General features: G+C 38.9%; 11 protein-coding genes, 1 long non-coding RNA gene and 1 other non-coding gene across 17 annotated transcripts; 7 read left to right on the top strand and 6 right to left on the bottom strand.

Annotated features, from left to right (window-relative positions):
• The first annotated feature begins 5274 nt into the window (after positions 1 to 5274).
• LOC141644310 (F-box protein At1g70590) lies at positions 5275 to 9066 on the top strand. Of its 2 annotated transcripts, none has more exons than XM_074453807.1 (5): positions 5275 to 5844; positions 6660 to 6793; positions 7170 to 7352; positions 7516 to 7689; positions 8643 to 9066. In XM_074453807.1, the coding sequence occupies exons 1-4, from the start codon at positions 5415 to 5417 to the stop codon at positions 7681 to 7683; spliced, it is 915 nt and encodes a 304-aa protein (XP_074309908.1). In that variant the 5' UTR covers positions 5275 to 5414; the 3' UTR covers positions 7684 to 7689; positions 8643 to 9066. The 2 variants fall into 2 exon arrangements, with proteins under 2 accessions (XP_074309908.1, XP_074309907.1); XM_074453806.1 differs by having other exon boundaries at positions 8413 to 9066.
• Positions 9067 to 9226: 160 nt separating this feature from the next.
• LOC141644312 (uncharacterized) lies at positions 9227 to 11660 on the bottom strand. Its single transcript, XM_074453809.1, has 3 exons — positions 11533 to 11660; positions 10048 to 10315; positions 9227 to 9542 (listed from the first exon to the last, which is right to left on the bottom strand). Exons 1-3 carry the CDS (start codon positions 11605 to 11607, stop codon positions 9397 to 9399), a joined length of 489 nt encoding a protein of 162 aa, XP_074309910.1. The 5' UTR covers positions 11608 to 11660; the 3' UTR covers positions 9227 to 9396.
• A 2579-nt stretch (positions 11661 to 14239) lies between these two features.
• LOC141644308 (glycosyl hydrolase 5 family protein-like) lies at positions 14240 to 17051 on the top strand. Its single transcript, XM_074453803.1, has 4 exons — positions 14240 to 14766; positions 15226 to 15473; positions 15605 to 16125; positions 16468 to 17051. Exons 1-4 carry the CDS (start codon positions 14374 to 14376, stop codon positions 16935 to 16937), a joined length of 1632 nt encoding a protein of 543 aa, XP_074309904.1. The 5' UTR covers positions 14240 to 14373; the 3' UTR covers positions 16938 to 17051.
• LOC141644309 (uncharacterized) lies at positions 16217 to 22239 on the bottom strand. 2 transcript variants are annotated; one of them, XM_074453805.1, is made up of 8 exons: positions 21843 to 22239; positions 20043 to 21596; positions 19887 to 19947; positions 19469 to 19792; positions 19204 to 19301; positions 19079 to 19127; positions 17456 to 17706; positions 16217 to 16379 (listed from the first exon to the last, which is right to left on the bottom strand). In XM_074453805.1, exons 2-7 carry the CDS (start codon positions 20213 to 20215, stop codon positions 17464 to 17466), a joined length of 948 nt encoding a protein of 315 aa, XP_074309906.1. In that variant the 5' UTR covers positions 20216 to 21596; positions 21843 to 22239; the 3' UTR covers positions 16217 to 16379; positions 17456 to 17463. The 2 variants fall into 2 exon arrangements, with proteins under 2 accessions (XP_074309906.1, XP_074309905.1); XM_074453804.1 differs by having other exon boundaries at positions 20043 to 20482; positions 22107 to 22237.
• Positions 22240 to 23582: 1343 nt separating this feature from the next.
• On the bottom strand, positions 23583 to 32289 carry LOC141644304 (beta-arabinofuranosyltransferase RAY1). Its single transcript, XM_074453796.1, has 8 exons — positions 32018 to 32289; positions 31142 to 31488; positions 30535 to 30787; positions 29697 to 30437; positions 27932 to 28178; positions 27346 to 27797; positions 26205 to 27221; positions 23583 to 24688 (listed from the first exon to the last, which is right to left on the bottom strand). Exons 1-6 carry the CDS (start codon positions 32057 to 32059, stop codon positions 27352 to 27354), a joined length of 2076 nt encoding a protein of 691 aa, XP_074309897.1. The 5' UTR covers positions 32060 to 32289; the 3' UTR covers positions 23583 to 24688; positions 26205 to 27221; positions 27346 to 27351.
• Positions 23900 to 27182, top strand: LOC141644305 (inorganic phosphate transporter 2-1, chloroplastic). The gene is made up of 3 exons (XM_074453798.1): positions 23900 to 24634; positions 25444 to 25635; positions 26225 to 27182. Exons 1-3 carry the CDS (start codon positions 23900 to 23902, stop codon positions 27041 to 27043), a joined length of 1746 nt encoding a protein of 581 aa, XP_074309899.1. The 3' UTR covers positions 27044 to 27182.
• Positions 32290 to 34124: 1835 nt separating the features above from the next.
• On the top strand, positions 34125 to 34208 carry TRNAL-CAA (transfer RNA leucine (anticodon CAA)). The gene has a single exon. It is a non-coding gene; the product is annotated as a tRNA-Leu (tRNA).
• A 496-nt stretch (positions 34209 to 34704) lies between these two features.
• Positions 34705 to 41010, bottom strand: LOC141644307 (uncharacterized). Of its 2 annotated transcripts, XM_074453802.1 has the most exons (16): positions 40716 to 41010; positions 40363 to 40611; positions 39634 to 39684; positions 38917 to 39350; positions 38608 to 38686; positions 38200 to 38523; positions 38027 to 38118; positions 37866 to 37938; positions 37592 to 37777; positions 36609 to 37018; positions 36440 to 36518; positions 36048 to 36359; positions 35854 to 35954; positions 35690 to 35759; positions 35241 to 35498; positions 34705 to 34880 (listed from the first exon to the last, which is right to left on the bottom strand). In XM_074453802.1, exons 3-15 carry the CDS (start codon positions 39643 to 39645, stop codon positions 35253 to 35255), a joined length of 2418 nt encoding a protein of 805 aa, XP_074309903.1. In that variant the 5' UTR covers positions 39646 to 39684; positions 40363 to 40611; positions 40716 to 41010; the 3' UTR covers positions 34705 to 34880; positions 35241 to 35252. The 2 variants fall into 2 exon arrangements, with proteins under 2 accessions (XP_074309903.1, XP_074309902.1); XM_074453801.1 differs by having other exon boundaries at positions 40363 to 41010.
• Positions 41011 to 42670: 1660 nt separating this feature from the next.
• Positions 42671 to 43544, bottom strand: LOC141644313 (uncharacterized). 2 transcript variants are annotated; one of them, XR_012543995.1, is made up of 4 exons: positions 43440 to 43544; positions 43279 to 43349; positions 43116 to 43185; positions 42671 to 42924 (listed from the first exon to the last, which is right to left on the bottom strand). It is a non-coding gene; the product is annotated as an uncharacterized LOC141644313 (long non-coding RNA). The 2 variants fall into 2 exon arrangements; XR_012543994.1 differs by lacking the exon at positions 42671 to 42924 and having other exon boundaries at positions 42931 to 43185.
• Positions 43545 to 43935: 391 nt separating this feature from the next.
• Positions 43936 to 45936, bottom strand: LOC141644311 (uncharacterized). Its single transcript, XM_074453808.1, has 6 exons — positions 45483 to 45936; positions 45275 to 45392; positions 44870 to 45190; positions 44689 to 44780; positions 44533 to 44601; positions 43936 to 44444 (listed from the first exon to the last, which is right to left on the bottom strand). The coding sequence occupies exons 1-5, from the start codon at positions 45767 to 45769 to the stop codon at positions 44535 to 44537; spliced, it is 885 nt and encodes a 294-aa protein (XP_074309909.1). The 5' UTR covers positions 45770 to 45936; the 3' UTR covers positions 43936 to 44444; positions 44533 to 44534.
• An 18872-nt stretch (positions 45937 to 64808) lies between these two features.
• On the top strand, positions 64809 to 74257 carry LOC141644303 (amine oxidase [copper-containing] zeta, peroxisomal-like). The gene is made up of 12 exons (XM_074453795.1): positions 64809 to 65339; positions 67193 to 67302; positions 67835 to 68140; positions 68513 to 68625; positions 69125 to 69455; positions 69552 to 69767; positions 70126 to 70362; positions 70853 to 71038; positions 71502 to 71642; positions 72212 to 72480; positions 73718 to 73799; positions 73953 to 74257. The coding sequence occupies exons 1-12, from the start codon at positions 65108 to 65110 to the stop codon at positions 74076 to 74078; spliced, it is 2349 nt and encodes a 782-aa protein (XP_074309896.1). The 5' UTR covers positions 64809 to 65107; the 3' UTR covers positions 74079 to 74257.
• Positions 74258 to 76420: 2163 nt separating this feature from the next.
• On the top strand, positions 76421 to 92630 carry LOC141632602 (uncharacterized). Its single transcript, XM_074445133.1, has 9 exons — positions 76421 to 77074; positions 81057 to 81243; positions 81727 to 81860; positions 81956 to 82068; positions 84975 to 85236; positions 91675 to 91827; positions 91937 to 92016; positions 92140 to 92189; positions 92313 to 92630. The coding sequence occupies exons 1-9, from the start codon at positions 76760 to 76762 to the stop codon at positions 92489 to 92491; spliced, it is 1473 nt and encodes a 490-aa protein (XP_074301234.1). The 5' UTR covers positions 76421 to 76759; the 3' UTR covers positions 92492 to 92630.
• Positions 92631 to 93080: 450 nt separating this feature from the next.
• On the top strand, positions 93081 to 96307 carry LOC141641932 (uncharacterized). The gene is made up of 4 exons (XM_074450573.1): positions 93081 to 93105; positions 93634 to 93812; positions 96081 to 96158; positions 96242 to 96307. The coding sequence occupies exons 1-4, from the start codon at positions 93081 to 93083 to the stop codon at positions 96284 to 96286; spliced, it is 327 nt and encodes a 108-aa protein (XP_074306674.1). The 3' UTR covers positions 96287 to 96307.
• Positions 96308 to 104043: the final 7736 nt, after the last annotated feature.

Genomic DNA, 104043 nt, shown 5'->3' with positions numbered 1-104043 from the left:
TTTTCCAACATTTGGAATGATATTAGACTATTTTCGTTAATTCTACAATTATGTTTCTTCAATTTGATTGTAAACCCTTTTCAAATTTAAAAACTATTTCCATTTTATAGCGATATTTATATTGTTTGCTTTTTATTATTTCCCATATATTGCATTTAGTATATACTATATACTATATACTATGTTTCATGTTACAACACCGAATTTGTGAGGTTTATATCACATATTTAAAACATGTCCAAGTTTCAATCCCTTGCAAATTTAGCACGTGTTTTATTCTATTATCAATATATAAAAGAAATACAAATTAAAATATCCATGTATATTACTTAACATTTTTTAAATATTTACAGTGATTTCAGTGATTATAAATTCATACCCGTGCAAATTGCACGGGTTGAAAACTAGTATAATGTTACTTGAAGACGTCCTTAGGGTTGATTTTAGATCCTGTTATTAGACGTTTTTAATAATTGATTTAATAATATAATAAATTACAAAAGAAATGTTGACCGATAAATAGATCGTAAAACAGAAGTCAAGATAGATTTTTTACCTGTCCCCCGTAGTAGGTAGACACCCCGCCAGTATGGGGGTATACCCCATATATCTCGTAACAAGTCTGTGAGAACTGTGATAAACTGAAAGGACTACTCTCAAACATGGTGTAATTGCCGCACCCTTGGTGAGGCACTAAATCGTTACAAACTTGCCAATTCCATCCTTGTTGAGAAACCGGGTCCAAGATCGAAAACGGGAGACTAGGATGCATACCATTGACCTTGTTACATGACTTAGCTTCAGTAAACAGCAACAAGGCCTCATTTATAGCCTTGAGAATAGTTTCTTCTTTAGCTCGGCTTATCACATCGCAAATGCGTTTTATCTGAGAAAATCGGCCGTTGTATTGTGCGGCGTAATTGTATGTTTGAGCTAAATAAATTTTTAGCTCAAACGCCGACGACAACGGCCTGTAAGAAGTAATGAGTAATTTTCTATAAAACCGTCCTATAGAATTATAGCAGTAAGCCCAACACTTTGAAGGTGGATCGAAGGAACCGAAACTAATCCTTCTAACAACAAACTACAACATAAATTACCAACAGCCCAAGAGCGTTGAATAATCTGATGGGTCGTCAACTTGCTTTTCATTAGTGCTCCAAAGTTTTTAACTTCACTAATTATTTTATAAGACCAATCTTATAATATGACGGACCCAATTAGGAAAAAAGGCCCAATCACTAATCACCTTTCATACGTTTGTAGTTACTACTCTCTAGTCTCCAGACCATTTCGACTCGTCACCTATGACCCAACCATCTGGTCTCACTTATGAACGCTGACTTTTATCCCGACGACCTCCAATGCCAACTATACCGTGAGTATACACTACGCAAAACCGCTCCTACAAATATTCATATTATTACTAAAGGAATGTTTTTATGTTAAAGTACAAAGTTATCAAACTAAAACTGATAGCCAAATAATTAAAACCCTTGTTTTGCAAAACACTATGTTTACAATGAAAAATGCTAAGCTGAAAACTATGTTTACAATGAAAAATGTTAAGCTGAAATCCTGAAATTTACATCATAATTCTATAAAGTTCTTAAGTTAAAATGGTGGGTTTTAAAAGTAAACTCGTAGATACTAATTTGATTAAAACCTGATAAACTTTAATTTTTAAAGTTCTCAATATAAAAACCCAAATATTCAAATTCAAGTAGACCCGTCAAAATTCGGCCCGACCCGAAAACTCGGCCCGTTTTTTAGGGTTACAAACCCGGTTTTTTCGACCCGCGACTTGTTTGACCCGACCCGAAATGACCCGTTATTTTAGGGTCGAGACCCGACCTGAACGGGTCGACCCGTTGGGTCAAAGGAAAATCATGAATTTTATTAAAAATATAAATATTTATATATTATATTTGAAAATATAGTTAAAAATTATTTTTTTATTACTTAAAATTAAAAATTCAACCAAAAAGTCAATTTTATATATAACTTTTATAAAGACAAATAAAAGCGAAAAGAGAAAGAAAAATAACTGAAAAAAATATCAAACACAAAAAAATGCACTGTAGTGCAAGAAGAAAAAAAATAATAATCAAAGAAAATAAAAAATTAAACACATCATGTGACCTATAAAAATAAAAATAGAAAAATAATTGAAAATGAAAAAATTAAAGAAATTAACACATGACGTGCCAAAAAAACAAATAGAATAACAAAGTAAAATATAGAAAATATAACATAAGACCCCACTACGCACCCAATAACCAAAAACAAAAACAGAAGCACAAACGTAACAATATTCGTAGGGCCCAGTGTTATCGCAAATTCGACCTTGTACCATCTTTCGATCGTAAATATTTTACGTGACAAATCAATTCTAAATTAATGGGTTTTCCAAACGCATTTTTGGAATTGAAAACAAACATTCTAATTTCTACGATTGAAATCATGAAAATGAAATCAATATCTGTTTTCCAAACATTACAAGTTAAAGAATTTGATTCAAATACTTTTTAAAAATTCACCATCCTCTCAATTATATTAACAACAAATGCACACATTTTTCAGGTGAAAAATAAAATAAAATTTACAAGACATTCCGTAACACAATATGAAAAATTGAAAAATGTATACGTAAAATTACCTCTATGAACACCATTATGGTTTGGAATTGTGATGCCACCATCGTCAAAATCCCTCCACCTCCTACCGAGAACACGACGCTGGATTCCCCGCCCAAATATACTAGTATGGGCATGCCGTCTTGGTTCGGCCGCCCCTTCCGGTATGTGTAGTCTACAAAAAATCGTTGCTGAAACGTCTGTTTACTCACCTCGAACACAAAGTGGTCCAGGAGTTGAGTGAACTAGCGTACCGTGCCGTTATTGGCTGATGCAGATTCAATTACACCCAACACGACTAATACACCGACGAATACACCGACGAAGATGATCGTAAGAAGGCTGAGTAATTTTCTCGTCATTGTAAGAAGAATGTAAGGAATGTAGGGAAATTATCAATTTATGAAATAATAAACCAGAGAATAAAGAATAATTTTTGTATTATATATGGTGTAAGAATAATTGTGTTACAACATCCTCTATATATACCAAATAGAAGGTCGGAGGTGGTGGACTATGAGTCGATGACGGTTGGAGACGGAATTTACCGGAAATGGTGGTGTACTACACATACAAAATTAATTGCATGGAATGAGCGCAAGTGTTTGGTACAATTTACAAGAGTTGGACAAGAAAAAGACACTTCACTCTCATAATTAGGCTCCTTTTTTATACACTACTTAATTATTTTGAAAACCGGTTACTCGCTCCGTAATATTGTAGTAGACTAGTAGTGATATAGCATCATCCAGTGGAAATATTATGAGTATATTAGTTAATTTAAGTATTATTAGAATAATTGATGTATTTTAGGATTTTTACATGAATTATAATACTGTTACGAGTATATTAATTATGTATTTTAGGAAAAAATGGCCCGATTTTTCTCTTAGAAAATCAATTCGGTATATAAACTAAAAAAAATAAATTTTCAGATTTTTGGAAGTTTAAATGTTTAATGATGTGAGGAAATTTAATTTTTTTAAAAATGGAAAAATTGGCATAGCTAGCCAACCTAGGTAATACTTAATTTCAGAGTTAAAAACCATTTGAAGAAAATACACATATTGCCCAATTAAGAAATGTAACAACATGGATTAGTAAGCCATGCTTTTTTTCCTTTCCCAGTTAGGAATTGAATATTTAAATAAAATTAAGGTTCAAATAATTTTGTTTTTTTTCGAAATAAATCAATTATAAAAAAAATTACTAAATCAGAAAAAACAAAGTAATTCCTAAATTCCTTTAATCAATCCCTAGAATCGTTAAATCTAAATTGGGAATTTAGAAAATAAATGCAATATATATATAAAAAAAAACTAACCACAAATTAGTTAACTACATTTGCAAAATGACTAACCTATCCCTAAATTAATCTAACCTTCCAAAAGGCCTCTAATTTTTACAACAAATACTGAGTTATGAATCCAATAAAAAATTAAGAGATATTGGGTAATGTGCTGAAATGCGTTTTAACCTAGTAATAACTGAAAATTACCCTTTGTAACCTTCCAAAAAGTGTCATCCAAAAGGGTTAGCCTAAATGTAACTGACAACTACCCTTTTTAAATAGCCGTTACTACTCTCGCTACAAAAAAAAGTGTCATCCAAAATGATAACTTTAACTGACAGTTAAAATGCATTTTAATAAATCGCTGTGTTATGACCCTTTTTAACCTTCCAAAAGGCTTCTACTGAGAAACTTTTTATGAGGATGGCAATAGTGGCTCAATCCGAACCGAAACCGAACCGAATCGAAGGAAAAAGTTCGATCTAAATCCATTTTTTGAAAACCCATAACCGATCCACTATTTAAAAACTCATATCCAAACCTGTTATGTTCAACCACAAAGAAGAGTAGAGTGGAGTCTCCAGGAGGTGCCGTTTGTTATGTTCAACCTGTTGGTTGTGACTATGACACTTGTCAATTTAGTTGCAAGCCGAATCCCAAATTCGAATGTGTCGCTGAATTCTTATGTTGTTGCCATTAGAAAATTTCCGTTATAATACTTTCTACAAACTAATTAAGAGAATAAATTGAGATATTTACTATCATATTTTCCATTTTTTTAACGTACATCCAACCTTTTAATGTACACCGGGCTTTTTTAGCGTATATTTTTAGTCTTAAAACTCACGTTTGATTTGAGTATAATTGTATAAAGATAGCCTAAAATTTAAAGATGTGTACTTTCTTTAATCGAGATTGCAGAAATATTGATGCTTTTCTTTTAAGATACTCGTGGTGTATCAATATAAAAAGAACCCGACTCATAACCAATCTTAAAAGTCACTAATTCCAGAAATTAAGCTCAAACAATATCAATATAAAAAAACAAGTTAATAAAGTCATTTCGGTTATAACTTTTCCAAGTTTTAACTCAGGTAGAAATTCAAATCACGTCAAAATCAAGTTAATCACAAGCTCACCATCAATTTAAACTAAATGTAAATGTAAATCACTCCATTATCGTGTTCATTCGTTTATTTTCTCTAATCTTAGTGAAATGGTATTTAATCAAAACTACAAATAAAATATCACACACAAAGAGAAAAAAAAAAGTAATCAAATATATAATTGAGATGAATGGAGTATATTTTAATCGAATCGATTCCAATAACTTATCAAACACACTCACTCGATAATCCACTTATCCACCCAACTTACACTACTACCCAACCGGACTCAAATACACACACATAAATAAACTTACAAAGACGTCAAAAACGCCCACACAAAAACGTGATCAATCGACACTTCCAAAATCAACGGCTAAGATGAAGCGACGATCAAATCCATTAAAATCCAACGCCTCACAATCCTCCACGTCACACCGCGACTTCTCCTCCTTACCATACGACCTAATGTCGCGAATCGCCGCCGCGTTCTCTCACCGCGACCTAACCGCAGCGTCTTTAACCTGTAAGTCATGGAACGACGCGTTGCGACCGTTAAGAGAGGCTATGTTGTTATTACGGTGGGGAAAGCGGTTTAAGCACGGTCGAGCCGGAGTTCGGTCGGACCGGGAGAAGGCGCTTGAGTCTTTTTTGAAAGGAGCGGCTCGCGGTTCGAGTTTAGCTATGGTTGATGCCGGTTTGATTTATTGGGAGATGGGGAAGAGAGAGGAAGGGATTCGGCTTTATCTGAAAGCTGCTGAGCTTGGTGATGCTTCTGGACAGTGTAATCTTGGGATTGCCTACTTGCACGGTATATCATCTCCGTCATTTGTTTACCTATTTCATTTTAATTGCCAGTCGTGTTTTTAACTTTCTATGTTGATGATTCAGTTACCTCTTGGAAGTATATCGTGCTGGTCATTTGTTTACCTATTTCATTTTGACTGGAGACGGATTAATTTGTTAATTCTGTAAATTGATCATTCAGTTACATTGCTTACTAGCAAGGGATATCATGAAGGTCATTTGTTTCTCTATTTCATTTTGATGTCGATTGAGAACGGTTTATTGTATAAATTGATCATTCAGTTACATTGCTTACTTGCAACTGTAGCTAGGTATATCGTCTCGGTTCATTTAACTATTGCTTTCATTTGAGAGAGCAAATTTATAGTTTGAACCTAAGTTCACGTTTTCTTCTGTAGGAATTTAGTTAGGAAGGCGAAGTTTTTGTTGCTAGCAATTGCATTTAGAAGACAAGATCGACTTAAGTAGATAGGCAGATCATTTTGTGTAATTACAGAATAATGATTGTGGAGAGGATTGCGAAATTCGAGTTATGATTGTGGCTATAGTCTGGTTGTTTAATGTAGTTACAGGATTACTTGCAGAAGATGAGATTGTCTTAAGAACTTTTATAGTTTTTACAGTAGCGACGTCCTTTTAGTCTCTGGATGAATGGTGATGCAGGAAAGCCGATTAAAAGACGAGATATCTGTGATGTTTTTTTAGGGAACATATAGCAAGTTTAACCTAAACAACATAAAATGCAATGGTTATTTTGAAAGCAATTGATTCATGTTCAACATCGTTTAACTTGGGCACATCTTGATTTTATGAATGCAGCCGACTGTGCAAATACTACAGAAGCAGTCAGGTGGTTACTACAATCTGCAACAGCTGGTCATGTTCGTGCTCAGTATCAACTAGCCCTCTGTCTGCATCATGGGCGTGGGATCGAAAAAAGTCTACATGAAGCTGTAATTTACTTCTCTATCCTGCAATTGAAAACATTTTTTTTTGTATGAATAAAGCTTCAGAGACTTGAAGAGGTGTAATCCTTGCGAGTAATATAAAATAACAGCAACAACAGTGCTATTCTAGTTTCTGAAGAAGTCCTGTAGGGTTAATCAAACACAGAGATGTTGTTCTGATTACCAATGATGAAAATTGCTTAGGGAATTGCATTAAATAACTGGTAATTCACAGTAAAAAGAAGACTGAATAGATTTGTGAGCTGTTTTGCTTTAGATTATGATTTGTATCATAATCCCAAGTTAAAGATTAGTGAGTCTTTGGCCCCATTGAAAATGGGAACTCTCCGTCAATACTGATATCGTAATGCATTTTGAGCAGGCGAAGTGGTATCTTAGAGCTGCAGAGGGTGGGTATGCTCGTGCTATGTACAACGCATCACTGTGTTTTTCATCTGGGGAAGGATTCAAGCAGAACCACCCACAAGCGAAGAAATGGATGAAGAGAGCAGCGGATCATGGACACAGTAAAGCCCAGTTTGAGCATGGACTGAATTTGTTTTCTGTATGCGGCAATCCTTTTCTCGAAAAGTTATTAAGCATATATTCCTATATAAATAGCTCAGAACACATTTTATATTAAAGGAGTTACTATTATTTCTACAGCAATCTCTGCTTTCATAGTTTCATAAGCTTTAGATTGATTAAGGTGGTCGTATTTTTGGCAGGAAGGGGAGATGATGAAAGCTGTTATCTACCTGGAACTTGCTAGCCGTGCAGGTGAAGTTGGTGCATCTCATGTTAGGGATGTTATTCTTCAACAACTCTCTGCTGCTTCACGTGATCGAGCTATGCATCATGCTGATAAATGGCGTGCCTTACCTTCATCTCGGTGACTAGAGGTAAGCCAACGTGTATGAAATCTCTTTAAATATGATAACACACTTGTCCTCTCAATTTACCCTCCCTTACTGGAGAGGTGGCGGAGAGCTATAAACATTTTTACATCCACAATCGTAAAGTTCTCTTATATGCTCTCTACCTAAAGTTTTGGTTCCACCTCTTTCGTATCTACAACAACAACAACAACAACAACAACATTACCCGAGTGCCTCAATGGCTCCCGCAAATTGCGGGGTAAAGGGGGGTCGGATGTACGCAGCCTTACGCTTGTGTTAGCAACACAAAGAGGCTTTTTCCGAATGACCCAAGATGAAAATTGCGTCGAGGACTGCATCGAAGGACCGCCACTTCACAAAAGAAAGAAGCGCAGTCACTCTAGTGAGCCATTTTGATTTATTCCATTATAATCCATAACCAAAGAGTAATGAGTCTCTACTTGTCAACGTTTGTGTTGTCGGCTATGGCCCATTTCCGATTGCACTTTAAACAAAAGAACCTTTTTTACGCTTTCACTTGTCAATGTATCCTGTATGGAGAACACAGAGAGATCACAGGTAAGCAAATTAATTATTGTGGGCAAAAAATACCATTTTGTTCCCTCCAACAATGGAGAGCAACTTATAGAGCTTCTATTATACATGCTCCAGTGACTCTCCTCCCCCCCCCCCCCCCTCCCCTCCTTTGCTCTGATGGTGAATTAAATCTTTATCGGTTTCCTGCAGGTTCTTATGGGTCCAGAGTCGTAGGAGCTCTTACTCATGGGAACACTTCTGCTGAAAAGTTAATATTGTCTGCCTCCTTTTATAATCAAATTAGAGTGAAATCTTTCTTATTCATATCCTGATCGAATTAGCGTGGCCTGGGAAAACTCCGTCGTCCACTAGATAAAGCTTCTCAAAGGCTCATTTCAGTAATGCAGCTCTAAATAAATTCGTAAATGTCAATGAACCAGAGAGCAAATGGGTCAAGTGCAGCATGCTAGTGGAGAGCAATGAGCGGGCATGTATGTCGGATGTCGCTGTTTGAAGCAAGCAATGATCTAGTGCTCTATGGCAGACCTTATGGCAGTGTTCTAGCCGGAATCTCACTTTTACGACAGTTCTCTCTTCCCTGGTAGTTCAGGTCTTTCTAGCTGTTTTGCCGCAAGTTATACCAAATTATAGAATGTTTCTTGAGACAAACTGTATATTTTACACTTGATAGTAAAAGTTGTAAAGGGAAATGATCTCGAGATAGCCGTACTTATATTTTACCGTTAAATAGTGAATCTTGCAGAGGGAAATGATCGTTGTAGTCAGTGAGCACAATGATGTATAGAAATATAGACTGCACATTTACTGTGATAGTTAATTTCAATTTCTTAGCAGATTGATTCACGAAATGTTTTCTGAGAAACAAATTTCAGGTTGAAAATCTTGTTTTATGCATTAATACTCCAGTCCACACACATAATTAGAAAATTTAGAGGTATACGTTCACTATAAAGAACGAATGAGTGAAATAAAAGCGCGACAGAACTATATGATATGTTGCTCATTGCTCAAACCGTCGACTTTTAGCATAAGTTAAATCTTTACATAGTTCATGACTCATGATTCATGAGTTTAGCTTCAGACTTCAAAGAGCTAAACTTACAGTTGATAAGAATACAAAATCAGATAGAGAATGCCGAACCTAAATCTTCTATACGTACAACCACTACTACTTCAACTTTTGTCCTTCAATGTCATAAAGGACCTGATAACCTCAGGGCTGATTTTGTCAGAGAGAGCACCCTTTTCCGAGATCATCAGAGTTTTCTCTTTCACGAGACTTTGGAGCTTCTTAGACTCGCTGTCAAGCCGTTCTTGATCTGTGACAGCAACATCTTATTCAGCACAAAAGCGAGGATAAAAGCTTTCGTAGTTACCATGCACAAGTGATAGCAAGCAAAATTTATTTCGAGAAAAAAAGAAATATCTGTAGTAGAATCGACAACATTTCAGCCTCTGACTCCCAGAAAGTACAGCCTTATCGATTTCATCACGCCATTCCAAATTTAGCGAGTATTGTATGAAATAATGAAACAGGCATAAGAGTTATATACTTATATATAGTAATCACTTCAACTACATGTGAGAGACCAACTCAAATTCCAGAGTATAAAGCTGCTAAACATTCAGATAGCCTCGAAAATTTTACTCCGAAATGAGCACATGTTAGTCAGTAAAGCATGTGATGCTAAAATGTCCAAAATGTGAGATATGCACTAAACACACCTAGTTTTTTTGGTAAAACAGCTTTGCTTTATTAAATACAAATATACAATAGATGCAAAACGTTGATGAACGGTATAAGAAGTAACACCCACAACGCACCTTTCTCCAAAATGGTGTGAGCAGCATGAAACGGGACCTGAGCAAAGACATCAGTTCCAGGGAACGTCATCCAAGTACTTTCAGTTGAGTCATGATTTCCACATGTTGTACACACCTCTTGAACCAAGGGCTTAGAACCAAGACCCCCAATCTCCTTCATAATAGACTCAAATGGCGAAGACACGCTTGTTTTTGTTGTTCGTGCTATCTTCCGTAGTGCTGTAAGTGCTTCTCTATTCCCATTCCTTAGCCTATCATTCTCCACGGCCTGCATTTTGCATTTGAATAAGATAACTTTCAATTCTACGTTTTTCTGAAGCAATAGGACAGGGGTTAACCTGTCTAGCTCATGTTGAAAACAGTCACGCATAATCAAGATCAAACAAAAAACTAATGTTAGCATGGACTACCTACAGGGTTTAGAAACATTACAAGAACAAAAAGTCGATTTTAGATTCATGATTCCGCAAGTTGAGAACTGAAAGCAAGTGTTTCTAATTTTCCCTTATACTGCAGAAAGATAAGTTCTTCAACAAGATTGCATCTATAGGTTACTTGGGTATAAAGGGAACTGTACCAAATACAGTTTAAGTAATGGCCCTAGAATGTTTGAGGAACCATCCATTAAGACATAAAATCATTGGTTGGGCCGTTTTTGGCTGAGATGGTTCGTACACTATCATCCCATCTTCTTTCATCAGATTTCACGAGTCATGACCTTTATAATTAGTCAGACTGTCTTATGACTGATACTTAAGATTTTTTACATCCATCCATCGAACACAATAGTCATTCTTTCAATAAATCAACGAGAATAGCTAACGAGTCGTCCATGGCATCGACTTAGCCTACATTTAAGCTGCATTTCACAATACACCGTGTTTCCCCAATTAATCGACATAATTCTTTTACGCTTTGGTGACTTCAAAGACGAGCGATAATGAGCTAAGAGGGGCTGCTCCCCTAAGCCAAATATTTTTTATTTATTTCAAAATTTACAACTTTCTTTACGTTTCTCTATTCACCGCCTCTAAAGTTTCAATCTTCCTCTCTCCGTCTCAACAGATTCTTTACGTTTAAATTAAAATTTCATTCACAAATGAATAAAAACGTAAAGAACCAGTTGAGAAGGAGGGAGTATATTTTAGCACCGCTTCAAACTACAAGTCCTGGTTCCGCCACTCGGTCACAAATTAACATAACTAATCAGTCAGCAGCAGATTATTTAAATTAGTGATGCTACTGTCTCCATTGATGCTGTAAATTACACTTCATCACTACAATACTTCCGCAATGGAAGACGAAAATAAATTTTAACTTTAATAACAAGCATATATTATTGATTCTAAGATTAAAATAGGAGTAATTAAATTTGAGATTATATGAGGAATACAGCATAAAGTTATTACAAATTCAAAAATCAATACAATTAACAAGGAAAAGATAAACAATGAAATTGATGGAGAAAAGAAAGAATGAAGAAACCTGGTGACGAGCTAATAAAAGAAGCTCAGCTTCAACTTCAATGGCGGTTAATTGATTTTGGGTTTCTTCGTCCATTATTATCGCGCTGTTGCTGCAATTGAAGTTCGAAATCAAGGAAAGAGGAAGAAATAAGGTTGACAAAGTGGCCCATGGGCCCAATACATGGATGATGGACCGGGCGGGGTAAGAATGTAGATAGCAAAGCTTGATCCGGCTTATAAACCCGACTCGATCTGACCCGTTTCTGAGGGTCAAGAGAATATTGACCCGGATCGCGAACATGAAAAGACTCGCTAATTTAGGGTCAAATTTGGCCGGGCGGACTAGTTCGACATGTCTATTGTAGGCTTCTAGCCTAAGAGGTGGACAAGAGTACGGGGCTAAACGAGCCTAGGCCGATCATACACCTAGGTCGTACCCCTCGACCCTATAGACCGACTGAATTTATTAAAAGAAATAAAAAATCGATATCTATAGTTATGAGATGGGGTCGGACTGCATTTGAGCGAGCCCGGCCCTACTCCAACTCATCTCCTCTCTAGTGCCGGTCTAGGGCTAGGGTAACCTAGCCCAACCCGCTTGTGACCTAGTCCGGCCCAATGGCCACCTCTATTGCAGCCCAAAATTATGTGCTTGTTTTTCCGTTTGTCATCTCATTTATAGACTATAGTTGCTACCAGTCTACCACTTTTGACCTTAAAGCCGTATCTTAATTGAGATGTTTTAACTTAGTGATTAAGACAAAATTATATGAATTTTAGATCGTAAGTTCAACATCTCATGTTAGCGCAAAAACTCACTTATAACTTTCTTTACACTAAAATAAAGGAATGTTTTTATCCAACCTCAATAATACTATTAATTTCAACATAATCAATGTGGAACACTCCAACAATATTAGATACGGAGTATGTTTAAATGCTATTCTCAAGGCTTTGTACGCTATTTTAAAGACATTTTCTTAAATTTCATATACAACAACTAATCTTTTTAACAAATAGAGTAAAATTCAGGTGTGTTTTCTTCAATACTGCTATTTCAACCGATTCTTTACATTGATTAAAATACATTTTATAAATAAAAAAAAATTTATGACCCCCAATTTGTAGACCATAGTTTTTTCATTTGTACATTATTGGTAATACTTCCTCAATCTCAATCATTTATCTTGTTATTTTATTTGGGTGTGTGTCAGTCATTTGTGTACCTTTTTATATCAAGAAAATATGTTTAAAGGGTACATAATTTGATTATACATATAACTTATTGTCCACGTGTCACTTGATAACCACTCCTCTTCTTAATCTTTTGTGTCAAAATCAAAGATAAAAAAAATACAGCAATTCTCGCTTGTGACGGTCACAATTTGCGACGGGCAAATGTGACCACTTTTTGATAAAATGTAACCACTCAAGTACTGTTCATAAAATGTCACTTTTTTTTTATAAAAAAATGGTCACATTTTTTCATAAACTGGTGACATTTGGCCCGTCGCAAATATGAATAGTATTTGTGACGGAATAGTACCCGTCACAAATGAGAATTGGTGAAAAAATAAACCCATACTCTGGGAATATTACACACCATACACGGATACACCACAATACCACATCGTAAAAAGCAAAAAGCCTATGGCACTATGGCAGCATTCCCATAGTTTATCAAATTGAAGATAAAGCATTACTATCATTTTCGTGTGGATAGACTTGATCCAATTTATGAATGAGACGTGTGTGGGGTAAATAATCCAAAGTCTTACACACATACGAAATTTCCATCTAATCTAATTATAATCCAATTTATAAATTGTCTTTTATTAATGTAGCTTGAGACCGTTTATCAGGAGATCTACATAAATCTACTCTTAATTATAGACTATGAACCGTAATTATTGTATTTCTAACTAACTGTTGCATGTTTGTAGCTCACTTGGTGTTGACTTGCGGCGAAGTTAGTTTCATAATTTGACTCGATCAATCTTATTTTTTCTCAGTCAATTCTTTACATTTACTCGATGAGTGCCAATGTGCCAGGTATATATCAATCGAATGGTCGATTTTTCTAAACCTAACATCAATAAAGTACTATCTAATTATACACATACGGTATTTCCAATTATAATCTAATTTATTCGTTGTTTTTTTATTAATGTAGCGAGAAATAGTTTATTAGAAAACCTACATAAATTTACTCTTAATTATAGACTATGAGCCGTAATTATTGTCTTTTTAACTAACTGTGGCATGTTTGTAGGCTTGTAGCTCACTTGGTGTTGACTTGCGGTGAAGTTAGTTTCATAATTTGACTTGATAATCTTATTTCGGATTTTTTCTCAGTCAATTTTTTACATTTACTTGATGAGTGCCAATGTGCCAGGTATATATCAATCGAATCGAATGGTCGATTTTTCTAAACCTAACATCAATCACAAATTCTCATTGAAGACATGACATATCCGTCACAAGCTGAAGACGGATACCATTTTACCTCACAATGTACCCACTTTTTCTCTCTCTGCAACACTATTCATGTGGTCCCCTTTCTCCACTAACCTATTTTGTTACCATTTTATCTCACAAAATATCCGTCACAAATGGTAACCCGTCACAAGCAAGACCAATTGAACATCAATAAAGTACTATCTACCTAAATATCATTTTCTCAATCAATCTTTATTGTCATTATATTATATATCTCCCTTGCAAGCCAAAGCAAAAGAAACACCACCTATTATTTCTTGCCTTTCAAATTAACAAATTCCAAATATTATTAATTAAACCCTATATATATTCACATAAAATTTAAAACATAAAACCTAACAAAAAAAACAAAAAAAAACTCATGATCATGCATTTGTTACTACCATTATTTACCCTACTCATTCTCAGCCAGAGTATGTCACACGCGCTTCCATTATCAACACAATCGCGATGGATAGTCGACGAGGAGGGCGAGCGCGTGAAACTTGCGTGCGTTAACTGGGCTTCTCACCTCGACTTAGTGGTGGCTGAAGGCTTAAGCAAACAACCAATTGATGCTATTGCTAATAAAATATTGGAAATGGGATTTAATTGTGTTAGATTAACTTGGCCTATATATTTAGTTACTAATGATTCCTTGTCTTCTTTAACTGTGAGAGAGTCTTTTCTTAATTATGGGCTTACTGATTATATTTCTGGGATTCAAGATAATAATCCTTCATTTCTTGATCTTTCACTAATTACCGCTTTCCAGGTAATTTGATTAATATTTGCATTAATTTACCGTCTTTATATATTATATTAAGTGTAGTTCGGTTTGTTCTTATGTACAGCTCAATTTGAGATCGTTGTATGAAGCTGATTTTGCGAAACAGAGCCTAAGTTTACTGCCTATTTATAATTTCAAAGTTAGGAAAAACTCACCTAAGTCCGTAAATTGTCTAATTAAGAGCATGTTTGGTCTAACTTGTTGAAAATGAGTTTTTATTTTTTAAGCTTAATTTTCTAAAAGCGTTTTTCAAAAGCAGAAGTACCAAATTATTGTTTCTATTTTTATGGTAAAAAAGAGGGTTTTTTTACTTTTGAGAATTTTTTCGTTAACTTTTAAATAATGATGTGTGGCCAAAAAATGTTTTTAAGTCTAAAAAGACTTTTAAAAATCAGGCCAAACACACATTAAATCGTCTTAAAAAGGAATTTATGTGATTTGCAGGCAGTTGTGACGAGCTTATCAGACAACAATGTGATGGTGATATTGGACAATCACATAACCAAACCAGGGTGGTGTTGTAGTAGAGCCGACGGCAATGGCTTCTTTGGTGACACGTATTTTGACCCTAACCTTTGGATACAAGGCTTGACAAAAATGGCTACACTTTTCAAGGACAACCCTAATGTGATTGGGATGAGCTTAAGGAATGAACTCAGAGGACCTAAGGAAAATGTTAATGATTGGTATAGGTACAAAATCGTCTATATATTATTACCGTCTTAAAATTTGGTCGTAAAAAACTTTAAAACGGTTTTGATGTGGTATCGAGACCTAGATTTAATACCATGGCTAACTATCTGCTATGTTCACAAAAACAAAGGTACATGCAAAAAGGAGCGGAAGCGGTTCACAACGCAAACCCGAATGTATTAGTCATACTCTCGGGCCTAAACTTCGACAAAGACCTCTCCTTCCTACACAACAAACCTGTTTCTCTAAGCTTTAAAGGTAAACTTGTTTTTGAGGTGCACTGGTATGCATTTACAGACGGGTCGGCCTGGAAAGATGGGGACCCGAACCAAGTATGCGCCCGGGTGGTAAACAACTACATGAGAACGGTAGGGTTTTTGCTTGATCAAGGTTACCCTTTGTTTGTAAGTGAATGGGGGATAGATATGAGGGGTACAAACGTAAATGACAACCGATATTTGAATTGTTTCCTAACCTGGGTAGCTGAACATGATTTGGATTGGGCATTATGGACTTTGGCTGGGAGCTATTATTTGAGAGAAGGGGTGGCCGGAATGATCGAGTATTATGGAGTACTTCATTCGGATTGGGCAAGTGTCCGGAATTCAAGCTTCTTGGAGAGAATTTCTGCGATTCAATCTCCGCTTCAAGGTAAACATTATTTCGACACTTCACTTTTAATGATGCAACAACAATGACAGTAGAATCTGAAACAAGTTTCTTACATTGGACAGTAGAATCTGAAACAGGTGACTGTTCGAGTGCCACTCGGCTCTTTTATAAAAATGAAACCGTGTTTTTGGCTTAAAATGAAACGGACATATCCCTATTTCAGCACTCAAGATCATATGAACTGTATGAGAACTACACAATTGATGGCATCACACAATTATACTTCAAAACACCTGAAAAGTAAATAAAAAATAATCTTTAGTAGATAAATCATAAATTCTTCAGATAATTAAACTGACAGCATGCATTTTTGAGATGCAGGACCAAGTAAAGCAGGTATAAAAAGCCGACAGAAGATCATATTTCATCCATCAACGGGTCTCTGCATCGTAAGAAAATCACTGATAGACGTACAGCTTGGGAAATGTTCGGAATCTAATCTATGGAGTTACACACCGAAGAAGACACTAACCACAGAAGACTCATATTTCTGTATAAAAGGACAAGGGTCAAACCAGCCAATTAGGCTCAGTATCTTTTGCCTAGGGACGGGAACAAGGTGGGACCCAATCTCCGACTCGAACCTCCATCTCTCGACGAGGCTTGGTGGGAATACTACTCTCTGTTTGGATGTAGATTCAAGTAATAATGTGATTACAACTAGTTGCAGATGCTTAGGTAAAGATAAGTCATGTGATCCTGGGAGCCAGTGGTTTAAGATTGTTGATGTTGGTAGTTATACTGTCAAACTATATGGTGTGGGGTCCAGGGCTCGAGTAGCCGAGATGTAGGACTGTCTTTGAAGGCGGTCCATGGGACACTCGAACCCTTAGAAGCAGTGGTGTACCTAGAAGCAATACAGTTATACAGTGGGGTCAAGTTTAATGTAATTATACTATTTTTTTTTTTTTTTTTTTTTTTTGCGTATGGGGTCTAAAAGACGTAAAAAATTTCAAATTAAACAAATATAGCAATAAAAATCGTCTATTGTCCAGAAAGCTGGGGTCTCAACTCTCAAGAGTCAAGACCCCAGTGCCCTAAAGGCAGGAACGCCTCTGCTTACAAGCACACCTATATGCAATTATGCATAGTTAGAGAGATTGTAATGCAGTAGACAAATAAGTGGGTATAAATAAGCATTTATCAAGCTCCAAGTGCACTGCAGAAACACCGGATTCATCAAAAAATAGTCGTACAACATGATCCCATCATCGCAGTGGATTCAAGTAAAATCGATGCCAAAACGTTCCAGCGCTTAAGAATTAAAGCTCTAATGACAAATCGTAAAGGGACAAACAAAGCCAAATACCTGAGTAATTATCTGCGCCTAAACACCCTTTTTATCGTTCCCAGAAAAGGTGCAGTCTTCTTCCGGAGATGGTGCAGCAGCGTCATACTTTCTGGAATTGGAGATGCAGATCCCGGTGTCAATTGTGACACTGAGACTTTCATATTTGGTAGAATCTCAGCTAAAAAAGAATAAGTAAGATGAGAAGTGCTGCCGGACTTGTCACGTAAACCCGTTAATGCTGCTTCTTTTACCCAACTCGGCAACATGTCCTTGAACAAATACATGAATAACTTAAATTAACAATCCACTTTTAGAAACATATAAAAAGTGATAAAAACAGAAAATAGAATAGCTACTGAGCGAATACTATTAACATAGTCCTAGAAATTTAGCAGCTTCAAGAGGCGGATTTCTTGAAGGATGATACGAGTACAAGATTAAGGAGGTGAGTAATGCTATTTTGGGTTATATGGACTACGACTATGAGGAATGGAATACAGATGAAACCACCACCAGTGACACCGAAGGTAAATGAAGACGAGACTCTGCAGAAACTACATTTTTGGTCCAAAATGTAGTTGGTTTGGGTGTTATTTAGGTGCAGCCACTCACACAGTCGTGGCAATAATGAAAGTGTGGATCGTGCACCTGTGCAGAAACTATGACAAGCAAGTCCGAAAGTTGCAGAAAGAAAAGCGTCTAAGCTTCGGCCAGGATTAGCACGTCAACATGATGCAACTTAAGTGGTTTTGGAGTAGGACACTCACCAAATTATCACTATACTGTATACTGTACTAAATGACGGGTGGGGTCTGGAACAATGATTCTAATATCTTACCTTTGGATCATATTCTATGTTGTTTCAACACTTTATATGAGCTCACATACCCGGTTGTGACACTCTTAACACATGGTTAGTTGGAAACTGGTATGACACTCGGCCAGCCAGACACTACATTTTGGACCAAAAATTGAACCTTTTTAGAATCAGCCTAGTCCGACATACCCAAGTGTCGGACACTTCGAACCAAAACAAAGTAACGTAACTCACATTATACTCGGTAAACTATACCTCAATGCAGGCAGGTCATTCCAAACACTTCCATGGTCTGACAATCTTATAGTGCAGGGTAACTCTAACTAATACTACTTCAATTCAGTCGGTTGAATTTATTTCTCAAAATCCTCATCTTGTATTTTAAACAACAAAATGGAGGGAGTTCACAGTTTCGGGGTACACCAATGTGATCCCGTGTAAAAAAGTGTCCTTACGATATCAGAAAACGATAAAAATTGCGCTCCTTCTAGTAGACGTATCTAAATACTCAAGAAGAAAAAACTCATCTTGTGGGTCAATCATCTAAACTCAGCTAAACCAATGTTATGCTCTCACATCGTCTTTTATCAGTTGTTTTTGAAACCTATAGAGTCCTACAGTCCTACGGTCTGATCTTAAAGAAAATAGTCGGGAAGTGCAACAAAATAGGGCTCGTCTCATTAGATGGTAATTTAAAAGAAATTATACAAGGTAGTAATTTGCAAAAGGTAGATTATACTTCATTTAGGTAATTGCTTGTAACTCTTCCTACTCAAAACGCTTAGAAATACAAATTATGTTGCAAACAAGTTAGTATTCCTTACAGTGGTACGGATTGTCTTTTCACATTCATCAATAGCCCTCCTGCAAAAACTGCAAGTAACAAACTTTTAATCTTGATCCCGAAACTTCCAACAGCAGAAAAGGACCAATCTTTAGAGTATCGAACCTGGTATAAGAATGGTTATGGTAAAAATATGTTGGCTTCACATCATACCCAGCATCCTTAATAAGGGACGCAGCCAGTTGTGATGAACAATTGGCTAACTAGAACAGAGGAACACGTAGAATGTCAGTAGAAGATTAACAGCAGTAGATACTAAGTCTGGGATGGGATGAGAAACATCAAAAGATGATTACTTGATTACTACTACGAGATTGCAACACATTCAGGTTAATGACAATGAATAAGAAAAAGAGGGTGAGAAATATACACAAGTTTCCGATATATCAAGCCGTAGTAGTGTTGCAAGGTTGTCACCAATCTTGTTAAATATCTCGAGTAATACTAGGGTCGTCTCGTCCATCCCAACCGACTTATTGTTATTTAAGAGAAAATCATGCATCTCAGAGATGCTTCGGAATTCTCCTTCTCTTTTAGCGGTTGTTGATGGAGACAATATCTGAGACTTGGCTACCAATAGCAAAGCACCAACCTCAATCGTTTTTCCTTCCTTTAAGTAGTTAAAGAACTCGCGCTTGACTTCTGTCGTGTTTTGGGCAATTAATCTCAGAGTCTCCAACCTCCGTCGATAATACTACCACAAGATAGAAAATATGATCAAGGTCCTTCAAAAATGACAACATCAACAATAAAACAGTACAAAGGTTTTCTTGAGATGAGCAACATACATGTATATTACAAAGATTAAGAACAAGCTCTACGGCGGAAAGTTCTTTCCTACGATTAAAGCTGTGAAAAACAAGAATATACGAGTATTAATTAATTATAGAACTAAAATGTAAATGTAGACCTAAAGTAATACGAGGAAGAAGAAACATTAGTACCGCAGCTGGGACAAAACGACATGTAGTGGGAGTGCGTTTTTTAACCCCTCATCTCCATCATCATAGTCACGTCTAACATCAGCGGAAAATCCCCTTTGAAGTAGTAAAGCGGTAATCTTAGAGGCTGTATTTCTAACGGCATAATGCAGAAGATGATTGTCGACTTTGGACATCCAAGCAGTAACACAAGGTATTTCAGTTATTTTAGTTTGTCCATCAAGAACAGCAGCAGAGCATTTGGGAGAATCATGAAAAATCAATAAATCACGTATCCAATCTAACTCTCGATTAAGTTGATGAGATGGTAAGTGATTAATTAATTCAACAAAACCCGGTACATTTTCGCGTATTATGGCTTCTTCAATTTGTTTCCTACATCCATCATCCTGTTTTATACTCAAAGCCAAGCCTCCCCGATATGATTCATCAATAAATAGTGGCTGTCCAGAAAGTTTAAGAGCAATTAATTAATATGTGAAATTATGTACGATTATCATATAAACTAACCCTCACAATAAATATAAACGGTAAACAAAAAACTGAGACGGGAAGAGTACTATGGAAGGAGCCACAGGATACAGAATCATAGTACTTTCAATCCTACTGATTATCATATTCATTAGCAAATACTCTCTCCGTTCTAATCAAATGTAGTACACTAGTACTTCCAATCGTAATAAAATAAAATACATACTGCTTCCGGTTTCATTCATTTGTTTAGGTTTGATTAAAATCAAACTCGCAATAAAGATAAAAGGTAAACAAATAATTGAGACGGAAAAAGTAGAAGAAGCCAACTTAATCAAACAAGTGATATTTAAAGATTAGATAGATCACATATGTCGTACCGTATTATCCATCTTAATCAACAGCTGTAAACAGGGTTTATAATGTAAAAAATGAATTGCTTGTCTATTCATGAACAAGGAGTAAAGTGTGTATATTTATAGTCGGACACAAGATCTACAAAATATGGTAAATAAGATAGAAGAAATATATGCTAAAGATACTGTACAAAACTTAGGTAATAAACGAGATACTAAAAATATATGATACAGTTTATGGAGAAGAATATTCTCTATACGCTCCCGCAATATGGATGGTCGTAGTAATAAGAAGAACAAGATCTTTATGCAGAGGCTATCATCATCATCAATTAGAAACTCTAAAGCACCATGTTAAGATATACTGTCGATTGTTAAGATATCCAAAAAACATAATTTGGGAATACGGTATATTAAAATGAGTTTTTCTAACGTGTGCCCTAAGGACACACATTAAGAAGTCATATATGGAAAGATTCTCAAGATAATTTCAATAAAAATGGCAATAATGAGTTCATCTCTAAATTTATCATGAAATTATCTTGAGAATCTTTCCTTTTATGGCTTCTATGTGTGCCCTTTAGGGCACACGTTAGAAAAACCCAATTAAAATATATCGTAGAGGATAATATTATCCATCTTCGGTAGTACTACATATATACAGTCATTGTAATTGTAATAGAGAGACACAAACGATTATCAATAATACAACGATTCACTCCATGAATTTCTCCCCTCTTCAATTCTAATTCTAATACACCAAAAGCCGAACTTAATTCATGATTCGACAAGTTTAGAACCGAAAGCAAGTCTTTACAATTCATGCCGCAATTCACGATACACCGTGTTTCCCCAATCAATCAACATATCTGCCGCCCCTAAATTTGCGATCTTCCTCCCTCCGTCTCAACAGATTCTTTACGTTTGAATTAAAATGAATAAAAGCGTAAATAACCAGATGAGACGGAAGGAGTACATTTTAGTACCGCCTCAAACTACAAATCCTGGTTCCGCCACTCGTCACTTATTAACATAACTAATCAATCAGAATCAACCTAAATTAAATTATTGATGCTAATGTTTCCATTGATACTGAATTAATTCGCAAATAATTAAATTTGAGATAATATGAAGATTGAAGAATATAGCGTAAAATTATGATATTAATTCAAAAATCAATACAAGTAACAAGGAGAAGAGAAGCAACAAAATTGACGGAGAAAAGAAAGAGAGAAGAAACCTGGTGACGAGCTAATAGAAGAAGCTCAGCTTCAACTTCAATGGCGGTTAATTGATTTTGGCATTATTATTGTGCTGTTGTTTCTATTGAATTCCAAAACAAGGAAAACGGTACAAAAAGGTTGACTATGGGCCTATGGATAGTACATGGAATGATTGGGTTGAGATCGCAAAACTTGACCCGACGTGTTAACCCGACTCATTTATCAGAGTCAAGATTCGTAAATATTGACCAGGATGGCGAACTTGAAAGTCTCACTAATTTATGGTCGAATCTAGCTCGACTGACCTGCCGGCTAACTGAATGGGCCGCCCAGCACGCGGGCCTCCGTTGCCTATGGCCCAGCCCGCCAAGCTCGTTCCCCTGTGGCATGGCCTGGGTCTCAAAAACCAAACCGGGCCCGCCAATTTAGTAAAAAATAAAAGCCCGGGTCAAACATACTCCCAGCCCAGCCAAGCCCGTCCCTCCCCTTGACCGGTTCAAGGCCTGGCCAGGTGAGCGCGACCCGCCCCCAGTTAGCCCGACCCGAACCCGCCCCGAACCCAGTTAGCCCGGCCCGAACCCTGTCCGAAGACAGCTCTACCGACATGTCTATTATAGGCATTTGTAGCCTAGAGGTGAATTCACCAGGATGATTGAGTTGAGATCGCAAAACTTGACCCGACGTGTTAACCCGACTCATTTATCAGAGTCAAGATTCGTAAATATTGACCAGGATGGCGGACTCGGAAGTCTCACTAATTTAGGGTCGAATCTAGCCCGACTGACGTGCCGGCCAACTGAACGTGCCGCCCCGCCCCGCGGGCTCCCGCTACCTACAGCCCAGCCCGTTCCCCCCATGGCATGGCCTGGGTCTCAAAAACCAAACCCGGCCCGCCAATTTAGTAAAAAATAAAAATAAAAATTAGACAGGCCCGCTCACCCGTTCCACCACCAACCCGCCCTCCACCCACCATGGGCCTGGCCCAGGTCAAACATACTCCCAACCCAACCAAGCCCGCCCCACACCCTGACCGGTTCAAGTCCTAGCCAGGTGAGACCGGCCCGCCCCTGATTAGCCCGACCGGCCCAACCCGACTCAACCACGGTTAGCCCGCCCTGAACCCTACTCGAAGACAGCTCCACCTACATGTCTATTGTAGGCATTTGTAGCCTAGAGGTCAGGTGGACAATAGTGCGGGTCCAACCCAGCCTAGCCCGAGCAGACACCTGGGCCGTACTCCTCCAGCCCAGCCCGATTGGATTTGTAAAATATAATGCATTCTGTTTTTTTCTTAACTATCATATTTAACATGTATCAAGTTTAACACGGAGATCCAGTATTATGTTTAAGATAGATATCTCCGTCTTAAACAAGTTGTGTCAGAGCAATGGTGCGAAAATTGAGGCAATTTGCAATGTAATGGCTAATGATCCCAAGTAAATGGTAAAATTTGTGCTGCTTGAATATTAATAAGTGGATAAGGCAAATTCGTATTGAGAATCTATAACAATGACTTTTATAGCTTGTGTGGTTGTAAGTTTACAAAGACCAATACACATTAACAACACACCACCACTCAAAATGCAAGCAAATACAAAGCAAAGCATCCAAATGTATGCATTCTCATCTCCCTTTCTCTACCAACCATGACTCTTATTCAACATGTTTGATGCCCACATCCTCTCTGTCTCACTGTCTTACCTTAGTTTTCCTCTTTCAGATTCCATGGACATCAAATAATATCATATACTTAGTTTTTTCACCTTCTTCACAAAAAAATAGAATTTGTAATTTCTTCATTTTTTGAGTTATGACTTCTTCTTACCTTATGTCTTCTGCAAGAAACACCGCGTTTTCTGCCTTTCTTCTTAAGCATCATTACCCTTGTTTGAATGAAATCAGAAGGGAAAAAGACGGTCTTTTTCGTAAACCTCATGTTGCATTGCCTAAGCTGTCTCAGTCTTTTTTAAGGGTGAAAACAGTTAGGCAAAACTACCCTTTAGCTTCTTTGTCCTCATTTGCTGAACCTGAGGGTCATGATCATGGAGAGATCATTGGTTCTCATCACAAACAAGATGTTGGTGTCGAAAAGCGGGACAGCGATGAGAGGAAGACAGATGATGATTTGCCTGCTATGGCAAAGGCCTTTAATATATCAGCAAGAACAGCGACAGGAATATCGATATGCATAGCATTTGCTGCTCTTACATTTCCTCTCTTCATGAAGACCTTAGGTGGGCTCACCCTTAAAACTAAGGTGCTTTCATATGTGACTTTACTGTTTGGGTTTTATATGGCTTGGAATATTGGCGCCAATGATGTGGCCAATGCTATGGGGACATCTGTGGGATCCGGGGCACTGACGATCCGTCAGGCGGTTCTTACAGCTGCTGTTCTCGAGTTTTCTGGTGCGTTTTTGATGGGTTCTCATGTTACTAGCACAATGCAGAAGGGAATTCTGGTTGCTAATGTGTTTCAGGGAAAAGATAGCTTGCTTTTTGCCGGTCTGCTTTCGTCTCTTGCAGCTGCTGGAACTTGGCTTCAGGTAAATCATCCAATGCTTCTTGAATGTGATTAATTCTCTGATTATCATAATTTACTGTCAATACAATTACACTTTGTTAGAGTAAAAGAGGGCAGTAAAGGGCATTTGTGCAGCTTAAACATTTGAGTGCCTATATAACCTGATAAGGAGTTGATCTAGCTTAATTAGACGTTTTGAGTTCATATTTGATGGAAAACAGTTAAGAGTTAAGACTCAAGAGGGAGGGTTTTGCGGCCGTCATGGTCCTACCCTGCTCAAATTTGGACCAAACTGAATGATGCAAACTTAACCTAATTGCGATTTTTTTTTTCTTTTTTTTTATTAGGTAAGAAAACTAGATTGACCCTCTGGGATAGGACCAACCTATCTCATCTTTTCGAATGAGTGAGGTAAGTTGAAGCCACCGGCTTTCAAACCACCTCGAAAGAGTTGGACAAGAATGTCCAATTTTAGTCATAAAGTCAGCAATCCTAACCTAATTGGGATTTGTTCTAAAGGATCCAAACTTCAACAAATATTTGACTGATGTGTCTCATATGTGGAAATGACAGTGACTAAAACTAGGAAAACAATTTCAGAAAACTTCAAAGTACAGATGTAAGACTGAATGTCAATAACAGAAACAGATAAACTGTTAGGAATGACAAGATACCCGGAAGACGAAAGTAAACATGACGAAAAAACAGGTATCTAGTATGGAATAAAAATGGCGTAAGAACAAACAAGTACTCCATGGTACATATAGGTTGGATTTTATGTAGCATACACAATACATTCTCAAAATTGGAAAATAAGCTTCTTGTTTACAGGTGGCGTCCTACTTTGGTTGGCCAGTTTCAACTACTCATTGCATAGTAGGATCTATGGTTGGATTTGGTCTTGTGTATGGAGGGAGAGATGCTGTCTTTTGGAGTTCGTTGGCTAAGGTTACATCTTCTTGGGTGTTTTCACCGGTATTGGGAGCAGCCGTGTCATTTCTCGTCTACAAATGCATCCGCAGGGTAAGTTTTTACTCAATGGCACCATGAATACTAATTCAGCTCTAATTAACCAACTAAATAGATACGGCATAACCATAGAGTGGTAGTGCCTCAAAAACTCCCACCTATGGCGGAATAAGGGGTTAGTTGTAATCAGTTTCTACCCCTGTACTAAAAACATAAGCCGTTTTCAGACAGCTAATAAATATGCTCATGAAAATTTTTTAAGTTCTGAAATACTATGCAACTTTAGGTCATAAATCTGATTTCCACTTCCAAAGTCCCAATGGATATGAAGATTCACTATACTTTGGTTTAGATTTATGATGAGACAAAGCAAAATGACTTATTAAACTAGTTACACTTTATTTACTGCAAAAAAAACATTCATTCATGAATGCAATTTTCATCATGGGTTTTTCCAAAAGTAGCCTCACTAATTTGTTCGGGTCAAGTTGGGTATATTTGCCCCCCCTAACCCTGCCGTTTGCTGGAACTCTAGTGGCATGGGGTAATGTTGTAATTGGGTCACATTTGAATGCCATTCAAAAAATTTACAAAAAGGAAGTACAAATCACGTAAGATCTTACTTAAATTTCGGTTTGTGTAGTTTGTCTATAGTGCTGAGAACCCAGGACAAGCAGCAGCTGCAGCTGCACCTATAGCAGTGTTTCTGGGTGTAACCGCAATATCCTTTGTCGCCTTCCCTCTTAGCAAGGTCCTTCCCCTGGCTCTTGCCCAAGCACTAGCCAGTGGAACTGTCGGAGCATATATAGTCTACCGCGTCATCAACTACCAACTAGGGCCCCTACTTGCCAAAGCCAACTCATCAGACCCCGAACACAAGGAAGAAACATCACAGCAAAAGAACATAGGGTTCCTCTCTGACATTGCTGGCCCAAAAGGAACTCAATTAAAAATAGTCTACGGAGTATTTGGATATATGCAAGTTCTTTCGGCCTGCTTCATGTCATTTGCGCACGGCGGGAATGACGTCTCTAATGCTATTGGCCCATTGGCAGCAGCATTATCTATACTCCAAGGTGCTGGAGGGACCGAGATTGTTATCCCTACTGAAGTTCTTTTATGGGGAGGGTTCGGGATTGTTGCGGGTTTGACAATGTGGGGTTATAGAGTAATAGCTACTATTGGGAAAAAGATCACAGAATTGACTCCAACCAGGGGATTTGCTGCAGAATTTGCAGCTGCTTCTGTTGTTCTTTTTGCATCAAAACTCGGATTGCCAATTTCAGCCACTCATACGCTTGTGGGGGCGGTAATGGGAGTGGGATTTGCCAGAGGACTTAACAGTGTCAGAGCAGAGACAGTTAGGGAGATCGTTACTTCCTGGCTTGTGACGATTCCTGTTGGTGCTATTCTTGCTGTCTTATACACCTCAATCTTGACCAGGGTTTTATCTTTTGTATAATGACTACATTCTTAGATAACAGAGGATTATTTGATGTATGAGATAAATTTCAAGACAGCCTCCTTTTTGATTGTGTGTCGAAACAGAATGTTTCTTCAAGTGATTTTCTAATGAAGTACTCTCTATATATATTTGCTTTTGGATCGGCTTTGTAAGAACGTGTAACCTTAGGTCATAACTGCATCATAAAAAATAAAAAATAAATAAAAAAACCTCACCTAAACAGGAAATGTAAACAAATGGCTAGGGAACGGTTAAAATAGAAAACAAATAAGAGAGAGCGAGTCATAGGGAGTACTTGCCGAGATTCAGGAGAAATCAGTATCCTTGGCTTTGTGCCAGCTCTGCAAGCACATCCTTGAGCTTGTATCATAATCCCACAGTCTTGCACGGACTTGGCGCTGCAGTTTGTTTAACCTTCCACTTATCCAATTGTTATGAAGCACGTAACATCCATTCTTTAAACATGCTGCCAAGACTGATTTTTCATTCCATAGCTCTTTGTAAGCACCATTTGGGAAGAGATCTCGGTCTAAAAACTGGACGGTTAGATTTGTTGCAGGTTCCCAGCATTTGTCATTTCCAACACGATTTAAGCCACCTTGACCACATAGTGTGTCATAGAAACTTGGTTGCTCAGATAGATCAGAAGTCATGGCATGTTTCACCACTTTATCCAGGGCGGCTATGGTTGGTTTGTCCGACCGAGCAAAGTAGAAGCCAGAATTCAGGCGCCGTGGTAAGTTTATAGGCACTGAAAAATGAGAGCGAAATCAGAGACAAATAAACATGATAACTGAAATACATAGTTACTGAAGTAGACGGTCTTATCTTGTGGGTGTGACTGAGCCCTTGAATGCGATTTAACAACTTTAATAGTACTCGTACCTGTTAGATTGTACTCATCAGACTGAGCGACAAGGACCGCAGGACCAAATGTCTGAAGCAATGGTAACGGATTTTTGAACCAATACACGTCAACATCACTAAGAAGTACATTATATCCCATCTCCAGAATCCGGGTAACTAATCTGGACTTGCTCTTGGTAACATTTTGAAAACACTTTGTCCCGAAATGACAGTCATTAAAACTGATATTTCTGGGTGCTAATGAGTCCTTGACAACAGGTAAACCCTGCAACATAATGCCAAAAACAGATATAAGTAGCAGCAGAATACGGTACTAGACCTACCAAAACTTGCTCTAACCCCGAAATGACCGAACCCAAAATTATTAATATGAAACAACCAACTTAATAGCTGACCCCTATCTGAAATGACCATATAACAAAGTATAAGAAATAGACCTGTCAAATCATAACCCGACCCGCAAACCCAACCCGTTTTTTCAGGGCCAAGACCCAAAAATCCCGACCCGGAGACCCGAACCCGAAATGACCCGTTATTTTAGGGTCAAACCCGACCCGAACGGGTCGACCCGTTGGGTCAAAGGTAAATCAAAATTTTTATTAAAATATTAATATTTATATATTATATTTGAAAAAATAGTTTAAAAAATTATTTTTTTATTACTTAAAAATACAAACATAATTAAAAAGTCAATTTTATACTCCCTCCACTTATTTTTGTTCACCCCATTTCTTTCTACACGTATATTAAAAAAAATTATTAAAGAATGAAAAAGTAATAAAAGAGTTGTAAGCATCCACATTGAAGAGGATGATGCATCCTCTTAGCACATTCTCTCATCTAAGAGGATGTCCTCTTCAATGTGGGATCAATTTAGACATCCTCTTTGAAAGAGGAAGAGGAAGACTTCCTCTATTTTTAGAGGAAGTACAACCTAGGCCCTTGTGCCAATTAGTCATGCATTTCCACCATGTGGCATATAATTTGTTTATTTTTTATTTTTTGGTCATTAAAAATTTAAGAGAGGATAAATAAGAGGATCCTCTTTGATGTGGGAAAAAATAGAAGAAAACTTAGGAGGAGGATGAAGATAGTGGGAAATGAGGTGTCAAAAATATAGAAGGAAAGAGAGGAAATAAGAGGAAGATGACATACTCTTCAATGTGTATGTTCTAAATGGGGTAAAAAGAATGATTAAAGAATGAAAAAATAATAATAGAGATGTAAGTGGGGTGAAAAGAATGATTAAAGAATGAAAAAGGTAGTTCGAAAAGAAGAGAAATGGGGGTGAAAATAGATAATTTGCCAAAAAGGAAAAATGGGGTGAAAATAGGAAAGTGGAGGGAGTATAACTTTTATAATATTTAATAATAAAATAATTATTAAAAAAAACTTTAATTTAATAATTATGTCAATGACTCAATATAATTAATGTAAACATTGCATATGATTAAATATTGATTTTAAATATGTTTTATATTTTTTTTAAAAAAAAAAAAATCTTTTGATCAAAAAAATCGTTAAAAAAAGGCGTTAGAAATTATTTTTTGACCCGTATTCTGACCCTAATCCGAACCGTGACCCGCATGTACCGACCCCTTTCTGACCCGACCCACATTCAATCCGACCTGCCCGACCCGTTTGACAGGTCTAATCAGAAATGATCCGACACAAATGACCCGTTTTCTTAGTCTGAAAAGGACTGCCTATTCTTAGGTTTCACTTGAAAAGAAGTGAATGGTAGTCCTGATTCCTGAAAGCAAAAAAGGATCATAATTGGTACCTGAAGGATTGCGTACTGATATGTTTCGTCATCAAGAGCAAACACCAAAAAATTCTGAACCATAAGGTGACGCAGTCTGCAAACCCAACTCATTAACATGTCCTTATAACTGTATCCAGCTATAGCAAGCACTATAGTGTTGTTCTTATCGGCTACCATAGGCAAGAGCGACTCCAGGCCGAATGGAAGATGCAAATCAGTCGACACATTAATGCTGCTAATATGGGAGCAATCTTTAATCTTACTCACTGGTCCAAACGCAGAAACACAGCTCATTAGTCTTTTTCTTCTCCGGGATCCCATGACACGTTCCTTTAACAAGTTCTTGGAGCTTTTCGAGCCATGGGAGTAAACAATGTTCTCTTTTCTGTTAACCAACACAAACTGTCTACCACACTTTACGAGTTCTACAAAGTCAGAGAAACTTGCTTGTTTGGAAGAAAACATGCCATATGATTCAGCAAGATGACGATTTGCAGTATACTCCCAATCTTCTTGATTAGATTGAATATCATTTGATGCATTTACATAGAAGTTAGAGATACTCAAACTTGCATCAAATACAGACCTGTACTTGGAATAATACACTTCATTGATAAACCAACGGGAATGCAGACCTTTTCCATATAAGAACGGGGGAAGAACTCCCATATGCAAAGGTGTCTCCCCGTTATTCCATGCCATAAGCATCCTCCCATCACAATAGTCCCATTCCCCAATCTGGGCGAGAACCTCCTGCAGCTGATGGAATAAAGCAAGTTTCAGTCACGTACGTTCATAGAGTCATTCACTTCAATAGTTCAATACTAGGACTATTATACATTTCACCAGTCAATACCTTATGCGATGAAATTATATTACCATCCTCCTTTAGCCATTGTTTCCCGGCTTCATCCAAAGAGTATCGGAAAGAAGGAACTTTTCTTGGAAAAGCAACCAGGAACCAAGCATGATCAAGTTCGTGTACATGGTTTAAAGTGGAAATGAAGTCTTGAAAGAGAACGGTTTCAGGATGAACAATTACTGAAATATTTGATACTGATGCTTCTGCTCTAGCAACCATCGAATGGAAGAACAGCTTGTTGCGAAATCTATGTAAAAATAAGGTAAATCAGAAAGTCATCAGGTTTGCTCATACTACCAGCTTTAGCTTGTTCAGCTTAGAGCCACATTCATTTATAGAACTATAAAACTACAAACACGTCATTTGCATTAGATACTACTTCGATTCTCAATCAACCTAAAACCACCAATACGCCAGCGTGACAGTGGCACGAAAATTACATTGTTTTTGTACATTTGGACGTACGAGAATGATAATGCAGCACCAAAACAGCAATATTTTTGACAATGTCATGAACCCAAAATGATAATGCAGCACCAAAACAGCAACCTTGATAAATCCAACACTACCAAGATACTAAAACAAAACAAAGGGCACTTACGAAAAATCAATATCTGATTCAACCAGAACACGAGAGCCAAACCCGGAAGCGTAAGAGTAAAGAGACGGGTCATTGCCAAAAAGCACAACATTAATGTCAGGAGACAATCCAAGCCATGATCTAACAGCAAGATCCTGCCTTTCTCCAACAGAACCATTAAAATTCTCCAAAACAGTAAAAATAGTTATACTTGGACTTCCCTTGTGATTTTCAACACCATTTTTGTTGAAAAAAATTGGTTTTCTGAATTCCAATTTGACAGAAGGCAATAACTGAGTTGCATATAATGATATGCAGATCAATAGGAACCCATAAAACCAAATTGCCCATAATCCCAATTTCAAACCCTACAAAATCACATTAAACATAAAAATTTATCAAATTAATTCCCATTATTGATCGTATAATCTACTCCCCCGTCTCAATCATTTGTTTAGGTAATTTAAGATACCCCTCACAAAGAATAAAACGATTCCCCAATTTCAGACCCTACAAATCACATCAAATATACATAAATACTTATCAAATTAATTACCATTGTTGTTCACATAATCTAATCCTTCCATCTCAATCATTTGTTTACGTTTGATTAAGATACACATAACAAATAATACAAATGTAAACAGATGATTGGACTCAGGAAGTACCTAAATTGCAAGTAAAACTCATCTTCTCAAGCCATGATTATTACTTTCTCACTTCCATTTGTTTACATTTTTCAAAATCTTTGTTGCGTATTTTTAAAAATTCATACCCATTCGCCCCGATTGCTTATTTACTTTTGATTAAAATTGCATCAATACAATAAATAAATAAATAAAATAATTAAACAAATGATTGAGACGAATATTTAAAAAAAAGTAATAATTTATTTACCTTGGTGGAACGAAAAGGAGTGAAGATTGGCAAAAGAGGCATTATTAATTGGAAAATTTGTGACGTGAAACTAAATTTGGAGAATTATTTAAGATATGAACATGATTAATTCAAATATTCAATAATTAATAACGTAAATGGAGGAGAATTAAGACTATGAAAGTGGAGAATTAACAAACACGTAAATGTAGGATTGCCAAACTTGCTACATTAACGGCGTCATTTGGATTTGGGACCGAACTTAAATGTGAGTACGTACGTCCATTCCATGTGAAGCAAAGTTGTCATGAAATGGCGTTTTAAAATGAAGGCGTTTTTTCTGAAGTTAGTCTTTAAAACGGTTTTATATTAATATATTTGTAAAACGAATTTAAATATAATTTTATCGGACACTAAAAGTAGTGATTAAAAAATATCACTTTACAATAAATTTTTATAAAACCGTTCTACAAGTATTAGTGGCTTATATAGCATATAAGGGTTATACAAATTCTGTTTTAAGATCGATACTATCCGTTTAAGTTTAAGACGGGTCAAATATACTTATGTAGGGTGAATAAGACAAAAGCAGGCTGCATTGAAAAAGGTAAAAGGTTTATCTTGTATATTCATATAGGTGATATTTGACTCATCTTAAGTTTAAAATAGATAATTTTGTCGCAAGATTAGTTGCAAGTCTTGTAACTTCAACTTGTAAGGTTATTATGAGATGGTTTCGTTCAAAAATTAGTGTTTATTTGAGACACAAAATCTCATTGGAGACGGGCACGTATTCGTCACTTTAAAGTGACGGATACCATTTTCTCTCACAAATGACCCAAATAGAGGAAAGAGGGAAGCACATGGGGGTGCCCCCACCTTGTCCCCCTTATCCGTTTTGTGAGTGACATTATCCGTCACTTACTCACTTGCTCCGACCCGTCTTCAGCAAGACTAACTATATCTGAGATGGTATTGAAAATGTGCATCTTACTTTACAAGTCAAAGCAAGGTCAAAGCATTTAAACATTTTGAGAGGATTTTGACAATATAAACCAAGTCAATAGAGGTCGGAAAGCATTTGAGCATTCACAAATTCTTATATGTGATGCGTTATAAACTTGTGATGTTTTGCAATCGGTTAAAATAATGTTATTAAATTTCTTTTCATATTTGTGAGACAATCATCGTGTGCTCAAATTCCACTTATGAGGAGCTCCGAAAATTTGAACTTGTGACTTTTCAATCACTCTGGTTCTGATAGCATGTAAATAAATCAGCTCAACTAAAAACTTAAATTAATAATTAAAGTCATATAATTGGTTTTATAAGGTTAAACTGAGTTGGAATCCCATAATAAATTTATATATTCTAACATTATTCGTTCGGTCTAAAGTGAATACTACAGAGTAACCGCTTTCACCGTCCCAACAACATCCCTAACTCTTAAGTAACTAATGGACAAGGCTGGGCCAAAAGTAAAGCCTAACAACTGGACCTTCAACCTTACAAGAAAGCCCAATAACCAAACCAAACCAAATCACGTTGTAAACCAACCCAACATCAAAAATTAAGCACAAGAATAGATCATGGGTTCAAATTCTGGATGGTATTATGGTAATATTATTACTGATACAAGTTCGGGAAGGATGGATCGCTCCCGAAAAGAAATTTATGGATTCTCCCCAAATTGATTGGAACGTAGGTGCAATGATTTACTTCACAGGCGAGGTCTCTGGCTAAAGTCCCGGATGACCCAGTTGCGCATAACAACTGTGATTTCTACTATTTTTATTGTGTTTACTTAGTAATTCTCTTGTAAAATGATCTTTCCGTATTTTTTTGGCTAAGTAGTTATCACTTTAAAAAAAACGCTCATTGTAAAAAGTGGTCACTACTTATTCAAAAAATGGTAATGTTTTTCTTGTCGGATATAATTTGCGATGTTTCCTCGGAGCTTGGAAGAGGAAGCGGTTGATTAGCCTATCAAGGGGGAACTAGGCCCAGAGCACAATATGTTGCCTTACGTCATTGGGCCAACCCACTTTATAATGAATGATTGACCCTATGCTATTGGGCCTACAATAGACAGGATTATTTATATTTTAAAGTCTGCTTGCACAACAGTGTCAGGATGGCCGAGTGGTCTAAGGCGCCAGACTCAAGTTCTGGTCTTCGTGAGAGGGCGTGGGTTCAAATCCCACTTCTGACATTTTTTATTTTTATTTTTTTACTGATTTTTGGTCTCCTACTCCAGTATCTTTCTGATTTACACGAGTATAATGTTTGGATTGACTCGAGCTTGGTTTATTTCTGGGCCTACTGAAATAATAAAGACCAATAATAATTTTTTCCGATATTAAAACGCCTTATCCATAATTTAAGAACAACAATTCATGACATCGAGTACCAAAATCAAAATTAACTGAGATTGTGACAAACATAGATTTTTAAGTAGATCCATACTCGTACCAAACTTCTTTTTAAGTAGATCCATACGAGTCCAAAACTGTTTCAGAAATCATAAAAGGAATGGTTTATGTAGAAGGAATTTAACAAGACTACGGAACGAGACAGAACGAGGCAGAGGAAGTTCAAGGAATGGGGCACGGTTTTATCCGAGTATAGACCAACCCCTCAGTCTTATGTTATGTTTGCAGATGGAGAATGATAAAAATGACAACCGTATCACCAAACTGAACTAGCAATTAGTCCTCAACCAAAGATCGAACATTAAACATTATTATCGAGTACAATACGAACAAAAGCAACCTTTAATAATATTACAGCAAAAAACATCGAACTTGATAACTACTCCATTACTACAGAAAACCAATTCACCTGTATCTACTTGCTTACTGTTGCTATTCAGCTCGATCATCACCTGATAATTTGAGAAACAAACGATTAACAATGAAAAATAAAACTAATGTTTAAGTAATTAATTGCAGCTCGAGCATTCTAATAAGCATTTATCAAGCTCCAAGCGCACTGCAGAAACACCGTATTCATCAAAAAATAGTCATACAGGCGTACAGCATAATCCCATCAAATTCAAGGCAAATTGATGCCAAAATGTTACAGAGCTTTTATCGCATCAACATGTCAGCCTTACCTCGCTCTAGCATTAACTGACTCAAACTTAGACTGAATGCAACTTTTCACTATTTTGAACAGGCAATTTAAATTGGATCCATAAACATACAATTTACATTACGTAAAAGCGACAAACAAAGACAAATACCTCAGTAATTAATTATAAGCGCCTAAACATCTTTTTTATTGTTCCTGAAAAAGGAGCAGCCTTCTTCAGGAGATGGTGTAGCGGCGTCACATTTTCTGGCATTAGAGATGGAGGTCCCAGTGTCAATGGCGACACTGAGACATTATTCACATATGGTCGAGCCTCAGGTAGAAATGGATAAGTAAGACGAGACGTGCAGGCAGACTCGTCATCTAAACGCCTGAATGCTGCTTTTGTTATCCAACTCGGCAACATGTCCTTGAACAAATACAAGAATAACTTAAATAAGAAATCCATTTTTACCTTTTTATTAGAAGCATAAGAAGGGCATCAGAGAAATACAAAAGAAATTAAAGACACGCGAAAAACAACCCATGAACACGAACATACTGCAGGAATATTTTGCTTAGAAATGCAAATTATGTTGCATACAAATTAGAATTCCTTACTGGCGTATCAGTTCTCCCTTCACATTTTTTAATAGTCGTCAAAATATCATTAGCCGGCATACCTAGTGACCTGCAAAATCGCAAGTAACAAACTTTTAATCTTGATCCCGATTCTTCCAACAGAAAAAAAAAAAAAAAAAAGATGAATCTTTAGAGAATCGAACCAGGAATGAGAAACTGAGTACTTATCAAAATACTTTGGCTTCACATCAAACCCAGCATCCGCAATAAGGGACCCAGCCACTAGCTCTGAACAATCGTGTATCTGGAGCAAAGGAACACGTCGAATGTCAGTACAAGATTAACACCATTCAACTAACGACAATGAAAAAGAAAGCGGGGGATACAATGTACATACACAAGTTGGCGTGAAATCAAGCCGTAGAAGTGTTGTAAGCTTATCACCAATCTTGTCAAATATCTCGAGTAATTCTAGTGTCGTCTCCATCTCAACCAGCTTATTTTGGTAGACAAAATCATGTATCTCGGAGATGCTTTGAAATTCTCCTTCAGCTTTCGAGGTTGATGGAGACAATATCTTAGATTTGGCTACCAATAGCAAAGCAGCTACCTCAGCCGTTTTCCCTTCGTTTAAGTAGTTAAAGAACTCACGCTTGACTTCTGTCGTGTTTAGGGCAATTAATCTCAGAGTCTCCAACAACCGTAGCACCTACCATAAGATCAGAAAATATGATCAAAATTGACAACATCAACAATAAAACAGTTTCTTGAGCTAGATGAGCAACATACATGATTGTTAAAAAGTAGAACAACAATCTTAACGGCGGAAAGTTCTTCCTCAGGATTGACAAACATCAAGAGACTAAAGCTGCGAAAACAAAGAATATATTAATTATAGAATTAAAATGTTAATGTAGACCTAAAGTAAAGTAATACGAGGGAGAAGAAATATTAGTACCGCAGCCCTGATATAAGAGAATGTAGTGGGAGCGCGTTTTTTCTAACATCAGCTGAAAATCCCCTTTGAAGCAGTAAAGCGGTAATCTTAAAGGCACAACTTTCAACGGCACAATGCAAAGTACCATTATCGACTTGCGACAGCCAAGCAGTGACGCGAGGTATTTCAGTTATTTTAGTTTGTCCATCAAGAACAGCAGCAGCACATTTGCTAGAATCCCAATAAAAAATTAAACTACGTATCTCATTTAACTCTTGATAGAGAAGATGAGATGGTAAGTTGTTAATTAATTCAACAAAACCCGGTACATCTTCGAGTATTATGGGTTTTTCGATTTGTCTTCTAAATTTATCGTCAGAATCGATACCCGAAATATTACCTTTCCGATATGTTTCATCAATAAATAGTGGCTGTCCAGAAAGTTCAAGAACAATAAATATGTGAAAATATGTACGCTTGTCGTATTCATTAACAAATACTCCAGCCGTCCCACTCATTTATTTACCTTTGATTGAATTACCTCGCAATAAATATAAAAGGTAAATAAATGACTGAGACGGAATTGAAAAAGTCACAGCCAAAAAGGGTGATACAAGGGGACTGGGAGAATCATCATAGTACTTTCAAAGTTTCAATCCTAGTGAAGATATGTACGATTATCATACTCCCTCCGTCCGGCTAACTGTTGTGCTTTGATTTTGACACAAAGACCAAGGAAAGAGGAAGAGGCCAATTACTAAATGACAAGTGGACTAATTGAGTGTGAATGATCAAATTGCTTTTCAAATTCATTTTTAAAATAGAAAGGACAACAAATGACTGAGACACCCAAAATGGAATAGGACAACAAATGACCGGGACAGAGGGAGTAATATATTAACAAATACTCCATTTGTTCCCTTTACAGGGGTAACAAATGATTAAGACGGAAAGAGGAGTGAAAATAGGTACGATAGATAAAAAGATAGATTTTGATTACATACCGTATCATCCATCTTCTTCAGGAGATGGTGTAGCGGCGTCATATATTCAAGCATTGGAAATGCAGACCCCGGTGTCATATATGGTCGAGCCTCCGCTAGAAATGGGTAAGTAAGATGAGAAGTGCTGCCAGACTTGTCATCTAAACGCCTCAATGCTGCTTCTTTTATCCAATTCGGCAACATGTCCTTGAACAAATAAATGAATAACTTAAATAACAATCCATTTTTATTACTCGTACTCAAAACGCTTAGAAATGCAATTTATGTTCCTTACAGTTACTCGGGTACGAGTATTGTATATGTAGTCTTCATGAGTCAACTTCACAATATTAGGCTCATCTGCTGTCCTGCAAAAACCGCGAGTAATAAACATTTTTAATCTTGATCCCGAAACTTACAACAGCAGAAAAAGCGTAATCTTTTAAAGTATCGTACCAGCTATAATAGACGTCAAGATACTTAGCCTTCACATCAAACCCTGCATCCTCAATAAGGGACCCAGCCAGTAGCGCTGAACAATCGCGTTGCTAGGACAGATGAACACGACTATGAGATCACAACACATTCAGGCTAATGACAATGAAAAACAAAGGAAGGAGGATACATACACAAGTTGGCGTGAAATCAAGCCGTAGAAGTGTTGCAAGTTTGTCACCAATCTTGTTAAATATCTCGAGTAATACTAAGGTCTCTTTCATCTCAACCAACTTATTGTTTTTTGTATTTAAGACAAAATCAAGCATCTCGGACATGCTTCTGAATTCTCCTTCTCCTTTAGCGGTTATTGATGGAGAGAATATCTGAGACTTGGCTACCAATAGCAAAGCACCAACCTCAATCGTTTTTCCTTCCTTTAAGTAGTTAAAGAACTCGCGTTTGACTTCTGTCGTATTTTGGGCAATTAATCTCAGAGTCTCCAACGACCATCGCATCTACCACAAAACCAGAAAATATGATCAAAATTGACAACATCAAATCATCAACATTAAAACAGTTTCTTGAGATGAGCAACATACATGTTGTTCACAAAGTTGAATAACAATCGTTATAGCGGAAAGTTCTTCCTTAGGATTGACAGACCTCAATAGATCAAAGCTGCGAAAACAAAGAATTAATTAAAAAAGCCGCTAAGAAGATTGGCGGCTTTGTAGATAGTCCGGGAAAAAATAAAAAGTGATGACGTGGACACTATAAACCTAAATAGTTTCACTTGAACGCTAATTACCTAATTAATTTGCTAATTACCGCTAATTAACCAAAAAATTCACTAAAATGTAAATATAGACCTAAAGTAAAGTAATACGAGGGAGAATAAAAATTAGTACCGCAGCCGTGACATAACAGCATGTAGTGGGAGCACGTTTTTTAATTTCCCAGAAGCAAGATGATCACAGTCAGCTCTAGTATCAGCTGAAAATCCCCTTTGAAGCAGTAAAGCGGTTATCTTAAAGGCCGTTGTTCCAGCAGCATAATGCATAGGACCATTGTCGATTTTCGACAGCCAAGCAGTAGCACGATGTATCTCAGTTATTTTAGTTTGTCCGTCAAGAACAGCAGCAGCACATTTGCCAGAATTCCACAGAAAAATTAAACTATGTATCCAATCTAACTTTTGTTCGAGGAGTTGAGATGGCAAGTTATTAATTAATTCAACAAAACCCGGTACATCATCGCGTCTTAGGGTGCCTTCGATTTGTTCTATACATGGTGAATCAGAATCGACATACGCCCATCGAAATGATTCATCAACAAATAGTGGCTGTCCAGAAAGATTAAGAGCAATTAATATGTGAGTGCGTGAAATAATCCTGGTAATAAATATAAAAGTAAACAAATGATTGAGACTGAAACGGAAAAAGTAGTGGAAGAAGCCACAGCACACAGCCCAGAAGGATGATACAAGGGACTAGGGAGAATCATCATAGTACTTTTAATCCTAATGAAAATATGTACTATTCAATAATAGAAAGGTAAACAAATGACTATCAATTTATCATATTCATTAATGAAGAAACAGAGAAGTGCAATTTATGGATTAGTACCGTATTATCCATGTTAATGAAGCACGGCAAACAGGGTTTTTTAATTAATTCCTGCAATCAAACTTGCTACATAAAAACAGCGGTATTTAAATGTATACGGAGAGAATAAATAATTTTTTTGCGTAACCCTTTGTGTATATACGGAGTATTATTGGTTCGAATACGAGGTTCAAAGTAGTGATCGGATACGTAATCGCTTTTACCGTTCCGGTGACATCCCTAGGTAACTAATGGGTTGAGACTTGGCCAAGAGGTACAATCCCAAGATTTACTCCGTACAATATTTGGGTTATTTCCTATGCTTATTTTATGGAATTTTTTTTCCAAAATAGGGTCGAATCTCAATTAATTACCTAGAATGGGTCAACGTCATACCCGAAGCTAGGTTCGTATTAAGTGGCCGTCTCGGTCAGCGACCAAGCTCAAAGTCGCCATCCCCCTTGGCGTTTTGGTCTGATGGTCCTTCTTCTTCCAAACTTCCTTATTTGTGCAAATATGACTTCGACACAAGTCGCCACCCGCCATGGCGACTTGACCCCTCACACTAGCTTCGTCGACCCATTTTCGACAATTAATTTGAGACTCGACCCATTTTGATAATTAATTGGGGTAAAGGAAAATCGCCTATTTTGGAAAATCGCCTATTTTGATAATTAATTGGGGAATAATCTAACCCATTGAGTAAAATCCAAACTTTGACATAAGTATTGAACTGATCCCATATTTTACCTGATATTACCGGTTATCCAACGGGTGACTAGTCCATCTCCTCCCTTGTTCTTCCTCCTCATGTGCATCTGCTTGGGCCAATCCTTTCTTTCTATAAGTCAGATTCTTCTGTTGACTTTTCCAACCTCAAATTAAAAAAAGAGTGAACAGTAACAAGAAACCAGGAACAAGTTGAGGCATTTGTTGGTGAGTGAGCTGCAATTTCTTTTGGCTCGTTTCGAGCTCAAACCCGCATTTGCCAACTCCCTCCTGCGTTTGGTACTAATCATTAAAACACAACCACACCAACATCACCAACAAGCTGCGTAAGTTAATCATTCTTAATTAATCATTAGCAGCGCCGGCGACATTACCGGCTAAAATATAAGATGAAAACCCCGGTAGCCACACACTGGTGATATGCGGCGGCGATTTCGAGGAGTTTCTAATGGTGCTGACGGAGTTTGATTGCAGATTTGCGGGAAAATGGAGCCGCCTGGACTTCTAATCCGGCAGACGGGTATGGTGGTTGATGGTAGTGGGTGGGAGCTTAGTGATTGATTCATCGTCCACCGCCTTTTTTTGATTAAAGGGGTAAATTGAATTGAATTGTGTTTTTACACCAAACAAAAAAGACAAAGCGGGTTGAGTAAATTAGTCATTATGCTACAGGAAACCAATTGTTTTGGTTGACTGTCCAAAAATTCAATACTCCCGCCGTTCAACTCTACTTCGCAAGTATGCTTTTTGCACGGATATTAAGGGACGGATTAAAAAAATTATAAAAAGTACATAGGGAAAGAGAATGGTAGGGTTAAAAATATTAAAAAAATATAAATGTGGGATTTTATGATGGATTAGTGTGGGGTATGGATGGAATTTTTTGTAAATATGAAGTGTGAATAAGGATAACATGGTCATTTTCTTGGCCTAAAAGGAAAACATGTAAAGTGGAGTTGAATGGATGAAAAAGGAATACATGTAAAGTGGAGTTGAATGGAGGGAGTATAAGTTAAAAGAAAATGATGTTAAAGTTTGGGTTTTACTCAGTTAAACTTAAATATTAGGTTGGATTAATACGAGAAGCAAAGTCTTAGGTTAGATTATTCTCATAAAATAATCATATTTCTTTTTTCGGTTAAAATGTGCGTATTATGTCACGGGTGAGAATCGAACCTCAACTTTATGGGTGGGATAAGAGTAAAACCCCTGAAGTCCAATGACAATCCTAAGTAACTACAATTAGTGTTGCTGAAGACGGGTCGGAGCAAGTGACGGGTAATGCCACTCACAAAACGAATAGGGGACAAGGTGGGGGCACCTCCATGTGCTTCCCTCTCTCCTCTATTTGAGTCATTTGTGAAATAAAATGGTATCCGTCACTGCAAAGTGACGGATATGTGCCGTCACAAATGAGATTTTGTGAAGTAACTAATGGTTGTTATTGGATCCGGAAGTAAAGATAAAAATCCCTAATGGATATGAATTGTATGCCTGTGTCAGATGATTTCTCACCCCGATGCCCTTTACGATTTCTCTAAATTAAATTTTTTTAAACGTTTCTCCCTTCAACTACTCTTCAATAGGAACATCGGGCCTAATAATCAATAGGTATTAGTCTAATAAGAAAGTTTTAGAAAAAGAAAATTCGAAAATTACTTAACCGTAAATAAAAGCGTGTGATAAATAAAAAGGAAAATCAGAAATTTACTCTCAATTGGGTCCTCCCTTTCTCTAACTAAGCAATATGCAAGTAGTTCCACCATACCATGTCGAATATAATCACTTTACTTCATTAAGATTAAACAGGTTTCGAAATATCACAAATTCTTGTTAAAGACGAGTGTATTCGCTTAGCCCCTGTGTTTACACATGGAGAATGATAAAAATGAACCATAGCACCAAACTGAACTCGCAATAAGGCCTCAACCAAAGAATATTGAACTTTCAATGTTATTATCTAGTATTCGAGTACAATATGGATACAAGCAACCTTTAATAATATCACAGCAAAAAAAGGTCGAAATTATTGATAACTAATTACTACAGAAAACCGATTCTTTCTTTGAGTGTTCAGGAAGCATTATTTTTGGTGATAGAGTGCAATCCTGGAATACCGTATTCATCAAAAAATTGACGTAAAATATAATTCCATCATCTCAGTGAATTCAGGGAAAATCGATGCAAAACGTTACAGAGCTTTTCTCGCATCAGCGTGTCAGCCTTACCTAAGTCATTAAGCTACAACACCAGGTATTATATGATGCTCGTAAGCATAAAAGAAAGCTCCAATGTAACGTAAAAACGACAAACAAAGCCAAATACCTGAGTAATTAATTATAAGCGCCTAAACATCTTTTTTATTGTTCCTGAAAAAGGAGCAGCCTTCTTCAGGAGATGGTGTAGCGGCGTCACATTTTCTGGCATTGGAGATGCAGGTCCCGGTGTCAATGGCGACACTGAGACATTATTCACATATGGTTGAGCCTCAGGTAGAAATGGATAAGTAAGACGAGACGTGCAGGCAGACTTGTCATCTAAACGCTTAAATGCTGCTTTTGTTATCCAACTCGGCAACATGTCCTTGAACAAATACAAGAATAACTTAAATAAGAAATCCATTTTTACCTTTTTATTAGAAGCATAAGAAGGGCATCAGAGAAATACAAAAGAAATTAAAGACACGCGAAAAACAACCCATGAACACGAACATACTGCAGGAATATTTTGCTTAGAAATGCAAATTATGTTGCATACAAATTAGAATTCCTTACTGGCGTATCAGTTCTCCCTTCACATTTTTTAATAGTCGTCAAAATATCATTAGCCGGCATACCTAGTGACCTGCAAAATCGCAAGTAACAAACTTTTAATCTTGATCCCGATTCTTCCAACAGAAAAAAAAAAAAAAAAAGATGAATCTTTAGAGAATCGAACCAGGAATGAGAAACTGAGTACTTATCAAAATACTTTGGCTTCACATCAAACCCAGCATCAAGAGATTAGAGCTGCGAAAACCAAGAATATATTAATTATAGAATTAAAATGTTAATGTAGACCTAAAGTAAAGTAATAAGAGGGAGAAGAAATATTAGTACCGCAGCCCTGACATAAGAGAATGTAGTGGGAGCGCGTTTTTTCTAACATCAGCTGAAAATCCCCTTTGAAGCAGTAAAGCGGTAATCTTAAAGGCACGACTTTCAACGGCACGATGCAAAGTACCATTATCGACTTGTGACAGCCAAGCAGTGACGCGAGGTATTTCAGTTATTTTAGTTTGTCCATCAAGAACAGCAGCAGCACATTTGCTAGAATCCCAATAAAAAATTAAACTACGTATCTCATTTAACTCTTGATAGAGAAGATGAGATGGTAAGTTGTTAATTAATTCAACAAAACCCGGTACATCTTCGAGTATTATGGGTTTTTCGATTCGTCTTCTAAATTCATCATTAGAATCGATACCCGAAATATTACCTTTCCGATATGTTTCATCAATAAATAGTGGCTGTCCAGAAAGTTCAAGAGCAATAAATATGTGAAAATATGTACGATTGTCGTATTCATTAACAAATACTCTAGCCGTCACACTCATTTATTTACCTTTGATTGAATTACCTCGCAATATATATAAAAGGTAAACAAATGACTGAGACGGAATGAGTCACAGCCCAAAAGGGTGATACATGGGGACGGGGAGAATCATCATAGTACTTTCAATCCTAGTGAAGATATATACGATTATCATATTTATTAATAAATACTCACTTTGTCCCCTTTGAAGCGGAAACAAATGATTAAGACGGAAAAAGGAGAGAAAAAAGTATGATTATCATATTCCTTACAGTTCAAAAAAAACAAATAATTGACATTTATAGAGTAGATAGATTATGATTAGATACCGTATTATCCATCTTAATGAAGCGCTGCAAGTGATATTCTAGCATTGGAAATGCAGAGCCCGGTGTTGATGGTGACACTGACACAATATTCATATATGGCCGAGCCTCAGCTAGAAAAGGATAAGTAAGACGAGATGTGCTGCCAGATTTGTCATCTAAACGCCTCAATGCTGCTTCTTTTATCCAATTCGGCAACATGTTCTTGAACAAATACATGAATAACTTAAATAACAATCCATTTTTATTACTCCTACTCAAAATGCTTAGAAATGCAATTTATGTTCCTTACAGTTACTCGGGTGTGTGATATATGTAGTCTTCATGAGTCAACTTCACAATATTAGGCTCATCTTCTGTCCTGCAAAAACCGCGAGTAATACACACTTATAATCTTGATCCCGAAACTTCCAACAGCAAAAAAAGCGTAATCTTTAAAGTATTGTACCAGCAATAATAGAGGTCAAGATCCTTAGCCTTCACATCAAACCCTGCATCCTCAATAAGGGACCCAGCCAGTAGCGCTGAACAATCGCGTTCCTAGGACAGACGAACACGACTATGAGATCACAACACATTCAGGCTAATTAATGACAATGAAAAACAAAGGAAGGATCGAGGATACATACACAAGTTGGCGTGAAATCAAGCCGTAGAAGTATTGCTAGTTTGTCACCAATCTTGTCAAATATCTCGAGTAACACTAGCATGTCCTCCATCTCAACCAACTTATTGTTTTTTTTAGTGGCGACAAAATCATGTATCTCGAAGATGCTTCTGAATTCGCCTTCTTCTTTAGCGGTTGATGGAGATAATATCTGAGACTTGGCTACCAATAGCAAAGCACCAACCTCAATCGTTTTTCCTTCCTTTAAGTAGTTAAAGAACTCGCGTTTGACTTCTGTCGTATTTTGGGCAATTAATCTCAGAGTCTCCAACGACCATCGCATCTACCACAAAACCAGAAAATATGATCAAAATTGACAACATCAAATCATCAACATTAAAACAGTTTCTTGAGATGAGCAACAGACATGTGGTTCACAAAGTTGAACTACAATCTTTACGGCAGGAAGTTCTTCCTCAGGATCGACAGACCTCAATAGATCAAAGCAAACTTCCCCAGGATCGACAGACCTCAATAGATCAAAGCTGCGAAAACCAAGAATTAACTAATTATAGAACTAAAATGTAAACGTAGACCTAAAGTAATACAGTACGAGGGAGAATAAATATTAGTACCGCAGCAGTGACATAACAGCATGTAGTGGGAGCACGTTTTTTAACTTCCCAGAAGCAAGATGATCACAGTCAGCTCTAACATCAGCTGAGAATCCCCTTTGAAGCAGTAAAGCGGTTATCTTAAAGGCCATTGTTCCAGCGGCATAATGCAGAGGACCATTGTCGATTTTCGACAGCCAAGAAGTAGCACGAGGTATCTCAGTTATTTTAGTTTGACCGTCAAGAACAGCAGTAGCACATTTGCCAGAATTCCATTGAAATATTAAACGACATATCCAATCTAACATTTGTTCGAGGAGTTGAGATGGTAAGTTATTAATTAATTCAACAAAACCCGGTGCATCATCGATTATTATGGTTCTTTGGATTTGTTTTATACATTGTGAATCAGAATCGACAACCGGAGCATTTGGCCACCGAAATGATTCATCAACAAATAGTGGCTGTCCAGAAAGATTAAGAACAATTAATATGTGAGTGCGTAAAATAATCCTCTTAATAAATACTCCCTCCATCCCGGTCATTTGTTGTCCTTTGGTAAATTACTCATCAATTTCATTCTTAAAATAGAAAGGACAACAAATGACTGAGACACCACAAAATGGAAAAGGACAACAAATGACCGGGACAGAGGGAGTATAAAAGTAAACAAATGATTGAGACTGAAACGGAAAAAGTAGTGGAAGAAGCCACAGCACACAGCACACAGCCCAGAAGGATGATACAAGGGAACAGGGAGAATCATCATAGTACTTTAAATCCTAATGAAAATATGTATTATTCAATAATAGAAAGGGTAAACAAATTACTGAGACAGAAAGAGTACTGAAAGTAAGTAGATTATCAATTTATCACATTCATTAATGAAGAAACAGAGAAGTGCAAGTGCAATTTATGGATTAGTACCGTATTATCCATGTTAATGAAGCACGGCAAACAGGGTTTTTTTAATTAAATCCTGCAATCAAACTTGCTACATCAAAACAGCGTAACCCTTTGTGTATATACGGAGTATTATTTGTTCGAATACGAGGTTCGAAGCACGGCAAACAGGGTTTTTTTAATTGTTTAGGTTGACTTTCCAAAAATTCAATATAAGTTAAAAGAAAATGATGTTAAAGTTTGGGTTTTCCTCATCCTGACACGCTATGGGCCTATGGCCATTAACAAACCACCAGGCCGGTTCAAAGCCACGCCTTCCTCATCCTGACACGCTATGGCCCGCCCACCTTTGGCCCAAGGTGTGCGCTTGGGCCTCCTCCACAGCAGCCCGGCTCACCCAACCCAACAAATTGTCCAAGTCTACTTAAATGTGAGATTACAATACTCCCTCTAATTCTTTAGAAATGTTTATTTACTTTTTTTGCAAGGATTAATGTCGTGAGTCTCGTGACTCGTGGGTGGAGTATTGGGTCTCACCAATAAAGTAAGGTGATTACTAATAAAAGCATAGTAAAGATGGAACACAAATTCTTATTTGACGTCACTATTTGTCTTAAGTTTTAACGAGTCAAATAAATCCATGTGGTATAGATATGACAAAAGTAAAATGCATTAAAAAATGTAAAAGATTTATATAATCATGTGGGGTGATATTTAACCCTTCTTAAACTTAAGCCGAATAGTCCGTCTTAAGTAAGACTAACTCAAGATGGAAATGAGCAACTCTAATGAATAGGCCTAAATATGTACCAAAAAAATGAATAGGCCTAAATAATACAACGAACATGGGTAGTTTAGACAAAAATCAGAATACTTAGAGAATCACAAATAATTTATCTTTATTTAACCATATGGATTTATTTAATCTGTCACAAACTTGAAACGGATACACTCTGTCACAAATAAAAATTTGTGGTACAAGATACTCCCGTATTTTATCACCCTGGGGTCCTAGACAAGTTTTCATTCTGTGGCTTCTTCATTTTAACCATCAGAAGAAACAACAACTGGACTTTCAACCTCTTACAAGAAAGCCCAATTAACCAAACCAATACCTCATTGCGAACCAACCCAATACCCCAAAAATTAAACACAATAAAATCACGTAATAGGCACTTAAAAAAGATGACTACTTTAACAAACAGTAACTCTCTTATATAGTCGTCCTATACTATAGAACTAGCCCAAAAGAAAAAAAGCCCCAAAAATAATATTTAATTTAATTTATATTTTAATTTTAGTTTAATAACATGACATTATTTGATAAAAACTAACATATTTATGTAGTTGCTCTTTCATGTACAAGTTTTACTCTTTTATCAAGAGTCTCTCTCTTTTCTTATTCCTCTCAAAAGTTTATCAAATTCTTTGCTAATTCAACAATTATGCATCCGAATTCAATATTGGTTAAGTAATAACTCCCTTTTTAATCTCTGTAAGCATCAATTTATTGTACCAATTTAAAAATTAGGGTTCCAAAATTATTTTAGGGATACTTTACACAAATTAGGTTTTCAAAATATTAAATTTAATCAATGATATACTCCGGATCATTTTATTTGTGGTCAAAAGACGCCAAATTTGTATGCAAAACTTGTATGGAAATCATTTGTGGCTCATGGAATAATGCCTTACTATCAAGTAATCGCATTCATATTGATTAGTTTGTTTAGGTTCATTTCTTGTTTTGCATAATTCACACAGTATCGTTCTTCTAGCTAATATAATACTCCGTAATGATTTACAAATGATTGATTTTCAAATTGCTTGCATAATTCATACAGTATTATCAAGTGATTTACATATCAATTTGGCAGATGAAAGCGGTGTTGTGATAGGTAGGTGTGTGGTGGTACAGGTGGTGAAAGTGATGCCTCAGTTGATCCGTACAGCAGTAGCCAGTAGGCCAATAGTGAGGACGATTGGGAAGGGAAGAGGGGACTGGTCTAGGTGGCGGGTGGGGGATGAGTGGTAGTCGGGTTGCGGGCCTTGTGGTGGTTGAGGGCGTAGAGGGAAAAGTTGAAAAGGAGAATTGAGATGACTTGAAATTCGTGAAAAAGAAATGTTGAAATGGAAGGGGTAAAGTGGGAAATTATGTACATAATTGAGTAATTCATGTACATGAAAGAGCACCACCCTTTAAATAAACAAGTTATTAATATTAAATTTTAGTTTATCAAAATAAAATATTTTTTTTACAATTCTATTAACTAATTTTTTGGGGCTTTTGGTTATTTGATTAAGAAAGTGAGTTATAAGTTAATTGTTTGGGCTTTTGAGTTATGGGCTGGTTTTATGGTATAAGACAGTCTTATATAACAATTTGTGTGTAACAAATTTACAACCAACAATTTCCTTATAAAATCGGATATACACAAATGTTTTTTTTTTTGTGAAGATATACACAAATTTAGTGAGAGACATAATAGGGGAAAAAATAAATCCTGTGGGTCCATCATCCCATCATGTTTTTTTTTTTGGGTACGCAAAATTTTCATGTCAATACTCAGGCCGACTAGGATACATTAAATTAGTACCATGTGAGAGGTATCTCAATAACATTATTGAGAGATCGTCTCTTGTGATAAAATTAAGTGATACTCTAGTCTGCTATTTATTTAATGTGTTCCCTAAAACACAATGAAAGTATGAAACCTCATATTATGAGGAGGTATGTACAATGGTGAGGTTCCCCATTTGATGAAGAAGATAGAGCATTTGGAGAGTTAAGTGCTCCACCTTTATGAATGCTCTAAAGATGCTAAAAAGAAACACATATTATTGCTTGTGACGGAGGTATGTCCGTCACAAACAAGACGGACTGGAAAAGAAAAACGCATGTCCACTTGTATAAACCTTACCAAAAATAAAAATAAATAGTAATGGACTAACACACTTCAAAACAAAAATAAGTACTCCCTCCTATTCAGGCAGTAACTGGATTATACATCTGATGGTATAATTTTTTAGCATTAAGATAAAGTTTTTGAGTTTTAATTTAAATTTTTTGAGTTTTATTATAAAGTTTTTGAGTTTATTTACTTAAACTTTAATCTCAAAAAATTACATGTAACTCAAAAAAATTACATATAAGCTCAAAAAAATTTGATTTTTGACATCATAAAACTAAAATGTAATTTATAAACTTTATAGTACTCGAAAAAAATACGCAAAAACTCAAAAAGTCATTAAATGTGATGTAGTACATCTGATATACAATCCTTTTTCTCCTATTCAGGCTATACTTCCCCTTTCATTATAATACTCATCACATATATTAGAGAAAATGAACCATAGACTGAATAGGATTGAGTAAAACATTAATTAGAACGGAGTAAGTATATACTATTATACTCCCTTTATTCTGATCAATTGGTTATCTATCACATTTTACGTGTCTCTCTCATTCAATTACTCAATTTTTTACTTTTCTATTTTAATAAGATATTTGATGAATAACTTGATCATTCACACTTAATTTAGTCTATTTATCATCAAATAGTTACTACTTCACTTCTTTTTTCTTAGTATTAGTTTAAAAATTAAGAGAAAATGAATAATCGACACAAAGAAAATATTAATGTAGCAATATCATCAACCACTCGTATGAATTATTTTAATTTTATAAGACACTCGATCTCTGTCGACTCGAGCTTGAGCTCGCAGTTGCGCACATAACTTTCTTAATTCTAATTCGAGATTAATAGGAATATTTATAATAGTTGGGCCTCAACCATCACCTTAAGGTTTTGGTTGAGATGGTTCATCTATCATGGTATCGAGCCCAGGTGTGGCCAAGAAGGTCACGGCTTAAATCCCAGCAATCTCAAAACTCCTCAAAAACTTAAAGTGGAAACCCAAAGACACTGTGATGGGGGGCGTGCAGATAACAACTAACCACTCTTCAAGCCCAACGGGCATTTGAGTGAGAAAGCGTAATAGAAATATTTATAATAGTTGGGCCTCAACCATCTTTGGTTGAGATTGTTCATCTATAGAGATATATATTAGTCCCATAAACATTTTCAATACTAATCCAAATCGATAATTTTGGTTTTAATGAACAGCCCAAATTGTGTGGAGCAGATGTATTTGGACTTGGATGTACCAACTACCAAACTAACAATTTTATACTTTTACGTGAGAAAAGTTGTGTAGGTGGACCGTGGACGTCCCTTTCAATTCGCACTATAAGCCTAGTATGGATTGCATGCTTCTTTTCTAAAAAATTGTCGGTTGTCTTACTAATTTTCGTCGTTTTAAAATTAATAAATAAGTTTATTAAAAAACCGTCCTACATTAAACCGGCTTATATTCATCAAAAGTAAAATAAAATAATAAGTACTTCTATTATGTAAAAAAATCTCACACAAATCTTTATATAAAACCGTCTCACTTAAGAATTACGAGTATTATTTATGTTATATTTTCATGCTTTCCAAGTTGTATTATACTTTTTTTTTTTTTGGTGCAAACCAAGTTGTATTATACTAGTTGATGGGCGTATTCTCGCACCGCTTTCACTGCTCAACATATCGAAGCGTATTGGCAAAGATATCCACAAAGAAGTCAACGACTTAGACAACTTTTAGCCGACTGACCCTCTACTGTCACTGGTCTCGGATGGCAACTCACAAATGGGCACATATCCGCGTACTCATATCCAAGAACCCTCGGTCGGCCTGTCATAGGTCCATCGGCCGAGGGTAGAACGGTCTTTTCACCTGCTAGCCACTTGGCCACTTGGCCACTACGTGACAAAAGGTGAAAGACTATAAATACTCCTCAACCTTCATTGAGGAAAGGATCCACATTTTAACCTAAGAAACACTATTCATCTGGTATTATCTTCCTTATCTCTCTACAATATACATTTAGCCAAGTAACAACTTATCCCATAAGTTTACTGACTTGAGCGTCGGAGTGAGTTCGCTCGGCCCCAAGCCGAGCCCTCAGTTTGTTCATCGTTTCAGGAGACCGAAAAGAGGATTCAAGCAAAGACGTCATTCTACGAGCTACGAGTGGTAACAAATATCTGCTCTGGAATTACACCCGGAACAATTGGCGCCGTCTGTGGGGAATCGCTACTAGAAGCTAGTCATATTCATTCCCAAACAAAAAAAAAACAAAAACCCACCCAAAAAGCTAAGAGGATGTCGAAACAACAAGACGCAGTCGTGACCGACGAAACTGCTCTCTACCAAGATGATACCTTCAACAACTGAGGTCGTGCGGCCCTCCACCGGCGAGTAATCCAACCGGAGTTCGGGATGCCAATAATACCGAGACACGCCGCCCAACCAGGTCACCATCATGGGACATGTGGTTGACGTAGCAAAACCGAAAATGCTCCTGGACCTAATTGGTAATACGCCCGCTCACACCGTCACGCCGACAAAAGCGGCGGAAACCGTCCCAGAGACCAGGGCCGAAATGTGACTCAGAAATTTGAACGAGCACTAGGAGAAGCGACCCGGTCAAATCGCCGGGGAGCCCAAAGTGGGCGTGGTAGACCTAAGTCCTTCCCGCACTTATGGGAGGATAGCGTCCCCGCCGCATGAACGAGGCTTACCCCAAAGGAGCCGAGAGGAGTCCGACTCGGCGAGTTGGAGAAGAAGCCCGAGTCGAAGAAGGAGTCCTTCCCGCTACGAGGGGAGGAGCCGGACTAGGAACGCGAGGAGCCGATCGCCGCGTGTCGTTCGACACGTGGTCGACACCCCCTCGGACCCTACGTCCCTAGAAGTCCAGTGCCAACTAAGCTCAAGTTGCCACCCATATCATACAAAGGAGATAGTGATCCGGTACCACGCCGAGGCTTTCGAGTCTTACATGTCGGTATGGGAGGAGCCCGATGAGGTCTGGTGCCGAGTTTTCCCAACAACTTTGCATGGGATGGCTCAAAGTTGGTACAAGGGGCTTCCCGACGGCTCGGTATACTATTACGCCGACCTAAGGGACGCCTTTTTAGCCCAGTACTTTTGCAACAAGAGAAGGGCCGTGGAGACGTCAGACCTCCTAACTATCAAACAGGAGGGGGGCGAGTCTCTACGAAGCTATGTGAAGAGATTCGACGGAAAGGTCCAGCAGATTCGAGAAATTAATCCCGAACTGGCGGCCTTCGCGCTGATGAAGGGCCTCCCAAGGGGAGACTTAAAAAACGAGCTCATTAAGTGCGGAGGCCTGGGTTTGGATGCCGCCAGGAAGATGGCCGACCAAGCCATCAAGGTAGAGGACTATCACAAGACCTGGGTAGGCCCCAGCGAGGCCGAGCACTCAGAAAAGAAGAGCCGCCGGGAGGACAACCCGGATGAAAGACGCCGTGACAATAATAGGTCACGGTCTGACAAGTCTGCCAGAAAATAGGACTCGGCGGATGCCGGGGGGAGCTCAGGACCGTACTACCGAAAACGGTACGATGATCACACCCCCCTAGTCGTATCGGCCGCCGAGGTCTTTGCTTTGAGCAAAAACGAGGGTCAGAAGTGGGAAAGGCCCCCTAGGCCGAGGAGTGACGGTGACACGAGCCAGTACTGTGAGTACCACGGCCACACCGGCCACTTAACCAACGACTGCCGCCATCTGAAAAATGCTATTGAACAACTAATCCGGAAGGGGAGCCTCGGCAAATATGTTGCCGGTGGCCATAAACCAGATGCCGGCGGGACGAATAGCAAGTCCGTCTTTGAACGGACAGGAGTAATCCATGTTGTCATCAGGGGCAACGAGAACGGTGGGTCCGCTCATGGGCACAAACAAAGACTGAATGAGCCATATCAGGCCATCAACTTTGTGCCCAACACAAACACCCCCGCTTTCAACATCCCCGATATGACCATTGGGAAGGAGGACTACGAGGGAGTCATCGCTCTTCACAAATGACCCACTTACAAATCCACCGGACATAGCCAACCACTTGGTGAAGAGGTGCCCGATTGACACAGCGCCTACACAAACATTATGTACAGAGAATGCTTTCTCGGCCTCGGTCGAGGGTTGAAGACTTAAGCCCCGCACCAACCCGTTATACTGACTTTTTCTGGGGCCGGCCGTACCCCCAGGGTCGATCCGATTGCCGGTGAGGTTCGGCGAGGGAGGTGCAGTCAAGAATGTTATGTCTGAATTCGTAGTCATCGACGGCACGTCTGCCTACAACGTCCTCATAGGCCGGGTCATTTTGAGCGAAATCGACGCCGTAATATCCATCCGGGCCCAGACATTGATATACGTCTCGGACTGGGGAGAAGCACATAAGCTCGTCTCAAAGAACGAGAAGGATCCCGGCGTATGGGAGATACACACTAGCGGCCCTTCCAAGACGGATAGCTCGAAAGCCAGCATCGTTATTATTAGCCCGAACGGAGACGTGTTTGAGCACGCCTTGAAGCTTACCTCCTTGGCCTCAATCAACGAATCCAAGTACGAGGCAGTCATAACCGGAGTCGAGCTAGCTAAAACCGCCGGGGCGGAGCATGTCGTGGTGAAAACGGATTCACTCTTGGTGACCAACCAGATCAAAGGAGAGCGCGAGGCTCGGGACTATAGGACGACAAGGTATCTAGAGAGGGTGAGAGTCGGCGCTTCAAAATTAAAATCCTTCCAGATACAGCACACTCCCAGGTCCAAGAACGACCGAACCATCAGCATGGTTGAAGGAGCAGAGACCGAGGAGGTGGAGATTGATCCAGGCCGCACCGTAACCGTCGGTGTCAACCTGGAACCAAAATTCAGGGCCGACCTCCTAGACCTGCTGAGGGAAAATAAAGACGTCTTCGCCTACTCAGCGGCCGAGATGCCGGGTGTGAGCCGGGAGGTAATTACTCACAAGCTAAACGTACTTCCCACCGCTCGCCCCGTCAAGCAAAGGATGAGGAACTCCTCAGTCGAGAAAGATGAGGCCATTAAAGCCGAGGTAGATAAACTACTTACGGCGGGTTTTATTATGCCTTGCACTTATCCTGAGTGGCTAGCCAATGTTGTGATGGTGAGGAAATCATCGGGAGCATGGAGAATGTGTGTAGATTTTACCAATCTTAATAAAGCATGCCCCAAAAATTGTTATCCTTTGCCTCGAATAGATAGCTTAATCGACGCCACGACAGGCTACACCATGCTGAGCCTGCTAGACGCCTTCTCGGGGTATCACCAGGTATTCATGGCTGAGGAGGACATGCCTAAATGCGCATTCATCACCGCTAACGGCACATACATGTACAAAATGATGCCGTTTGGTTTGAAAAACGCCGGCGCAACGTATACAAGACTGGTGGACAAAGTGTTCCAAAATCAAAAAGGGCGAAACATTGAGGCTTACGTCGACGATGCTATTGTGAAAAGCAAGTCTGACAGCGAGCACCTGGCCGATTTACACGAAACATTTTGTTCACTAAGGAAATACAAGATGAAGCTCAACCCAATGAAATGCAACTTCGGTGTCCGGGCAGGTAAATTCCTCGGTGTACTTGTCGGTGCGGAGGCATCGATGCAAATCCAGACAAAGTCCGAGCAATCCTAGACCTGCCGGAACCAAGGAATCGAAAAGAGGTTATGATGCTGACCGGGAGAATGGCGGCTCTCGCCCGTTTCATCTCTCGGTCAGCCGACAAGAGCACCCCATTCTTCAAAGTGTTGAAAGGGAATAAAGACTTTAGCTGGGGGGAGGAACAGAGCACGGCTTTCAAGCAACTGAAAGCTCATCTTCAGACTCTCCCAACTCTGTCCAGGCCGGTACTGGGGGAGACGCTATACCTGTACATAGCAGTTACCTCGGCCACGGTCAGTGCCGTGATCGTCAGGGAAGAAGACAAACAGCAACACCCAATCTACTTTGTCAGCCATACGCTATTGCCCGCCGAGAGGAATTACCCACTAATTGAAAAAGCGGCTTTCGCCGTCGTCGTTGCCACAAGGAAGTTAAAACCCTACTTCGACGCGCACCCCGTGACGGTCCTAACCGATCAGCCATTGGAGAAAGCTTTGGAAAAATTCGAACAATCCGGTAGACTCATCAAATGGGCAGTGGAACTCTCTGGCTTCGGCATCCAGTACAAACCAAGGCCCTCGATAAAGGGGCAAGCACTTGCAGATTTCCTGGCCGAATGCACATATCAAGAAGGGCCAAACCCAGGTGTATGGGAAGTTTACACCGACGGCTCCTCCACGACGAACGGCTCGGAGCCGCATCCTTATCATCAGACCAAACGGGGACGAGTTTGAGTATGCCTTGAAATTCACCTTCTCGGCCTCGAACAACGAATCCGAATACGAGGCGGTGATAACCGAGTCGAGCTAGCTAGGGCTGCGGAGCGAAACACATTGTGTTGAAGACAGGACTCACTATTGGTTACTAACCAAATCAGGGGGAGTTTGAGGCTCGGGACGACGGAATGGTAAGGTACCTAGAAAGGGTAAAAGCCGACATAGCGAAATTGAAATCTTTCCAAATCCAATGCGTTCCCGGATCCGAGAACAACCGGCCGACGCTCTCTCAAAGCTTGCCACCAACCATTAAGAATGTCACCAACCGTCTTTGGTAGATATGAGGAATGCAAAGAGCATCACTGAGACCGTCGGCATGGTGGGCAACACAGAGACCGAGATAACGTGGATGACTCCGATAATGAAATACAAACTTACAAGTGAGCTGCCGGAGGACCGCAATTCCTCGGCCAAGATAAAACGGATTGCCGCCAGGTACTTGGTGTTCGAAGGGGAACTGTACAGAAGGTCCGTAATAAGACCACTCTTGAAGTGTGTCGGTCCAAGACGCAGAGCCGAGCATCGACAGAGATTCACGAGGGCGTCTGCGGACACCACATGGGGGCAAGAACACTAGCCCACAAAGCTCTCCGAGCCGGCTACTTCGCCCACCATGCTTCAAGATTCCGAACAAAGACCAAGAAGTGCACGAATCGTCGATGCATGCCCCGGTGATACACGCTCCCTCCCGGGACCTACAACCGGTGCTTAGTCCCCTTCCTTTCGCACGATGGGGGGATGGACATGCTAGGGCCGTTCCCAACGGCCTCCGGAGGAAGGAAGTTCTTGATCGTCGCCGTTGATTACTTCACCAAGTGGGTTGAAGGCGTAGCGATGATCTGGCGAAGACCACAAATGGCCCGTCGAAAAAAGTAATGGGAAAATGTTATAACTCGTTTCGGATTACCCCAAGTTATGGTATTTGACCACGGCCGAGAGTTTTGGAGTGACTGATAATGAACTGGTTAGAAGAGCTTGGCATCAAATTTGCATACTCCTCCGTCTCCGCCACCCACAGAGCAACGGGCGGCGAGGCGACCAACAAAACAATCCTCAACGGTTTGAAGAAGACAGTTGAAGACCTTAAGGGAAGGTGGGTCGATGAACTACCCGGTGTCCTGTGGTCCCTTCGAACCACGGAGAAAGAAGCAACGGGTACACCCCTTCCACTTAGTCTACGGTTCCGGCGATCCTACCAATTGAAGCAACGGTGCCAACATTCGAACGGCTACCTTTAACCCGGTTGGAAACGAGGAAAGCTTGAAAGCCTCCCTAGACTTGGTCGAAGAAAGCCGAAAAACAGCACGCCTCAACTTGGCAGTATATCAAAACCGGATGAAAAGAGCCTACAACCGAAGAGTCCACAAAAGGGACTTAAAAGTGGGAGACCTAGTCCTAAGGAAGTCGGCCGCCACCAACAAAGGAAATATTCATGGTAAATCGACGGCCAACCGGGAGGGTCCCTACAAAGTGGTTGAAGAGATGAGGCCGGGTACATACCTACCGACAGACATGGGAGGTGTGCCTTTGATGAGCCATTGGAACACCGATAACTTAAGAAAATACTTTGTATAGCGGCGGAGGTGTCCAAACCCATTGTGGACACCCCAACGCACGATCATAACAAACAAATGAATCACCCAAGTTTCCCATCGAAGTGTTTGTCCCCTCCACAATTGCCACCAGGCGGGCACTCAAAGAGAAGAATTGCTATCGAGCCATAACCCCGATTACCTCGGCCTTAGCCGAGAGCGACGGGGACACAATGACCGATGCGCTAGAAGAATTGCTATCGAGCCATAACCCCGATTACCTCGGCCTTAGCCGAGAGCGACGGGGACACAATGACCGATACGCTAGAAGAATTGCTATCGAGCCATAACCCCGATTACCTCGGCCTTAGCCGAGAGCGACGGGGACACAATGACCGATGCGCTAGAAGAATTGCTATCGAGCCATAACCCCGATTACCTCGGCCTTAGCCGAGAGCGACGGGGACACAATGACCGATGCGCTAGAAGAATTGCTATCGAGCCATAACCCCGATTACCTCGGCCTTAGCCGAGAGCGACGGGGACACAATGACCGATACGCTAGAAGAATTGCTATCGAGCCATAACCCCGATTACCTCGGCCTTAGCCGAGAGCGACGGGGACACAATGACCGATGCGCTAGAAGAATTCTTTATCGAGCCATAACCCCGATTACCTCGGCCTTAGCCGAGAGCGACGGGGACACAATGACCGATACGCTAGAAGAATTGCTATCGAGCCATAACCCCGATTACCTCGGCCTTAGCCGAGAGCGACGGGGACACAATGACCGATACGCTAGAAGAAATACTACCGAGTCATAGCCCCGATTATCTCGGCTTTAGCCGAGAGCAACGGGGACACAATGACCGGGAATGAAAGAGGAGGCGACCAATGTGTCATGTTTAAAAAGACGTTAAACACAATTGAGATATGCATTCTAACTGCCTCGGCCATGCCGACGGTAAAAACGAAGGCACTCAATTAATGACGCAAAAAGACAAGTGAAGAATGATGATCAAACCCCCGGCCAAAGCCGAGGACCGATAATAAAACTTTATTGAAAATAATTGCAAGGAGAATACAGACGACGGCCGTCCCCATAAGGATAGCCTAAACTCTACCTACCAAAGCTTTACAAAAAGCGAGAAACAAAAAAAAAAAAAAGGTTACGAGACTTGTGATTTGAAGCGCCAAAAGATGGCGGGGAGAGAAGGCTCAATAATTGGCCCCCGAACGCCTAAAGCTATCCGAGACGCCGGGTGAGTCCGGTGACGACCGCCCGTCTCCCTATGCCTGTCGCCCTCCATCGAGCAGCAGACATCTTGGTGGCCGGCTCGGAAGAGGGCTCGACGTTTTCAAGTGCCTTTAGCCCCTCTTAGCCTCCTTCACCTTTGCATCATAGGCCGCCTTGGCCTCGGCCTCTCCGAGTCGCCTTCGCCGCCTCCGTCTTCTCTGCAGCCACCGCTCCGCAAAGATCGCCATCTCGTCCGAAGCTTGTCAAATTTATCCCACGGAAAGGAGCCCTCGAACGAGCTTTTTGATTGCCTCCCGGTCGCCTCCTCGGCCTGGTCCCGGAATTGGGCGCACATTTTGGGGAGAAGATCATCTTGAAGCATTTCAATATCCTTCTCCTTTTGAGCAAGGGTAGCTGCGCGTCCCCGAGCGCCTCCGCCCGGTTGTTTAATGATCCTTCCACTTTTCCCCTCGCAACCACGGCGTCATAAGCACCCTTATACCGTCCCGCTCCTCCATCATCTTGGCGGTGGCGGCATCGCATCCTCAACTTTGGCCCTCTCGGCCGCTAGTCGCTTCTCGCTTTCCTCCACGCGCTTCTTGGCGAAAAAGAGATCCGATTTAGCCTTCCCGCTTCCCCTTTGCGGCGGAGAGATCAAGTTTAAGCTTTGCGATCGGTGGCGCACTTGGGCCATGGTCTTCTCCTGCTCCATGATGTGGGAGCCGGCTTGTTGGGTCCACTTGGCCACCTCTTATATAGTTTCACACCCTCGCCACAAGCTCGGAGGGAGGAATCTTCTCGAGCCGAGGAGTCAACGATGACATTTCATCACCCGCCTTCTCAATAGCCTTCTCAGTCGCTTCCTAATTGCCGTTCAGTGAGAACGGCGGCTGCCGAAGGAGGATCTACAAAAATTTACACAGAGCATCCATGTCACCATGCATTGACACATCGTAAAGCTTCTGGTCATCGTGGGATGTCCAACGAACCAGCTAAATCCGAACCACAAGTTAGATCCGTACCGCCGGACCCTCTTCGTACGAGGGTCGGCCGAGAGTCGATCTTCTCCCCAAAGAACGATGGGAGCAGACGGAGGCTCTTTTCTCTTCTTCGAGGAGAAAGGCCCTTAGCAGAACGGTCACCGCCCCATCGTTGATTTCGATGACTTCCACAGCTCCTTCCCAACCACCGGGGTCGAAGAGGGAGCCGGCACGCACGCCGCCGCCAACCTCGACGCTGCCTTCTTTGTTCTCTTTGGCACGCCTCCGAGAACCCTTGCTCGCTGCCGCCGCCGATCCGGTGACTTGTTTATCCATGAGTTCGTTGGGAGACGGTCTACGATCACGCAAGTCGGCCGTAGGATGTTTGTTCAACGACCTTCCCGTCCTTATCAAGCCCCAACCTCTCGCAAGGTCCTCTCGCATGCATCCCGCCAAACCGGTCCGCAAGAAATCAAACAAGAGTTACATAAAAGAAGTAAAACAAAGCTCTAAAACAAGAGCATAACAGGCAAAGATGGGCCTCACACCGACCCCACTCACCCCGGATGAGGGCCGGATGAGGCCGACGCGCATAGCAGCGGCTCATCCTGGAGAATAATCCGAGTCGGGGGCAACCATCCCTTCTCAAAGATCAAACAACATCGCCCGCTTCTCATCCGCAGATAGAGGGACCATCGAAGCGTCCATCTTAACCTTACCCCAGGAGATACATTCCTCATACTCTTCCCGGTCCTCACACCGCAAGTAAACAGGGGCTCGGAAAGACCGAGGCAATGGGTAGTCCTCCCAAGACTTGAACATACACCCATCGCCGTTGCCGTCCTTGCAAGAAGTAAGTCCGGACACGGAGACGAAGCCCGGCTCCGCCGCGCACGCCGTACCACCCCACTTTACCGGCGATTGACGGCCGTAGATGATGAAGGCGGCGGAATAAGTTGATCGTCGGATCTCCCCCTAAAAAGACAGAGCCACACAAAGCCGACTATCGTCCTCATGGCCAACGGATGCAGTTGGGCCACAGCGACGTTCATAGCTTTGATGATGGCCATGACGTATTTATTCAAAGGAAACCGTAACCCATACTCCAGGTGCCTGATGTACACGCCGATGTGACCCGGTGGAGGGCAACAGACCGCCTGACCCTCCTTAGGGATAACGATCTTGTACCCCTCACCGAAGGAGAAATGACCTCCGAAAAATGTTTCGCCGGAACAACTAGCGAACTTATGGGCCCAAGCACGGTCAAGACCAGTCGTGCAGGCCTCGCCATGATCCGGGATAGACAACCTCTCACCATCAGACGGAGTCCTCTCATCATCATCAGCGTCATCATCCTCATCCTCCCACTCCTCCAAAATTGGTGGATCGACTACGGGAGAAGGAGACCTAGGGCCCCCAAACCTTATCGGGATGACGTCTCGTATCCCCTCCCCATCAAGACGCGACGGGGAACCCCCCGGCGCAGAAGTGCTAGTCCCGCGTCGTGAATGAAGACATAATAGCAATAATTACTTAACAAAATAAAAAGTGAAGAAATTTGTTTGTTTACCTTGAAGAAAAACACTCGTCGGAGTAACAACTCTGAAAATTAGAAGACAAAGAAGCCCTTGAAAGTTTAGAGAGAAGAAAATTTTGGAGAATGAAATTGGTGGCCAAATTCACGGAATAATCGCCTATTTATAGGAAAAACCCAAAAGGAAGAACCAATCGTGAATGACCCATGAAGCGTCAACCAATCAACGTGCAGACACGTGTCGGACATGCAACCACGGGATGTCAATCGTTGCAACAGTTGAACGTCAATCAATGCAACAGTGACCAAGCGTCTTCAACACGCCCATTCAGATCTCTCCGCCTATTCACCTTCCTCAGCAAATTCCCAAGCATCTGTCCTCCGCCGGCCACATGATCAACCAAGCTAGGTAGCGCCGGCCGGGGCAAGCAAAAACAACCGGCTCTCTCAACCCCGGTCTCGGCCAAATGGCGTCGCTTTTTTTCCACATCGGATGCCCTTTACACATCCATGTGGAGGGGGGATATGGTACGGCCTAAGAAAGACCAGCCGAGGTAAAAGAAGCCGACGCAGAGAAGAAGCCGATCTGAAAATTTTTTACAAATTACTTCCGCAGAATATACGCTCAAACATACATCGGAGCCCATACCACGGCATAGACTACGCTGGGGGCAAATTGATGGGGCATATTCTGCACCGCTGAGGCGCTGACCAAGTCAACATATTGAGCAAGGTCAAAGATATCCACAGCAAGTCAACGACTTAGACAAATTTTAGCCGACGCACCCCTCGGCACGGCTGGTCTCGGCATGACAACCCTGCAAATGGGGCACATATCCGCGTACTCATATCCAAGAACCCTCGGTCGGCCTGCCATAGGTCCATCGGCCGAGGGTAGAACGGTCTTTTCACCTGCTAGCCATTTGGCCACTTGGCCACTACGTGACAAAAGGTGAAAGACTATAAATACTCCTCAACCTTCATTGAGGAAAGGATCCACATTTTAACCTAAGAAACACTATTCATCTGGTATTATCTTCCTTATCTCTCTACAATATACATTTAGCCAAGTAACAACTTATCCCATAAGTTTACTGACTTGAGCGTCGGAGTGAGTTCGCTCGGCCCCAAGCCGAGCCCTCAGTTTGTTCATCGTTTCAGGAGACCGAAAGGAGGATTCAAGCAAAGACGTCATTCTACGAGCTACGAGTGGTAACAAATATCTGCTCTGGAATTACACCCGGAACACTAGTAATTCTGTAATGTCAGACAAACGGATAAATGCCTGCGAAAATGAGCTGTAGTATTCCATCAGCCCATAGTAAATTTAGTAATGCAAACAATACTCGTATGCATGGGTACTTGTGCTCTAGCGCAATGAATAAGTCTCTCTTTTATCCGTCTTAAAATTAAAACGGATTAAATATACACCCACTTGTATACATAGAAAGAATTTTTTTATTATTTTTTTATGTATTCTTTTGTCTCATCCATAGTAAATATTTGATCCATCTTAAGCTTAAACGGTAATATTGTCTTAAATGAGAATTTATTTTAATAAAATATTTTACGCATTTTTACTACTACGAATATGTTTTTATTAGTCTCGTGTATGATGTATCATGTTATTCATGTATGTCTTGCATGGTCCAAAAGTTGAGTTTATGCATATTTGATAAATTATTATTGATAAATAGTTTACGTATTTTTTACTACTACTACTAAGAGTCATTATTTATAAAAACTCGTATATAAACATAGTTCTAAATATTCTCAATTAATTAGTTTACGTTATAATATTACAGTACATTATTACTCCTTTATTCTACTCCGTATATGAGTATACGACATATTGTATTTAATAAATCACGTAGTAAGTGTTGTCGGGACAAGTTGATGTTCCTATCACTCGCTCCAAATGCTCCATTATGCAATTGCATGATGGTGATCGATACGTTGTTTTATGCCTCTCGTTGTAACATGTTCGTCCCCACAAATAATGCAACATTGCTAGTTGTTTAATCTCAAATTCTCATTTAATACGGTATTATCCGTCTTAAGTTCAAAACAGGTTAAATATCATATCACTTTTATATAGGATAAATATACTCCCTCCTATTCTAGATAAGTGTCTTATTATGAAGATAACACAGGAATTAAGAAAGTGAATTTAGACCACACAAAACGGACAATGAGACAGTTATGTGAATATACGGAAATGGAATTGAATTTGGACCACACAATACTTACCAAAAATGGACAATGAGACATTGTTGTGAATAGACGGAAATGGACAATGGGATAATTATTTAGAATAGGAGGGAGTACTATTTATCCCTATGCATTCTTATATACGCCATAATCCGTACACAGATGTTATATACTTTACTCGTTTTAAGTTTAAAATAAATAATGCCGTCTTAAATACTACGGAGTAAGTTACTACTCCCTCCATTCAACAATTATCATTCCATTTCTCTAATAAATAGGAGGAGTATTATATTAAAATGGGGTGATAAAAGTTGAATGAAGGGAGTATTGTTTAATATAACACATGATGTCAAAGACACACGTATTTATAATCGTGACATAAACCAAAGTATGAATAGCAGAATAGGTGCAACAAGTCATTCAATTCAATCACAAAATCTCATGGATACCATTTTTTCTCAAATGACCCAAATAGAGGAGAGAGGGAAGTACATGGGGGTATCCCACCTTATTCCCCTATCCGTTTTGTGAGTGGTATTACCCGTCACTTGCTCCGACCCGTCTTCAGCAAGACTAACTGCAATTTAATGTATAGTATACTTACTGTCTTGCATTCTTGTGGTACACAAATCACTGAACCGAACTCTTGTACTCCCATCAACAAGTCATTCAATACAATAGGTGATTGGAATCAAGGGCGAGGCCACTATGAGTTGTGGTGTAGCAGCCGCTACACCGAAAGCGAAAATTTCGGTTAGAATTTCGTGATTTGCTACACCAATAATTACCGCTTTCACACTAATTATCTATACACTTTACCTTGAATATATATTTTGCTACACCGAAATCAAAATCTTGGACTCGCCTCTGATTGGAATGATCATGAAATTCGATAATGTAAAGCAAAATTAACTTTGAATGATTTATATATATATATATATATATAGGTTTTCTGTTTTTTGTTTGAGATCGCAATTGGATGGAGATCGTATTTGCTCCATTAGATATATTACATCATCATACACATCTCATCTCATTAATGAAAATTTGAAATTAAAACGACAATAATTATCTTGGAAAACCTTTTATACCGTACAATGACCTTACAATGCCATCCACAACTCATAATTATATTAACATCATTCTAACAATTTGTACGAATGTAAATTATGACTATCTAGTGTATACTTCGTATTATATTTGAGCGAGAAACAAAGTACTTATATACAGTACGATATTCGATATACCACGCGATGTATCCAATAATTTCTCAATATACGATAATGTAACTTAAAAAATGTAATAATTAAATTAGTTAAGAATATGTGACAAAACCAAAGTGGCTTGAGGGTAGTGGAGCGCGAGAGTGCCTCAAAGCGTTGCAAATTTGCAACGAATTGAGAGATCCCGGGTTCGACTCCGTATACGGGAGTGCTGCGATTACCTGTCATCCTAAAGGATGTCTTACCTGATACACGTGGTTTGCAGGGTATTGTATGTGCCCAGAACGATTAAAACCTCGTCATCAAAAAAAAAAAAGGAAAAAGAAAATGTGTGACAAAAGTTGATTTAAGAAGATATAGCAGAATACATTGACTTGATTTAAATCACGTCAACATTAAAATCGGAATTTAGACTTGTGGCTCCCATTACAAGGGAAAAAAATAAGGCACGTTGAGTTGAGTGTCAAGTCTATAAAAACCCCACTCAAAATTCCCGATAAAAATCCAGCATCACTAGCAAGCGAGAGAGAAGAGAGTTCATCTCCGGCAACGAAATATCTCTCGTCGTCGTCGGAGATAAGATATTTTGAAACTTCTAGAAACCTACTAAAAAAGGAAAGGTGATTATTCTGTATGTCAATTGTAGTGAATAGCAGTGATCAATACAACAATTACGATTCATATTCTGGCATTATCTCTAATCCTCTTCAATGGCCTCAACTTCGCAAAAAGCGTCGTCTCCTTCGCCGTCGGTTTGCTGTAGTAAAGTTAATTCCGTCTCTATGTCCGTCGCTTCTTCCGCCGCCTCCGCCGCCGCTTCTGTGGATAAGGTCGTTGATAAATCCGCTGTCGGTGTTGGCGTTGATCAAAATCCGGTGACGGAAGTGTCGGCGAAGTTGATTCGTCCTATTGATTCGCTTTCCGATGCGACAAAGCCGAAAGGTATATGATCTTGCTTTTTTTGTGGTTGAAATTTAATTGATGAAGTTTGTGGAAGATATGTGATTGTTCAATTGTTTATAGTGAGATGATCAGGTTTTTGAGGTTGAATTTGATTTGATTGTTTAATTATTGTTGTTTCGTTGATTGAGTAATGATCGAAATTTGTAGTATTCTGTAATTAACTAGTAAGATGATCGCGTTTTTTGAGATTGAAAATTGTTATGTTGTGTGATTGATCAACTTTTGTTGTTTGTTGATGAAGAAATGATCGGAAGTTTTTTAATTGATTAGTTTGATGAACTTGTTTTTGAGGTTGAATATGAGTGTTGAATTGTCGGTGAAGTTAAGTTCGTAAGTGATCGTATCATGAAAGTGTTAGATTTGAGTTTTCTGAATCTGTAAGAATCGTATAGTACTATAGTTGTAGTTAAAGATGCTAGAATTATGTTCGTCTCATAACTCAGTTTAGTTAGTGTGATGATCGCGCTTTTGAGGTTGAAATGTGAGAGCGGAATCTGTGTCTAATCGTAACTCAAGTCATAATAGTGTGAGATTTGTATTGTTGTGTATACGATTGTTAGAAATGATAAGTTGTGGATAAGTTGCTGGAATTGTGTTCATCTCGTAACTCAAGTTAGTTCGGGTGACTACCACATTTTTGAGGTTGAAATTTAAGAGTTGAATTTGTGTCTGAACGTAGTTCGCCCATGAAGGTCATGGTAGTAAGATTTGTACTGTTTATGCTGTAATCTCGCTATTAATTGCATGATAATGATTGTCTAATCTGTAACTATTTTTCGTCAAAAGTTTCAGTTTTATGGTGATCTTTGACTAGTTCTAGCTTAATTTACTGGAATAAGAAAGAAGTGCATGTAAAATTTGTAAAAAGTGAAAAGTTACGTTGTTGCGGGATCCCTTAAAAGTTGTTATTTGAGTGATTTGTATAGGCTGTGATTGTCATATTGAACAAAAGAAAGTTGAATAGTGCAGAATATACTGTCACTTTAGTAGCATTAGGGGTAGAAATACCTGTCATAACCTTTTAAGCCATTTGAACTTGATTTAGGAGTAGTTTTCTTGGTAAATGAAATCAAATTAATTCGTAGCATAGTGATTTTTCACATTCAATCTTAACGAGCGTAGAGGCCTAGAGAGGGTTATCGTTGGTCGACCGACATGTAGTACATTTCTTCTGCCTTGTTAATTTCTGGAGATTTCCATAAAGATTTATACAACTTTGTACCTCCTATTAAGTTGATCAATTAGATGCACTAGCTTATGTGAGGTTCAATTTCCGCTTCATGCTTCAAGCCTTGTCTGTGGGTGATCGTGTGCTGAAAATCGACTTTCTAGGAGCTTGCTCCTAATGACTGATATTTACTGAACTGAACCTAATTGGTTCAGTTGAAATATATGAACTGAATATGTTGAATCTATCTGAATTGATCCATTTTCTTGAAGTTAGATGGATACAACGAAAAATTTTATTCTTAAAAGGCCCCTAAAATTTTTAACTCTTATGAGTCTTATCAACACTTCTGCATGTAAAAACATCCAGGGTCCCTGGACATCAAAAGCTTTTTTTTTTTTTTTTTTTTTTTTTCTTTAATCCAGTTTTTAGGCAAAAAAGTAATAAAACATAGTACCTTTCATGTAGAAGTAGCTTTTATATTTTTATCACGATCCCGGAAAGAAAACTTTCCGGATTTTCCACAGAGTACAATGCACTGATCCATTTACACCTAGAAGGTTTACCCCCATTTAAACATCTCTAGACAATTGATGTAGTACCACCTATTATAAGTATGCTCGATTCTTAATGGTCTATTTCTATTTAATTGCATCCTTTATAGGGATTCCACTCTCTTTGAGGGCCCAAACAAGTCACCCTTTAGATCCGTTGTCTGCTACTGAAATCAAAGTTGCAGTTGCTACAGTCAGGGCTGCTGGTGCTACTCCCGAGGTTCGTTGCTCTTGTTACATGTTATTTCTTTTGTTGCCTTATTGCTACATTGGCTAGTTATGGCAGTGCTTGTTCTTAAATGAACGCATTTTTTCGAAAACTTAAACATACGTCAAATTAGAGAGCATCCATCTTAATCTTAATTCATTCGGTTATCATGCTACTTTATATTACATGTGCTCTTACATGTGCTCTCAATTGTATTTCATACTTGATTGCTTTTCATGCTAAATTATTTTTGCAATTAACACCTGTTTAATTTCCTATGAACATTTGTTTTAATCTTAGACCATACTCATTGCATTTTTATGCATAATAATTACGCAGTATATTACAGTAAGTTCATTATTTTCTACAAAAATAATTTTGTTTTCATGCTGATCTGTCGATGAAATGTGCTTTATTACTTACGCACTTATTCATTCAGTTGTTATGTTCACTTTTATGGGCTGTGTCTACCTGTACTTAGATATACCATAGTATTACGTTGATGCATTCTTTATCAATTCATTTTGTTCACCTTTATTTCCAGGAGAGGGATGGAATGCGGTTTATTGAAGTGGTTTTATGGGAGCCAGAAAAGCACGTGGTTGCTATGGCAGATGCATATTTTTTTCCTCCTTTCCAGCCGTCTTTGCTTCCCAGGATAAAAGGCAGACCTGTAATACCAGCTAAACTTCCTCCTAGGCAGGCAAGACTTGTTGTCTACAACAAAAAGTCAAATGAGACTACTTTATGGACAGTCGAACTCACAGAAGTTCATGCAACTACTCGTAGCGGTCACCATAGGGGCAAAGTAATTTCGTCCGTAGTTGTTCCTGATGTCCAGCCTCCTATGGTATGTCTATTATATTTCAGTTTATGCATTTCATACTTATTTCTATCACCCTGAGACGTTCTTCCACTTTATCTAAATAAACTCTGGCTCACTATAAATTCTTTGTGTTGAGCTTTGCCACGTGTTATGTGTAGCACTCAATCAATTTTCTATGTTTTCTTCATTTTTTCGAGGAGATGAGTCCCACTCTTTTTTTGGCGCCAGGGGTCATTGTACAATACCCTGAAGCTCTGTGTGTTTCTTTCATGCGTACTTTACTGCAGTATGATGATGTGGCTAGGCCTGTACCTTTCAGAGAATTCTGTAGCTTTCTCTCTTTGTACTTTCCCTGTACTGTCTAGTTCCACTTAATTTAATTTCCGTTTCTTGCAGGATGCGGTAGAATATGCTGAATGTGAAGCGGTTGTGAAGGATTATCCTCCATTCAGTGAGGCTATGAAAAAGAGGGGTATTGAGGATATGGATCTTGTTATGGTTGATGCATGGTGAGCTAAACTATGTTACTTTGACTCTTCACTTTTAGTATTGTACCCGTGTCAACATGACACAACATGGATATGGGTATGGATTATTTACGGATCTAAACCAGCGAGGCTCGCACCACAAAAGTAGAGGAAGAGAGTTCATAAAACATTTAGTTTTATATATAATAATTTTTAGACTTACTCTGTATTTGTCAAATATCTTTCCATTCTACTTGTAAAAATTGAAATATTTGAAGTTTAGAAGTATTTTTTTTTTTGCTTTAAAGATGTGCCCCCGCACCTCTATTCTCATTGAGGATAGGGTCCCCATGTCTAATTTTTTAACCATACCGAGCCCGGCTCTTGGATATGTACACATGTCCGTTGTTCGATACTCGTATCCAAGCCTGAGTAATGCAAACACGCACATATTAATTTTTCCTTCTACTATGCTGCCCATTTTCTTCCTCCCGTTTGAACGCGGTTCTTCATTCTCCATCTGACGATCTGAATTCTGCAGGTGTGTTGGCTACCACAGTGAGGTTGATGCCCCAAGTCGAAGACTTGCCAAGCCTCTTATTTTCTGTAGAACTGAGAGTGACTGCCCGATGGAGAACGGTTATGCTCGCCCAGTTGAAGGAATCTATATCCTTGTTGACATGCAAAATATGGTAGTGGTGGAGTTTGAAGACAGGAAATTTGTTCCTTTACCACCTGCAGATCCATTAAGAAATTACACTCCTGGTGAAACACGAGGAGGTGTTGACCGAAGTGATGTGAAACCACTGCATATTATTCAGCCGGAAGGCCCTAGCTTTCGTGTGAATGGCCACTTTGTTGAATGGCAAAAGGTACCTTATAACCTGGACATTAAAGTGTTTCCTTGGGAAACTTCATATTACTTACTAGCCTTTTATAATTAAATTTCTCTGGGTTTTTGTTGGCAGTGGAGTTTCCGTATAGGCTTTACTCCACGGGAAGGTTTGATTATACACTCTGTTGCTTATGTTGATGGAAGTAGAGGCCGTCGTTCTGTGGCTCACAGGTTGAGTTTCGTTGAGATGGTTGTTCCTTATGGTGATCCCAATGAACCACATTACAGGAAGAATGCATTTGATGCTGGTGAAGATGGCCTGGGCAAGAATGCACACTCTCTAAAGAAGGTTAGTTCCTCAATTCTTGTTGTCTATGCTTCTTAATAGATGTCTTTTTTTATTGATTTTGCGTCTTTACTGGTGGAATCAAGCACTTACTAGGCTTGTCTTCTAGATTATGATGGAATAAAGCAAAACAGCTTAATAAATTGGTTGAATCGCTGCACTTTTTTTTTACTGATGTAATTTTATTTAGAGGTCATTTGAGAAATCAGTATTGTTAACATAGGGATAAGACCTTGTATATCCGCCTGCGCTTATCCTGCCATTGGTTAGAGCTTTTAGGCAAATGATGTTAGCGTTTGTCCTTTACCCTAGATTTGAATATCAGCTGTATCTTAGTTATGTTTTATCTTCCATTTGGCAGGGGTGCGATTGTTTAGGTTATATTAAGTATTTCGATGCCCATTTTACAAACTTTACGGGAGGTGTCGAAACAATAGAAAACTGTGTTTGTCTACATGAGGAAGACCATGGAATATTATGGAAGCATCAAGATTGGCGAACTGGATTAGCTGAAGTTAGAAGATCCAGGAGGCTTACTGTATCCTTCATTTGCACAGTGGCCAACTATGAGTATGGATTCTACTGGCACTTTTACCAGGCAAGTTTTCTTTTGTGTGGTTCTTTAGCTTCGGTTTTAAGATAGGAAGATAGGTTATCTTTACAAGCGCTTGATCATTTGATTGCAAAAAAGTTTTGATAGTTAGATTGTTTTTTACACTCCGCATCTTCATAGAAAGAGGCAGATGATTCGGCCTTATAGGTTGTTCGCTCATATTGTGAGGTGGGTTAGATTGCTTTTTATAACTCAGTTTCCTCAGTGCAACGTTTCTATATCAGCTTTATAATTTATTCACATTCCTCTAATAGGTTGAGATTGGTTGGATGTGTACGGAATAGGGGGTTAGACACTTAGACTCATGATAAGGAACGTGACTTTGCAACATGACAATAAAATGATGTAGAAAAACTTTCAATGGTCAAATATGATTTGTTAATCTCTGTAGCAAAATAATTCGGTGTTTCTTGGCTCCATCTGCAATGAAGAGTCTGCTTTTTGTTAGAAGCCCTAAAAGTTGACTCTCGTACAGGATGGAAAGATTGAGGCAGAGGTTAAATTGACTGGAATTCTCAGTTTAGGAGCACTTTTGCCTGGTGAAGTCAGAAAATATGGAACAACTATCGCTCCTGGCCTGTATGCACCAGTGCATCAGCACTTCTTTGTTGCCCGTATGGACATGGCAGTTGATTGTAAGCCTGGTGAAGCTCTAAATCAGGTAAATTCTGTGGTACTTGCTTGTTGAGTTGTACTCGTATCTCTTTTGTAATCCAGTTTCTGTTGGTTGAGCGCACGGTAGCTTTGGAGCATTACTATTCAATTCCATATTTCTTTCCCCGTATTCTTTTATTTTACCCTTCTTTTCTCCTCTTACTCTTAGTTTCACTTGTAAATTCATGTTCGTCTTAGCAAAAAAGGGACTATTGTTGCACAAATTTTTATTCTAAAATATATATCCAGAAGGCGTGCGCCTTAGCCTTGAGCCTTGCACTCGTCGCCTTAGGATCCCATCGCCTCAATGCGCCTCACGCCTTCGCAAACTAAGATTTACGGTTAAAGTCTTGAAACTTTAACCCCGAGAAGTCAAGTGGGGGGAACTTTTGAAATTGAGGGAGTATCAACTTTCGCAACTTCTTTTGGTTGCATCAGACTCCCTTATTACTCAATTGCTTCTATTACAGGTGGTTGAGTTAAACGTTAAGGTTGAGGATCCCGGGAAAGACAATGTTCATAATAATGCGTTCTATGCTGAGGAGAAACTACTCAAATCTGAACTGCAAGCAATGAGGGATTGCAATCCGTTGACTGCTCGCCATTGGATTGTAAGATAACTTGACCTTATGCTCAGGGTGTTTTAAACTTTTAATTACAGTTGGATCTTTCATAGCTGTGTTTTATGTGGATGTGGTTCCCTATCTTCTTTTCTTATATCCTGGATTCTGGTAGTGTCTGAGGTGCTTATTGGAACTCTGTAAACCAGCGTGATGGTTTGGGTTATCACTGGCTAAACCTTTTGCTTAGTCCGATAGTGGCATTGTGTTTTCTTGTCAAAGCCATATTGTGATATTTGTGGCTTTATATTTCTTGCATACTGCCACCAGGTACTATATGTAGCTCAGATTTGCAGCATGATATAAGAGAATAAAGTCGTATGTCATCTTTTTCAGCCTAGTTAGTTAGTCCCTTGTATGCATAACAAATTCTTTGCTGACCTGCTTTTGTTTTGACTTGTATAGTTTCGTTTTTATTTTATTTTTTCTTTGGGGGATGAGTATCTACTGTTTTTTTTATTTTTTTATTTTTTTTTTTTACTTTATAGCATGTCGATCTTTCATCTAGTGTGCACTGACATATGGTGGATGTTAATTGTGTATGCAAATTCATCCATCAGGTCAGGAATACAAGGACCGTTAATAGAACAGGGCAACTGACTGGATACAAGCTAGTCCCTGGTTCCAACTGTTTACCATTAGCAGGGCCAGAGGCAAAATTTTTAAGAAGAGCGGCGTTCTTGAAGCATAACCTTTGGGTTACTCCATATGCACTCAATGAGATGTATCCGGGTGGAGAATTTCCAAATCAAAATCCGCGCGCTGGAGAAGGATTGTCTACTTGGGTTAAACAAAATCGCTCCTTGGAAGAGGCTGACATAGTTCTTTGGTAAGGCTCTTTGTGCTTTTTTTTTTTTTTTTTTTGCTCTATTAGTCTGTCATAATGTCATATGTTAAGATGTTCTTGTTTATGTGTCCCCCCTTCTAAAATAAATAAATTTGACGACCGCGAGAAGCACAAGTGCTGGGTTGCTTCAGCAGTTTGTTGGCTAATGTTTATGCTATAGAGAGTCAACAAGTCAACAACAACAATATGAGGCACTTGGTAAATCAACAACTCTCTTTGCGCCAATTGTTGTGCTTGGTACCTAGGAAAGCAATTCTTTCATTTTCAACTCTTTAATTTCTTGTAGGGACCATTTGACCTCAACCCAATTATGCTTCTTGTTTTTGTTGGTTGATGGCCCCTACTCCATGTAGTTCACCACAAAAGAATTACTTCTTTTTGTATGCCCAAATAATTCTAAAAAATGGTACAATATTACTCAAATTAAGTAGCAGTCTGACGGAAAATGATGAACCAGCTATTGCCTATTAGTGCAATGCATAGTCATTAAACGGAAAATTGCAGAAAGTTGTATATGTTTTACCTATTTCTCCCTCCGTTCCGGTCATTTGTTTACCTTTGGTTTTGGCACAAAGACCAAGGAAAGAGTGGGTCAATTATTGGATGACTAGTGGACTAAATTGAGTGTGGGAGATTAAATTGCCTATCAAAAGCATTCTCATAATAGAAAGATTAACAATTGATTAAGACGCCCCAAAATAGAAAAGTTAAACAAATGACCGGGACGGAAGCAGTAACTATTACTGCTAGTATGTGGAGTATGTCATTCATTAGTTGATACAAAGCACTTGATAGTATGACATGATCACTCGCATTATTGATGTTGAGTCAAAAATAGATATTCTCCCTTTTTTTTTTTTTTTTTTTGTCTAGTTATTCCTTGAAGTGGAAATTTAGTATGTGTACACACACACTGGTGCTTTGTATTATTCTCCATCCCTTGAATAGTTCCACTTTGACATTAATGGCTAACTAATTGATCAATAATTTTTCTAAATATTTGTACAAATTTTACAATCTGACATATTTCATAACATCAATTTTTGAAAGTTGCAATAATTGTCCAAATATGTAAAACATGACTGTTATTATATAACTAATTGTATAACATGAGATGATATTTGTCAAAATCGAAACCGTTTGACCGTCAAACTCAAATCTGGATAGTTAAATTGGATTTGAAAGTACTTATTAGTTGTCGTATTTGATATTGTGACAGGTATGTATTCGGGGTTACACACATACCACGTCTCGAGGACTGGCCTGTCATGCCGGTAGAACGTTTAGGCTTTATGCTCATGGTAAGTTATCTCCTCCGCATTAAACTGGTTTCCATTTCAGCCTTCAATAATGCAATAATTTTGTAAAGTCGTAAATGCCGTTTATGACATCTAATTACCTAAAGTTGTCTTCCTCAAAAGAATTAACTAAAGTGCCTTTTATTATATGGGCAGCCTCATGGATTCTTCAATTGTTCACCGGCTGTTGATGTCCCACCTAACACACATGAATCTGATATCAAAGAAAGTACCGTTGTGGTTGCTAAGCCTCCTCAAAATGAGCTAATTGCCAAACTTTGAAACTCTATACACCTCGAAAATTTCATCTTTTTTTTAAGTTTGGTCGAAAAAAACCGTGTTTAGTAATATAGTTGCTTTATCATTTTAACTGAATAAATTATTGTATCAGCATTGTAAACATGGAAGACATTACGACGCTTATTTGTTCCTCAATATCTAGATGAAAGCTAGTTAAAATATGGCCTCCGAAAATACGACTTGCTGACTATTTATAGATGAATGCATCTTAGTAACAAACTTCACCATACAATTTTAAGAGTCACTTGATATGATAACACTATTGTTTTAGTTTTCATCGTTGTTTACGGTTATTCTCGGGGTTTTTTCGATAGTAGAGATTTGAGAATTGTACATAAAGACTTCAACTTGAGTTTCCTTTATCAAAAAAAAAAAAAAGTTGAGATTGCTACATGTTAAATTGTTAACTAGTGCCCACTACGTATATGATCAAGAATCTTCACATGCTTTTTATACTTTTTTTTTTCTCTGTTTTTCATGTAGAGTAATGATTCCAAATTTGGCTTCAATCAGCCTTTTAAGTTTCTAAATTGGGCAACTATATGCATTTTTCTTCTTTTGGACACGTACTCTAAAAGTTCAGTATTGCCAAGTACTATGTCGTATGTCTAACTTTCCATTTTTCTTGGACTTTGGTGTTGGGACAATGGGCCTCAAATCTGTTAAGCTATACTGCTATAGTGTGCGTAATGACTCGGAGTGTGCTACCCAACAATATCTAATTTTAATATCACTCTTTTATTTTATTTTTAAAGTAGTCGAAAAAAATCATGTTTAGTAATATAGTCACTTTCTGCTTGTACTAGATGATTAGAGGAACCTACCCATTATATTTGGTATTTTTTTTCCTGGCAGTTATAAACCATTTAGCAAGCTTTATGAACAATTACTTTCGTATCATTCATTAGTTTGCATAATTAGGAGGTCGGGGATAAAACTAACAAAAATTCTACCGTCTTCTTGGAGGACGGTACTCCTCACACACAAATAAAATCCACCCAAATGGATATTATAATGGCTTGTGTGTGAGAAGTACCGTCCTCCGGGAGGACGGTAGAATTACTCACTAAACTAAAGCTAATAACATGAAAATAAGGTAAAAAACAATAGCAATATCTCTTTGTTAAGGAAGCCCATCTCTTTACAAAAATGGAGAAGGCAAACAAGTAGATGGGCTGCATTATTATGCATCTATGGGTATATGAGGATAATCTAGTCAGAAAATTTGCTTGAATATGCCATTTTTTTTACCATGTTTGGATGAATAATTCCTATGATTCTATGAATCTATGATAGATGAGTTTCACCACTAACATTATTCCTAATTTAAACTTGGACACTGTGATTTGTAACTTTATAAAGCATGTTTGTCTAATTTTGTACGGCGTATTTGTAAAAAAATGAGAAAGATAAATTGCTTATACGCCCATGTTCAAGAACTTCCCAATTAGCCTAGTAAATTTTTCACAAACGAAATTAGCTTTTTCTTCTTTTGGTTTAACTCTGTAGCTAAGTAATGCCAAGTCAAGTAAGTTAACTTGGAATTTGGATAAATTGTATGGAGTATATGATGATGATGAGTTGATGACTAGGATGTATTTCCTTTGTTGCAATTATTCATCATTATTGAATCTGTAATCTAGTAAATTGGGTAGAAAACGATCAAATAAAGAGAGAGTGAAACTTTATTATGATGAGGTATACAAAGTAAATTGTATGACTCTTTTATTATGAATATATAAATTCTCTTTATCCTTATGAATAATTACTCAAAAAGAAAACGAAACAAAACAACAAATGACTAAAAAGCATAGAAAGGCGCTCTCGACGAGGCCTCGAATCCCCACCGATATCTTGTTGCACGAGACGAAACTGGTTGGGCTTATCATCCGATTCCCAAATGACAATCTTTTGTGAATTGAATCACGCCTTTTTTCTCAAGCCAGTCCGCTCAACTGCTCAAGCATTCGCCTCCCTATAGATATGGTGCACTTCAATATTCCATGGTTGGCCGTTGAGAAAATATTTACAAATGTTAACGAATGAGCATGGGCCGATGGAATTTGGCCGTTGTTATCAAATGACTCGAGGAAAAATGAGACGGCCTTATCAAATGACACAAATACTCGGGTCTCTTTTTTTTTTCCTTTTCTCCTTAATTCCAAAAAATAAATAAATTAAATATATATATATATATATATATTTTAAAATCTGACGCAACCTCTTCACTGGGCATCCTACATCCTACTCCCTTTCTATATATATATGATCGATCACTGGGCATCCTACATCCTACTCTTAGCTTCTCTACTCCTTGGAAATTCTTAATTTTTCTTATTCCTCGCCAAAAAAAAAAAAAATTATAAAAAAAAAAGTACCACTTACTCTCTTAAAAAGACCAACTCAAAATAATCAATACTCTCTTAACATTATCTTTCAGTTCACAATTCCCATTCGCCCTTTAGTTCTTAACCATATTCATTATACTCCTCCGTCTTACTAATCAACATTATCATCTCATAATCTCATATATATGAACTGAAAGAGATGATAATGTTCTTGTTGAGACGACACTACTACCTCGTTCCCAACTCACATTTCTTCACAAATTAAAATTAGTCATATAAATTAAATTAAATACGTACCTTTATTTCAAGGCAATCATGGGTAAACTTAGTATACTAATAACCACCTTGATAATATTAGTTGGTTTTGGAGTTTCGGATGAACAAAATGTCCGATTATATCCTATCCAACAACCTCTCGATCACTTCGTCTTTGGGGGTCAGTCAAGTAACGCGACCTTCAGTCAACGCGTTTTCGTCGACTATACGTTTAGAGATGGGCATCCCAATGAAGACGGGATGCCCGTTCTTGTTTACCTTGGCGGGGAAGCAGATGTGCGTTACTGGGTAGGAGGCGGTGGTATCGTTACTTTGGCGGCCTCCCGATTCCGAGCATTAGTGATTTACATCGAGGTACGTATTATTTTCTTAGAATTAGAGAAAAATTAAAGTGCATTGTTATATTAATTTTAGTCACAAAAATTAATCTTAGAAAATAAACTCAAATTTAATTTTATTGTACTACTACGCACTAAAAAATGTTAAATAGATCCATCCATGCAGAAAGACTTGACCACGTACATGTGAATTTTTTTTAAGTGGGCTTGTGAATGAAAGAATCCAATTTAAATTCCAAAACTTATGGGCCGGAATTGTTGTAATTTGAGTCCAAGTAAAGGAAGATCCGCTTCAACAAAGACCCACATATACTCTAAATAATTTTTAGGATTTTTTCGAATGTTATTAGGATGTAAATATCGTATATGAAAAACATATTAGGCAATGATTTGATTCAAATCATTTAGAGTTTGAATTTTTGTTTTATAATATAGAGGGGAATTATTAATGATATACGGATCTCTGTATTATGACAACTACTTTACGCGTCAACTCTGGCAGGGCCGTTCCTGAAATTTATAGGGCCCTATGCAAAAATGCTATAACGAGGCCCTTTTCCATTAATTATTGTAAAGAGTTTAAAAAACTTGATTCGTTGTTTGTATCCCCAAAAAAAATATAGTTACATCACGTTTACAAAATTGTGAGATAATTAGTTTGGGGTTAACTCTTTTCTTTTTAGAACTTTGAACTTTCCACTTTATTATCAACATAATAAATATCTCACTTTTTTAACTACTGCGTATAAAATTTGTATAACGTCTATTATTTACAAAATTGGTATTTTAAACAGAAAACTAACTTGAATCCATTTATATCGTCATTAGTAAATTTATCAACTTTTATGCGTATCTTCTCTCGACATAAATTAGATATCATTTGTAGAGGTTATGGGAATATAGTTGTTGTTTACTAGGAATAACTAAAGAAAATATTGACATTGAAAATCCCTTTACTATAAAGCCATAACATTTCAAGGCTTATTATTGGCTACTGAAAACTAGGAAGGGAGAGAGGGACCCACATTTTAGTCAAAAAAATTAATTACCATCTCCTCATTTCAGCATATTTTAGAATTAGTTTCCTTATATCTTATGATTTCAATATTAATTCGATTATATTATATGATATATGATCATATAATAATATTAATAGAAAATATTTATTTGAATAAATAAAATATTGATCAATATAAATATTAATACAAAAGTGAAAAATGACTCAAATAACAAAAAATAGGGAAGAATTAAAAATCGAAAAAAAAAATAATATAATACAAAAGTATTTACTTGAACAAAATTTAGTCACCAGATCATTAAAAAAAAGTTCACGGATTACATTAACAAATTGAGTGATTATTTGCATATATAATGATTAAAATAAAGCTTGAAATAATTTAATGGGAACAAATTAACGTACTAAAGAAAATTAAAAAGAGTGAAAAATTATTGTAATCGAAAAAAAAAAAAAAAAAAAACTCATTTCTTAGAAAAAAGGTATCAACGAACCATTTCAGTTTCAATCAAAACTTGAATATTGAAAAACTAAAAAATAGTTATAACCGCCGTTTTATACGGAACAATGGAACATACATGATTTTCATCACATTCTACTATTCTAGGCAAGTGTATGTATAGTGGTCGTGGGCCATTGACTTAGGATTATGGCGATAATGCAGTCACGGTGATAAAGTTAGGAGTGTGGGTAATGGGGATGAAGGCAAAGTAGCCGAACCAGGCAAGTATCTGACCCGACCCGAATCCGAAAACCCGGTCCGACTGAACCCTGAAATATTGTGACCCGAAATCGACCCGACCGGGCCGATGATGACCCGTAACCCGGTACGATCCGAACCCGACCCAGACCCGACCCGATACTGTCCCGATTAAATTGATGACCCGACAATTATTAAGCTTAATTTTGTTCAAAATGAAAGTGATTTTGTGTTTAGATTGATATGTTTGACTTAGTGATGAAGTAATTAAATCAAATAATTGGTTAAGAACTAAATTTAATGTAAAAAATTGTAGCAATGCGATTAAGTTATCGGACCTGACCCAAACCCGACCCGGCCATATACACCATTTGACCCGAATGACACGACCCGATAACGACCCGAACCCGTCTCGACCCGAAAGGGTATGTTGACCCGTTATGATCTGAACTCGATACGACCCAACCTGATGTGACCCGACCCAAACCCGATCCAACTGACCCGATTGCCATCTCTAGTTCACTAAGGATTTCTGGAGCCATTTGGGGGTGGGTCTGATAACTTCCTTTTTGGGCTTGACACATACGCAATACGTATATTTTTGATAGGTTGAATATTGGGCTAAGGTTTAATAAAATTTCGTCTCTTCCGTAAGACCTTCTTATATCATACTCCTAGGATTTAGGCCAGCCCAATAATAATAATTAGCTCGATAAAAAAGAGTTTTAAATACGTCAAAATATTCGTATTAACTAACCTATTTCGTATGTCAGAATCAAAAAATCAACCCGTGCATTTTTTATACGGGAATAAAACGTATAGGTGCAAGTTGAATAAAACTATAAAAGTGAAAGGTGCTGGTCTAATAAGCCATTTGGAAACAAAAAAACTAGAAGATTATTAATAATCAGATAAAATCACCCACTATCACTCACTCTAAAAACATTTATTTTCAAAAATTGTCATTCTGTTGTTACTTTTTCTATTATCGCCCCTTTTGATTATGTTAAAGTCATGAAAATGTCACTCCATGCCCTTTTAACCTACTATAGTAGATCAATACATTATATTAAAATCCAAAGTGTAATTACTTATAACAAAACTTGAATAATTACTTAAAATATAAATAATAGACTTAGGGGGCGTTTGGTACGAGAAAGGGTAAGAGAATGAAATCAAGAAAGGGTAAGAGAGAGAAATGAATGGGATCACCCATATTATACTTGGGTGTTTGGTTGACAATTAGAGGAAAAGGGAATTAAAAGCCAACATCCACCACCTCCACCACCATTACCCACCACCTGCCGAGGAAGGTGTTGGTGGTGGTTGGTTGGTGGGGTGGGAGAGTTACTGAAGGTGTTGGTGTGGTGTGTGTCGGTGTGGTGGGTGTAGGGTGTAGGTGGCAGTGGTTGACGGTGTGAGAGGGTGTGGTGGGTGTTGGTGGGAGTGGTGGAAATAGGGAGTAGGAGGAAGAAGGGATTACGGGGTTATGGGCTTACCCAAGGGGGGGAGGGGTAAGGATGATAATGGTTTTGGGGGTAAGGGGGGTATAGGTTACCCTTTCTTTGTGTCAAACAAACAGCAACAAAAGGAATCAACCATTTTTATTCTCTTTCCCTTTCCTTATTCCCCCTAACCAAACGCCCCCTTATTCATAAAAGTGATAACCATAGTATTGTGCTAAGAGGATTTAATATTATTTTTTATGTATATATTAGACAAATTATTATGAATCGCGTATATGTTGGAATAAAATAAGTTTGGGCATCAATGTTTGATATGTAGAGTTCGATTAGGCTTACGAGTGTGTTCATATTTACAACCATAATTTTAAGTTCGAATATAAAAAACTCAAGAATACAGTTCACCACCGACAGGAATTTTAAACCATGCGCAAAATGATCATGGGAGGGTTCGAACTCCGTTTATCGATATAGTATAGTAGTAATTCTACCGACTACGCCATTAAAATATATAAATTTTAGTCGTGTTAATATTTACATATTCTAACTAGAGTATCAGAATTGGGCCTGTGGGCCCGTGCATAAAGCCGGCCCTGAACTTTGTTAGTGGATCCATTAAAATTATAATTATCGAGCCCAATAGTCAAATACTGTGACTATTTATTTCTTCAAGATCTGCGGAAGTCATACTAATAAATTACGCTAATTAGATCATTTAAGATTGTGATTATAAAGTTATGTTTGTTATTAATCTAATGGATCATTTAAATCGGGTTTATATGCCTCGCACAAAACCAAATCACCTTTTTTTGTGTTGCAGCATCGTTTCTACGGCCAGTCGGTACCCCTTGGATCCATCGACGCAGCGATGATGGATCCGTACGTAAGGGGTTGCCTTACGTCCCACCAGGCACTAGCAGACGCTGCTAGTGTCATTCGCCGTTTGAAATCCGACTGGTCGCTTCAGCATTCGCCAGTGATTGCTTTCGGAGCCTCTTACAGCGGGAGTAAGTATATTCTTCTTCCATTTTTTTCGATAAATATAAATTTGCATAGTAATATTTAGATCGGGCTAAAACAACCCGACCCGATTGACCTAACCCGAAAAGCCTGACCCGAGACCCGAAGTTGATCCGAACTACATCACACGAATGTGATCTGAAAACCCTAATTGACCCGACCTGAGCTTTCTTGACCCGAAACAAAATCGATCCGAAATCACGAAACCCGAAAATGACCCGACAAAATATAACTCTAATTGACCCGAAAAGAGTTGAAATGATTATTTCTCTATTATTCATTGACGCGAAAATGACCCGGCCTGAAACAACCCGACCCGCTTGACCAAAACCCGAATGACCTGTCCCGGCCCGAGTTAACCCGAAATCAATAAAAGATTAGGGTCAACCGACCTTGAATTAGCCTGACTCGAACCGTTGACCCGTTTTGATTGCTACTAACTGGTTTTCTTATTTTATTTTTCCTCGTAGTGTTGGCAGCGTGGTTTAGGATCAAATATCCTCACGTTGTCGACGGGGCACTGGCGTCCTCAGCACCGGTACTCGATTCGGAGGACATCGCTCCCGAGAACGAGTACTGCACCATCGTCAGTCGGGATTTCAAGGTAAGTCTATCATTAGAGTTTTTAAATTTCATTAACTTAATATTTTATTAAATTTAGTGTTTTTTGCCCTAACAGTTTTTATTTTCTTTACGCAGAATATAAATAAGAAGTGCCATGATACCATAGCCGGATCCTGGAAGCTAATCGACGAGGTCGCGGCCCAACCAGACGGCTTAGACCAGCTATCGCATATCTTCAGCTTATGCGGGTATTTATTTGTTTTTAACGTAAAATTCAGTTTAAATAGCGCCATTAAAAAACCGTCGATTAAATGTTAATTGACAGGGTAACGTTTTGGGTTAAATGGTCACACCAGTCACCGGCCTTATAACCTTTGGGTTCCACTTTGTATGCCCAAGGATTGGGCCTAGTCAGTTAATTCGGCCTACAAATGGACTGGGACCCTTTTGATTAACTCGGCTTATCGGCGGATCCAATAAGAGATATAAGTCCAATTAAAGAGTTGAAAAAAAAAAAAAATTTTGCAGTTTGTAAAAAGTGAATCGTTTTTTAAAATAATGCTTAAAAATAAAATAATTATCGTTTCGGGTCCCAACTTCTTATCCTAGGTGGACACCATTTCGACAATTAACTTTTATTCCGACCCAAAACGATAATTATTTTATTTTTCAGCATTATTTTAAAAAACGATTCGTAAAAAGTGAAGTACATATAGAAACAAACTGAAAATTTGCCTTTAATTGGGTCCCACCTTGCAGTAGTGGAGTACCATGCTCACCATTTTATTCAAAATCAAGGTGCTCCATCAAGATCAATGTAAAGCCTTATAAATATCGGATATCAGATTAAAATGTATAGTTTTTAAGTTAAAAGTACACGATTTACAAATTAAAAGGTGAGTTATCTAAAAATAAAAAAATATATATTTATTTAACGTTATACATCTGAATTTTTATCATATTTATGTTTATTATTATGAACAAATATACTACTTTATTTTTAGTTTTGAGTTTTCAACTTAATATATGCAACTTTTCAAATAAAAAGTCTCGTACTCCGATTTTTAGCCAAGTTAAAGCCTCTAGTTTTTAAGCTAAAATACAATTATTATTAACTAAAACTCTAAGTTGTAAGTTTAAATCGATATTTTAAAATTAGATCTTTAAAATACTTGAATTTTCAAATTAAAATTAAGAGTTCTTAACACAAGCTTATTTTCGAACTTATTATTGATTTCTCAAGTAAAACTATAACAATTGAATTTAACACCAATATTTCTATAATTAGCAACTATATAGGCATTCATTATTTTTGCCAATACCAAGTATCACGAAGCCAACACGGGATTCAAACCCACACCTTGTGCCATTGTACAAGCTCTTCTATTTGAGCTAGTTAGCTTTTGATAAAAGGGCTATAAAACTCGAGTTCTTAAGTAAAAATCTCAAGTTATCAGCTTAAACTTCAAAGTCTAAATTTAATCTCAAGTTTAAGCTGTTAACTTTCATCTAAACAACGTCTTTAAGCTAAACAACGTCATTCATGTTGGAAAATAATTTTCCTTACATAACAAACAACTTTCATCAGCTTAAACCCGAGTTGTTTAGATGAAAGTTATTAGCTTAAACCCGAGTTGTTTAGATGAAAGTTGCTTAATGATTTTCCTTAACATAACAAACAACTTTCATCTAAACAGCGTCATTCATGTTGGAAAATAGAAGAAAAGATGTACCGAAAACAAACCTCACTTGATAGTTTTCTCCTTTTACCGACATTGTTGTGATGGATAAAGACGTTAATTTTTGCAAAAAATTGAGTTTTCTCCTTTTAATTGCCGACCGAAAATCTACGGAATTTGCACAATGAAATGGTTTAATTATTTTTCTACTTGGGAATTTACAAATTCTCTAACTAGTTCAGTGGGGATTAGATTAGACGTTGCTTTGTTTTTGTGGAGATGGTTGGTTTAGTATATTCTTTATTATTATTATTATTTGTCTGGTATCATCATCATATCATATCATACTTTTTTAATACAGTTGCCAAAAAAACTGATATGGTATTTCAAATTTTCATAATGACGTGTCGTTATATTAGAGTATTAGAATAATTGGAAAAAAAACACAGTAAACCATAAAAAAAACGAATCTGGCATATTCAATTGGATTAGGATATTCCATATTCAAAATGGAATATTTACTGTTTGGAATAGTATATTGCTTTTTTAAAATTATTATGATTTAATTATGTAAATTATAGAAATTTTCCAACAATTAATATGTCAAATGCTAAAATCATGGAGATTATATGCTAAAATCAGTTATATCAGTAATCTAATACTAAAATTCTAAAGCTTGAGAACTGATTGCCGTTATTTAAGGGAGGAGAGGGAATGTTAATGCAGATTAAAAAACTGATTTTTAAATCAGCGGAAGTAGAAATCATTTCACAATGAAGTGTGAATGTGATATGTATGATATCCTCCCAAAAATATAGCTAATTAGTTCTCAAAACACTAGATAATCCCTATAAAATACACATCCAACCGATTCATCTCCATCCTTCACAACAAAACGAGGCCGATTAATTGAACAACCGAACATGCAAATGATCGGGAGAGATGTGAGTTGAACTTGAAGTCAAGGAGGAAGTTGATTCCAACTACACTAATTAAGCCGGGCAATAACGCATAAATTGGATAAACCCCGTCAAATCGTCATCAGAGTTAAGTAGGAAATAAGATTGAGAACAAGACTGATCAAAGCTCCCTTAAGCTCCAAACCACCGAGTCCCTCACCGGACGGTCACCCTTCAAAACTACTTAAACCGCCACTCGCTCATCGTCATCTACAAATTGTTATCTAGAAATTTTTAAGTCTTGATTATACTAATAAATACAATATGTATAGTTCATGTATAGTTAATAATTCGGAAATAATAGCTTTGTAAATCGGCTATATATCTTTGTTATTATTAAGCGTATACATTTAAAATCATAAAATCAGACCCGTGAATTTCACGGGTTAAAACCTAGTTTTGGTTAATGGACTGATCTCATGGTATGAGACCGCCTTATATAACAATTCTTTCTCTAATTTCCTAAGTTCGCGAAGTACTTAATTATTACTTCAATTAACATAGTAATTTCGATAGGCCATTGTTCACGGCAACTGAGCTAAAGAAATACCTAGCTCAAGTGTACAACTACGCGGCACAGTACAATGGTCGGTTTGGGCAGATTCCCCAGCTATGTAGTATAATTTCCGAGGCATCCGAGTATAACATCCTCAAGGGAATCGGGGATGCTATCCTGCACTATTCAGAAGACGAATCTTGCAACAATATTACCCTGATGAGTTCTGGAAGCCGATACTCTATTTTGGATAGGGCTTCTATGATAGCATGGGATTGGCAGGTAAAGTGTATTTTTTTTTATATATTAATACTAGTCTTAAATCGGTGGAAATTGCACGGGCATGTTTTGTTTGAGTTGTAAAATATTATAAGTTTTATAAAAATTAGTTATCACTTCCTAAAAAAAATTATGTTTAGATTTGAATCATAAATTTCATCTCTAATTAACTACATGATGTGCTAGCGTTAATTGGCCGAATAGTTGTAGTATGATATGTCTTCTTCCTAGCTAAACTTCATTCTAGTTTCTACTTAGTCTTGTTACTTAGGTGCCTTTAAAAAAAAACAAATTATTCGGATGAAAATTAACACAAAATTAGTGAATAACACGGGTTCGAATAATCGCAAGTCTGTGAAAATTGTTAGACCCGTTTTTTTACTCAATAAAACCGTGGACATGACAAAATGAGAGATTAATTTGACCCGTGCATGTTTAAAATGAAAATTTTGAACCATTTTTCATAATTAAAAATTGTTAATTAGTCAAACGGGTCCGAATGAGAATTTGGACCTAGGCACGTTTAGGGCAGTTTAGTTAAATTGTTAATGTTCCGGGTGTAATTCCAGAGCAGATATTTGTTACCACTCGTAGCTAGTAGAATGATGTCCTTGCTTGAATCCTTCTTGCGATCTCCTGAAACGATGAACAAACTGAGGACTCGGCTTTGGCCGAGCGTACTCACTCCGACGCTCAAGTCAGTGAACTTAGAGAGAAGTTGTTGTAACTTGGCTGAGAGTATATTGTAGAGAGATAAGGAAGATATTACCAGATGAATAGTGGTTATTAGGTCAATTTTTGTGGATCCTTTCCTCAATGAAGGTTGAGGAGTATTTATAGGCATTCACCTTTTGTCACGTAGTGGCCAAGTGGCCAAGTGGCTATCAGGTGAGAAGACCGTTGTACCCTCGGCCGATGGACCCGGCGGAGCTCGCCGAGGGTCTTGGATATGAGTACGCGGATCCGTGTCCCTGGCTATTTCTCCGCCGAGACCAGGTGTGACAGCCGATGGGCTCCATCGGCTAGACTGTCTAAGTCGTTGACTTTCTTTGTGGATACCCTTGACTTTGCTCAATATGTTGACTTGGTCGGCGGTGCGTAATATGCCCCATCAATTTGCCCCAGCGTAGTCTATGCCGTGGTATGGGCTCCGATGTATGTTGAGCGTATATTCTGCGTATGTATTTTTGCAAAATTTACGTATCGGCTTCTTCCAAGCATCGGCGTGGTTCTTGTTAGGCCGTACCATATACCCCCCTCCACATGGATGCGTAAAGGGTATCCGATGTGGGAAATAATATGACGCCGGCCGAGACCAGGGCCGAGAGTGCTTAGTTATTTTTGATTGCCCCGGCGTGCTTTCCCGGCTTGGTCGATTATGTGGCCGGGGAGAGCGGTACTTAGGAATTTTGTTGAGGGAGATGAACAGGTGAAGAGATGTGAATGGGCGTGTTGAATACGCTTGGTAATCGTAGCATTGATTTGACGTTTAATCGTTGCGTCGATTGACATTCCGTGGTTGCATGTCCGACGCGTGTCGTTCGGCCGATTGGTTGACGCTTCATGGGGTCAGTGCCCGATTGATCCCTCTTCATGGGCTTTTCCCTCTTGATGGTTCCTTTCCGTGGGCGATATGACAAGTCGCTTGATGACAAGCTCGAGGCTAAGGAGAACGCCATGGTGGAGAAGGCCAAGGAGGCGGTGAGGGCGAAGATTGAGAAGGAGGCGGCCGCGGAGAAAGCAGCTCTTGCTGAGAGGGCTAAGGCGGCCAAGGAGGAAGCTGAGAGAATGAGGGCGGCTGATGACGCCGAGGCCAAAGCCGAGGCCGCTAGGAAAGTCATTGGGGTTGCCTATTGAAGAAGATGCGGCTACCGCCATCGATGGTAAGCGGCACCAGCATAGGTTGCTCGATGAGAACAAGTTTACAGCAGATCTGCTTGACTCCTCACACACCATCATGTCTTTGCTTGATGAGAACATGTTTACAAAGAGACTGTTTTCACCGCTCGGGGGCCGATCATTAATCCCTTCTTCCCTGCCATCTTTTTGGTGCTTTAAATGACATAATTGTAGCTTTTGCTTTTCTCCTTGTACTCTGTACCGCTTTGGTAGGTTGTGTTTTGGTTTATCCCAATGGGGACGGCTGTCATCTCCGTTCTCTTTGCCTGTAAACTGTTGATTATTAATAAGAGTTCGTTTCTTTTGCCTTCGGCATGGCCGAGGTCTTTACCTTATTTCTTTTGAGCGTCTCAACGGTATTTAGTGTTTCCACTTTGCCTTTGGCTTGGCCGAGGTCTTTTCTCGTTTTTGTCTGAGTTGCCCTCCTACGTTATTAATTGAGCGTCTCTTTTGTTTGAGCCTTGGTTTGGCCGAGGCGCTTAGAGTGTGCATCTCAACTGTTTTAACGCTTTTAAGGCATTTTTATTTGTTTATCAATCGCTACTGGCCGCGCGATCGTCGCGGTGTTTGCTTTCGATGGAGATCGCCGCTCTTGTCGGTTTGACGATGAAGTCGGCGTCTGGATAGCGTGTTACGCGGCGTCTACCACTTTAAGTGATCTGCCAAGCGTCTACTATTTGGGGTGATCGCCACAAAGACTACATTTCTTCATGGGGACCACCGCTCTTGTCTATGACAAAGTGAGTCAAGGCGTCGGATAGCGTGTTACGCGGCGTCTACCACTTTAAGTGATCGCCAAGCGTCTACTATTTGGGGTGATCGCCACAAAGACTACATTTCTTCATAACGATCGCGCTCTTGTCGAATCGACAGATGAGACGGCGTCGGCTTATAACGATCGCTTCTTGTCGAATCGACAGATGAGACGGCGCTTGGCTTATAACGATCGCCGCTCTTGTCGAATCGACAGATGAGACGGCGTCGCTTATAACGATCGCCGCTCTTGTCGAATCGACAGATGAGACGGCGTCGGCTTATAACGATCGCCGCTCTTGTCGAATCGACAGATGAGACGGCGTCGGCTTATAACGACGCCGCTCTTGTCGAATCGACAGATGAGACGGCGTCGGCTTATAACGACGCCGCTCTTGTCGAATCGACAGATGAGACGGCGTCGGCTTCTTATAACGATCGCCGCTCTTGTCGAATCGACAGATGAGACGGCGCTCGGCTTATAACGATCGCCGCTCTTGTCGAATCGACAGATGAGACGGCGTCGGCTTATAACGATCGCTTCTTGTCGAATCGACAGTATGAGACGGCGTCGGCTTCTTTCTTCCTGCCAGTGATTTATGGGGAAAATGGACATCTTCATGGGAGACTTGGTTGATTTTACATTTGATATTAACATGCGTCGGGGTGCCCACAGTTGTTTTGGGCACCTCTGGCGCTATACAAGGTCTATCAGTCTCCTAATGCCTCATCAGAGGCGCTGTTCCCCCGTCGCTTGTCGGTTGCATCCATAAGGTCGCCCTTCGGTTGTGAGGATGAGCTTTTCCCCTTCTCCGATCGCTTCGCCACTTTGAGGGATTGCATGTTGCATCCTCCTCGCGCGATATCCGGATGTTGACCACCTCGTCCTTCTCGTCTTTGGAGACGAGCTTATGCGCTTCCCCCCGGTCCGAGACATACATTAGTGTCAGGGCTCGGATGGACATCACTGCGTCGGCATCGCTTAGAGTAACTCGGCCTATTAGGGCATTGTAGGCGGATGAGCCGTTGATGACGACGAACTCGGCTAGGACATTCTTGGCCGCATTCCCTCGCCGAACATCACCGGTAGTCCGATTGAACCCGGGGGTACCAGGCCACCCGGAGAAGTCAGTATAGTGGATGGGTGCGGGGGCTCAAGTCCTTGATTCTCGGTAGAGAGGTCGTGGAAGCACTCCCCGAACATGATGTTCGTGTAGGCGCTGTGTCTATCAGACATCTCTTCACTAGGTGGTTGGATATGTCCAAGTTGACTACGAGTGGGTCGCTGTGAGGGGCGATGACTCCCTCGTAGTCCTTCCCTCCAATAGTCATATCGGGAATGCTGGAGGCGGTGGTCGCTGCGTTGGGCACAAAGTTGATGGCCCGATACGGCTCGTTCGGTGCCGTTTGTGCCCATGAGCCGACCCACCGTTCTCGTTACCTCCGATGACTACATGGATAACTCCTATCCGTTGAAAAACGGATTTCTTATCCGAGCCGCCGCGTCGGTCTTCGGCCTTTGGCCACATACTTGTCGAGGCTCCCCTTCCGAATTAGCTCTTCAATGGCATTCTTCGAGATGCGGCGAGCTGTCGATGAGGTGGCCGGCGCAGCCGTGGTACTCGCAGATCGGTTCGAGTCACCGTCTCCTTTTTGGCTTGGGAGGCCGTTCCCACTTCGGCCCTCGCCGCTTAGGCGAAGACCTTGGCGGCCGATGCGACCAGAGGGGTTTTGTCATGGTAATGCCTTTGGTAAAACATTCCCGAACTGTCGCCGGCGCCCGTCGAGCCCTGTTTCTTGGCAGATCTATCAGACCGTGACCTGTTATTGTCACGGCGCCTCTCATCCGGGCTATCATCCCGGCGGCTTTTCCTCTCTGAGGGCTCGGCCTCGCTGGGGCCTACCCAGGTCTTGTGGTAATCTTCCACCTTGATGGCCTGGTCGGCCATCTTCCTCGCGGCGTCTAGGCCCGTGCCCCGTGCTTGATGAGCTCGTCTTTTAAGTTTCCCTTTGGGAGGCCCTTCATCGGTCGCGAAGGCCGCCGCCGGGATTGATTTCCCGAATCTGCTGGACTTTGCCGTCGAACCTCTTCATATAGCTTCGTAGAGACTCGCCCTCCTCCTGCTTGATAGTTAGGAGGTCCGACGTCTCCACGACCGTCCTTTTGTTGCAAGAGTACTGGGCTAAGAAGGCGTCCTTTAGGTCGGCGAAACAGTATACCGAACCGTCGGGTAGCCCCTTGTACCAGTTTTGAGCCATCCCATGCATGGTCGTTGGGAAAACTCGGCACCAGACCTCATCAGGCTGCTCCCATACCGACATGTAAGACTCGAAAGCCTCGGCGTGGTCGGTTGGGTCGCTGTCTCCTTTGTATATGAACGCCGGCAACTTCAGCTTGGTTGGCACGGCGGTGTCCAGGACATAATCACTGAGGGGCTGTTTGACCACATGTCGGATGACACACGGCGACCGACTCCTCGCATTCCTAGTCCGGCTTCTCTCCTCGTAGCGGGAAGGACTTCTTCTCCGGCTCGGGCTTCTTCTCCGACTCTCCTGAGTCGGGCTTCGCTGGTTCTCCCAGGGTGTGTCTCGTCGGTGGTGCGGCGGCGATGTCCTCTCCCGAGTACGAGAAGGACTTACGTTTACCACGACCACTTTGGGCTCCTCCGGCGTCTTGGTAGGGTCTGCTTCTCCCAGTGCTCCGTTCAAGTTTCTTGGAGTCACGTTCTGGACCCTGGTCTCCTGGATGGCTTCCGCCGCTCGTGTTGGCGTGCCTATGTGAGCTGGTGTACTCCCACCAGGTCCAGGAGTGTCTTCGCTTTTGCTACGTCAACCACCTGTCCCATGATGGTGACCTGGTTGGCGGACGGCGGTGTGTCCGGTATTATCGGCATTCCGAATTCCGGTTGGACAACTCCGCCGGTGGAGGGTTGCACTACTCCAGAATGGTGAAATGTATCATCTTGGTGTAGCTCGGTTTCGTCGGTCACGACTACTTGTTGTTTTGACATCTTAGCTTTTTGGGTGGGGTTTTTTTTTTGTTTTTGTTTTTGTTGTTTGGGAATGAATGTGACTAGCTTCTAGTGTCTCTTTCCCCACAGACGGCGCCAATTGTTCCGGGTGTAATTCCAGAGCAGATATTTGTTACCACTCGTAGCTAGTAGAATGATGTCCTTGCTTGAATCCTTCTTGCGATCTCCTGAAACGATGAACAAACTGAGGACTCGGCTTTGGCCGAGCGTACTCACTCCGACGCTCAAGTCAGTGAACTTAGAGAGAAGTTGTTGTAACTTGGCTGAGAGTATATTGTAGAGAGATAAGGAAGATATTACCAGATGAATAGTGGTTATTAGGTCAATTTTTGTGGATCCTTTCCTCAATGAAGGTTGAGGAGTATTTATAGACATTCACCTTTTGTCACGTAGTGGCCAAGTGGCCAAGTGGCTATCAGGTGAGAAGACCGTTGTACCCTCGGCCGATGGACCTGTGGCAGGCTCGCCGAGGGTCTTGGATATGAGTACGCGGATCTGTGTCCCGACTGGCTATTTCTCTGGCCGAGACCCAGGTGACAGGCCGATGGGCTCCATCGGCTAGACTGTCTAAGTCGTTGACTTTGCTGTGGATACCCTTGACTTTGCTCAATATGTTGACTTGGTCAGCGGTGCAGAATATGCCCCATCAGTTAATCTTCAAATCCATCATAAGAATAGATGAAAATGATAGTACAAATTTTTAAAATAATTAGAGAGCTTAATTTAATTCCTCTAATTTGATTTTATAATTTTTCAGGTCTGTAGCGAACTCGTTCCCCATCAGGGATGTAGCGAGTCTACTATGTTCGAGAGACATCCGTTCAACCTGTCGACATTTAGTGAGGACTGTTTCGATCAATATGGGGAATACCCCCATAGTGATTGGATTTCGACGTACTACGGCGGACAGGTAATTACCTAACGCTTTTAAATTTTGTCAAATTTAAAATTAAAGGCGTGTTTCTTTTTAATATAATATATATATCAAGTTAACAACTGTAATTTTTTTTAAATGACAGAATCTTAAATCGTCCCTCAAGACGTCTGCGAGTAATATAATATTTTCCAATGGATTATTAGATCCATTTAGTGGCGCAAGGTAATTTATTTTTACCATTTGTCGTTAATTTTTTACTTATAATTTCTGTTACATTTTTTTTTTGAGGTGATTTCTGTTACATTTTTTTGCCAACTAACAATCTCATTTATTTTCATTTAACAGTATTTTAGAAGACGTTTCAAAAACTGTCGTCGCGATAACCACCAAACAAGGTCAGTTGTCTTTATTTTTATAACAATCATGAATCACTATTGTAATACCGCTAATTAGAATATGGTATAAGACGGATTTTACTAGACGAATTTGTACCAACAGTTTGCCTTTCGTTTTTTCAGGTTCACATTGCTTGGACATGAATCCCCCCCAAGATAACGACCCAAAGTGGTTGAAACACCAACGAGAGAAGGAGTTGAGGATTATCGGCCATTGGATCGAAACCGCAAATTCATCAAGCAATCAGATGTCTTCTTTAGGTGTATGGCTATTACTTGTTAGTCTTTATTTTATAGTTTAGGATTAATTTAAGGGAGTATCAACAAACATCTAAGGTATTAAGTCTAGCAATCAGATCATTTGCTAATAAGAATAGGTGATACTAATTTCTGCAAGCTTAATCATTTGCTAATAAGAATAGGTGATACTAATTTCTGCAAGCTTAACGTATGAACCTAACACAACTGTCTCGAATCTCGATTGAACATAATGTATGATAAAGTTTCCTTATCACAGGATGTCAATATCTCGATTCTCGACATCGATTGAGCTTAATATATGATTAGAGTTTCCTATTCATGGGATGTCAATATCTCGACATATCTTGAAATATTCTTCAAAACACCCTCTTTGTAATACGTGGACCGCGTAGAGGGTCTAAAACAAGGCATAGACTATACTTTCTTTAAACATAGACTCTAAAGGTACGAGTTTACTTCAACAAGATGATCTATTCTATAAGCTCGTACTTTTGTAAATAGTCAAAAGGCAAATAAATTCTAAGGACCACAAAATACCGAAGGCGCGTTATTAGCGATTTTTTTTTGGTGTAAAGGCGCTACAAATTTCTCTGTTTCCACTAGTACAGAAATGACATTAGGCGGATACAAATGGCTACGGTCATGAAAAATAGCCGTAGCCTATTATAAAAGGCAACGGTTGTTATCAAATAACCGTAGCATTAGTAATAAAAAAAAAGAAATGGCTTCGGTTATATTAAAAACCGTAGATGAAAATATATTAAGGCAACGGCTATTTTATAGACCGTAGCCCTTTATCGAAATGAATTTAGGCGCAAAAGTAATAATTTTTGGCGCTGCTTGACTTTTTCTATTGCAAGCTCCTGTCTCAACTCTATATCATACTCCCTCCACTTTCCTATTTTCACCCCATTTCCCCTTTTTGGCAAATTATCTATTTTCACCCCATTTCTCTTCTTTCCTTATTTGGACTACCTTTTTCATTCTTTAATCATTCTTTTCACCCCACTAACATCTCTTTTATTACTTTTTCATTCTTTAATCATTCTTTTCATCCTACTTACAACTCTTTTATTACTTTTTTCATTCTTTAATAGTTTTTCTTAATTTACGTGTAAAAAGAAATGAGGTGAACAAAAAAAAGTGGAGGGAGTATTTTTTATTTTATTTTTTAAAAACAAAGGGTGTACTCAAAATCACAACGCAACATCGTTTAATCTCTTCCATATCAACTCTATCACAATTTACTTCCAAGTCGCCAACACCGATCGCCAACTGATTGTCGCGAACACCAGCAGGTCACGACCTCAACCTCCTTTCGCTCACGCCGCAGCCACCACCACCGCCATACTGAAAATTCGGGTAATCAATTCTGATATTTTTTCCTGAACAAATCAATTTTTTAGGGTTTGGATTATATATTATTTTCCTGAAGAAATCAATATATTTATTTAATTTTTGATTAATTTGATTTAGGGTTAGTATTATACTAAGTTTAGGATTTTCTTTTGGATTTAGGGTTGGATTATATGCAATCAATTTGTATGGTTTTTCTTTTGGATTTAGGAAAAGCTTATTTTGGTGTATTGTGGGTATATTCTGGTCCATTGTTATACGGAATTCAGTTTTTTTAATCATTATAAAGCTTAGGAATAGTTTTTTTTTAAATCACCTTTGGTTCTAGTGCTGTAATTTGGGGATTTTGGTCCAATAGGTTAGGGTTGAGTTTTTTTAATATCTTAATCGAATATTTTAGTTTAGGATTAGAAGTATACGAGTGGGTATAAATGAATATCGTGCTGTTGACTAACAGACAGAGTATAAAAATGTAGCTTACTAGGTAAGTCTTGGTGTGTAGCTTTTTTGCCGAGTTACTGGTTGGTGAAAATGGCATTGGTGAGGATGTGTCTGTTCCAGTGCCAATGCCGACGATAATGCTTGTGAGGTAGGTATGGAAAGTAGCCTTTGCAGAATAAATATGCACAAACACAGAGTGTCAAATGGTCATCTTGAACACAAACACCTCTTAAGTAAAGGGTATTTCTTATTACAATTGTTTAAAAAAGCCATTGTCCATGTTTCAAATTTTTAAATCCGGCTAAACTTATTTCTCAAACTCTCATTTGTGACGTTGATATCCGTCATGCTCATGACGACGTGCACCGTTTTCTCACAAAACGCCCATTGAGAGGTGAGTGGGAAGACATGAGGTGTTTCCCACCTTATCCCCTCTCCTTTTTTTGTGAGAGGTCACAAGCTGTGATGGGATGATTAAATCACAAAGCAAGACTAAATTGAACCTATTTTTGTTTGACGTTTATTGCTCCCAAAATTTAGTGACAACCGTATTTAAAAGTTAAATTATTGAATAGTATCCATCTATGAGCGGAGAACTCCATAAAATTGGCATGCATTTTTCTATTTTTATACTCCTGTTTTGGGTTTTCTATAATGAAAACATTATGTTGCCTTCTTTTCCTTCTCAACTGCATGCATTTTTCTATTCTTATACTCTTGTTTGTTTACATCTAGCTTAAGAAGGACTCCAAACAAGTGACCATAAAAAATTAACAGTAATAGTTAGAGTCGTATTGATAGTGTATATTGATTCAGCTGCAAATTATAAAAAGATATATTAGCAAAATATGTATTGATAGTGTATATTGACGAGCTGCAAATCAAGGACATGGAAAGTATGTACTATAGATTTATTAAGGACATGGCAGAATATAGATAAACATTGATGTAGGATTGATATTGAATGCATGAACCCTTCAATGAAAAACAAAAAATCAAGATGTATTGAAGTCTTACAAAATATTAGCCATATGGGCTCTTCCATTTATAAACTACTGACCTTAATGGATTTTATAATTTATAGTTTACTTAACACATCAATATTGGGACAAGTTTGGTAACGAGGGTCGATTTTTCTTAGCTCCTTTGTTCTTCTTATTTCTCTCTAAAGAGTTAGTTTCTGTTTTGTGGTTGTATTGTTTTTTTTGACTTAAACTCATCAAGCTCAGTAATATAAAGTTTGTATTTACGATCGTCGATGTTGTTTGATATATGTGGTAGAGTTTTCTTTGCTTATTTTTAATTAGTATACTTGTAAGAATCCCTTGTGTTTTATCAAGTGTGTTTTCTGATCATCTTATTATCTGATTGTCTTTTTACTTTTCTTAGTTTTTTTTTTTTTTTAAGTTCACAACTTGCATTTACATGAAAATTCTATGAGGAAGGGGCAATCAAGTTTGACAGTTTTCCCAATTAACCAATTCTTGTGAAAAGATGGATCAAATTAACAATCAACAATGAAAATTAGCTTTATGTGATCAAATTAATCTTTTTTAGTGCTGTAGTTAATAAACTTTATTGTCTCTACGTTATTTGTTGATGATTAAATGTTTCCTTCTTTGCTTTATGTGATCAAATTATTTGCTTATTTTGAGCATGAGTGTGCCATCTTTGCTGGCGATTATTATCATAATATTGAGGTGATTAGTCGTGTTAAGTATAGTGATTTCGAGCTTATTATGGTGTCAAGGTCGTTCAAAATAGCTGCTCAAATAGCTATTCTTTTGCTTCTTGTGTATATGATATATGTTTGTTCTCTTTCATTGTATTTAGGTTCCTGCTGATGGAGTGCTAATATCTGGTCAAGCTATTGCTATTGATGAATCAAGTATGACAGGAGATAGCAAGATTGTAAGCCGCTTAAAGTTATAAGGTCTCTTGATAATGCTAACACTGATTTGAACTATATTTGACTCTCAAATGGAATTCTGCAGGTTTCTAAGAACCATAAGTCACCTTTCCTATTGTCGGTACAGTAAAGTAGCAGATGGCTATGGAACTATCTTTGGTAGTGATTTCTATCTTAAACTTGTATAGGTGACTGACTTGTGTTTTCTATGCGCTATTGAGTCCGTTTAATATCTGTTAAGCTGCTTAGAATGTGTCAACTTGATTTGATGCCGTGTTTGAGAGAGTACATTCATAGTCATTTTTGAGCATTTAGCTCATAGGTATCATAAAGTGATAAAACTTTTCCTTCAAAGAGTAATTTAATATTTGCTCAAATAGGTAAACCCGTGACAAGTATGTTGTAATTGTTGTATACTGTGACACGGTTTCCCAAGTGCTATATCTCCAACGATAATGGACCGAATTTGACAAATACAAATGGCTTAGTCTAGGAGCTTCTATATTGGCAGATGCAAACCTACACGGATTCAGATGATGATTCAAGTTAGCCGACCCTAACCTTTGTTGAGACTAAGGCTTTGTCGTAGTTTCAGAGGCCTCAGATGTCACACCCACCATCAACCAAGGTAACGTTCTGTTTCTCTTTTCACAATTTGATAGATGTTTGATGATTCTTTGTTATTAAGGACTATGACTGTTAGCTCTCGGAAAATCCTTATTGTATTGTTGTTGAAGTTACTTTGAAGTTTGACTCACTTTTGTACTGCCGAGTCATTTCATAAATTTTTACATGCTATTTTGATTGGAAGCTGGCCCTTCAAATACAAGAATGTGATGGTGCAAGCTAAGTATTGATGATTCGATTCTCCTCGATTTCGATGACTTATTATACACTTAATCTAGCTTCATCTTTGCTTAAAATTCTTTTGTGGAGTCCAATATGTTTTTTTTTGTCTGTTTTCTTTCAGGCATGGAGGGACAGGAATTGTGCTTAAGAAATTGTTGATGTGTGAAATCAATTAGAATGATGCTGCTTGGAGAAAATTTGTAGCTTTTACCTTTTGCATCCGAGTAGAATATGCTTATTTTTTTTAGCTAAGTATTGATGTTGATTTGTAATGTTAGTTTTATATTAAACATTGGTTTTGTAATTAATTATTATTATCTTAATTAAAGAATTTGCATTTATAATAAATCATATTTTTGTAAATAATTTTTTTTTTTAAATTTTAATTAAGAAATGGCTACGGCTGTTAAAAGAGAGCCGTAGCCTAAAGTGACTTATGGCTACGGTTAAATCTTAATAACCGTAGCTATAAGTCACTTTAGGCTACGGTTCCTTCTAATAACCGTAGCCATAAGTTACTTTAGGCTACGGTTCCTGACCGTAGCCATAACTACTTGATCTAAGGCAACGCCCCGATTTACTACGGTCGAAGAACCGTAGCCAAAAGTCGTTTTTAACCGTAGCCAAAAGCCATTTTTGTACTAGTGTTCGCACGTACTTTTATTACTCCATGTTGTTTCCAAAACATGTAAAAAGAGATCATATTGTTTAAAAGCGACGAATTCAATGCTTAGATAAAAAAAGTAACTCATAAATATGAGTACATGCTCATTAGTTACGATATCGGAACAACCCTGATTTATTACTGTTTGAGAATGAGAATTGAGCGTTCTAATGACAACAGCACAGTGTATCTTTTGAACAAGTGAAATTGAGATTGGTGCACCTAAGTCGACAATTTCTAAAGTTACACCCGATAGGTTCACATAACAAACACCACCTATCTGGGGCTCCAATCTAACTATTCTCCAGTTTGACTTCAAGTATGTTTTTGGTAAAAAGTTACCTAATAGTTACTTCGTTTTAGGTGGGTTAAAGTGATCTATTGTTGGTCAATTTTAAGGTGATGAGATTGTACTTGCAAGCTGATGGAACAAAATAAAGAATGCAAAAAAGTAAAGGACACAAGAAATTGGTGACGCGGAAAACCCGAATGTGGAAAAAACCGCGGGGGAATCAAAATCCCGCCAAATGTATGCACTATAACTTCTGGGGTACTGAGGAGGAACAACGTAATGATACAATTATGACGAAAATTAATAAATTATGACTATGCTCTTGTGTGAGAGGTATTTTTCTGGAGTGAAAACTTGAAGTGTGAGTGAATGATCGATTGAATGACCTGCTGCTTTGCCTTTGCTTCATATTTATAGTTGTTCCCTTTGACCCGTTCCTCCTCAGCGCCTACTCCCTGTTTTTGCTCAACTTCCCTATTTTTGCGGGATTTGTTACTTGACTGCGTCTTATGCGTTTTGTTCATCTTGTGTTTGACTGTGGCTTTGTATAAGGTTTGCTTAGGATATTTTATTGGCCACGTCATTGATCCGCTGCACTTGCTTTGTTCCAATCACTGGCTGCCACGTCCTCGGACGGATTTTGTGTAAAAAAATAACCCAAACAGTAAGTATTTTATTTAGATTGATTATGCGGTTCAGTTTGCCGAATTAGTTCTTTAATTTTAGGTGAATATGCGTATTATGAATCGTGATTAGCTATTTTCTGAATCGAATCTGTACTTTTCTTTGGGATTGTGATTGCAGTTGTTGAGGACGGATCATCGGTTCTATAGACCAAAGCATTAATCATTTTCGATTGGTTTTTACAATCTTATTAGGTCAGTGGTTGGTTCTCGATTTTAATTCACCTTAAATTTCCCTTGTTTAAATCATTATATATTATATATTATTTTCTTAATTTTTTTTTGGTGCTAATGAGAGACAAAGCCCCAATACAATTAACTACTAGCTATTACACGGGGAATAGCTACCCCCAAAAACATCTTCTCGAAAAATAGTACGTAGCTCATTAAATGGAACATCTACATAAGTAGGAATAGTACTTGAATTAATTCCTCAATTAGCTAATTATATCCGCCGCTCTATTCGCTTCTCGATAAACATGCTCCAACTTCACCACCAAGTAGTGCTTCGGATCAATTCTTTGCATCTTCTAACGATAAATTTTAGATTATTGCTTACTAATTGATCCTAATTAATCAACTTCACACATGGAGAGTTGTCCATGTTGATCAACGGCTTCGGAATGTGCATCGACTTAGCTCTTTCCAATCCGGCAAGTAATGCAAGAAGTTCAGCCTCCATGGATGTGCAATTACCACACGAGAAATAGTAGGCTGATCCGAAATTTCCCGTCTCATCACAAAACACTCCACCACCATCGGCCGGTCCAGGATTACCTTTCGAAGCATTGTCCGTGTTCAGGAGAATCCAACCATGTGGTGGAGGATTCCAACGGACATAAATCTCAACATTTGAAGGTCTTGGTGGTGGAATAAGAATGTCGAAATTGTTGAATGCTTGTCTTGTTATTTCGAATTGTTGGCGCAAAAACAAATGGTGCTGACTCGGGTTCTCACAATCCCGTCCAAACACAATATTATTTCGCCATTTTCAAATCCACCAGCTAGTAACAGCAAAGATAATAGGCCAGTCCACCGCGTTTACTTCCACATCGTTACTCGTATTCCTTGTTAACCAAACATTAAAAGGGGTATTAAAGAAAAAATTATTAGAGGGTCTAATCCCTATGCGATTACAAGAGCGGAGTAAATGTTCGGTCGTTTCTTCTTCTTCATTGCACCTTGGACAAAGCGGATTATCACCCATATTTCTCTTAAAACAATTAACATTAACCATCAAACAGCCATAAGCCGCGACCCATAAAAACATACGAACTTTTTGTTGAAGAGGGAGTCTCCAAATGGTCCGCCATAGTAGAGTTTCAGGTGTTTGTAAGTTGCTTGATTCGTTTAAAAAACCTAGAGCTGTCTTGAGGGAAAAGTTACCCGAAGAAGTTCCTTGCCAGTAAAGTGTGTCAACTAGGTGAGGGTCTGGAATGAATGATATAGATGCAATTTTCTGTAAGATAGATTGTGGTAACAAGTCAACGAGTGGCGAAATAGAGTTGTTTAACACATAAGACTTGAAATTATTAATAACATACATCCTTTATCTCATCGCGTAGTCTTGAGCGTTACTGGCTCAATCACATGTATCACCTAGAAGAAGGGGAAGGGTAAGGAGGAAGGAGGAGAAAGGGTAAGGCTCAAGCACATGTATGACCTCGAGTTCTTTACCTCATTTGTGTTGTTTATGTTGTTGTAGTAAGTTGTTATGGCCACCACTGCAGTATTTAGCAGCATCAAATATGCTAATTAAAATCAAATATACACGTCTTATTAAAATTACTAATGGTAAAACCATGCTATATATACCAGCTACCGTATGGATCTTTAAATGACGCACTTTGGAGTAAAAAAACTCAATTACTACTATTTAATTTGTATAGTGATATTTATTATATAGATTTAACTTGGCATGATTATGAGAATATGGTGAGGCAAGGCCCAAGTCGATGATCTTGTGAATCCTAAATCTCATTATAGGGCAGGTAAGTCGGATTATTAAGTAAATACTATTATTGAAGCATATAGGTCTCTAAGTGATAGGTTCTTATTTTATAAATCAGGTCGTAAAGGTTTCTACTCTCTAGGTATTCATCCTATATGATTCTGGTTCCATGATGTCCTTCTTGGCTGATGTGGGTAAAAGATCTAAACCAAATTGTTTTTTTCATGATAATATATGTCAGGTATGCTCTTGGTCATAATCAAGATTCTTTGAAAACTAAAAAGTTGAAAGTCAGTTTTTTTGTACTAGAGTTCATGTAGAATGAATCCTCCTGAATAAATTATTAAAACTCGTCATTATTTCAACTTAGTAAATAGTAATAAGAATGTGCTTGAAAGTGTAGAATAAACTTGGTCATTATTTCAACTTAGTATATTGAGCAACAAAGACCTCAAAAGAAAAAATGAAATGAAAGAACTACGGAGTACTTCTTATATGAAATCGATTAATTTTTAGATGTGTCTCACAAAAGGAGAGGACGGGTGGGGGACTCTACGTGTCTTCCAACTCACCTCTTAATGGGCGTTTTGTGAGAGAAAACGGTCCGTCATGCAGCTCGCGACTGACGGATATCGCCTCTTCATGAGATTTTGTGATATGAAATATCTTATAATAAGATTATTATGAGATCGTCTCATAAGAGAATTAGTGTAGTTGGTAGGGAAGGAGGGAGAGCGTTTAGAGGGAGAATAGGAGAAAGTGAGAGAAGGGGAGGGAGGGAAAGCTATGTGTTATGTTTTGTTCGCATGTGTGTTTCTTGCTTATCCGACACTTGAAGAAAGTAGGTTCATGGTCTCACAGGATAGGAGCTCCTATGAAAAAAATAACTGCACAATTTTTCATAGAAAAGTAGTTACATTGAAGATTCGAAACGGCTGAGTGGTGTTTTACTCAATGGGACTTTATTTTCCTCTCATAGCATTACAAGTCTATCTATGTGGCTAATCTGGCTCTTGGATAATCTCTTGTCATTTTGTCAATCATAGTCCCTATCAATAAAACTTTACCAAACCACCTTTCAGAATTGTACTCATTATTTTTGGAAAAAAAATGGTAAACACACTATCACAACATTCTCCAAAATTCTAAAAAATGGTATTGTACATTGCATTCATAATTATGTTTTAAACAACCATTTAATTTCTCTTGTTTTGATACCCTGGTATTTCTCTGGCCGAGACCCAGGTGACAGGCCGATGGGCTCCATCGGCTAGACTGTCTAAGTCGTTGACTTTCTTTGTGGATACCCTGACTTTCTTTCAATATGTTGACTTGAGTCGTGGGTGCGAGAATATCTTTATCAATTTGCCCCCAGCGTAGTCTATGCCGTGGTATGGGCTCCGATGTATGTTGAGCGTATATTCTGCGTATGTATTTTTGCAAAATTTCTGGTATCGGCTTCTTCTGAAGCATCGGCGTGGTTCTTGTTAGGCCGTACCATATATCCCCCCTCCACATGGATGCGTAAAGGGTATCCGATGTGGGAAATAATATGACGCTGGCCGAGACCAGGGCCGAGAGTGCTTAGGTTATTTTTGATTGCCCCCCGTGCTGCTTCCCGGCTTGGTCGATTATGTGGCCGGCGGAGAGCAGGTACTTAGGAATTTTGTTGAGGGAGATGAACAGGCGAAGAGATGTGAATGGGCGTGTTGAATACGCTTGGTAACTGTAGCATTGATTTGACGTTTAACTGTTGCGTCGATTGACATTCCGTGGTTGCATGTCTGACGCGTGTCTGTTCGCTGATTGGTTGACGCTTCATGGGCTGTGCCCTGATTGATCCCTCTTCATGGGCTTTTCCCTCTTGATGGTTCCTTTCCGTGGGGCAGACATGACAAGCTGCTTGATGACAAGCTCGAGGCTAAGGAGAACGCCATGGTGGAGAAGGCCAAGGAGGCGGTGAGGGCGAAGATTGAGAAGGAGGCGGCCGCGGAGAAAGCAGCTCTTGCTGAGAGGGCTAAGGCGGCCAAGGAGGAAGCTGAGAGAATGAGGGCGGCTGATGACGCCGAGGCCAAAGCCGAGGCCGCTAGGAAAGCTCATTGGGTTGCCTATTGAAGAAGATGCGGCTACCGCCACTGATGGTAAGCAGCACCAGGCATAGGTTGCTCGATGAGAACAAGTTTACAGCAGATCTGCTTCAGCTCCTCACACACCATCATGTGCTGCTTGATGAGAACATGTTTACAGCAGATCTGTTTCAGCTGCTCGGGGGCCGATCATTAATCCCTTCTTCCCTGCCATCTTTTTGGTGCTTTAAATGACATAATTGTAGCTTTTGCTTTTCTCCTTGTACTCTGTACCGCTTTGGTAGGTTGTGTTTTGGTTTATCCCAATGGGGACGGCTGTCATCTCCGTTCTCTTTGCACGTAAACCGTGATTATTATTAATAAGAGTTCGTTTCTTTTGCCTTCGGCATGGCCGAGGTCTTTACCTTATTTCTTTTGAGCGTCTCAACGGTATTTAGTGTTTCCACTTTGCCTTTGGCTTGGCCGAGGTCTTTTCTCGTTTTTGTCTGAGTTGCCCTCCTACGTTATTAATTGAGCGTCTCTTTTTGTTTGAGCCTTGGTTTGGCCGAGGCAGTTTAGAGTGTGCATCTCAACTGTTTTTAACGCTTTTAAGGCATTTTTATTTGTTTATCAACTGCGCTGGCCGCGACTGTCGCGGTGTTTGCTTTCTGATGGAGACTGCCGCTCTTGTCGGTACGACAGTAAGAGTCGGCGTCTGGATAGCGTGTTACGCGGCGTCTACCACTTTAAGTGACTGCCGAAGCGTCTACTATTTGGGGTGACTGCCACAGCACTACATTTCTTCATGGGGACCACCGCTCTTGTCTATGACAAAGTGAGTGGGCGTGGATAGCGTGTTACGCGGCGTCTACCACTTTAAGTGATCTGCCGAAGCGTCTACTATTTGGGGTGACTGCCACAAAGACTACATTTCTTCATAACGATCGCTCTTTGTCGAATCGACAGATGAGACGGCGTCGGCTTATAACGATCGCCGCTCTTGTCGAATCGACAGATGAGACGGCGTCGGCTTCTTATAACGACGCCGCTCTTGTCGAATCGACAGATGAGACGGCGTCGCTTATAACGACGCCGCTCTTGTCGAATCGACGGATGAGACGGCGTCGGCTTCTTATAACGATCGCCGCTCTTGTCGAATCGACAGATGAGACGGCGTCGGCTTATAACGATCGCCGCTCTTGTCGAATCGACAGATGAGACGGCGTCGGCTTATAACGACGCCGCTCTTGTCGAATCGACAGATGAGACGGCGTCGGCTTATAACGATCGCCGCTCTTGTCGAATCGACAGATGAGACGGCGTCGGCTTATAACGACGCCGCTCTTGTCGAATCGACAGATGAGACGGCGTCGGCTTATAAC

The sequence above is a fragment of the Silene latifolia genome, chromosome 2 (assembly GCF_048544455.1).
Source record: "Silene latifolia isolate original U9 population chromosome 2, ASM4854445v1, whole genome shotgun sequence".
Taxonomy (NCBI): Eukaryota; Viridiplantae; Streptophyta; class Magnoliopsida; order Caryophyllales; family Caryophyllaceae; genus Silene; species Silene latifolia.
This window is presented reverse-complemented; position numbering and strand designations above follow the sequence as displayed.

Excerpts from the sequence above, each read along its gene's own strand:
- LOC141632602 (XM_074445133.1), top strand. The coding sequence starts at position 76,760 with ATGGGTAAACTTAGTATACTAATAACCACCTTGATAATATTAGTTGGT. Across the intron at positions 81,861-81,955 it reads TCGTCAGTCGGGATTTCAAG|AATATAAATAAGAAGTGCCA; the intron begins GTAAGTCTATCA and ends TTCTTTACGCAG. Across the intron at positions 92,190-92,312 it reads CGCGATAACCACCAAACAAG|GTTCACATTGCTTGGACATG; the intron begins GTCAGTTGTCTT and ends TCGTTTTTTCAG.
- LOC141644305 (XM_074453798.1), top strand. The coding sequence starts at position 23,900 with ATGACTTCTTCTTACCTTATGTCTTCTGCAAGAAACACCGCGTTTTCT. Across the intron at positions 24,635-25,443 it reads CTGCTGGAACTTGGCTTCAG|GTGGCGTCCTACTTTGGTTG; the intron begins GTAAATCATCCA and ends TCTTGTTTACAG. Across the intron at positions 25,636-26,224 it reads TCTACAAATGCATCCGCAGG|TTTGTCTATAGTGCTGAGAA; the intron begins GTAAGTTTTTAC and ends CGGTTTGTGTAG.
- LOC141644304 (XM_074453796.1), bottom strand. The coding sequence starts at position 32,059 with ATGCCTCTTTTGCCAATCTTCACTCCTTTTCGTTCCACCAAG. Across the intron at positions 30,438-30,534 it reads ATATAATTTCATCGCATAAG|CTGCAGGAGGTTCTCGCCCA; the intron begins GTATTGACTGGT and ends TTATTCCATCAG. Across the intron at positions 27,798-27,931 it reads TGATGAGTACAATCTAACAG|TGCCTATAAACTTACCACGG; the intron begins GTACGAGTACTA and ends CTCATTTTTCAG.
- LOC141644303 (XM_074453795.1), top strand. The coding sequence starts at position 65,108 with ATGGCCTCAACTTCGCAAAAAGCGTCGTCTCCTTCGCCGTCGGTTTGC. Across the intron at positions 65,340-67,192 it reads CGATGCGACAAAGCCGAAAG|GGATTCCACTCTCTTTGAGG; the intron begins GTATATGATCTT and ends CATCCTTTATAG. Across the intron at positions 69,768-70,125 it reads ATGCACACTCTCTAAAGAAG|GGGTGCGATTGTTTAGGTTA; the intron begins GTTAGTTCCTCA and ends TCCATTTGGCAG.
- LOC141644312 (XM_074453809.1), bottom strand. The coding sequence starts at position 11,607 with ATGGACGAAGAAACCCAAAATCAATTAACCGCCATTGAAGTTGAAGCT. Across the intron at positions 10,316-11,532 it reads TTTTATTAGCTCGTCACCAG|GCCGTGGAGAATGATAGGCT; the intron begins GTTTCTTCATTC and ends TGCAAAATGCAG. Across the intron at positions 9,543-10,047 it reads TCACACCATTTTGGAGAAAG|ATCAAGAACGGCTTGACAGC; the intron begins GTGCGTTGTGGG and ends TTGCTGTCACAG.
- LOC141641932 (XM_074450573.1), top strand. The coding sequence starts at position 93,081 with ATGGCTACGGTCATGAAAAATAGCC. Across the intron at positions 93,106-93,633 it reads TACGGTCATGAAAAATAGCC|GGTGTACTCAAAATCACAAC; the intron begins GTAGCCTATTAT and ends TTAAAAACAAAG. Across the intron at positions 96,159-96,241 it reads TGACAGGAGATAGCAAGATT|GTTTCTAAGAACCATAAGTC; the intron begins GTAAGCCGCTTA and ends GGAATTCTGCAG.
- LOC141644309 (XM_074453805.1), bottom strand. The coding sequence starts at position 20,215 with ATGTCCAAAGTCGACAATCATCTTCTGCATTATGCCGTTAGAAATACA. Across the intron at positions 19,128-19,203 it reads CATAACCATTCTTATACCAG|TTTTTGCAGGAGGGCTATTG; the intron begins GTTCGATACTCT and ends TGTTACTTGCAG. Across the intron at positions 17,707-19,078 it reads AAAAGACAATCCGTACCACT|GACATGTTGCCGAGTTGGGT; the intron begins GTAAGGAATACT and ends TATTTGTTCAAG.
- LOC141644307 (XM_074453801.1), bottom strand. Across the intron at positions 35,760-35,853 it reads TACTCAGTTTCTCATTCCTG|GTCACTAGGTATGCCGGCTA; the intron begins GTTCGATTCTCT and ends GCGATTTTGCAG. Across the intron at positions 35,499-35,689 it reads AAGGGAGAACTGATACGCCA|GACATGTTGCCGAGTTGGAT; the intron begins GTAAGGAATTCT and ends TATTTGTTCAAG.
- LOC141644310 (XM_074453807.1), top strand. The coding sequence starts at position 5,415 with ATGAAGCGACGATCAAATCCATTAAAATCCAACGCCTCACAATCCTCC. Across the intron at positions 5,845-6,659 it reads TGGGATTGCCTACTTGCACG|CCGACTGTGCAAATACTACA; the intron begins GTATATCATCTC and ends TTATGAATGCAG. Across the intron at positions 7,353-7,515 it reads ATGGACTGAATTTGTTTTCT|GAAGGGGAGATGATGAAAGC; the intron begins GTATGCGGCAAT and ends TATTTTTGGCAG.
- LOC141644308 (XM_074453803.1), top strand. The coding sequence starts at position 14,374 with ATGATCATGCATTTGTTACTACCATTATTTACCCTACTCATTCTCAGC. Across the intron at positions 14,767-15,225 it reads CACTAATTACCGCTTTCCAG|GCAGTTGTGACGAGCTTATC; the intron begins GTAATTTGATTA and ends TGTGATTTGCAG. Across the intron at positions 16,126-16,467 it reads GATTCAATCTCCGCTTCAAG|GACCAAGTAAAGCAGGTATA; the intron begins GTAAACATTATT and ends TTTGAGATGCAG.
- LOC141644311 (XM_074453808.1), bottom strand. The coding sequence starts at position 45,769 with ATGTTAGATTGGATATGTCGTTTAATATTTCAATGGAATTCTGGCAAA. Across the intron at positions 45,393-45,482 it reads GCTGTTATGTCACTGCTGCG|CTTTGATCTATTGAGGTCTG; the intron begins GTACTAATATTT and ends TGGTTTTCGCAG. Across the intron at positions 44,602-44,688 it reads CTTGACCTCTATTATTGCTG|GACAGAAGATGAGCCTAATA; the intron begins GTACAATACTTT and ends CGGTTTTTGCAG.